General features: G+C 40.3%; 2 protein-coding genes across 11 annotated transcripts; one reads left to right on the top strand and one right to left on the bottom strand.

Annotated features, from left to right (window-relative positions):
* The first annotated feature begins 6,864 nt into the window (after nucleotides 1–6,864).
* ids (iduronate 2-sulfatase) lies at nucleotides 6,865–45,985 on the top strand. Of its 2 annotated transcripts, XM_076292653.1 has the most exons (9): nucleotides 6,865–7,251; nucleotides 7,349–7,485; nucleotides 7,606–7,786; nucleotides 14,768–14,856; nucleotides 19,577–19,777; nucleotides 27,089–27,259; nucleotides 27,398–27,524; nucleotides 40,740–40,916; nucleotides 45,338–45,985. In XM_076292653.1, exons 1-9 carry the CDS (start codon nucleotides 7,182–7,184, stop codon nucleotides 45,856–45,858), a joined length of 1,674 nt encoding a protein of 557 aa, XP_076148768.1. In that variant the 5' UTR covers nucleotides 6,865–7,181; the 3' UTR covers nucleotides 45,859–45,985. The 2 variants fall into 2 exon arrangements, with proteins under 2 accessions (XP_076148768.1, XP_076148769.1); XM_076292654.1 differs by lacking the exons at nucleotides 7,606–7,786; nucleotides 14,768–14,856.
* A 16,080-nt stretch (nucleotides 45,986–62,065) lies between these two features.
* On the bottom strand, nucleotides 62,066–143,854 carry LOC143132839 (beta-2-glycoprotein 1-like). Of its 9 annotated transcripts, XM_076292656.1 has the most exons (13): nucleotides 143,645–143,852; nucleotides 143,194–143,382; nucleotides 142,999–143,107; nucleotides 140,633–140,703; nucleotides 140,284–140,481; nucleotides 113,994–114,056; nucleotides 108,662–108,715; nucleotides 89,608–89,647; nucleotides 69,000–69,070; nucleotides 62,813–68,892; nucleotides 62,638–62,714; nucleotides 62,423–62,535; nucleotides 62,066–62,311 (listed from the first exon to the last, which is right to left on the bottom strand). In XM_076292656.1, the coding sequence occupies exons 1-10, from the start codon at nucleotides 143,760–143,762 to the stop codon at nucleotides 68,873–68,875; spliced, it is 933 nt and encodes a 310-aa protein (XP_076148771.1). In that variant the 5' UTR covers nucleotides 143,763–143,852; the 3' UTR covers nucleotides 62,066–62,311; nucleotides 62,423–62,535; nucleotides 62,638–62,714; nucleotides 62,813–68,872. The 9 variants fall into 9 exon arrangements, with proteins under 9 accessions (XP_076148771.1, XP_076148770.1, XP_076148772.1 ...); XM_076292655.1 differs by having other exon boundaries at nucleotides 62,638–68,892; XM_076292657.1 differs by lacking the exon at nucleotides 89,608–89,647 and having other exon boundaries at nucleotides 62,638–68,892; nucleotides 143,645–143,853.
* Between the last annotated feature and the right edge of the window lie 325 nt (nucleotides 143,855–144,179).

Below are 144,179 nucleotides of genomic sequence, written 5' to 3'. Positions count from 1 at the left end.
AACTGGTAGCATCATCACCTGGTATGGGAACTCCACAGTTAGAGATTGTAGTACTCTGCAGAGAGTAGTGCGCTCAGCTGAACGTACAATAAGAACTCAACTCCCTGCTCTACAAGATATCTATTCCAGAAGAGTACTCCTAAGAGCCCAAAAGATTCTGAAGGACTCTTCTCATCCTAACAATGGATTATTCCTACCACTGAAATCAAGAAGACGCCTATGTAGTCACAAAGCCAGAACTGAGAGACTTAGGAGAAGTTTTTATCCCCAGGCCATCCGAACTCTGAACTCACACTATACTGACTTTGCACACATTCACTCCTCAGCACTCTCAAACATTTCCCAACTCTGAACTCACACTATACTGACTTTGCACTCATTCACTACTCAGCACTCATGACCCCCCCACCCCCCACACACACCTACAAGACTTTTAGCACTTTTACATCCCTCTCCCTAAGCTACAGACCTTTTATTTATTTTATTTATTTTACAAACACACACACACACACACACACACATATCTGACTTTCTCCAACTTTTGCATATCTCCATAGAACTTTTTATTATTATTTTTGATTTCTCCTCCATCTACCCATGTCCTTGATTGCCTAGCCTTTCTGCCCCCCCACCCCCCACCCCACCCCCATCCCCAACACACACACTTACATCATCACTGTCATCACTTCACATACATACAGCACACTGCTTGCTACAGTAAGCCTCCTCTACATACTTGCTGCACACTGCCCCCCCCCCCCCCACACACACACACACCTACAAGACTTTTAGCACTTTTACATCCCTCTCCCTATGCTACAGACCTTTTATTTATTTTCTTATTTCATCACACGTCAAAACACACACACACACACACACACACACATATCTGACTTTCTCCAACTTTTGCACATCTCCATTGAACTTTTTATTTATTATTTTTGATTTCTCCTCCATCTACCCATGTCCTTGATTGCCTAGCCTTCTGCCCCTGAACTCCCATCTCCCCTGTCATCCCCCCAGAAGGTTTAGCCTTCTGCCCCCCCCACCCCCACCCCACCCCCATCCCCAACACACACACTTACATCATCACTGTCATCACTTCACATACATACAGCACACTGCTTGCTACAGTAAGCCTCCTCTACATACTTGCTGCACACTGCCCCCCCCCCCCTACATACACAGCACACTGTCTTCAGGATCTTCTCCAACACACATCCTCTACATACTTACAGCACACTTCCCCCACCTACCCACACACACACTACACACACACACACACACACACACAGTCACTGCTCCACTCCCCTCCCGCCCACACACATATCTTCACTGTCATCACTCACATACATCATACATACAGTACTCTGCTTGCAATAGTAAGTCCCTGCCCCCCCCCTACATACACAGCACATTATTTCATCAGGAAGCTTCTCCAATACACATCCCCAACATACTTACAGCACACTGCCCACACACACACTACACACACACACACACACACAGTCACTGCTCCACTCCCCTCCCGCCCACACACACATCTTCACTGTCATCACTCACATACATCATACATACAGTACTCTGCTTGCAATAGTAAGTCCCTGCCCCCCCCCCCCCCCCTACATACACAGCACATTATTTCATCAGGAAGCTTCTCCAACACACATCCCCAACATACTTACAGCACACTGCCCCCCCCCCCCCCCCCCCCCAATACACAGCACATTGTCTCATGAGGAAGCTTCTCCAACACACATATTGCACACTGCCCTCTCCCCACATACACAGCACACTATCCCATCTCCCCTGTCATCCCCCCAACACACACACCAAGACCCCTGGCAGTTGGGTTAGCCCCTTGAGCCGTGGATCTGCCCAAGGTTTCTTCCTTGGTAAGGGAGTTTTTCCTTGCCCCTGTTGCTCTTGGGTGCTCCTTGTTGGTGCCCCCCACCCAATCCCAATCCTCCCCCACCTTTTTTATGCAGCCCTTGCCACTTAATCTACTAAACCCCTCTTCTACTGCACTTTCCCCCCCCCCCCCCCCCCCATAAATGCACAAATAGGCTGACACCAGACATAATTTCACTGCATTTCTTACTTCCAGTAACTATATGCATGTGACAATAAACTTCCTTGTATCCTTGTATCCTTGTATCCTTGTAAATAATGAAATGAAGATAATAAATTGAAATCCAATAAGACATAAATAAATAAATAAACAACTAATACATTAAAAAAGAATGTATAAATACAGAAAAAAACAGCAATGCTTGTTACTCCAATGCCGGATGCATGGACATGAACCTCTCCAGAAACCTGCAGAAACCCTCGTGGTTCGTGACAATGTTAATGGAAACCTTCAAATGCAAACAGATTTCAAATTGGAAATAGCATGAGAATGTAGTGACAATATGCATGTTTGGTATGGTTTGGTTTATTTATTCTGGAGAAACCACACTGATCATAATATGACATGGCTTTTATATTCACATTTCCTTACCTCAGGCATCATTACGTCGAGCACAAGGTCAACATCTATGATATCTTCATCACAGATTATGGCAGTCTGTATCATTTTTGCCAGTTTCCTGGACTAATTGGGGCCACAAAAGAGAAATAAATCTTAGAACAAAAACTTTTTGCATTACTAATTGTATGTTTACTTAAAATAGTTGTTATTCATAACCAGTGCATTATTACTACATAAACTGTACAGTGTATTCATATCAATCAGTTTTCTATGCAATCTAATGCTTTTCGGATATCATCTTCAAATTCCTTATTTGACAGTTACTGTTTATAAGTTTGGAGATGTACTGTTTTGCAGCGACATGCAATGCCGACTCCACAACTGTTGCACTTTCCAACCAGTTGGTGTAATAGATTGCCCACTATGAATCAGTGACAATAACTGAAAGACAAACAATCCAAATAGATGACTGATTTAGAAATTTAAACTAGGTAGCATTTTAACCTTTTAAGTTATATAACCACATCATTACCACACTTATGGTGAGTTTCATCACAGTTGAATAATTTTGTATACACCTGATGGTGTGTGCACAACTTCTATCAATGTAAATACAAAAAAAAGTAAAAATAAAAATCAGGTTGTCACATTAATACCATCCAATCAGTTGAGCCAATTAGAAGCCAATTATTATGACATTATCAATCATTTGTTATTTAAAATGTGCAAAATTGGAAATGTCCTTGTTTGAGGTATCTTGTCAAGTTACCATAGCACTGAAATATTTCACAGGTCAGAGAACATAGACAAATTTAAAGTCTAGAAAAAAAACCTGTAAAACAGAAAAAAGAAAGGAAAATATCAAACTCAAGTGTTGCAATATAAACTTGTGAATTCAAGTCCTTCTGCTGTCCTTGTGTGAGCAAAGGAGTGTGTGTAACCTTAGCTAGTCGTGTTTCCTCAGTTGATGCCTTTGAGCACAACTAACTTCTCAGACAGTGTTGCATTCAGACTATTTTTTATATATATAAAATATTTTTTATATAGTTGTTATGGGGCCTGTTAATCATTCCAGCTTGACCATGCAAGGGTGCCACAAACAGACAGAGACAGACATTTCGTGCTTTACAGTATAGATAGTTAGATAGATGTCATCACAGTGTTTCACAGAAAGTATTTTAAAGTATTTTGAAAATACAAAAATACGCAACACTGAAGTATTTTGATACAAAATACGAAGGCATTTTCATTATCTCAATAAAATACAAATGACAAAATAGTATTTTGTATTTGAAATACATATTTTAAACACATGTATTAGAAATACTGCCCATCCCTGCCCATGCCCATGGCCCAATCAGTGGAAACTGACATAAAGATTTGCTCTGCCCCAAGTGTGGCCAAAACGCCGTAAAATGACTTATTGTTTTGTTATGCAAGGAAAACAAACTCACCAAGACCAAGGAGATGGTTGTTGTGGACTTCCATAAACAAGCACTTATGTTATGTTATATTGTATTTATTTATTATTCACTATAGTACTTGGTCTGCACTGAGACCTGAGTTGATATTTTGTTATCTTCATACAAATAAAGCATCTATCTGTCTGTCTGTCTGTCTGTCTGTCGGCCCAGGTGTGGGTGTTATTGTTTATCAAAGTGTTGGCTGAGGGTTGCCTGGGTCCCTGGGCATGCACTGGCCCACACACTAACTGATCTGACTGAGTGTTGGCTGAATGCCAGCTGTGCTTGAACATTACTTGATAACAAAACACAAATCCAGAGCTACTACTTTAAAGCACAAGTCATCTTTATTAAAAATTCTAACAAACAACTTTAAAACTTAAAAAGTCATAAAGCAAAAAAGGATTTTTACATGTACAATTTTATGTAAAACAATTAATAAGCTTTATATTTTATCTAAAACAAAACAAATAAAAAGATACATACATACATACATACATACACACACACACACACACACACACACACACACACACAATGATTCAAAGACATAAATGATTCTACATAATAATAATTATAATAATTATTATAATAATTATAAATATAATTAATTATAGCACCTTTCATTCACAGAATGCAGCTCAAAGTGGTTCACATTTGGAACATTTGTCATTGGTGTCACAGGACAGTGGCTTGGTGTCACAGGACAGTAGCTAACTGTCTCAGGACAGTGTCTGGATGTTACAGGACAGTCATAGGTGTCACGGGACAGTGTCTGGGTGTTACAGGACAGTCATAGGTGTCACGGGACAGTGTCTAGGTGTCACAGGACAGTCATAGGTGTCACGAGACAGTGTCTGGGTGTTACAGGACAGTCATGGGTGTCACGGGACAGTGTCTAACTGTCTCGGGACAGTGTCTGGGTGTTACAGGACAGTGGCTAACTGTCCCAGGACAGTGTCTGGGTGTCACAGGACAGTCATAGGTGTCACGGGACAGTGTCTGGGTGTTACAGGACAGTCATGAGTGTCACCGGACAGTGTCTAGGTGTCACAGGACAGTGTCTGGGTGTTACAGGACAGTCATGGGTGTCACGGGACAGTGTCTGGATGTTACAGGACAGTCATAGGTGTCACGGGACAGTGTCTGGGTGTTACAGGACAGTCATAGGTGTCACGGGACAGTGTCTAGGTGTCACAGGACAGTCATAGGTGTCACGAGACAGTGTCTGGGTGTTACAGGACAGTCATGGGTGTCACGGGACAGTGTCTAACTGTCTCGGGACAGTGTCTGGGTGTTACAGGACAGTGGCTAACTGTCCCAGGACAGTGTCTGGGTGTCACAGGACAGTCATAGGTGTCACGGGACAGTGTCTGGGTGTTACAGGACAGTCATGAGTGTCACCGGACAGTGTCTAGGTGTCACAGGACAGTGTCTGGGTGTTACAGGACAGTCATGGGTGTCACGGGACAGTGTCTGGATGTTACAGGACAGTCATAGGTGTCACGGGACAGTGTCTGGGTGTTACAGGACAGTCATAGGTGTCACGGGACAGTGTCTAGGTGTCACAGGACAGTCATAGGTGTCACGAGACAGTGTCTGGGTGTTACAGGACAGTCATGGGTGTCACGGGACAGTGTCTAACTGTCTCGGGACAGTGTCTGGGTGTTACAGGACAGTGGCTAACTGTCCCAGGACAGTGTCTGGGTGTCACAGGACAGTCATAGGTGTCACGGGACAGTGTCTGGGTGTTACAGGACAGTCATGAGTGTCACCGGACAGTGTCTAGGTGTCACAGGACAGTGTCTGGGTGTTACAGGACAGTCATGGGTGTCACGGGACAGTGTCTGGATGTTACAGGACAGTCATGAGTGTCACCGGACAGTGTCTAGGTGTCACAGGACAGTGTCTGGGTGTTACAGGACAGTCATGGGTGTCACGGGACAGTGTCTAACTGTCTCGAGACAGTGTCTGGGTGTTACAGGACAGTGGCTAACTGTCTCGGGACAGTGTCTGGGTGTCACAAGACAGTCATAGGTGTCACGGGACAGTGTCTGGGTGTTACAGGACAGTGTCTGGGTGTTACAGGACAGTCATGGGTGTCACGGGACAGTGTCTAACTGTCTCGGGACAGTGTCTGGATGTTACAGGACAGTCATAGGTGTCACAGGACAGTCATAGGTGTCACGGGACAGTGTCTGGGTGTTACAGGACAGTGTCTGGGTGTTACAGGACAGTCATGGGTGTCACGGGACAGTGTCTGGGTGTTACAGGACAGTGTCTGGATGTTACAGGACAGTCATAGGTGTCACGGGACAGTGTCTAGGTGTCACAGGACAGTCATAGGTGTCACAGGACAGTGCCTGGGTGTTACAGGACAGTCATGGGTGTCACGGGACAGTGTCTAACTGTCACGGGACAGTGTCTGGATGTTACAGGACAGTCATAGGTGTCACGGGACAGTATCTAGGTGTCACAGGACAGTCATAGGTGTCACAGGACAGTGCCTGGGTGTTACAGGACAGTCATGGGTGTCACGGGACAGTGTCTAACTGTCTCGGGACAGTGTCTGGGTGTTACAGGACAGTCATGGGTGTCACAGGACAGTGTCTAACTGTCTCGGGACAGTGTCTAGGTGTCACAGGACAGTCATGAGTGTCTCGGGACAGTGTCTGGGTGTCTCGGGACAGTATCTGGGTGTCACAGGACAGTGTCTGGGTGTCCCGGGACAGTGTCTGGGTGTTACAGGACAGTCATGGGTGTCACAGGACAGTCATGGGTGTCACAGGACAGTGGCTAACTGTCCCGGGACAGTGTCTGGGTGTCTCGGGACAGTGTCTAACTGTCTCGGGACACTACTCAGGACAGTACTAACAGGACAGGACATTTTTTGCTGTTACTGCTACTGCGTTTACAACTGGCGATTTCACATAGATCTCCGTTCTCGAGGTCACCGAGTACCCTACTGTCGGTACGGAAAACAAACTACAACAATCGGTTTTACCTAGCTCGAGTTGCTGCAGCCAACAGGAGCAGACATGCAGGCAGCTACAGCGATACAGCGCTACACTCTGGGGGCATGTTCATGATATTTAAAACAAAAGTTTTGTGCTTCATGAAAATATGCAGCAGAGGGCAGTACTTGTCTAACTCATGACAAAAGAAGAAGAAGTCAGCATACGATTTTAGGAAGAAATTGGAAATGAGCATTGAGGTCAAACAACGTAGAATAGCCTACAACAACGATGCTTTTGAAGATGACTCTGCCACGTCTCTTTGTAATATGTATAGGACTGTTGGAAGTTGTGGGAAGAGGTAGGCCTAGATTAAAGTAGGCTACGCTCGTTCACGTTGCAGCCTAATCGAAGCTTTTGTTTGTTTCATTTCCATCAACTATATATTCTATTTTCAGACAAATTCAATGTGCTTTACATTATGGCCGATGACTTGCGACCATCATTGGGCTGCTACTCGGATCCACTAGTAAAATCGCCAAATATTGATCAACTTGCATCGAAAAGCAAAGTGTTCTTCAATGCATACGCTCAGGTGAGTGCGCGAGAACTTTTCCTTTACTGTCTATGGCGAGAACCCACTATGTAGGAGGGTGTCATGGCTAAGGCTGGACCCGAGTCTCATTTCTTTCTTTGTTTCTTTTACTTTGTTTAGCAAGCATTATGTGGACCCAGTCGAACGTCAATCTTAACAAGTCGAAGGCCAGACACTACGAAATTGTATGACAACTCAAATTTCTATTGGAGAGTCCATTCGGGCAATTACACCACGCTCCCTCAGTACTTCAAAAGCCATGGGTATACTACCTTGTCTGTTGGAAAGATATTTCATCCAGGTAAACATTTTTATGCTCACATTGTAGGCCTAAATCCATATCAACCTGTGTTCAGAATGAAAAGAATTCCAGCCTTTGGCATGGAGTGCTCGGAATAACCTGCATTTGAGCTTCCATGGAAACTTCCAGAGAACATATGAATATAATAGCGATTTACAGAATTTTTTGAGATCTAAGTGCCTGGGCCCTGGTTGAATTGACGTGGAATGACCCCTAGACAAAATACTTGTAGCCTACATGCATGCATAGCATTCAATGTTATTGTAGGCTACAGTTAAAGCTGCAGTTGGCAAGATTTTTTTATCATATTCACTGAAACCGACACTATGCTCCGACAGAACAACATAAATCAGCCGGTTTTAGGGGAAAAAACGCAGTTCTACCTCCACCTAGAGCCTGTTATTTGTTTTGCAAAAATCCACAGCTCCCGGTTCTTCTGGTCCAATCAGAGCAGGGCTGTGTGAGATCTGACTGTCAATCACAGTCTGGTGCAGTCTGGTGCGCACTGACGAGCACAAACTTGATATGAGGGTGCTCGGTGGTAGTGGGGGAGGGGCATGAGAGTTGTAAACATTCAACATTTTGAGTCCCCTCAATCTGTCAGACTTGCCAACTGCAGCTTTAACAGTCTAATGGCAGCTGGCAGAAAATACTTCCTGCATTGTTCAGTCCTGCACATTGGGAGGGTCAGCATGTGACTGAAGGTGCCCTATCGAAATACTTCCAGGGCATGTGGGTGGGAGGGATTGTTTCTTACTGAAATCAGTTTTAGAGTATTCTCACCTCAGCCACCAGCTGTGTCCTGTTCAGACCAAATGATGGAGCTTGCCTTCTTTATTATAGTCAGTGCATGCAAACTCACTGTACAGTTAACCATAGTCCTCTTTTTATTGTCTTTTATACTTTTTCTAACTAGATTAGTGTGTCTAGTTCAGCCTCAACGATTTAATGTACAAACTTCGCTCAGACATTGTTACATAGAAAGATAGATAGATAGATACTCAGTGGTTCCCAACCTGGGGTCCGCAGACCCCACTAGGGGTCGCCAGAGATTACAGGGGGTCCGCACAATGTTGCCTGGGCTGAGTTTGTAAGGTAGGGCTGTTGGAACGAATTTCTAAAGTCGAATATAAATCGAATATTTAAAAATACTATTCGAATTTGGAAATTACTACTCGAATGTGGTGTTTTTTTATGTGTTGGCTAACTTTAGCGAATATGTGAAAACGAAATGCTTTTGTCACGTCTAATGCACAATCTAAATATGGCAGAAGTGATGCACCCACGGAGATCACCACTCCTGACCATTTCAGCGATGTGTGGAACGTTTTTGGATTTCCATCAGAAAATGGAAAAATAACATTTAGCCTAACAATGTTGTAATCTGCAGAATATTTAGCAGCGATAACGCTACACCCTGACAAGCTAGGTAGGTAAACAGTCCGAGGACGAGGAACCGCGCAGCTAAAGCAGGCAAGAATTAGGTTTTTGCCTCCCTCCTCTTGGCTATATTCGGTGCTTTTGTCACTTCTCTAATAGGCATAATGGTTCATGGAATCGCAGGCCGACAGAAAAAAAGAAAGCAAACTTTTCCCCAATCAGGAAATACTTGCTAATTTGGCGTCATTAAACATAGAGGTATTCAATAAAGTGGTATGGGCGTTCATTCAGTGTTTGTGCGCGCGTCAGCGCAAAAGAAATTGAAACCACTCAAGTTGCACAGATATCGTTGGTAGACTGAGCTTTTGTTCAATATAACAAGTCAACCATGCCTTTATAGTGGGGCAATTCCATGCAAAGGTCATCCTTACCATGGAAAAAAAAAGTTGTGCATACGCAAATAGAACTGTTGTTAAAATCTTCATTTAGGTCTATATTTTATTGTTTGTAACTGATCTGATTGAATTTGATGGAGAATGACACTCTTTTTACATCATAAATATGGTGTGCAACCATACAGAAACAACATATTTCACATGGTAATATTATACATATTTCAAAAGTGGATAAATGGACCCAATGTTCAAACAAATTGTGTCATTTGACAAATTCCAGATTGACAAGGGAATGGTAGAGTAATGTCTATGCTCAGCTTGCCTTTAAGAGCACAACTCCTTACATTTGTAAGGCTTTTGTTTTTAAGTCAGCAAGTTCCATGGCCATGTCACATCCATAACGTTTTATAGGAATAGTTTATGCTACACATACAGTGTTGATGCGACAATGTCCATAGTGTCTGTGCAAAGCTGATTTATATCAATGTAAAGTGTGATGACCAAATTGTGCCCCTTTCTTACTTTTAAAACCTTTAATGGTGCGTTATGGATATGACGTTATGGATGTTACATAATGTGAATTTACAAGACTGGGGACCTTATTATACCTCAAAGCCGATAAAACGTCTGTTCTGGTGGCATGTCAGTTTCAACGCATTTCAACTTAGTGTTTACAATTGACATTTCAAAGATTATTAGGTTGATCAAAACCACAGGGAGGCCTTGCCTAACTATTAGCAAAACAAACATAATAAAAAATACCTCCAGTGATTAGCCTAGCCATAGCCTATTTTCAAGTGGCCTAATAACGAAAATCTGAGCGATTATCTTCCTGTAACTGTCATACTAATGTTGTACAGTAACTGGATTATCGTGTTAGCTGGTGAAGATGGCTGACTTTGCAGCTGGAGTTAACATAGCAACCTCCTTCTGTTGCAGATCTGTTCAGCCTGCCGTTCACGTCTGCTTACCACAGTTTAATTTTCAATGTGACGCGATATGACAGCATTTGAAGTGTCAGGTCCTCTGTAGCTAATACCCACAGAGTAACATAAGTAAGGGCAGCAATAAACTAGATGTACCACATAACGCTTGTCAATTTGTCTCCATCTCTTACTCCTGCAACTCATGTGCATGTAAATGTGTGCATATATGAGTTAGCTTTTGTTTATAAGAGTGTGTGTGTGTGTGTCTGTGTGTGTGCATGTGCGTATGCGTGCCTGTGTTTGTGTGTTTATGTGTGTGTGTGTGTGCATGTGTGTTTGCATGCCCACATGCGTATGTGTGCCTGTGTGTGTGTGTTTATGTATCTGCATTCATGTGGGTGGGTGTTTGTGCATGTGTGTGTGTGTGTGTGTGTGTGTGCTTGCCTGTCTGTATGTGTTTATGTGTGTGTGTGTGCTTGCCTGTCTGTATGTGTGCGACTGTGCGTGCGTGCGTGTGTGTGTGCGCATCCAGGAGCGCCTGCAGGAATTAATGCTATGGTACGCACACCCATACTGTAGCATCCGCCATATAGATGGCCATATTATAATATAAGACAAGTCTTATTTATTTTTGTGAAACATAACAGATTTACTAACTGTTTCTTCATGTGGAATAGGCCTAACTTTCTTACTATAAAAGTGCCTTTTCTTTATAATGTACTATTTAAAAACCTGGCCAGGTAGTATTGAGCTCTATAAGCTCTGTTTCTCTCTAACCATCTTTATAGTTGGCTAGCTATCTTGATGACTATGGGCGTAAGTCAGTGATCCAGGGCGAGTATAGTCAAACAGACGATAGGGTCTAGAACTGTCACTCACCCTTCCACGCTCACTCTCATCCACTTTTCCTGTTCTGGCCCTATGGCTGCGCTCTCGGAGAATCACATGTTGCGGTTTAAATGGGACGCGGAAAGAAAGCCAAAAAGAGGAATGAATGAATGGACAGGGGTAGAAGGCGATCGGCGCTTCTGATAACCTCCTTTAGCCTACTTTTCAGACTGGGATTATCCTCTTCTTTACGCCCGACATAAGAAATAATTGACTGTTTTTTCCGCATATCCTGGAGATGATTTCGAGGTGAGATCTATCCTTTTCCTATTTTTGTGCTTGCGTTTCAAAGACTGTCTTGACACCCTCGGACGTATGGATTATTATTGCCGTGGATTACTTTCATTTTTTTGGACTGATTGACATTGAAAATACAGAGGTTTTTCAGTTACCTTTTTCGCTCTGTTTAATGGACTGAAACAGCGCTGGTTGCGCGTTTCTTCTCCTTTTTTGTTGTGCCGCGTCGGCGGTGTTTAGACAATTATAAACTCTGGCCTATGGGCCTATCTCTCTCTCTCTTTCACGTTCTCACCCTCACCAAAGCACTTCAATAAATCTAAGCATGCTAGAGATTATCAGTGAATGTGCGTTTTTATGAACCGATGACATTAATTTGGTGACAACTCGAGCTGAGCTTGTTACAATACTGTCCATAGTTGGGAAGGTATGGTGGGCCAATTTGGTGTGAAAACACACACACACACGGGACATTTTCTCTTGTTGTTGAGTAGCCTGATGGTACGCACAGTGCGTACGGACGTACACCTGCAGGCGCAGGCACCTGTGCGCATCTGCGTATGTGTGCATGTACTTTATGTGTGCAAATCACAAATGAGTGGGTATGGGTTAGGTTGATGTGGGCTCTTGAGACTAACATACCATAAATATTTTGTCATCTTGGGTGCAACGGTTCAGGTAGGGCTAGTTATTTAGGGGAGTGGCCACCAAGTGTCATGTTCCCTGGTGTTTCAGTAACCCGGGAATCACTGACCAAAATTGAAGAAAAAAGCAATTCAGACACGTCACATCCATAACGTGAAACCGTCACATCCATAACGCCAATTTTTCCTACATAATGCATTACGAAAATGACGCATAGTTTCAAAAACACACTTTTTGTGTTCATTCAAGTCTCCTTCATGCTACATATATCATAGTTTCGGCAGTTTACTTCAAAATTCACAGAGTTTGTAGAAAACCTGTAATCTCTCACAAAAGTGTGTCCATTTCATGTCACATCCATAACACTGATAAAATGCCTTGTACTCTTAGGATGAAATTGATTATATGAAATTTGAGGATTTCTCAGTATTCAGAGGACAGAGGTTGCATTAAAAGTTATGCAAATTAATTCACTGATACTAATTTTCCCCCCACTCTAAGGCATTTTGTTTACCAATATGAGTCCAATTGTCACATCCATAACGCTGGAACTGCCCAGTGGCATTGGCAAAGCATAAGCCAGTTTATACAGTGTATAGAGATGCATCGTAAATATTGATAATAAGCTACATTTGAGCATTAAATATTCAAATATAATTTGATTATTAAAAATAGTAATGAATGAAATTCGAATTGGATTATGGAAGAAGATTGACAGCCCTATTGTAAGGTTACCAAAATTATATTTGCGCACATTAGATGTATGTACACCCAATTGGATAATCAAAATTCTGTTTAATCCAAATTAAAACATATTTTTATTTCACATTTAAACTCATGTAGCTATTTATTACCTCTGACCTCTGAACTTATAAGTTTGTAAATTTAATCACGTTCGGGTAGGGGGCCCTGCCCTGGCTTGTCTTAGACACAGGCAAGGGGGCCTTCAAGGAAAAAAGGTTGGGAAACACTGTTCTAAAGGACCCCAGATAGCAAAATCAGATTGGCAGATAGCGGACCACTGGTGGCATGCCACTTCTGGTCCGCTGTTGGACCACCATCACTTTTATTTTAACAAGTGAATATTAAGAAAAGACATAAAGGGCCCTAGCTTACACCTTCTGTTCGATTGTTACCCCTTGTCAGTCAATAGTGAAACTAAGTGTGAGTGTTTGTCATTGGCTATGAGACCCCGGTGAAGTTAGTTTCAGATAGGATATTTAACTGGGGGAAACTGGCCGCAATTAATATGTTGAATATCAGTCTAAACTATTGCGATGCCTATGAGTTCAAATAATAGGCGAGTGCAGAAGCATGTAGACTATACTCTGCTATTCACACACACACGCTTTAGTAAAGCAAGGTTTAGTGGAATCCTGGTTTTGCATACATGGTCTTGTGTGCAAGCAGATTCCTTCTGCAGAGATGCGCTCACTCGTCGTCAAAATACCAGCAATTTTGTGCTCCTTGCTCTTAAAGGGAGTGACAGATGTCACTCTCATTGGTTTAATGGATGGTATGCTCAAAAAAACAACCATGACTAACTAAGAAACATAAGAACAACCCCCTTTGAACAATGTGCCTGGCAATTGGCGAACTTATTACGCGGTCAAGATAGCAATTTTAGCCTGGACTAGACTAAATGTGCTTAAACCATACGCTTCAGACCATGAGTTTCAGACCGTCAAGATAGAGCCCAAAATGTTATTAAAAATTATGAATGAAGTATAACTGAACAAATGAAAAAGAGTTTTGACCACAAGTGGCAAAATATTGGGGCATTGTTGTGAACCCGTCAGTGGACCACCGGAAAACTGATGCAAAATGCAGATCTGCCGACACTTGTCCTGTAGCCTCTTGCTATCTGGGACACTTGAGCAATGTTTTGTTTCTTCATTTTTTGGGAACTTTATACTTTTTGAGAGATTTGCTGAAAAAAGCAAAGAAAATCCTTAAAAACAAAATCAGTTTCATAGCAACCTTTATGGGCAAAAAATAGGGATGTTTCAAACCGGTACAAGTACAGGTACAAGTATTTACATTTGTGTACGTGCCGATACCGAGTACCGATATTTCTACCACAAAATAACTAGCATAAAATTGCAATGAATTTTCTTCTCTGCTCTGATTGTTACAATATGCCTAAAATAAATATAAATAATAATGAGTATCAAATAAAATATATAATAGCACGCTATTTCAAACAAAAAAATAAACAAAACAATTCTGTCTAAAACAAGCCTTCCATATCTTAATTAAACAAATTATTAACTAGACTATTTTGCACTGTCTCTCACAGTAAAATTTCACTTAATCATAATGTTTTAGCTCCCTAGTGTTACATACTGCTGTGTACTGTCCTATGCATGCTGCCCTTCTGTGTGTTACCCCACCTGATATCCTTTAGAACGCTGATGCTACATTTTGTATTGTTTCTAACATTTCTCAAGTGGATTATGACTTGTGTTTTGGCTGCTTGAAAACCGCCGCTTTGTGTGCTTATCCTAAAGGCATTGTTTCCAACCACACGGATGACTACCCGTACAGCTGGTCTGTACCACCGTATCATCCTCCCTCTTTCCATTATGAAAGGAGGAAGGTCAGTGTCAGGCTTGCCCAAATGTTTAGGCCTAACTACTCCTGTTAGTCTGGTGCCTTGTGTATTCCTGCTGAATTTTGATATTAAAATAGATTTTTTTGTTGCTTTAATTGATATTTATAATTGAGGTAGATATAGACATTCCACTTTGGCTTAAAAGTTTTCCCTTCCATTTTCACAATTTTGTGAGGTCATGACTTAAACGCTGCATAATTTGCATACCATGAACACTCTAAGGGCCTATTTTATGTTTATAGGATGCACAGATGCTATCTTTTTCAAACCAAGTACGAGTATTTTACATTTGTGTACTTGCCGATACCATTTTTTGTTTTGTTTGTTACAAAAGCCTAAAATAAATAATAATAAATATCAAATGAAATGTATAATAGGCTATTTCAAACCAAAGAAAAATAAACAATTATGTCTAAAATAAGTCTCCACACTGGCACTGTTTCCACATCTTAATTAAGCTAATTATCAGCTGGACTATTTTCTCTCACTAAAATCTGATAGGGCAACAAAACATGATGCGTCACCCTAGACTGTAGAGACATTTGTAAAAGTGGTGTGGCTCCTTTAAGTGCGTAGAGTGTGGCTTATAGATTGAGCGAGAGCAAGTATGTGCTACTCAGCCAGAGAGGAAAAGAGAGAAGATGTTGCTGCTGAGCCCGTCTACTGATTGCTGCAAAAGTAGTTTGTGAAGGAGACTTGTGCATTGTTTAAACTATTGGCCATTTAATAAAGTGGTGATTTCATGCACAATATCTCTTGAATCTGCCTCTTGCTCACGACCTACAGTTGAAGTGAATTGGGCGCTGACTTTGGTCTTGTAGCACATAATGATCCGACCAATCCGCTACGGTCTGGAGCTGAGGTAGGAAAGGGTAACATATTTCTCAGTAAAATTTACAAAATGTAAGCTAACAAAATGCTATCTACTGAAACGTTTCTTCAAGGATTTTGTTGTAGGGTACTTTTCCCCAACTAGCGCGAAGTACAGAGCTACAACAACATATCAGCCACGCACAACACCACCTACACTGAACAAAATGTATAAACTCAACAAAGTGTATGCCAGTTTAAACGGAGAACCATTTGTGCGAGGGTAGTAGGCTACATAGTAATAGGCTACATGAAAGCATAGCAACAGTTTCTTAAGAGCAGCGGCTTATGATGCCAATTTTAAAATCATATGGTGCTTAACGCGATGGCGAGCCCAGAAACACAGTCTTCAGTCATCATCAAAATCTTTCCTAAAAGTAGGGCTGTGTATTGGCAAGGATCTCACGATACAATACGCATCAAGATACATGGGATGCGATACAATACATATTGCAATGTATTGCAGTACATTTTACCGTACAAATAGAGCTGGAAACACAATTTGCTGTGTACTACCTGGGCAGTATAATATGTAGATCACATTATACTGATAATTCAGTAGCCTGACGTAGTCATACTCAAGAATTTGAGTCTGCTACTGCTCCATTGGGATGTTCTTATGGGGGCGTGTTTCAACCGATAAAGGGGGGAGACATGCCTCGGCAGTCCAGTGTTTCCCATACATTGACTAATCTGTGGCGGGGCGCCACAAAATAAAAATCGGCCGCCACAGATTAATATTCTATGTTTAATTTAGTTTAATTTAATTTAAATGAAATTTAAGGTCAAATCCTTGCATTGCCATTGAGCTGCGCTTTTTACGCACGCAGCCTTTCCTTGCCCCGCCCCGCTCTCTCTCGTAGCCCGCTGCCACTCCTCTGCATGTGAATTTAACAAAATATTCACGATTGTTGAAGGATTGTTGTTGCCACATAGAAGCATTGCATAGAAGACGTCTAGCTAAATTGCTATTAAATACGCTTAGCATCGTGACCATGCTGCGCAAATTTGTTCAAAACTGCTGCATTGAAGTGAACTCTGCTAAGGTCTTATCACAACATAGTCTACATTGAAGAGACTAAACTAAGTTAAGTTATGAAATCAAGCAGTATCTCAAAGCTAACGTTAGAATACTGTTTGGATGTCGAATTTAGCATGCTTAGCCTACTTACTGCTTGTCAATTTCGTTGAAGGGCTCATTTTATTGACTCTGACACTGAATGTTTGCAAAATCCCGATGTAAATGGAAAAGTGTTTTCCAAAATTCAAAAGTGCTTGTCCCAAGGAGAAGTACGTGAACCTTTATTTTAACTATGTAGAAAACGTTATGAATTGCATCCACACATCAGCAGCCTTTCAACTGTGTTACAATTGCAAGGGTTCCCTCAAACGTCTTAAAGTGACAGGCACTCAATTAGACCTATACACTACCAAGACGATCTTAATTCGCCCCCCCCCCCCCCCCCCCATTGTCCAAGTCAGCTACCGCCACAAATTGAATCCAATTCTGTGGGACACACTGCAGTCAATTGGATAGACCTAACCAATCAGAGCAATGAAATAGCTTACCGTGAATCATGTAAACACCCTAACCATCCTTATTCTCTACAAATGGCTTAACATTGTTTTCTGGTCGTTTTTTAGTGCGCTGTCAATATCTTGTACAACAGACGAGATAGCGAAATATAAATGTCTAGCTTCTAGCGACAGTGCTTTTGTTGCAAACAAAAAAAATCAACCTAAGCGTGCTCAGGTGACGTGATCGACGAGGCACTGTTGCTCATCTGTCCATAATTGCACAAAGCCCGCCCAAACATTTTTATTGGTTCGAACCGCTCTGACGATGTGGTGCTCTAGATATATCGCCACTTCCTGGCTAATCACACCCACCGACTTCAAAATTAGCCTTAAAGGAATTATCCGGAGTAAAATGCACTTTAGATCAATTTACGGATGATTGGGAGTACATACGTTGAGTTGACATCCAAATCATGTCATTCGGATGTGTTTTGAGAAAGTTCGATTTTACCGTTTTTAGTCAAAACTCGTTAGCCTGGAAGTGACCGAGGCATGTCATTTCGCCGCTACAAAACGCTATTTTTATACCTCTTCTACAGTTCCAAACAACATTACACTTACGTGGTAGTGAGTAGAGGGTCCCTAAAGCCAAACCGAAGTATCCCGAGGTCTTTATGTGGTCGGATAGAGAGTCCAGAATGAATTTCATCAAGCCAGTACCTTTCCGGAAATGTTGCCATCTTTGCTGCCATCTTCAGGGGAAAGTCCGAAGGAGTCGATTGCTGAGTGTGGAGTAACACGCTCTGGAAATTCACAATTTCGTCGCCGTTTAAAAAAAAAAAAAAAAAACATAGTCCAGTCCATACAACTTCATTTCAATTTCGAAAGAAATGCTGGACTGTTTTTTTTTTTTTTTTTAAAAACGGCGACGAAATTGTGAATTTCCAGAGCGTGTTACGATTTGGCTTTAGGGACCCTCTACTCACTACCACGTAAGTGTAATGTTGTTTGGAACTGTAGAAGAGGTATAAAAATAGCGTTTTGTAGCGGCGAAATGACATGCCTCGGTCACTTCCAGGCTAACGAGTTTTGACTAAAAACGGTAAAATCGAACTTTCTCAAAACGCATGACATGAATGACATGATTTGGATGTTAACTCAACGTATGTACTCCCAATCATCCGTAAATTGATCTAAAGTGCATTTTACTCCGGATAATTCCTTTAATGATGCAGCGCAATAGACTGTCATTGCTTTGGAAGAAGAATTTGATGGTAAATAGGCTTGGTTGTTGATTGGCCGCTGTGTGAAATCCCCTACCCTACAGCACTAGGAATTTAACATCTCTCCTGTGTATATTTGACATGTAGTAAAATAAAAAACAAACAACTTTTAGTTACTTTTGTTGAACTGTGATGACGACGGTCACCTTAAGCACTTCTCTTTTAAGCATAGATTAAAATATTGCTAACTGTATCCTCTGAGTCTGGAAAAGGAGTGAACTTTGAGTTCTTGTCAGTGTTCTTCAAATACTTGTCACAAATAAAGCAGAGCTCACTTTCCTTGGCCTTGTCTTCTTTCAAACAAACACAATTAACACTAAGCTAGAAAGCTAGCATAGCTCCTCTTCCTATTAAACTATACAATGGACATTCCTAAAGAAAATAAATTATTTTTTGATGATCACTTTCAAATATTTTCCTTGATATATTGTATGCAATCAATAGTAGCACTACTTAACTTAGGGATGACATGTCAAGGAATGCATTAATAAGAAATAATGTTCGAATTAGCCTACTAGAAAGGGGGGTTGTTTAGCTTTTCAGACACTCAGAGTTTGAAACCTCTGAAAATTAACTTGGACCTACTACTTTCTCTGATATGATATTGTCTGCTCAAAAATTGGGCTAAGATGTCATCCAATTAGCAGAAAAGCTGAAAAGCACTGTTCTGTATGCAAATGATTGCTTATCTCAAACAGTTCAAAAATAATATTAATAACATTTAATAATATTTAACCTCTGTTCTATCAACATCTGCAAAATGTTTTTTTTTTTTGTTAATTTTAACATCAAATTTCAGTCAGAGCTTATTTTGAGACACAGTGCACCAGGCTACAGTATGTGCTAAGGTATTTTATTGTGTTCAATGTAGTTAATCATAATTCATCCATATTATTTGAATGAACTGCTGAAGGTAATTTTTACTGATGGACATAGAGAATATAGAATTTCCAGATTCAGTAAAATGAAGAAATGAATTTATTCTACTTCATACATAGCAGGTTGATAATTTATCTGTTGTCTTTGTTGTCTAGGTCTGCAAAGGCCCAGATGGCAAACTGCATGAAAACCTTCTTTGTGCTGTCAATGTGACGGAAATGCCACTCAGTACCTTGCCAGACATTGAGAATACTGAGGAGGCAATACGGTTGTTGAAGTCAATGAAAAAATCAAAAAGTTCATTTTTCTTGGCGGTTGGATACTATAAACCACACATACCATTCAGAATTCCTCAGGTATGTATTCCCTTAGAACTGAGTTGTTCTGAGCTTTTCTTATGGAATCAAACTTTTAAAATAACTTCCCTTATTGTCAACAGTCTGCAGCTTTGTGGATATAGATCAAATATGTTGGCTTTTAGATCTGTTTTTAGACTTTGCCTACATTGCTTTAGCATGTACTTGTAGACTCTGTTATACTTATACTGCTAGGTTTTGGACGCACGGACGGACGGCTGCCAAAACCATGGGTGTGCCATTGTTCCAATTATACTTTTTTTTAATACTCCTACAACTACAGGACTAACTCCAGTCCACAGTACCTCATACGTTGTTAAAGATGTCATGATTGTTAGTGAAATAGGCAATTGGAGTTGTGGGAATTGTACTAAAATCTGTTTCCTTTGTTCCCACTGCTGGCTTAGTTTGGTTAGACAGGTTAGCCATCAAACATCAAATGTATTTATTTATTTATATTTTTATGATTTTTATGATGTTGGAGCATTGCTATTATTAAACATAGAAAAACATGTGTGAATATCCCACCAGACATTTAAGACACCTGTTAAAGAATGTTAACAGTATCCTTCACTTCAAGTCCATTTATTTTATATATATATATATATATTCCAGAATTCTGGAAGACAAAAAAGCTAGGGGTCATTCCGTGTCAAATCACATGGTGGCTGACCGGTCACCCTCTCCAAAAAGCGTATATATTTTCCATATTTTCAGAGCTTTGCAGAGGGGAAATTACACAAGATACGTCTGATCTGATTAGATTTTTTAATTCAACAGGAAAAAATACTTCTATTCACATAGTTTCACTAATGTGTGTGAAATACCAAAAGAGCCCATAATGTTGGAAGTTGAGCAAAAAGGATTGTTCACCACGATGCTTAAAATGACTTGAAGCTTCAAAGGGCTGTAGTTTTGGAACCATTAGTGATACAGATATACTATTTAAGGTTCATGCATAAGTTTGGTCTACAAACACCTGTGAATTTATTCAGATTTTTTCGGAGAGGGTGACCTGCCAAATTTTGTTGAAATCGAAACGGAATGACCCCTAGGTAAAGTTAACCACAGGAAACTATGTTTGCAGCATAAGCTGAAACAAAGTTTAATTTCTCAAAATCAGCTCCACAATTAAAACAAGTCTTTGGTTCAAACCTCACATGACAATTAGCTGCGGATGATACTAAATAGCTTCACATAGGCATATATAATCATGAGAGAAATACTGATGCAAGAGTTTACTCTTATCAATGTAGTGTTTGTTGGGAAGTCCCCACTACACCTTGCCTTTCTCGACCACTGTGTATGATGCTACAGTGGGTCCCATTTAGAAGTGGCCACTTTATTCACGCTTCCCGTGATTCACGCAGCTTTGTGAAATGTATTACAACTTTTCGCCACGAGGTGGCAGCCGTGGCCGTGGGTTAGTGCTTCGGACTTGTAACCGGAGGGTTGCCGGTTCAAACCCCGACCAGTAGGCACGGCTGAAGTGCCCTTGAGCAAGGCACCTAACCCCTCACTGCTCCCCGAGCGCCGCTGTTGTTGCAGGCAGCTCACTGTGCCGAGATTAGTGTGTGCTTCACCTCACTGTGTGTTCACTGTGTGCTGTGTGTGTTTCACCAATTCATGGATTGTGATAAATGCAGAGACCAAATTTCCCTCACGGGATCAAAAGAGTATATACTCATACCTAAATTGAAAGCTGTTCATAGCCTGGAGCCTACCATTCCCCCTCGAGGCTGACTTGTGCGCTGCAGAAGACGTGCTAAAAACGCAGCCACTAGCTCCCCTCCTCCACAGAAGACTGACACTGCTTTCTCTGTTGGTATTTCTGTCCCTCCGAAAACTGTGTTAAAATGGTGTTTTTAGCAGTCAAAATTTAATTTCATGATCTTAACCATTAATGAAAGTAAACAAAATGGCCAGATGCCTCTTCATAAAATAACAAAGACACCTTCATAAACAACAACAGGTTCTATTATGAGACTGCGTGTCCGTTGGAGCAGCGTATCGGTAGGCTATATTAAAAACACAAAGATTTTCTGTTTATGATATTGTGGAAACAACTGAAAAAACGTTGGGTAGGCTAAATATATGGTCCATAGCATACTGGCGTGCATAACTCATAGCGGCAAAATCCGACGTTCCTAACCCTGCTCACAAGTGGCACCAGGTGGTTGTTTGGGTCATTGCAGCTTCACTGGGGAAATATAAATAAAAGACGCGTGATTCACGCGAGAATCACGCGTGAAGCCGGACAATTCCAAGTGTTACCCACTGTACGTTTGCTGAGATATGAACCTACTTCCTGTGATTATAGCGCCCCCCTAGTGGTCAAAAGACACCAAATGTATTGTGTGCCCTCAGGATGGGGTCTCAAGTCCATGTACCAAATTTGGTTTTGATACGTGAAAGCATTGCTGAGATATGATCCTACTTCCTGTGATTATAGCAGCACATAGTGGTCAAAATGGCTGTGACAGGCAAACGCTTTCAAATATCAATACGCAAAGGAATAACTTTTATGCGGCTTGGTCTTAAGGTCACCTGTGCCAAGAGTCGTGAAAATCGGTGAAATTTTGTGACCTGTGAAAATGTAGTTTCGCTTTTGATAAAATCCAATATGGCGGAAGGTCCAAGATGGCGGATATTGGCGTCATGGGGTGCGTTGAGTTCGGCCTCATCCAAGGATTCCAAATATACCTCAATGTTTAAACTACAGTGTACGGTTCAAACGTTAAGCGCATAGATGTAATGCCAAATTTGAAACATTGGTGGCGTTAGACTGCCTGTGGTATAGACCTTAACCCTTAAAGCAACACTAAAGCACTTTTCCTCTGTCGCACGCATGCTATTTGTTTATTTAGCACTGGCTTTGCAAATAACATGTCCACAGACACGGCAGAGTATGTTGCACGATTTAATGAAAATATGATGTATTGCGACATCAGATGCAAGTCAAATTTGTAGTTTCTTATGTCTCATTCCATCGAACTACAGATCCGCTACCCGATCTGGCAAACTTACATAGTGCGGTTATAGCCGATAGAGGGCCGCGAAGCGAATGCACAAGTGCCGTTCACCCTGTTACGAGTTGATGAACCACTGAAACGATTTTGGAAACATTATATTAAGGTACAAAAAACTCTTTGGTGTTGCTTTAAGGCGCCAGAGGTGTTTTTTTTTCGTAACGTTCGATTTTGACATCTTAATTTCAAATGGATATATCTTAAAAGTGATAAGAGACTTTCTGGAAATTAGAGAAATATTAAGGATGACCCAAAGTTTATGTAGGGATTAAATTAATCTAATTTGCATATTATGACGTCATATGGTGGCGGCCATCTTGGATTATAGAATTTTCATGAAAAGTCACATGTTTGAATGATAAAATGCAGCACTTCTTTCCCAAAATCTCCCTCACCTGATTCCCATCATCTTTCTTTTCCTGATTGCCATCATCTTGCGATAGACTATGGTTCCCCTGCCCCGTGTCACACCGCCTCTGCTCCTGCTGCGAGCAGCATGGTCGTGGAGTGGAGAGCTCGGACTAGGCCTACTGTCATTCTCATTGCGACCCTGCCTCTACGTTGCCCCTAACTGTCCTATGAACACTTCGACCTCGTCTAACATACCCAGTGGCATTAGACAAAGGCTCCACCACGTTACTGTCGCCGCGGAGAGGCACACGGTCAGAAGACAAAGAAGATAGCGCAACATTACCTCCAGCCTCGTTCGCCACACCACTAATATGCCTGCTAACTTCCCGATGAACACTCCGACCCTGTGAAACATTGTTCCCATCACTGACATTGGGCAAAGGACCATCTACACTGGGCAAAGGATTCAACGTTTGTGCTTGGTGTAGGGCTAAACTCTCACTTTGACTCCAGCTGCACGCATCTGAAGCCTGGTCACTAAACGAATCACCGTCATTTTCTGAAAGCAGATATTCCCCTTCAGAATCAGGGTCCGCGAATACAAGACCCAACACTTTATTTCGGGAAAACTTTTTTGTTGCCATTAGATGATAATCTAATGTAAATACTCTCTAACGTTGACAATACTGCTTTGATAAAATGGCTCACACATACACTAGCTCCGCTATTGCTCGCACTGATTCAATGCGCTCTAGCTGGAAGATTTTGTTTCGAAGCATGACGTTATTCTGAGTCGGGCATGACATGACGTCTGCCATCTAGTGGAGTGGAGGTCGAAGGAAATATGACACCCTATTTGACAAAATCGGCTGTTTTATTCAGTGCCGCATCACTGAATAAACTCGACCGTGGCGCCTAGAGGGTTAAACTTGGTGAAATGGACAAGGAGGCTATGGAATCAATGTGCAAAATTTCACAACTTTTTACTATACTGTTCAATGGCAAATGAGAGTTTTGTTATAATAATAATAATAATAATAATAATAATAATAATAATAATAAGAAGAAGAAAAGGTAGAATCACTAATGGTTAGCCTGGGTGCCAACAAAACTTAGCCCCGCCCACAACATTTGAGGTCAGGAAGTTCGGTCTGGCATTGCTCCGTTGTGGAGCAACTATGCTCGAACCGGAGCTGTTTGGACCAATCATATTGGGCTTTACGATGATGGACAGGTGAGCAACAGTGCCTCGTCTATCACGTCATTTGAGCACGCTTAGGTTGATTTTGTTTGCAACAAAAACGCTGTGGCTAGAAGGAGACAGATGGCTTCTAAGACCCCATATATTATTTCAATGAGGTTTTTTCACTGAAAACTATTATTTCTGAAAACTTTGGCCAGAGTTGATATGTGGGAAAACTCATGGTTTCACTTTCATCAAGGGAAAACAGCGTGTTGCATTGTGACATGTTGTTCCCTCGTTAGTTTGAAATCTCTGATTGGCCACCTGTTTGCTTGTGGGACACCCTTTCGCAGCTGTTTATAACTTGTTTGTAGCATCGGTGTTCAACGGAATTATTTTTAAAAATGGAGGGGAAATATCCGTTTTTCCTACCCTGCTATGTATTTCTTAGATTTCGCTAACGGGTGTTGTAGGAGATATTGACGGCACAATAACTTTTGCAAAAGACCAGAAAACAATGTTAAGGCATATTTGGAGAAGAAGGATAGTTTGTGTGTTCTTACTACAGCTCACGGTAAGCTATTTCATTGCTCTGATTGGTTATGTCTATCCAATTGAGTGCAGAGGCATTCCCCCCCTGTATCGGTTGAAACACGCCCCATAATTGCGTCTCAATGGAGCAATATCAGACTCATATTCTGACTGGAATCTGAGTATGACGTGTCAGGCTAACTAATGGTGCCTCGCAGCTTCGCGTCTTGGCCCCCAATGATGGGCTCAAACTAACGCCGCTGACTTATACCAGCAACCAGTTCACTTTGATAATAAACTACATTTTGGTACAAGATATATACAAATAACAAAATTTGGCTTAAGCAATGTGGAGAAATCTTGCAAAGTGTCAGCCCCTAAGATTGTGCCTATTGCTCAAATTATGGTAAATGTAAATCCATGTCAGATTTAACAGTCCCTGTTCTTGGTGGCATACTTAGTCACGGTTTGATGCGCTATGCTTCTCCCCTAATTTTAGTTCATATCCTCATCATTCTTGAGCTGTAAGGGCCAACAGTTGCCTAGCTAAAACCCAAACAAGTGCAAGATATTTCTATTTCGATGAAATCAGTACTTGTTGAAATAGTATCTTGTTTCGCAGCTTCTAATACATACCCATTAGGGGTGTCACAATTTGTATTTTATATCGAAATCGATCGAAATTACATCTCAATCTCGAACTTCGAACTCAAAAGTAGAATCGACGATGGAGCCACACCCCCAATGTCATGTCCAGCATGTATGCCAAGACACACGCACGTGCTGAACTGTGGCGTCAACACTTCTAATTTTAGGCTGCAGCCAGTTATAATATACACATCAACCAACCGAAATCGAAGCCCCTCTTGCTACTCTGAAATCACACGTGTGGAAGTAGGCCTATTTTGTCGTTCATTCACGTCAATTAACACTAACTTAGCCTACTCAACTTATGCAAGTGAAAAGATGATCTTTACAGTCCAAAATTACTTTAAGGCTTAAAATGCACCTTGATAAGTACATATTCCATGAACACTAACCTTGGGTCTCTTCGGAGTGTGCTGAAACAATCAAATTATCATTTCACTATGTTCACATCTCTGTTTAATGTTTGTTCTGTTTACATTACAACCTCGCGGTTGGAACAGTTTCAAAATAAAAAACAGTTTCAAAATAAAAGCCCCCCGAAACAGAAAAGGAAAAGGCCAAAAAAGTAAATAACATAACGAATGCATTAATAGTAATAATTTTTTTTTTTCGAAAATCAAATTGAATCGTGACTTTAAAATCAAAAATTAAATCGAATCAAGGATTTGGAGAATCGTGACATCCCTAATACCCATGTGAACCATATTTATAACTTGTTGTAGTAAAATACTTTGAGACTAGACTAATTGGCATATTACGACTTTTGCCTCCCCTAATTGTTTTCCCATATTACTTGTGTAGATTACACCACCAAAATCTTTTTGATTGTCAGCCAGCAAGAACAGGCTACCAGTTGTGGAGATGATATCGACTAATAGTTTGATTCTCTGTCAAAAGATGAAAAATATGTGATGTGTGTGAGGAAAAAGTCTGGATGAAGGGTTGCTTATTTTGTTGCTTGGGTGGGCCTATGACTATAAAGAATAGTTTTGGGACTAATGCCAGTTTAATGCATGATTTAGACTCCATTTACTACATTGGATTGGCCAATAAAAATGACTCTTATTTCTATTTCTTAAATGAGCATCTGTGCCTGTAAAATAGTATAAGGAAACATGGCTACTTCATGATGCCTGCAGTAATGCATTTTATGGCAGGCCTATGCACAGCCACCTAACGGTACTATTTTTAGTTTATTGTTCACACTTTTAGTTAGGCTGTGCATTTACTCTTTACTTTACTTTATAGGCTACGATTTGTGCTACACTCTGGGTGCATGAACATAGGGGTTAATGACAATGCCCCCAGATTGTAGCACTGTAGTTGCCTAGGAGCTTTAGCTGTTGGCTGTAGCAACTCGAGTACCAACAGTACTTTGTGACCTCGAGAAACAGAGATGTATGTGAAAAATCGCCGGGATTCTCCTTTAATTACACAAATTTGCTGTGGTCTATTGTGATTAATTGAGAGAGAGAAATGGTAATGGCAGTTTTTACCTTGCCAAAATGTTTGCTGGATTTGGAGCATTATTTAGCCCTCTTCCCCTCTCGCATACTTATGTCTTCCTAGGAATTTGTGAAGCTTTATCCCTTTGAGAAGATGTCTTTACCTCCTGACCCTGATGTTCCAAAAGGCCTCCCTAGAGTTGCCTACAATCCTTGGACTGATATCCGTGAAAGAGAAGATGTAAAGGCTCAAAACATCAGTTTTCCATATGGACCTATTCCAAAGGACTTTCAGGTAAATTTTGCCATGGAGGGCTCATGACAGTGCAGTCAACATGTATTAAAGTGTATCAGATTCATAAAAAATCATGATGGCATTCTGGTGAAAGTTTTTAAACAGGATTTTGCAATGCCATGCTTTTTTTCCCCACAGCTTCAGATCCGCCAATATTACTTTGCCTCTGTGTCCTACGTGGATGCCCAGGTGGGCAAGCTCTTAAATGCTTTGGATGAACATGGATTGGCAGAAAACACCATTGTGGTTTTTACATCTGATCACGGTTAGTAACAGGTATTACAAAATAAATGCCAAGTGTATGCCAAGAAGTCATGCCTCTTGAAGTGGATAAAGCCTGCTTCTTCCTTCTTCTTCTTCTTCTTTGTAGTTATGTTGGATGTGAAGGTATCCCCCCCCCCCCCCCCCACACACACACACACACACACATTACCCCCCACACAGACACACATTCATAAACTAGCACACAAACACAACCCATTACCTCACCCCAACATATATTTCACAGAAGTGGAATTAAGAAATCACAGATAACAAAGTGAAGCTTTACTGATACATGCCCATTTACAGCTTTCCTCAAAAGAACTGGAATAAAATAAGGTAGAAAATAGCTTAATTTATAGTCTATGCCACTGCTGTCACCTTTTTTGCTTGAGTCGCATGGGATGTGTTAAAGACCTTTGCAGTTAGATCTAAGGGTACATTTATACTATTGTGTACGATTCAGCCTCCCTATTTATATACATTACCCCATAATTTTCGAGCTCCTGAAACGAAAAGATTTGAAAACGTTGGCAACCCCGTTTTCATTTGAAAATGCAGGGTTTGCGTATTCGTGTAGACCAGGGGTGTCCAAACTACGGCCTGCGGGCCGACTGCGGCCCGCCACGCACTTTAATCTGGCCCACCGAGCATTTATTAGTTTATCATAGATCCGGCCCGCCACACACTTTAATCTGGCCTGCCGAGCATTTAATTAGGTTATCATAGGCCGCTCGCTATTTTTTTTCCAGCGATAGACGACGTTGTGAGTAACTTTAGGCTACTGCAAACTGCTTTACACTCTTCTTAGAGAGAGATTACAATGTCAATGTCAAAACAGCTTGTTACATCGAGATACATAGTAGGCTAGCTCCTTTGCAGCAGATCTAACTACGTTATGCTACTCCATTTAATTGGGAACGCATTTGAGCATGCATGCACGAGAGGGAAAGAGCGCGGCAGGTTCCAGCTGGCTTGTCATTGTTGATAATTGATATCTACTTTTTAAATAAGAAACTTTTAAAAGGAAATCGCGATGGCAACAGTAGTTCCCACTACTGACCACTCACCAACTGTGAGAGGGCTCGAGCCATAGGCACAGCACTAGCCATAGGCTATATTTGATTGGAGCTGGCAAAAAGTTTTAAAGTGACAGTGCACCATTTATAAATGAATTAAACAACATCAAATGAACAGTATTTCTTAAGAAATTAATTTTCTACAACAAAATTACTTTGTCATTTAAATTATATAAAACGTTATATATAATATATATATATATATATTGGCCGGCAGGCCACACAACAAAATGTATATATCGGCCGGCGGGCCACACAACAAAAAATAATGTGTCTATATAAAAAATAATGTGTGTGTGTATGTATATATATATATATATATATATATATATATATACACACACACACACATTCTTTTTTGTTGTGTGGCCCGCTGGCCAATATATATATTTTGTTGTGTGGCCCGCCGGCCAATATATATATATATATATATTTTTAGGATTTTTAGTGCCGATTTTTTTTCCATCAGCCTTAGCCGATGACCGATACAGGCTGCCGATTTTCTTGAGCCGATATTTGGAGCCTATACTGCTTTTGCTCCCTCAATTTACATCATAAAAATGACACATAATTACACAAATGATGATAACAAATGTTACAAGTCTCAATTTAAAAAAGGAACATTTATTGAACTTATGGATGCGTGCACTGCATATGGTTAACTGTGCAAGGGTAAAAGGCTTTCATCAACATCTTACAACACAGCCTTGATGATGCATTGCTTGCTGACATATTATGACATAATTCAGGTCATCTCAAAATGTCCTTTGTCAACATATTTAAATAATTCAAGAAAACCATAAGCCTGAAAAGTAGCTATTGAAATAAAGTGCTTGATTTGTAATTTAAGACTGCATGGTTTCGATTTTTCTATGTCTATATTTTTCTAAAAGAAGCTGCCAGATTTGTCAACCACAGAACATAAATCAGCAGAGGAAAATAACGTGGTGTCAGATGTTAGCGCAGCACTCACATATCGCTGTGATGCGTGTGTCCCACTGAGTGAGACAGACCAGACGCACACACAAACTTGTTTGGTAGCTGATGGTGACTGAAAAAATCAACCACCATTGACCTGGATTGATAATGATACCGTCAGCAAACAGCTCTAAACACAAGTAAGGCATACACGGTGCACTTATGTCTGGTACATGATAAATGTTAACACAAATTAATATTCAACTACGTATTAAAACATCTCATCATTAAAGCCATGATATATCACTGCGATGGCAACTCCGCCCAGCTCGAAGTAAGGAGAGGGGGAGACACACACCACACGCGTCCAAACCTCAGCCAGGTGGTCACTGAATGAAACTCACGCAAATACCACGAAACAACGTCGGCATTACTTAATCATATGACCAGTGTTAGTAACAGCTACCGCATGCATACGGATAGCCTACAACTTAGCTATTTGCAGCTACTATACAATGGAAAGCAGTTTTATAGACAAGGCATTCAGCAATACTTAAATAAAGTATCTATCATTCGCGTTTTCCATTTGGACCCACAAACTTGCGTAGCTATAGTTGCAAGCACATATAGTGCAACGTGTTTCCACTTTCAAAGTGTATGGCAATATTTCAGCTAAGTCAAACAGTTAAAAGATGCTTTGAAAGTTTAAAGTTTACTGTTGTCTTGAAGAGCAGCATAGCATAGAGAGCAGCTGCTAAAATGCCATTGCAAAGCAGCAAACAGGTATTTGAAGCCACTGGTGCCTGTGGAGTCCCGCGAACCTCAAGGTGTAGGATTCTGTTAAGATGTTTTTGATTTAATTTATATCACCTCCTAATGCTGCAAATTCAACAAATGGCCATTTTTAGTTCTTTACAACCTATAAAATGTCTTGAATCCCTGTTGTGCATAATCATTTGGAACAGTGCATTTTTAGTTTTTTATTTTTGAAAAAAAATACTGTTGTCATTGGGAGGTTTGTTCAATAAAATGCAAATTATACTCTAACGGTTGATGACTTGAAAATTATACTGACTGTCATTTGCATCAACTATTTAGGAAAATCTGAGAAAAATGTAATTTGCATAATAATTTGGAATGCAGTGTAAAAATGCAGTATTCAGATGTAGGGCTGGGAGATATACCGAATATACTCAATATATCGCATTTTGCTGTACGTGCGATTCATAAAACTGTTATATCGCAAATAACGAGTATCTCAGTCATCATTTTTTTTTAAGCCCCAACACTTACTTTGCCGCTAAGTGTCCCCAAAGATGGTTGATTACGAAAATACTTCATGAGAGGCCATTTCCTGTCCCTGGAAATTTATGCAAATAGGGTAGCAGTACACGCCCCCGCACATTTATGCAGTGATCGGCTCTCTTTTTAACATTGAGGTCTATGGCAGAATCCAAGAATTTCCCAGAATTTTGGAAAGCCTTATTTTTCTGAGCAATTGATGCACATTTCGGACACGGTATCATGATCTCCAAACCATCCTCCCTATTTCAGTAGAATGTTGTGATAGTATGACCCTCCAGTCGGGAGAAAATCAACATTAATGAAGGTGTACACCAAGTTTATTTTGTACTCCGGCTTGTCTGGCGTGGAACCGAGGCGTTCAAACGTAAGTCATACGTCAGTGACACGCCCCTGTGCAGGCGGGAACTGAACCAGAGCCTGTCTCTGACTGAACTCCACTTTGCCCTCATAGACATGAACTAGGACGACCCATCTTGCTACGCATTCAGTATCTTTGGTGTCCCTATACGTTAGACCGGCACATCCGGGAACTTGACTCGTGACAAACGTTCCCGCCCCTTTCGGGGGGAAAACAAACAACCCCTCTCATTAACTCCAACGCAAATTAGGGTCAATAAACGTAATTCGTACAGAAATCGCAGGAGTAAATAATAACAAAAAATACCACAAATCAATATGACCACTCAATACATAATCGCTTTGCCGGTCGTTGACCGTGAAAGATACCTACAAAAGCTTAATTCATTTAATATAAAAAACATGTCCCTTCAGTCTCCCGAGTACGAAGTGGTGCAACAACCCCACTCAGTCATACCCGGACATTTACTCGTAGCCTATCTCATCGAGTCTCCAGGTAAGTAACTAAATTGTTTTCCTGTATTTTTGCCTTCATATTAGAATTTTAATGTAGTGTAGTTGACTCACAGGCTCAGATGTAAAGTATGTTAGTTAGATAATTCCGAGATATGATCATTTCTGTCATAGCCGTTAAGTGTTAGCCTAGATTTCTGTTTTCTTTGGTCTGATTCATTTTTGGTGTAACGTTAGTTGTTTGTCTTTTGAAGACTAATGAACGATATTATAATTTCATAAAGATTTAATAACTAGGCTAAAATTTATTTGCCAGCAAAGCTGTAGCCTAACCCACCTGCAACTTTTCGGCATGTCTACCGGTTCACTTTGGCTTGTTCTGAGGGAATGTTTTCCCCTCAAAAGGGGCATGGCGCAAACAACCTGCTCTGTGTGACGCGGGTCCGGTTGTAAGTATCTCTCTTAACCTCTCCCCCTCTCAGTAACCACGTGAACAACGCACATCACACACTCACCAACCAATCCTGAACAATCTATTCAGATGCGGGTGTGACGTCTACTGTAGGTGTAAACGAGAAGTAGTGAACTCAATGCGGTAGCATTTCTATCTATGGGTAGCGCAGGCTAGTGCTGTTCAACAATGAGCTAGGTTAATAGGTGGAAGCAGTACTGATTTGGTTACACGAAACAAAAAACGAAATGAAATAGCAAGGGATTTTCAAATTAAACTTACAATGATATCCGTGCATTAGGCAGAAGGAGTAGGCTATGTGCACGTCTGACTGTTTCAAAACGACAGCGCAAATCTCACTCTCCACACATGCTTTTCTCGTGCAAAATTTTCGTCTAAGCTTCCCTCCAGATTGATTTTTAAATTAATTTTATAAGATCTGTACATTGAGGCAGATAAGGCTACTGTCTATGAGTGCATCTGACTGTCTCAAAACGAAAACGCAACCGCGTCTTATTCATCAACCAACAACCGAATGACTCATATGTATAGACTGAAAGACTAATTAAGGAAGCACGCACCGCACCGCACCGTGACAGATTGAAACAAACTAAATTTAGTTGGAAAGTTAACTAAAGCCACGAAGCCATGCAAAAAGAGAAGCGAGTTAACAGTTTATCCTGGAGAGTGAATAGGCAGAGGGGGCTTTTAAAGAAGGCAGGGAAAGGAGGAGAGAGACTGATAAAGCTATAACAGGCCATGATGAATAAAGATAAATAATAATAATAATATTTATTTATATAGCACTTTTCAAGCATTGAGCACAAAGTGCTTACAGACAAACATGAAGAGCATTTTTTCTATGCACAAAGTGCAACAAAAGTGCTTCACACACAAGACCCAAACAAACAAATGCCTAACGGAGCGGCGTAATCGCCAGCGTACCCGTGACATGTGAAACATACAACATGTGAAACATTCAAGATGGAAAACAAACAAACAAAACAAATAATAAAATAAATAATTAATTTTAAAAAGAAAACTCATGTTAACTTAGTCCAGTTGGTTGCATCTAGTTAACCGGCTGAATAGTCCAAGGGCAATGATGAAGGCTCATGTTAACTTAGTCCAGTTGGTTGCATCTAGTTAACCGGCTGAATAGTCCAAGGGCAATGATGAAGGCGCACAGCTGTGTCCAACCCGGAGGATTTAACGTTATCCTGGCAGTCTGGAGAGCACTGGAAGCAATGAACAGTCTGAAGTCGTAGGTGATCCTACAGATCAGCAACTCGGTGAACATTGACAGCAACCGTTGTTCAGTGAGATCGCTGTCGTCAGACTTCTTCAAACTTGCTTCTAACGTTAACGTTAGCCTACTCAATCCAGACTCCAGGCAGCAGAGCATGGCAGCTCGCAGGTCAATCCAGTGGTCGCGGCACATCACATATAGCCCACCACAACCGTCCTGAGAAATCCCTTTCCGAAGCGCAGCGCCGTTCACGGATGGAGTACACCAGAGGCCCAGGACAAAAGCCAACGTCAACGTTAGCCATGGCTAGGTCCTCAGCCCAGTGGACTTAAACGTTAAGTTAACTTAACGTCACATCATCAACAGACTTGTCAGCAAATAAAGGACTAAGAATAACACAAAAACTACCCAAAAATAACGCAAATAAAGAGAGAATACATTTAACTAGACAAAAAATACAAAAAAATAAACCGAACATTACATAAAATTACAAACATTACATAAAACAAACAAAAACATGATGCCAGAAAGAGCGGCGTGTCTCGTAAAGCTAACACCCCGTTCAGACTGCAGCCAAAAGTGGCCCAGGTCTGATTTTTTTCAATGCAGTGTGAACAACCAAGGCAGATTTGATGTGACTTTTACGTCAATCTACATCGACATTTGTCACAATTATGTGTCGAGGGAGTTAGCTGATGCCATTGTTATTGTTCTTTTGCGCATGCAGGTCAGTTCGAAACTGCAAACAGTTCACACTGGAATCTGATATAGGCCACATTTTAAAAGGTAATGTGAACAGCCAAACAAAAAAAAATCGGATATGAGCAAAATATCTGAATTGAGCATTAAGACTTGCAGTGTGAACGGGGTCTTAGATAAATGTACCCTATTTAATTTAGGTGTGTTGAATTTTTTGCATGCACACTTTTCCCTATGGTAAACTTTAGTAGGCTACTGGCAAAAATTCAAAACTACTTTCACCCCTGCTTTTACATGCAAATTTGAAATAGCAACCACCTGTGAATAACCAAGAATGTTTTAATGAGGATATAATTTGCAGGGATTGGACTGGTATGATTTATCCTAGCCTACTGCATCATACTGGCTTGATTTAAAACATCACAGGGTGAAAGTGAGAATTCATAAACTCCTTTTGAGAAAATGTAAAAATATCGAGATATATATAGTATATCGTGCAATAGACTAAATATATCGCAATATTATTTTTTTAGCCATATCGCCCAGCCCTATTCAGATGTGCAAGTCTAATTCAGACCTGTCCACGCAGACTCTGGTACTCTGGCATGTACAGAGAAAGCGCTAGTACCGAGTTTTCTATGCGCAGAAAACGAACGCTGTGCTTTGCCATGTTGCGGGGAACTTACTAAGCTGTCACTTCATTACGTAAACAGCGCTCATCACCGTCCGTCCTTGCCCCCTCAACAACGCTAATTACGTGCCCACAGCTGAACCACAAGCGCAGTTGAATAGAGTTAACCAATTGCAACATTAAAAAGAATCAAACTTTAGCGATGATGCATGATAATAAGATGTCATAATAAGTTCTACTAATTTACTTAAAAAATACTTGATCTATTTACTACATGTAGACTAGGGCTATGACTTAATACCCTAGTCTAGCAGATTGGGAAGTGTTGTGAAAGTGAAAATACGATATTAGAAAGGCAAATAAAAGTTTTTCACCGCAAAACAGACTTGCGCTGTTTGCATACATATGGCGGAATACCTCAATCACTATTAGCACTTCTTCTCCCCTGTGTTTGCGCTATACTCCCACTTCCCCTGACCCTCCTATGAATGCATGCATGACACAGAAAAGCGCAAATAGCCATTCGCCGTCTGCACTTTTTCCTCGGCCTGTTTGTACATACCTCGCCATGTTTTTATGTGCACGTTGTGAATCAAATGCTTAGTAAGTCTACAGGTCTTTAATGCTTTTCTCTATGGCCATTGTTTATCTGACATAGCAACAGTAACATAGGAATGTAGGACTTGACAAAGGGTAGAGATGCATGGAATGGTCGTGTGATTTGTGTATCAGTGGTGTAATGTTTGATTTGAAAAACCAAACGAAAATAGAAAGAAAGTGTAGAAGTAGCCTAAGAGACCTGGAGGCTGAATGCAAATGTAAGGAGGATGCAAATGAACAAGGTCGGGTTTAATACGCACTTACTATGCAATTCCCTACTCTACCTCATTCTTCTACCACTTTCTCCTTTAATTACAATTTGAGTACTATTTAAAACATCTATACTCTCATCCTCTAGTTTGTATTAATGTTGCATTAATTGTTACCTAAGGTCTCAAGCATTGTAGCTGAATTTTATTCCTCTTTTTTTGTTTGTCACTTTAGATAAAATCATCTGCTAAATGAATAAATATAAATGTACAGAGAGATATGTTGGGGCCTGTCCATTCAAAACTATCAGTAGGTTTTTAACCTGAATTCTAAAATTGACAGGGAGCCAGTGAAGAGAGGTCAGGACTTAAGTAAAGCCAGGCATATACTGTGTGATTCAAGCAATGTTTTTGTTAAATACCAACTTGTACTGTATGAGTAAATCACATGCAATGTAAAGCCAGAGGTCAGGATTCATGTGCTCACACTATGGTCCGTTGGTCAAGCTGTGACTTTATGTATGAAATAAACTGGTCAGACACCCGAACCCGGAACTATGTGACTATTTCAAAGAAGTCATCAAAGCACCATCTCAAAATGCTTTCCAAGGAGTAATGTGCTGCCTTGCCAATATGTGCAGTTCTGTGTGCCTAAACACCTCAAAAAAGAACCGTACTGTAAATCCTCAAATTGTGACCGGAGTCTTTTATTTACATAGGCCGCGCAAAGCACAGGTCTTTATTTGAGGCATGCTTATATTCGAGACAGGCCTTTATTTTTTATTAGGCTGCTGTTGTAGAATTTTATTCTTAAAAATAAAGCAGGCTAAAAGGCTACTCATAAAATAACAACTTGCCAGACACGCCTTCATGAACAATAACAAATTAGCGTAGATAACAGCAAGTTAAGGATATATATTTGATGGTTCCATATTAAGTTTCATGTAGGGCTAGTTGAAAGTGTGTGGGGCAAGGCAAGCGACTGGTAGCTTGAGAGCGACGAGTTGGAGACTTCATTAGTAACAGTAGGCTTGCAACTTTGAGGCGGGTGGCCTAGTAAACCAGCCAACAATATAAAATATTAAGAAGAGCTATTTTCTTTCATTAAGTTAAATCGAAACAATGTCTTCTAGTGCTTGTAGACTGATGGCCCTACTGGTAGGCAATTATTACCCCAGCTTTTGGGGGCCAGCCTTTATTTGTCCGAATCCACCACAACCCTTGAATTTCCCCTTGAGGATCAATAAAGTATCTATCTATCTATCTATCTATCTATCTAACCCGGCTATTATCCGAGGCCCGGCTATAAATAGAATCCCGGCCATAATTTGAGGATTTACGGTAAATGTAAATCAGGTTTCTAGGCCAAGTATACTTGCGTATACAAGGAATTTGGTCTCTGCATTTATCCCATCCGTGAGTTAGTGAACACAGAGCACACAGTGAACACGCGTGAGGTGATGCACACACTAACCAGGAGCAGTGAGCTGCCTTGCTACAGCGGTGCTCGGGGAGCAGTGAGGGGTTAGGTGCCTTGCTCAAGGGCACTTCAGCCGTTCCCACTGGTCGGGGATCGAACTGGCAACCCTTCGGTTCCAAGCCCGAAGCCCTAACCAATAGGCCACGACTGCCCCTGAACATGCATGCATATAAACATGCATGTGGCTTGGCAGACGTGGGCAATATAATAATAATAATAATAAGCTTTATTTGTATAGCACCTTTCATACACAGAATGCAGCTAAAAGTGCTTTACATATGTTTACAAATATGGTTTATACATTTCGCAATAGGAACTGGGTGGGAACTAGGGGGTAAGCAACAGTTTGCTAAATGATACTGCAGCTAGCTTGATTGGATTTGCATGATGCTGCCACAGCTTAACCAGCCCAGACTCCATTGGTTCTATCCAAACCTCATGTCGTGTCGCCATGTTTTCAGTTGTCTTCTATGATCACAATGTTTTGCACAGACACATGGGTTGAAAAACTGAATTTCTGCGTATTGGTTTGTGGCTCTGTTTCAACTGTGTGAAGTCAATACATGTCAGAAATGTATCCGACCATCCATTTGCCAGTTGGGAGAGGTTAAGCGCCACTGGTTGCCCCCTGCACACTGCACGATAAAGCTTAAATTTGTCAGCAGTCTTGCTGCTGCATTCTGGGCCATCTGTAGGCATACAAGTAGGGACTGGGTGAGACCTAGGTTTACAATCACAAAACCCAGCTGTGATGTTATAAAGTCATGACTATATTGCCCTTATCAGACTTGATTGAAAATTTTTTTTTTAAATTTACCCTCCATACACTCAGACACAAATGGACAGATAGACATAGTTTACAGACAGACAGACAATTTATTGTTGTCTTTAAATTATCTTGCGTCTATAACAGCTCCAGTTGTGAAAAATATAAATACATTGAATAAGACCGTTTATATAACAGTTAAGTTCGGTCAAGCTATTTATTCATTTTTGATTGGACGAGAGGCATTCTGTGAGTCATCATGAGTGGCGATATCCCAGCATAACGCCACTCAAGACTTTTTACTGCTAGTTATTACTCTGCATTACCAACACAAACATTCCATTCATTCATAGCGAGAGAGCAATGATTTCATAACGTTTTTAGATTTAATTGTGATAGTTTCTTGCTACCTATTACAAAATATAAAGGCACAAACGCTGAACTTATTTGTTAATACAGAACTACTGCTGTTTTAGAGTTAGCTCCACCATGATGCCTTTGACCTCGTACCTATGGCCGAATTACAGCCATGGCGATATCCTTTACCATCCCCACTCCCACCATATGGCTTAAACATTAACTACACATTAAAATTGACTGCACAATACAATTATACAACAACCCTGTATCAACCACAGTAACATAATTGCATAGACCAGGGATGGGCAACTTTGATGATAGAGATACACAAATATTTCCACAAATATTTTCTTGCTGCTGTCAGAGGGCCAGATGTGACCGCGTACATTCACCACTGGGATGAGTAGGACATCAGGAATCAGAAGAATTAAAAATATACCGTCTGTAATGTTTATTAAACCAACATGCATTAATTCAATATTTTCTATACTCAAATGCATTTTTAATATTGATTGTATTCATTAATGAACTTTTAACATAAACAAAAAATATTACACATTCACAATAAACCGTTTTTCTACTATAATGGGTAATAGTGGCTCTGGTAAAAAGGCTCTGTTGTCAAATGTAATTCCATGACTTTTACTGACAGAAATTCTGAATTTCCATGACCATTCGGGAAATGAGGGAAAAAATGGGAATTAAAAAAACCGGTAGGGCTAACCACAACCACTCAAGCAAGTAGCAATGGAAAAAGCTAATAACCCAATAAACACCAATGCTGCGTGTAAATATATTTTTGTATTAATGAAATTCCATGACTTTGCCCCCCAAAGATGTAATTCCCTGACGTTCTATGTCTGGAATAGACTTTACTAAAATGATATTCCTGAAATTCTATGACCCGTGGGAACCTGCTTTACTTTGAGTTCCATTACGTCAGCGACTCTAGCAGCTCCAGTGTAGCCTACTTTTAGTTATCTTCGTGCATGGTGTTGTAGTGGCAACTTACAGTAAGTTCAAATCTTTCAAGGCTGATTTCGTATCTAAGCATAGCCTACTAAACACATAAGTTGACTTTGGATTCTGTGATAAGATCAGCCGTTTCTTTTCCATCTTGCCTGAAAAGTAAGATTCTATTGACTGTGTTTTCTTTATAAATCGCTCTCTGTATCTCTTCCTCGCTGGCTGTAGTGAAGAAGGCTTGACTCTGCTGGATTTTTTTTAATATAGGAAGCGCCCCTATCGGTGGACCGTATCATTACAATAAAGATCCGGTTCAGATGTGGTAAAAACCCATAGACAGTAAAAGAAAACCACGTGAACAATAAATCATTACAATAAAGATCCGGTTCAGATGTGGTAAAAACCCATAGACAGTAAAAGAAAACCACGTGAAACGAAACCCGCTTTTTAATGACATTTGAAAATTGATCTGCTGGCCGCACTGAGTGAGTAGGAGTACCGCATGCAGCCAGCAGACCGCCAGTTGCCCATCCCTGCCATAGACAATCACAATGTTTGAACAATAACAATAAGCCAATATGTATCTAGTACTTTAATGTTGATTAAACTCTGCAGCTAGACTTTTAACTAAGACCAAGAAGAGAGAGAGCACATCACCCCTGTTTTAGCTGAACTGCACTGACTCCCTGTTTCCTATAGAATTGATTTTAAAGTTCTGCTAATTACTTACAAAGCTCTAAATGGCATAGCACCTTCATATATCTCTAAGCTTTTAATATCTTCTCAACCACAAAGGAACCTTAGATCTTCCAATGTTAATCTTTTAATTGTGCCCAAAGTTCTCCACAATCAAAGCGGAGAAGCTGCTTTTATCCATTATGCACCGAAGCTATGTCAAATTCTGTAAACATCTTTACACTGCCTATCAGCAACCGATCACGAAAGTTCAAAGGCGAGTCTAGGCTGAGAACGGAATCTCATTGGCTGTGTTTGAAGGCTGTTTTCTCAAAATGAGTTTCCTCTCCCACTCTAACACACTAATGTTTTGTACAGTGTTCATCATTTGAACATTGGAGGGTGCTGTAAGCAAAACCATTTTTTATGTATTGGCTTTACAAAAGTGGTGGTTTTGTGATGTGGAAAATCCCCTATTACGTTGGCCAAATTTATGTGGCCACCATATTGGATTTAGTCAAAAACTTTAAAAAAAATGTTTTCAGTGTCCAATTGGTCAATCTTGACCAAATTTGCCACAGGTTGTCTTTAGAGTAACAGACACAATTTTTATTTTCAGAATTTTATCCATTACAGCCCTATAGCCACCTGCACTATAGCCACCAAATAGGAAATGAGCATACATCTTAGGCAGTCTTTGGTCGGCTTACTGCTGTGCCCCTAGCAAAATGACAAAGTTTCCAACACAAATCTTGCCCGCTAGGCTTTTTTGCCTCTTCATTGCCGCTTGCAGCTTTATTTCTTTGTATCTATTGTAGTTTTCAAGAAATCTGGTGAGTGCCTAGAGGGTGAGGTTCTTTGACTCCAAGCCAACCGGTCATGTTGATTTGACTACCAATTTTTATTTTCTTCATTTGATAAGGGTTCTTATTTAAGGCATAAAACATTAGTTATTTCTATGTACCATATATTCTTTCTCCTTGTGATTTTCATTTGTTTAACATTTGTTGTTGTGCTATAGGATGGTCCCTAGGTGAGCATGGTGAGTGGGCCAAATACAGCAACTTCGATGTGGTTACACGTGTGCCATTAATGGTATTTGTGCCAGGGCTGACATCGGCCAGCCAAGGTGTTGGTGAAAAGGCTTTCCCATATGTGGATGTATTTCAAGAACAAACAAACAAATGCTTCATTTCAGGTAAACGAATATGTTGCTATAGTAACTGTAAAAAGATTTGGCTTTTCAAAATCTGATTGTCTTTATGTTTACATTAATGTCTGTTGGCTATGACTCCTGTCCCAATCGTATCAAGAATGCTGCGGCTTCGCCGCTAGACCCCCACCCATTGTGTTTCTATCTATTCTTATTACTATTCTTTCTTCTGTCATGGCAGCCCATAGAACTGTCTTGTAAAAAGTTGTGAAATTTAAAATTGGGCACAGTCCCATGATTCATTTCACCAAGTTTTATGCCTACACCTAAAGCACTCTAGTGCCACCAGTGGGTCAAAGTTGGAGTTGCATCCATGTAACTTTTCACTTGTATGTCCAATTTTCAAAAATGCGGTATCGTTGAAATCCTTTAACCAAAACAATGCAGAGTGAACGAAGGAGGGGAGAGACGACCTCTGTTACGCAGAGTTTAACTTCCATCAATTTATTGAAAACAAAACAACATTTCACAAATGTTACAAATGTATCAATGTTACTCATAGGTATTTCCATTTTCAAAAGCGTTCACCCATTAGAGCCAATCAAAAGCCAGTGAAACCGGCAAACAGTAAGTGAGCTCATATCTCAGCAACACTTCAATGTATCAAATCCAAACTGGATACAGGGACTTGACATTTTGCATCACTTGGCTTCCCGTGGGCAATGCAAGAAGCAGGAATACATTTTTGCAAATACCTGTTGATTTGTTTGCATTGAAAAGAATATTCTATATCCAGGTCATACCTTGAAAGACCCCAGAGATGACAGAAGGAAAGAAGAAAATTTATGAGGGCAGTGTCATAGCAATGGTGGCCATATTGGATTTATTCAGAAACAAATTTTTGGCACAGATTATCTTCAGACCAATGCACACAAGTTACTTATTAGCATTTTGATTTACGAAAGCACTCACCCAATATAGCCAATCAAAATGGACAGCGATGCCGCCAAACTTGAAGTGAGGTCACATCTCAGCCAATCTTGCCAATTGCCATGAAACGTGCTATGAGTGACCTAAACATAACCCAACGTCGAATGCTAGGTTCCCACAGTTGCAGTTATATTTTTTGTTGGTTTTTTTTCATTGAGAGAGAAAAAGAGAAAAGCTTGTGACTCATGCAGAGTTAGTGAAGGAGACCACTTATGCATAGTTTAAACTATTGGTCATTGAATAAATCTGCAACTTCTCAAACTGAAGCTATGTCTTGCATCTGCCATTGCTACCTGCAGGTTGATGTGAACTGGGTGCTGACTGTGGTCAGGTGCTTTAAGTGTAATTTGGAGTAAAAACAACCTAGGGTCTATTTACGGTAGTTAACTTCAAACTTATGATGTTAATTGCTGCCGTTTTAAGTAAGACCATTTGTGGCGTTTTGAGCAAGACCTTTTATTTGCATTATCACTAAATGGGCTTACAGTAAAGCGGGCAATGAGCATGTCACTATTTTATACCACTGACAATGCTCAAAATATAATTACAGTTCTGTGGTAGTATGGTAAGGGTTTCTACAGACAAACCGAAGTATTGTAAACTTTAAAAGTGTACAGAGAGGTTATAACAAGGCCTGTATCTGTAGGGAGAAAATTCCCTGGCTTCCTGGTCCAGTATCGTCAAATTAGCGGGCACGTTTGATCTTGCAGCACTGCATAGATCTGGCTGAATCTTTTAATACTAACATGCCTTACGTTAAGCCAAATCTGCGCAGTGCTGCAAGATTGAACGCGCCCACTGATTTGGCGATACCTTTGGCTGATTTGAAAAAAAAAAAAAAAAAAATACTATAAATCACCTAAATTTGATTTATCTGCAGTACATATACATCCCTCCATGGACTTTGTTTTCTTTTCCTAAACTACCAAGGTTTACAAGTATGAGTTATTATGCTGGAAAGATGAGCATTTAGGATAAAGAAATAACTAGTAATTTCAGCTGCTTGATTGTTAATAAAGCAAACATCTTATTGAGCACCCAATATTGTGTCACTCATTGGACTAACAAGCAGGGTCAATTTCCCTGAATTTCTGATTTGGTATTGGCAGAAGTCAGCTCCACTGGTGTAGGCCCTAAACTCAGAGCATTGGCTAGATGGATGGACTTCATGCCATTCACCCCCTTGTTACTCACAAGCCACTGAGGGATCTGAGCATTTACAATGGACATTAAAGCAGCACTAACGAAGAGTTGCTCTCAGGGCTCCCCCAACAGTTGAGAGGCGCAATAATAAACAAACTAAATATGCGTCTTTTGCTAAAAATTATGAACATAACTCCAATACAATATAGAGGTAATACACCGACAGCAGTATGTAGAAAGAGATCTCTGAATTCCTGTAGCATAGCAGCTTTTCCATTTTGATTTTGGAGGGAGTCAGTGTTCCTACCTGAACACAGAAAGTTGCTAGGTCAGTAATCGCCTATAGAGGGCTGCTCAGACAATGGCAGAAGTGGTGTTTGTCATGTTATGAGGTTATGTACAATCAAAATGATTTTGGAATTGTTACGTCAAGGTACAAAAAACTCTTAAGGGTGCCTTTTAATAAGGATTTTGGGGAGGTATAACCCCAAACTATGTTTAGTCATGGTAAAGGTTGCTTTCAATATTTTTACTGATTTCAGTAATATCACGTTAAAAAAGCAATTTGTTGGGGAGCGCTGTGGTGCAACTGGCTTGAGCGTCCATACCATCCTCGGGTCCAAGTGCCCACGGGAACCTAGGTTCGAATCCGACCTGTGGTTATTTCCCGATCCCACCCCATCTCTCTCTTCCAGTTCCTGTCACACTTCACTGTCCTATCAAAATAAAGGCAAAAAGCTATAATTTCCTAGCCTGACGAGCCAGACCCACATTAAAATGTAGGGTCTGGGCACTCACCATTGGCAGTGCTCAGTCCGAGGGGCGGCATAATTGGTTGTCTTTCAAATTCCCTCTGCAAGCAATAGGACAGCGCTATGAGTCCCATGCGTTTTCCCACCAGCGGAGCTAGTTGGCTAACTTTTGCCAACTTAAAAAAAGCTTAACTCGTGTCCCGCTGTTCGCCAACAGCAACATCCATCTTCTTTGTTTTCAAGTAGCAGGGAATTCAAGCCAAACCGTTGCAACTCTGCCATCAATCATTATGTTAAGCCCGCCTAACGTCTCTATACACAATGTGATTGGCCCTATCGAAGTTTAATTTTTCCTGCTCGCAAGCCAACGGAGAGTTGCTAGACTAGCCCGGGCAGCAAATTACATTTGCTGCCGGTAGGGTGCGTCTAGATTTCCAGGCTAATAATTTCCACCTTTGATCGCTAAAATTGAAGTAATTGACTAGAATTACTTCTTTCTGCCAGACCGCCACATAGCAGACTCATTTTTCAACTTACAGGACAAAGTACCATTACTAGTTCTAAATGGATGGTTGCTATGGCTCTTGTTGTCAAGCGGGGATATCCCACGATTCTGTTGAGCCTTAGCTTTGTAAAATCACTGTTTTGCTTAACCTACTGCCATTTAACTGAGCTAAAAGCCACCTCAGTCATATGTTACAATGTTGGTATGCTCTGAACATATGTCAGATCGCTAATTTTACATGACCGTTCATTTAAACTTCACAACGAGTTTGTCGAATAAATATAAATATACATATGCATAATGTGGTGTGCAAGTATCTGAAAAATAATTGACGTTCTAAATCGTAACATAAGTCTCTTATCCTTCACTTCGTACTAAAGGGACTTTTTTTCTGATAATTTATTGTCCGCCAGTCATTATCCTGCTTATAATACAGTTACTTGCCAAAATGAGAAAAGAAACTTCACACAATGTATCTTTTTAAATTATTTTTATGGCTTCCGCCGGGAAACAAATACTTCCCCACAGAACTTAAAAGTTCCAGATGTTGCATAGCAATTCAAGTGCCTTGATGGACCCTTGCTTATAGCTGCCCATGTTAGCCAGTCAAGGAGCTAGCTATTTAGGTACATGTAACTTATCATAGCAACCACATGTATATGCTTTGGAATACTTGCCTTTTGGAGGTGAAAAAAGTGTGTCAGTGTGAACGCCACCTAAGTGGGTTTACAGTAACAAAATCAACATGCATTAATTTAACCCATTTACTCCTAAAATGCCTGCTAAAAACGCCTATAGAATCCTATGGCATTCTAGACTAAATAACCTTATTTCCTGAGGGTTTTCTGAAAACATACTAAAAATTGTCAACGTCTACCAAAATGTAATATCTAAGCCTCTGTAGCACCTAGAAACATGAAATAAAAAGCATGCTGCGCTACGCAGCATCCAGCGGGAGGGTCAATGTTGCGCTACGCAGCATCCAGCGGGAGGGTCAATGTTGCGTCATGCAGCATCCAGCGCGAATACAAAAATTAACAATGTTCTTCTAACATTATTCTGTTTTCTGTCTACAGGTCAGGTTGTGAAGTCTGTTGTGGAACTGGTGGATTTGTTTCCCACCATCTCTCATCTAGCAGGTCTACATGCACCTCACAAATGTCCCCAACCTGCCAACCATGCTCATCTATGTACTGAGGGTGAAAATAGAGCTTATACTTTTTATCGACCTGAGACCTTTATCAGTGAAGAGGAAATGGCATTTAGCCAATGTCCACGCCCAGCAGACACTCCCCAGCTGAATTCAGATCAGCCACACTTTAACGAAGTGCGAGTACTGGGGTACTCTGTACGGTCTAGTCAGTACCGTTATACATTGTGGGTGGGCTTCCAGCCAGATAGCTTCTATGCCAACTTGTCAGATGTCCATGCCAGTGAGTTGTACCTTCTTGCTGATGACCCAGATCAGGACCACAATTTATATGGATTTAAGGAGTATGAGCTGCTGTCACACAGTCTGGGTAAACTAAGTGGCACTGGTACTATGCCACGATGGACAGAGGTTCTTCGAAAACATATAATCGGACTAAATCTCTAAACTCTGTCTCCAAGGGAACATTTTAAGCAGGAATCCAGCTCAAACTTGCCTTGATTCCCAGATGATGTGAATATACATTAGTAAGTGTACACTCCTAAATCACCAATAAACAGTGTTACAATGTGAATGTGGTGCCGCTGTTTTAAGTTATGGGAGGTATGGGAAACTATGGTCAGAAAAAATCCAAGACAATTTAGGTGCGAGACTGCAGCTTTATTCACGGAACCGGGGATGTGTTACCCTCTCGAAATATCAAGTAACAATCCCAAATGTTCCTCCCTGTAGAACTATGAAGCTACATTATTAACACATAAATGACCAATGAAACAACTACTTGAATCAACATTAAATTTGAGTAACAACTTAGACAAACATATTAGGCAAAACTTGTTACGATATAATTTCTACAAATGATCAGATTATTGACATTCTGAATCCATATTACACATCGTTCCGATCCTTCACCACTCTGAAATGTGACAAATTGACCCAATAGTCTCTTTCCGCAATCCTCACAGCTGAAGGTGTAGATAATAACACTGCCCAAATTTCTGTAGTTGAATTCACTTCTTATACACAGAGATCCGGAGATGCCACCCCTAAAAATGACTCATCCAACCATTACACCAAAAAACCTTATTCCAGAAGTGAAATAAACTGGCTAGACACACTACATAACAGAGAACGGGAACTAACATGGTTAGCTTGTAGGGGTCTGTACCTTCCATAAAACATTCAACACATATCTACGTTTCAAAACCCATCTAAATCTAATTTTTTTTGTTTCTTAAGTGATTTTCCTTTAAAATGTGGGTTTAAATAGTTTTGAACACTTTTAGCATATTAACATGTGATGTGACTGACACATGTCGATTTAAACATACATGTTTTTTGTTTCCTCATTTATGTATGAAAGGTTACTAACAACCTGCAAAGTGTATGATATGTAAAAAGATATATATTTAGATAGCCTGGTTTGGATTTATGTGTGAGCTGAGAGCTGCTCCTAGTTGTTTCAATTGCTGCTTAACATCTCCAGCAAAAATCTTGAAAACCCAAGGTACTCATCTAAAAATCTGATTAGAGATACCACCCTTAAAAATGATTCATCAATGATTATTAGTCTGCAGAAAAGGTAAGCCTAAATGTAGCATAGTGCTTAAATCTATCCTGAAATCGTACATTTTTAAAATATTCTGCAGATGAGGGCAGCTCTGTTTTTCTATGTTTTCTATTCTATGTAACATGGGCGACTGGGCGTCGTAATTGATGGCCTACTTACCTTCTCTGGGCATGTAGCCTCAATTGCAAAATCATGTTGGTTTATCATTTACAACATTAGGAAGATCAGACACTGAATCTGAAGATCTGGCACAAGATTCCACACCACTTCTTGTACAGGCCATGGTTATCTCCAAGCTGGACTATTGTAATTCACTGTTAGCTGGCCTACCTGCTTGTGTAATAAGATTGTTACAAATGAGGCTAATACACAGGAAAATACTGTATCTTAATTCAATGATCAAGATACAGCGGGGAAAATAAGTATTGAACACGTCAACATTTTTTTCAGTAAGTATACTTCCAGTGAGGCTATTTGCATGAAATTTTCACCAGACATTAGTATTTAATCCCAATGGTCACAATTGTGACCGTACAAATCTTGCTCTTGTGCCTTTAAAACTGTTACTGGATGAATTATCAATACATTTCTCCCAAAAATAGAAACCTGAAAGGGTCTCAGTTAAATATGTGCAGTGCCAAATGTGTAGTGTAATTTGCCACATGGCCAGAGCTGCTTATGTTTTGGTTGCACCCTGACCAGAAAATGTCCACCCAAAAGCTCCCAAACCAAAGCTTAGAAAAGTATGTTTATGTAAACATAGGACAAAGATTTTTGGTACACATCATCTTTAAGGTGTATAGTATGGAGGGATGCAATTGAAATATATGAACTTTGTTCAGCGTTCTCATAGCATGAGTGAACATGATGACGGTCACAATTGTGACTGTTGGGAAACAACATACTGTAGTCCGATTTTAGGGATTTTCACACATTTCATTGTACAATCATCTAATTTCCACTAAATTCCATTCAGAGATGATATGGGGACATTGTCCCATCTCTGTTCTTTCCTTTTAAATGTGTATCACATGGCATTTCTCAACATATTCTCTGAAATTCTCTATTATATTCTGTGTGCCAATGTTTACATAGAAAATCCATTATACCACACTATTATACATAGCTATTGTAATGGCTGATTTTCTATCCTGTTCTTTATTTTAATTTCATTTTCAGTCACTTCCTGCACATATCAGATCTAACTGACTGCCCAGATTTTACAATCACACCTCAAAAACAGTAAATCATTATACTTATTGACTATTATATTACATAATGTCACATATAAACAAGGTGGTGGGGGGTATAATCAACTTGCCAGTCAGCCTGTTGAAGGCATATTGGCTGAATTTATGCAGAGACTTACAGTAGATATGAACAACCTTACCAGAAAATGTATTCCCCACCCCTTTTCCCAACAATATCCCTCCACTTATGTACAGTAAAGGGCCTCTGCCTCAGGGACCAGTCAGACGAACCAGAAGCAAAGCTTCATGTGAATAAAGATCAAGTGTCTCAAGAATCTGCTCTCACACTATTGTATGTCCAAATTACAGAATGTTTCCTATTATGCATTTAGAACCTTACTTAATTCAGTGGTAAAATTAATCAAATTTAGCAATATAGTGGATATCACACCCCTCTGACACTAGATTAGGGCAATAACTGAGGTCAGAGCAGGCTCCTACAGTATGCTCCTCGGGTTTATATGTGATGGGATCATGGACGGGTGTCCTGTGTTTCCCAGGTCAAGCATTGTATGTTTCCAGGGTCCTCCAGTTTTATAATGCATATTATAGGTACCCGAATGAGCATAGGTTCCAGGATAGGACACTGGGAATATAGGGCCTTATGAAGATGGCAAGTTACTTAGTTGCATGCTGTGATGAAAATATGTTTAACAGCACTCACCAAAACACACCTCTCCACTTGTGTGTTTGATGCCAGACAGGCTCATATGGTAATGCTGTTGTATATCCATTTTAGAACCTTACTTAATCCAGTGGTATAATTAATCAAATTTGGCAATATAGTGGACATCACACCACTCTAACACTAGATTAGGCCAATAACTGAGGTCAGAGCAGGCTCCTATGCTCCTCAGGTTTATAAGTGATGGGATCATGGATCCTGTGTTCCCCAGGTCAAGCATTGTATGTTTCCAGGGTCCTCCAGCTTTATAAAGCACATAGGTACCCGAATGAGCATAGTTTCCAGGATACATAGGACACTGGGAACATAGGGCCTTATGAATATAAGGCCTTTGGAGCATAGGGACCAGGTAACATAGGTTCACTTCATTTAGTGAACTTAACAATGCCACTGAGCAAAGGAGACCAATTGCTGGTCCAATGGAAAGGCAATTAATGGCATTGGAAGTATGGCAGTAGACTTGCAGGACAATCTGTTGTGTAATTAATTAATTAATTAATTATAAAATTAAATAATACAATAATAAACAAACAGACAAACAACATCACTTTTTGTAACATTGGTGGTTGCTGTTGTATTGTAGGGTGGTGTTGTTTACACTATAGTCATAATAGTGTGATATAATGCCTTTTCTATGTAAAAATCGGCACACTTATAATATAATAGAGAATTGCAGAGGCAATGTTGAGTATTGTATTGTGATACAAAATGAAAAGTAAAGAACAGACCTGGGACAATGTCCCCTTATCATCTCTGACTGGAATTTATTGAAAATTAGATGATTGCACAATGAAATGTGTGAAAATCCCTAAAATCGGATGTTGTTTCCCAACGCTCACAATTGTGACCAAGCATAAAACACTCCTTTTCACCCACTTTTTCAGGAAAATTTGAAAAAATAGTATTTGATTACTTCAAAGGGTTACTCAAGACACATGATTTTGATACATTCAAGTCTGGGAAAAATTTGGGATTAAACGGGTTAATTTAGGTAATCCACACATATAAAAAAAAATCCAAACATTAATGTCCATAAGTAGAGTTATGAGTAAAAAAGTGGAATGCCACAGGAAAAAAGTATTGAACACGCCTACTGAAATTTCTTAAATACTTTGTGGAAAACCCTTTATTTGTAATGAGAGCTTCAAGGCATTTCCTCTATGACGAAACTAATCTAACAAGTCAGGGCCTTGATTTCCTTTCTCTGAAACCAATTTAGAGTTTCCTTTGCTGAATGCGTTGGATCACTGTCCTGCTGGAAGGTCTAGCCATGTCTCATCCTCATTGTCCTGGTGGATGGCAAGATTCTCCCAGAAAAAATGGCTCCATTCATCATTCCTTCAACTGTATGAAGTCTGCCAGTACCATGAGATTAAAAACAGCCCCACACCGTGATGCCTCCACCTCCAAACTTCACTGTTGGTAGGGTATTTTTACGGTGATGCACAGTGCCATTTCTCCTCCAAATATGGTGTGTAGTATGACATCCAAAGAGTTACATTTTGCTCTCACCTGACCAGAATACATTCTCTCAGTATTTCATAGGCTTGTCCAAATGTTGTGTAGCAAACTTTTAACGAGTTTCGACATGTTTTTCTTCAGTAATAGTCATGCGGGGTGAGCGTGCATAGAGGCCATGGCGGTGAAGTGCATTACCTATGATTTTCTCTGTAACAATTGAACCTGCTGCCTCCAAGTCTTTCTGGAGCTTTCTCCGAGTGGTCCTTGGCTCTTAGGCTACACTTCTGACTATCCTTTTGACTTCTTGGTCAGAAATCTTGTGAGGAGATCCTGTGCATGGCCGATTGATGATGCAGTGATGTTCCTTTCACTTGCAGATAATGGCTCCAATACTGCTTACTGGATGATTCTGAAGTTTTGAAATGCATCTGTAACCAGTTCCATTGATATGTTTTGCAACAATAATGTTGCAACGGTCTTGAAAGAGCTCTTTGCTTTTACCCATCATGAAATGTTTCTTGTGTGACAACTTGGTAACGAAAAACCTTTTTTATAGCTCATCAATATGTACTAACCCAGCTTATATTAATTTGCACAGATAGGAGAGATAATTACTCTCTAACTATGTATAGATTCCAGCTCGTTCCTTGCCATTCCTTGCCTTTATGTACTGCTTTTTCTTAGCGTGTTCAATACTTTTTGCCTGTGCCATTCCACTTTTTTACTCATAACTCTACTGAGGGACATTAATGTTTGGATTTTTTAATATGTGTGGATTACCTCCCCACATCCGGAGAACTTTGTATGTGCTGCACATACACGCCCCCTTTTAGGGGAAATATGACCGTTTCAATTGAATGGAAACCTATGGAGCTGCATCGAAGTGGGGAGCTAAAAAGGCTTGTACTTACTAAATCTTTGAACAAACGTGAATAAAAGGCACAAAATAAGGTTGGTGTGAGAGTCATATGTGAGTGTTCATGGGATTAAGGTGACCATTATATTCCTATTTTTTGCTATTTCCAGTTTACGAGTATATCAAGCTGCCTGTGGCTGACTGGATAACTAAGTTTGGCAAGCTTAACTTTGTCATAACGTCAACTAAACATAAGTCAACCCTTAATTCTATCACTTGAAATACGAACATATTTCCTACAACTAGGTGAGATAATTGGCTATGTTATACTAAAGTTCCACAGTTGGCTAGCTAGCAAGCTAACATTTTACATTGGATATTATGGTAAGTGTAAGCAACGGGCTAAATTTGTCCTCAACATTGGGGTATTGGAAACAAATTAGGTTGATAATGTACATAGGTTCGACATGAGTCGGTTACACATATTTCTTCATAACTGTTGTGTTAGTAAAAGGAGTAATAGTCTAGCCGTGATCCCCAAAGGCCCAATATTAAACCCAGAAATGTTGAGTACCCTAAAGTTTTATTGCAGAAAAAAGTTCTGAGTTGAAGTAATCAACTCAGAAAGTTTCATGGTGATATCTATTATGCTAATTATGCAAATTGCCCAAAGTGCAACTTTAGGCAACCAAGTTGAATTCCACCCACTAGGCCTATAGATGACATTTCTGCAATAAAACTTTAGGGTACTTAACATTTCTGGGTTCATGAAATCACGACTAGACTATAATGGATAGTTGGTGAATGGCCACCATATCCCAACAAGGTTGAGACGTCAGCAAGAAAATGGCGGAGTCATGTTTTGGGCTGGAATCATGGGGAGAGAGCTGGTAGGCCCCTTTAGGGTCCCTGACGGTGTGAAAATGACCTTGGCAAAGTATGTAGAGTTTCTGACTGACCACTTTCTTCTGTGGTACAAAAAGAAGAACCGTGCCTTCCGTAGCAAAATCATCTTTATGCATGACAATGCACCATCTCATGCTGCAAAGAATACCGCTGGGTCATTGGCTGCTATGGGCATAAAAGGAGAGAAACTCATGGTGTGGCCCCCATCTTCCCCTGAACCAACCCTATTGAGAACCTTTGGAGCATCATCAAGCAAAAGATCTATGAGGGTGGGAGGCAGTTCACATCCAAGCAGCAGCTCTGGGAGGCTATTCTGACATCCTGCAAAGACGTTAAAGCAAAAACTCTCCAAGAACTCACAAGTTCAATGGATGCAAGAATTGTGAAAGTGATATCAATGAAGGGGTCCTATGTTAACATCTAACTTGGCTTGTTTTAAGATATTTTTGATTGAAATAACTTGATTTAATTTATACTGTATGACCTCCTAATGCTGTAAATTCAACAAATGACCATTTTTAGTTCTTTACAACCTACTGTATAAAATGTATACACTTGTATGCAGTGGCTATTCAAAATTACCTAAAAATTATGCAATAAACTGACACTTCGAATAGCCCAAACTACTTTGGACTTTGGACACTATGAATAAACCAATGACAATTCCGACTGTAAGGTCCCAAATTAAAACAAGCGATAGGCTAATGGTTCCGAATTTAAGCATGTTTCAGAATGCCACACGGCAACAAGTGGCAATCAGAGCGACTTGTCACTTATGCTACCAACAATGAGTCACATTGTTGCAAATATCATGATGCATCTTTCTACAAAATGGTTTGTCTTCAATATCATTAAGTTATTCAAGAGGCTAAACATATAAGCCTTAAGAGACATTTCGAGCAGTTATAGACAACGAGTTGCAGACAGAGCGTGATGTCAGTTATAGAGTACGAGAGATTGTTACGAGAGTCACATCGTTGCAAATTTCATACAATAATGCATCATTCCACAAAATGGTTTGTCCTCTCTTAACAATAAACAAAGAACAAAGCTGCAGGCCCAGATGGCATAAGCCCCAGGGTCCTGAAGGCCTGTGCAGAACAGCTATGCGGGATTCTACAGTGCCTATTCAACACCAGCCTGTGTCAGAGGAAGGTTCCAGTTGTTGCGTTTTGTGTCCACTCTGGTGTCTACGGGGCTCCCGTAACACAGTAGAGATCGCTACTCCTGTAGGTGTGGGTGCGCTCATCTTCGGACTGTGAGGATTTCACAGGGTAAAAGAGGAAGTATCTTTCAGTGTATGTGTCTCATGCGAGGGCCCCTTTTCAACGGGTTTAGGATGTACGATAGGGTTGACTTTGTTGAGAGGTTTTCTCTATCTGAATCAAATTCCCTAATTTGGGGTTTGGGGGCTAAGGAAGGTGGACTACTTCAGAGTCACTTTCTATCTCTTAGTCGCTGTTCCCTATTCCCTTGGTTCGTACTTCAATATGTGGAGTTGTTTGTCATCAAAATCTGAGAGAGGTCAAAAACTCACTACGGACGTTCGTCTGGCCGTCCAGATTTGAGAGAAAATCAACTACCCTATTATTTGGGGATTCTTGTAACATATAAGCACTTCATATAATTAAATTAAAGCTCCTTTTTATGACAATTCTTGTAACATATAAGCACTTCAATTGACCACAACGGATCTATAACCGTTTAAGTCCTATCTCTAAATACACATGTATTTATCAGACAGATTTCCGTATCCTCGCTTGGGTGTGTGATGTGCGTTTAGACCACAACGGGTCCTAGACCTTAGTTTCACAAACAATTTTTCACAACAAATAAATTTGCTAACAAAGCCTATTTGGTTTTTTGTCTGCCCTGGAGCATAGGACTTTCCTTCCTAAATGCCTGGCTGAGTTCACTACTCCTGTGTGTGTCAGTGCGTGCGCAGTATATTTTTTGCCCATATACAGTGTCTTACTGAGTGACGCTTACTCACCCGGAGCGAAGGTTTTTGGGGCAGAGCCCCTGTTGCAAGGCGTCCGAGGTTCTCAGCAACACAGGAGAGGCAGAAAAATACGAGAAAACGCTAGACTGTCTTTTTTACAAACCCCTAATCAAAGGTTAGGATTTTGACTTTTATTAAATACAAATAAAAAAATACAAAGAAAGAAAACTGTCTAAGTCTAAAAGCAAAATGCTCGATCCAAAGAAAAAAGAAGATCAAAAAGCCCTGAACAAGGGGCCGTTCTCTTTTTATACCCCTCTCGGTCAGATAGAACATGTCCAAATTTGGTATTGTGTCTTGCCATGAAATATTGGTTCTGCTTTTTTGTTTTTGTTTGGTTGCCAGTCAGCTTTTTGTTTTGCTGACAAACAGTTTCTTACAGCTGGTACATTATGTTCTTACATTCTGTCTTTTTGTTCAAAGCACATCTCATTTAGCATACAGTAACACACTTTAATTCTAACACAACCTTTTTATATCTAAGCAAACACATTTTATGTAGCAAAACATTTTAAGTTTTATAAGCAAACTCTCTTATATATTTAAGAAAAACACTCTTTAAGTTTAAGCAAAATCATAACAGATTATTCTAGCAAAAAACAATTTATGCTTTCAATTAAGAAAACACACTTCAATTCTAAGCTTCTAAGTTTTTAAACATTATAAGTCTAACTTGTTTCACACTGGTTGTCTATCATTATCTTGCAGCATTTGCACATTTTTATTTGTTTTAGAGCAAGCTGGATTTAAGCAGTTATATGATTAAAAATCTCTTAATAATAAATCATGAGTCTGATTATTATTTATTATCACATCTTCACATTGTAAAGTCACGCTACACAGTGCTGTGGAAAACATCATGCCTTGTTCCAGTACCCAAGAAGTATTGTCCATCAGAAGTCCTCAATGATTACAGACCAGTGGCATTAACATCACACTGCATGAAAGTGCTGGAGAGATTGGTGTTGGCACACCTCAGACCTCAGGTGACCACCTCAATGGACCCACTGCAATTTGCCTACCAACGTGAGGTTGGTGTTGAAGATGCCATCATCTGCCTGCTTCAGCGAGCCCACAACCACCTGGATGAAGCTGGTAGTGCAGTGAGAATAATGTTCTTCGACTTCTCCAGTGCCTTCAACACCATACAACCTGTTTTGCTAAGAGAGAATCTACAAAGGATGCAGGTGGAGACATCCATAACATCATGGATTGTTGATTACCTGACGGAAAGACCACAGTTTGTACGGAAGGGAGGATGTGTGTCCGAGAAGGTGGTTAGCAGCACAGGAGCACCGCAGGGGACTGTACTCTGTCCTTTCCTCTTCACATTATACACCTCAGACTTTCAGCAGAGACTTTCTAATGAGGAGACACAGCACTCAAAAAACCTCCATAGAAATGCATGGGGTTAGTTTGTAACGCCAATATGGCCGTTGTCTACACATATCCCACCTCTTCCTCGGCAAAACGTTGACATGTGAATACATTGAGCCAATCATGTGGTGTGATGTGAATACATTGAGCCAATCATATGGTGTGTTGTGAAGACATCTTCCCAATCATGTGTTGTGAACTCGCCGCTGGAGCAAGATTGGTGTCGTGAAGCCTTGCGCACGTGCATTTCTGCGAATAGGATGCCCGAAGCATTGCTATATGGCCGCCGAGTGGAGGGACTTGCTTAAAAGGACTTTGCTTTCAGTACAACTCTGCAACCTGTTATCTGCAGAAATACTCTGATGCAGCTGTAGGGTGTGTGAAGGGGGGAGGATGGGGAGGATACTGAGTATAGAGAACTGGTGAACAGCTTTGTGGCGTGATGTGGAAACAACCACCTACTCTTAAATGTGGCCAAGACCAAAGAGATGGTAGTGGACTTTAGGAGGGCTAGGACAAAGTTGAACACTGTCTCCATCATGGGGGAAGAGGTGGAGGTAGTGGAAAACTACAAATATCTGGGTGTACATCTGGATAACAAACTGGACTGGAAGTGCAACACTGAGGCTGTTTATAGGAAGGGACAGAGCAGACTATACTTCTTGAGGAAGCTTAGGTCTTTTAATGTGTGCAGCAGGATGTTGAACATGTTTTACCAGTCTGCTGTTTCTAGTACCATTTTCTTTGCAGCCATCTGCTGAGGTACCAGTATCAGTGCAAATGACACCAAAAAACTCAACAAGTTGATTAAAGGAGCTGGCTCTGTAATTGGAAGTACACTTGAACCCCTAGAGTTAGTTGCTGAGAGAATGATGTTGCAAAAGCTCCTTAACATTATGGACAACACCTCACATCCACTGAACGAACTACTGGTCAAACAACAGAGTGTTTTCAGCTGAAGGTTGCTCCAACTTCGCTGTAACAAGGACTGTTATAGAAAATCATTCCTGCCCACTGCCATAACTATTTACAACAACTCCCTTTTGTGCTGTGAGAGAAAATCTTATGCTGAGAGACAATGCAGTTTACAACCTTTTTAACAGAGACTATATCCAATTGTATTTATTTTTTAACTTGTATGTATGTTTATGTGTGATATAATGTTTATATTATTAATTGCTGCTGTAACACCATAATTTCCCTCTGGCACCTGCGGTCCGCAACCCGTGACATTTCAGAATCCATCAAAGCACTGACCAGGGGCCTATTGCACAAAACTAGGATAAGGGATTAAGCCGGGATATCTTGGTTATCCTGGCTCAATTTATCCGTGATCCAGTTGCACAAAAGCGGGATAGGGGGCAGCAGGATATGTTATGGTATAAATTACCATGGCGATTTATTCTTTGGAGCTAGCCTGCTCCAGACCAGGCTAAGTTCCAGGATCTATTTAATCTCATCCCTTATCTCAGTAAGCAGTCACCACAAACGGAAACCAATAATTATTCCACTGCCCACTACACATTGTTATCACATATACCTAGACCCATTGTCATTATTTAAACGTTTGTGATCATTAATTAACTTTTACATACTCGCCATTCCCGACCTGTCATGCGACAATGTGACATCACGGGAGTGCCTAACCATTTCGCACGTGGTGGTCGCGGAACTAGTTGCAATATTCTCCTAAACAGAGGTGTTGCTGTTTGTTGCTGTTGTGAAAAGGCTATCGCTACCTACTTCACACCGTAGAAGAAGCAATGAAGCCGCTAGTTGCCATGGTGAATCAGTGAATCTGTGATCGGTGGCAGGGTCTATTTGAGGGAGCCGTGAGCGCGCACTTATCCAGGATAGGTTTCACCTGGCTTGATGAATCCGTGTCTGCTCATCCTGGCTTGGTCTTTGTGCAACCAATTAAGCCTGTACGCTCTTGTTTTGGATTCATTGAGCGCAGCTCAGTAACTTATCCCGGATGTCTTAATTCTGCTTTTGTGCAACGGACCCCAGGGTTAATTAATGTTCACAAACGTTTAAATAATGACAATGGGTCTAGGTATATGTGATAACAATGTGTAGTGGGCAGTGGAATAATTATTGGTTTCTGTTTGTGGTGACTGCTGACTGAGATAAGGGATGAGATTAATAGATCCTGGAACTTAGCCTGGTCTGGAGCAGGCTAGCTCCAAAGAATAAATCGCCATGGTAACTTATACCATAACATATCCTGCTGCCCCCTATCCCGCTTTTGTGCAACTGGATCACGGATAAATTGAGCCAGGATAACCAAGATATCCCGGCTTAATCCCTTATCCTAGTTTTGTGCAATAGGCCCCTGGGGTCCGTTGCACAAAAGCAGAATTAAGTCATCCGGGATAAGTTACTGAGCTGCGCTCAATGAATCCAAAACAAGAGCGTACAGGCTTAATTGGTTGCACAAAGACCAAGCCAGGATGAGCAGACACGGATTCATCAAGCCAGGTGAAACCTATCCTGGATAAGTGCGCGCTCACGGCTCCCTCAAATAGACCCCGCCACCGATCACAGATTCACTGATTCACCATGGCAACTAGCGGCTTCATTGCTTCTTCTACGGTGTGAAGTAGGTAGTGATAGCCTTTTCACAACAGCAACAAACAGCAACACCTCTGTTTAGGAGAATATTGCAACTAGTTCCGCGACCACCACGTGCGAAATGGTTAGGCACTCCCGTGATGTCACATTGTCGCATGACAGGTCGGGAATGTCGAGTATGTAAAAGTTAATTAGTGATCACAAACGTTTAAATAATGACAATGGGTCTAGGTATATGTGATAACAATGTGTAGTGGGCAGTGGAATAATTATTGGTTTCCGTTTGTGGTGACTGCTGACTGAGATAAGGGATGAGATTAAATAGATCCTGGAACTTAGCCTGGTCTGGAGCAGGCTAGCTCCAAAGAATAAATCGCCATGGTAATTTATACCATAACATATCCTGCTGCCCCCTATCCCGCTTTTGTGCAACTGGATCACGGATAAATTGAGCCAGGATAACCAAGATATCCCGGCTTAATCCCTTATCCTAGTTTTGTGCAATAGGCCCCTGGGGTCCGTTGCACAAAAGCAGAATTAAGTCATCCGGGATAAGTTACTGAGCTGCGCTCAATGAATCCAAAACAAGAGCGTACAGGCTTAATTGGTTGCACAAAGACCAAGCCAGGATGAGCAGACACGGATTCATCAAGCCAGGTGAAACCTATCCTGGATAAGTGCGCGCTCACGGCTCCCTCAAATAGACCCCGCCACCGATCACAGATTCACTGATTCACCATGGCAACTAGCGGCTTCATTGCTTCTTCTACGGTGTGAAGTAGGTAGCGATAGCCTTTTCACAACAGCAACAAACAGCAACACCTCTGTTTAGGAGAATATTGCAACTAGTTCCGCGACCACCACGTGCGAAATGGTTAGGCACTCCCGTGATGTCACATTGTCGCATGACAGGTCGGGAATGTCGAGTATGTAAAAGTTAATTAGTGATCACAAACGTTTAAATAATGACAATGGGTCTAGGTATATGTGATAACAATGTGTAGTGGGCAGTGGAATAATTATTGGTTTCCGTTTGTGGTGACTGCTGACTGAGATAAGGGATGAGATTAAATAGATCCTGGAACTTAGCCTGGTCTGGAGCAGGCTAGCTCCAAAGAATAAATCGCCATGGTAATTTATACCATAACATATCCTGCTGCCCCCTATCCCGCTTTTGTGCAACTGGATCACGGATAAATTGAGCCAGGATAACCAAGATATCCCGGCTTAATCCCTTATCCTAGTTTTGTGCAATAGGCCCCAGGTGCGTTACATATCTGATGCGTGTGCTATTTGTTTTTGCATGTTATTTTCTGGCACATTTACTTGCTTGGCCAGGTGGGGGCGCAATGCAAGGCAGGCCCATTGGGTGTCATCATAATCATAATATATATTAACCTGAGAAATTTCAGACCATTAATTTTAAGCAAAGAACATTTTTAATACACTTCCTGGTTGGCCAGATGGTGGCGCTATGTTAGGCATAGAAATTACACAAGTGAATATCATCACAATAATGATATCCAATATTTTGTAAAGTTTCAGATCAATCAGTTAAGGTATTGCCCAGACATGTGGACTCGAGTCACATGACTTGGACTCGAGTCATGACTTTAATGACTTCAGACTTGACTTGATACAATTCGGCATGACTTGCGACTCGACTTGGACTTGAATACTATTCTCTCGAGACTTGACTCGGACTTTGCCTCTTTGACTTGTGATGACTTGACATGTCTCGAGTCAAAAACTAAATTTCCTGATCGTGGACCAGTCACCCAAGAGACACTTTCACCTCCACGACTAAAAAATAAATAAATAGCGGAGACAAGCGGCCAGAGCACAGTGTTCAGTGCTGCCGCTACCCCCACACGCATTACGTACTGTGTGTAGGGCACCAAGAGACAGAGGAAGGACCAACATTTAGCCAATAGTAGCTTTACTGCAAACTGATTTGCACTCTTGTTAGAGAATGTTTACAATGTCAAAATGCACCAACAGCATAAAGATGACTTTTTGGGTCCTCTCCATTAAGATCCAACTTGAACTTATGCTACTGCATTTAATTGAGAATGCGTCTAAGCACGCAGGAGAGGGAGAGATAACGAGTGGCAGGTTCCAGCTGGCTTGTCATTGTTGATGATGATTGATATCTTCTTTTAAATATAAGAAAAGTATAAAAGAAAATCATGAAGGCAACAAATACGAGATTAGAGGAGATCACTTTGACATGGGCTGCACTCACTCACTGTGATTTGGAAAATGGACAAGAATATGAAGAGTTGTCTTTGCCTTTGTGTAATGGAACTGGTGAGTCTTGAAGTATTCAATAATTTGTTTACATGAAGCACATGATATGCCGATTGAAACGCATTCCACTCAGCTAGCTTGGTGGCTACTGGCTACCAGGCTCATAATTCACTTTTAATTGCAAACAGAAAATGTCAAGCAAGCATCATGTCATACATGCATCCAAAGGAATGAAAGCTGTTTGTGCCAACTTAATATCATGCTTATCATTGTTAATATTGTGCTATACATGTAGCACAAACAATATTTGAGTTTGTGGACTAGCCATAGGCTATATTTGAATGGAGCTGGTAAAAATGCCATATTCAAAACCCATCGCCCGTCGTGACCAATCAAGTTTGGCGGTGAAGCCTTATCCTGAGGACACAAAATAAATTTGGTGACCTTGAACCATGAGGGTGGCGCTAGAGTAACAGAAGTTTAGGTCATATCTTAGCAATGCTTTCTCGTATCGACATCAAACTTGGTACATGGACTCGGGACCACATCCTGAAAACGCTCAATATATTTAGTGACATTTGAACACTAGGGGCGCTATAATTATCAACACTTTCTCGTATCAACACCAAACTTGGTATGTGGACTTGTGACTACAACCTGACAATAAATTTGGTGATGTTTGAGGTGTGCGTATGTGTGGGGGCTATTGTGGTGTGTGGGGGAGGAGGTTTATCTGTGTGTGGGTGGGTAGGGGGGTTAATTGGGTGTGTTTATAATGTAACAACATTGCGTTGCCAGGACAACTCCTGCTGAACTGCTTGGCCCCCTCATTGCTGCTTGTAGCTATATTTTCAATAGTTTTTACTTGTTTATGTTCCCAATTTGAATAGTTTTTAAGGTTAAAAAGTGGACAAATAATAGTAATAATCCTTACAAAAACAATAGGGCCTTGCGCCCTTCAGTGCTTGGGCCCTAATAATCCTAGCAAAAACAATAGGGCCTTGCACCCTTCGGTGCTCAGGCCCTAATTAATGTATGTTAATTTAGTGATTGTACACCCATCGGTCTGTAGATGGTGGTGTTGAGCGAAGGGTTGCAGAGGATGATGAGGGGAGAAGCTATGAGGCAGGACTGTCTGACATACACTCTCACAAACACACACACACGCACACACACATGCACGCATACACACACGCATGCCCACACACTCACATCCACATGCACAGACACACACGCATGGACACACACATTTACATCCACACGCACAGACACACACACGCACGCACACACACACATCGGTATCGGCAATTATAACGGCCAATAAATAATTTTTAAGGAAAACCGAATATTGATCCTTCATTTAGGCTGCATTTCCAGTATTGGCGTTATGTAGTTTGTCCACCAGATGGCGCAGTGTCTTGCTGCAAGACACACATGCCTTACTTGACTTATCTTTTACTTTCTATGCACCTCACTGCATGAAAAGTGGGATTTTCGTCCCCGTAAACGCCAAGAAATCTCCCTAATTTTCGGCAGTTAATGACTATTTACAGCCTGCGAACGTCGCGTTTGTCTGTGCCACATATTGTCGGAAACAAACTATGACTTTTGTGGAGATCTCGTGGAGTGCTAATGGATCTAATTAGCATATGAATAGCAGCAAAACCGCGCCTGGCTTGAATTTCCTTACTCAGTATTGGAAAGGAAATTTGCCAGGAACATGTTTATTCAAAGAAAGAGCTTTATTAGCACAGACACACAACTAGGTATAGGTTACAAAGTGAGATCTGCCCTCACAACAAATGGGAAGCTCATGAGAAGCCCAAAATCACAGCACTGTGAAGTGGCTGTTTGTCGCCTCGGAGCAGTAGGTATCTTAACTGGCGGCATTCTGTCTGAATTCGGTCCGTTTTGAAGACGTCTGTGGTGCGTTGCCCTGTAGTCTACTTCGGAGTCTCACTTCCAGCAGCTGAAGAACAATCAATAAAGACAATCAGTACTGCGCGATGCACTGTGTAGGCTATGGAAACAACACATCTAATGCATGAAAAATAGTCACCATAAACGAATCTTAACCTACCCTCTTTCTTCTCGATCGACTCTAAGCTGAACTCTTCACAGCTTCCGCTTGCGATGCAAGGTCTGGTTGTTTGTACCTGAAGCTCCTGCGTAGCCTACTGTCTCGTAATAGGTCTTACAGGCAGATGGAAAACAATTAAATGAGTGGTATGAATAAAAAAAAACGTAAGTCACAGTAAAATTAAACAAGGAAGGAGAACAGTAAAAGTTACTTACATGCAATGCCGTCATGACTTGCAGACATAGCTCCGAGCAAATAGGAGGTCACGGCCTCATTACGAGTCGAGGTTAGTCTGTGAAAACAAAAAAGTACAGTTAAGATCGGTATCTATTAACATATCTATTTCCTTATAGCGTACAGCAGAATGAAAGCATATTCTTTAAATCTTACCCTTGCTCCGGTTCGTAGCGCCTACAATTTGTCTTCGAGAGAACCCTGGTAGGTAGGCTACGGCTGAAGGCTACCATGGCTCTGATTTCCCGACGGCTGATGTCCCTTCTCCTGGCCCGGCCTAACCGCTCATCTGGCACTAGATGATCCAAGCCTTTCTGTTTGAATTTCCCGGCAAGCTGTACACTAACTGTTTACCCTGTAAACAACCAGTCAGTGTACTGGCGGAAGGACGGGCGGGTCTTCCACTGCTCACCAGAGAATTTTTTTAAAATGTACATATTTGCCTCTGAAATTCTCATTGTGTTTGTGTGAAGAGGAAATCTGAATCTAAACTTTTTACATTATTGGAGCTTGCAGGGAACAGACATGTCTTAAGTCGGGCATGTTTTAAGTCGGGTTACATTATTGGAGCTTGCAGGGAACAGACATGTATATACCCAGCATCATTTCTGCCTGTTGAGCGTATTACTGGGAGTTGTGTGTGTGGTAGATGTCTAGGCCACTGCTTCTTCTTCGCCGCCGGGAGGGTCCGCAGGAGATCGAGCAGAATGGAGAGCACGGCCAAATTGTTGAGTGCATGTGGCAGCAACCATTTTCAGTGACCCAGCTGGTACGCGGACAGGAGACCGTCCATTCAATTTAACACATCCTAGTAAGCCCGATTCGGACAAACAGTCCAATTTGTGACACTCTGACAAAGCATCCTCCCAAACTTCGCTTGTTTGTACAGAAGAAGACTGAAACAATGCTGAGCCATGCTGATGAAAGAGCTCCTCATAGCAACCACTTATCACATTCATGCCTAAGAGGCCAGGCACCTTGGCTTTGTTCGCTTGACTAACTGGGTGAGGGGGGTCGCGGACAACCAGGACACCCCTACGTGGGAGGGCCTTTCCCAGAACTGCAATGTCTAGCTCTAGATACCCCAGATATGGAATCTCTAGGCCATTAGCTGCCCTTAGTTGAAGCCAACTGCACTCTTGCAACTGTTTGTCACCCCAAGACTGAAAGTGTTGTTTAAAGAAACTCTCTGATATAGTGGTTACCACTGACCCAGTATCAAGTAAGCAGGGAACTCTGACACCCCCCATCCCAACCTGTACCACAGGACAAGTCCCAATGAGTTTTAAGTGCTTTGAATTTACAACTGAGCCGTTGAAATCCCCTTCTGACGGCCGGCTCACTACACCAGAGGGGAATAGTTTCCCTGTTGCTCGGAACCCTCAGCAGCTACACCCGTTTCCACCCCCTGGACAGCCACCCTTCCCCGCACATTAGACCCAGAGTTTCTAGGCAGTTCTACACGACAAAAACAGGCAATATGCCCTGGCTGGTCACAACGTAAACATATTGGTTTACCATCTGGTTGAAAACGATATGGCCTACGAGGGGGTCCACTAGGGTCCCGACTCAGCATGGTGGGTGAGTGGGAGGAGGCCAATTGTTGTAAAATAGCATCTAATTGCGTTTGCTGTCTCCGTAAACACTCCTTCAACTATGACAATTCATCACTAGGTTTCATAGTAACTGCATGGCTGTCAGCTCGACACTCACCCACCACCTGAGCTTGAAAGTCACAGGAGTAAGCACGAGCCCTTGGAGCACCAACCCGTTTCCCATCTTCCACCCAACGAATGGCTTCACTGCGTATTGTAAGAAAAGAACACTCAGGGTTAAGCCTAACCAACTTCTTAAGTTCTCGTCTTAGCAGCCCATCACGCACATGTTCAATGAATTGATCCCGAACCAGAGCATCCGGATTCGGGACACCTCTGGGGTTGCTACGTTTTATAGACTCCATCAATGACAATAAGGCATGATAGAATTCCCAAATTGATTCCCCCTCTAACTGCTTACGGTGAAAAAATTGCTTCTGGAGAGAGATAAAAGATTGGGAACACCCATAAATGTCAACCAAAATCTGCAATACTCTGTCCGGGTCAACTCGATCTGTAGATGGGCGGAACCGAATTTCATTTTTTGCTTCACCATCCAACAAATCATACAGGAATAAGGCTTGCTCTGCACGAGACATATGTCGTACTTCTAAGGACCTATGTGCCTCTTCCACCCACTCCTCTACAGACAAAGGGTCCAGAAAATCGGGGACATTTTCTCTCTCTAGGCAAGTAGACATAACGTTCAGACCTATCAGGTGCTATTGGGGCCGGAGGAGTACCAGACCCCTGTTCCCCTTCAGAGCTAGCCCGTAACCTCTCATTGTCAGCCTGCAGCTTTTGAATGCGCTCATTTAGCAGTCTAAGCTGTTCTTCGGTGTCCATGACTCTGAAAGTACAAACACAAATTGCCCACCTCAAGATAAAGAACACAAATGAGAGTTTAGAAATAGTAGGGATTTAGAAGGGAACAGTTCAGTTTGGTACAGATGAGCAGGTTTACTTCTTTGTCGTAAGCTGACTCCAATGTCATGTGGCTTTCGTCGAATGGGGGTAACCACTGTTTTTCCCAATGTATTCCCACAAAACAAAAAGAAAAAAAAACGACATGCACCGGCAAAACTATGAACTCTGAAAATCAGTGACAGCTGTAACCACTCAGTCCTGCCTGACTACGCCAAATGTGGCCTGTAGCATAATGTTCTAAACAGTGACTACGCCACTCCCGGTTAGAAGGGTGGGAGAGCCCTATACCATACACCTAGGTCAATTCCCCAGCAAGTTCACTAAGAGAATAAACTGATCAGGATACAGCTGTCATGTATTCAAATTCTTATTTATTTCACAAAGTTGTTTTTATACACAAGGAAGACAATGGGCTATAAATCGCCACCAGTAAGGGTAATCGTAGGCAATGTGCAAAAGGCAATCTCAATATTGTGCAAAATGTCAGTAAGTAGTATCACAGATATTGTGCAAAATGGCATGAAGTAATAAATATGGCAGATATTATTATGCAAACACTAGTAAATAGGAACCTTAAATATAGTCACTGAAATAAGTTACTATTAAAGGATTATAAATGACATCCAACAGTCAGACAGTACACTGTGCAAATTTGCAATAGTCCAGGACTTCAGCTCAATACAACCAGTACTCAACAGCTAGTACTGAGGCTCAGAGATGTAGTGATGGTACCAACCAATAAGACACACCACACAGCAAAGATGTTTCACAGCAAACACTAAACAAAATCAAACAAAACACCTAATGTAGGCTACAAATGAAAATAAATGCAGCTGCCACTTTAAGACAAGATAACTTATATTCAGAGTGCCCAAGATACACAGCACACAAGGGTGAGAATAACTGGGGTTGGCTATACACACACACACACACACCTTATTTAACCTGTGTACTAACATCAAAGACTGAAAGATATTGCACTTAGCCCATATAGCCACTGATAATTGCACAGATATAATTGCACAAACCCGTTGAATATTAACACAACTAATGCAAATCACTAGACACACATTAGAGATCACCTTAGATATTGCACTAACCCAATACGTCTCTTCAGTTTGCGACAGCACACACTAGGCCTAGTCAGATATTGCACATAGCCCACTAAATTCACGATAAAGAACAATAAAATCAACATGGGAAAAACAGTGGTGCCCCCCTCTATCGTAGCAACACCAATGAGGACCACGGCCGCGGCAAGCCACCGTGTATTAATATAGACTCGAAACTCGTCTCGTTGCGTGTACAGCATTACAGCTGGGCTCACACCACCAGCGAGGCTGCTTGACTTAACAATCCAGTATGAAGATAAAGACTTAAACGCACATCCGATACAATCCACAAACATTCCAGTATGGAGGCAAAGTAGGCCACGCTTGCCAACGACACAGGTGCACTCGGATGAACAATAGGCTCGGCGTCTCGTGCCAGGTGATTTACAGATGACGTTTTAAGGCCTAAGTGAGACCTCATTAACCTAACCACGTTCCCACTGGGCCCTAATGCCTGACCGTGAATGTGCGCAGACAGAAAGGGGGAGGCGGAAATTATCTAATGTATCAGAAAAAGCGTACAAAGTGCTGCCATGGGCTACATGTGGTTAACACATCCACTGTGCATTTCAGCAAAACTAAAGAAAAGGTCAGTCATGCCACTATGCAGAGTTGTTGAGCTCTAAGAGACTGTGATGTTTGCATGGAATGCACCTTTTACCTTTGTGGCAAAGCCTGATTAAAACTAATTGTTGAAATAAATAGTTTTGTGTATCTTTTTTACATAACATTGGCCATTGCTAATGACACAGTAAATAATCTACTTTCATTAAATAAATAAATTCAAGCTCAAATTTAAGAGTTAGGCTATACTGAGCCTGACCTATACCAGAGCTTTTCTTAAAATGAAGTTAATACCTTTTAGAAAAATGTCACCTGGGGAACTTCCCCTGCTACCCTAATTTGCATTTGTATAGCTCACAGCATTTTCATTTACATGTTAAAGCCTCCCCTAGAATTAGGAGGAGGGGGGTCATGGGGGGACGACTGCCAAGCAAGGCCCACATCAATTTCCGACAATTCACGGCAGTTTTTGGTGTTGCCTGCTAATTGCCTTGTGCAGTCGTATACCTGAACTTCCATGACAATCTACAGTGGCGCATACTGACAAAAATCCCACTTTTCATGCAGTGCTTCCTACAATGACAAGGCAACCCACTAGACTACTCTCTAGTTTTATTCTTCAAATTCTTGCATTTCAACAAAGGTGTAAGGAAGAGCATAGTTTAGGCTACAAAGGCTAAAAGTAAAGTAAAGTAGCCTAACTGATGTTTTGCTTGCATAAAGGGATAGTTATTAAGTATAAACTGCTGACAATGTAGATTGTTGCAATGTGGTTATCACAGAACAAAGACCTTGTATTCATACTATTCTTTCTATTCTACACTCTGTTATTTAAAAAAAAAGTAAATTATTGTATATGAAGAGCCTTTCATTAGGAACCTAGATAGTTAGGCGTATTCAAATACATAATGCCCCACCTTGATTAGAACCTTGTTATGGGAGAACATTTTTAACCTACATTGTGTTAAAAATGACCATCGGCCGATATACCGTTTATCAGTTTTTGAAAAACTCAAATATTGAAATCAGTATCAGCCTTCAAAATCCAATATCGGTCAGGCTCTATAGCTATGGGCTGAACCATTTTTTCAAGATAGAGAAGTCACTTTATTTTATCTTCCATTTTCAAATTCATATTCATGTTTATTAATGTTAGCATTAAAGCTGCAGTTGGCAAGATTTTTTTGATTATATTCACTGAAACCGACACTATGCTCCGACAGAACAACATAAATCAGCCGGTTTTAGGCAAAAAAACGCACTTCTACCTCCACCTATTATTTGTTTTGCAAAAATCCACAGCTCCAGGTTCTGCTGGTCGAATCAGAGCAGGGCTGTGTGAGATCTGACTGTCAATCACAGTCTGGTGCAGTCTGGTGCGCACTGACGAGCACAAACTCGATGAGAGGGTGACCGGTGGTAGTGGGGGAGGGGCAGTAATTCAAAATGTTGGCTAAGTCCCCTCAATCTGTAAGACTTGCCAACTGCACCTTTAATGTTAACATATTATAATTTAACCGATACTTTCATATTCGAAACTGAAGGGGGGATTAGGAGTGGTAAGACATTGTTTTGGGGTGGCAGTTACAGTTGTATCTTTTATAGCTATGACTGTTTTCCTTTAGCTTGGGGATTACGTCTCAGTGTTGTGGATAGTCATCTGCTTCATGGTGTGGCATCTATGTAAGTTACACAATAACATGTCAGTTATAGTATGTTTTTACAATGTTTTCAATTTAAGATTTATTAGTATTAAGAAACACACAATAATTAGGCAGTCTTTGGCAGAGCTTACATACTGTACTGGAGTCTCCTCCCCTGAGAACAGGCAAGCAACAGATACTGTAGATTTAGAATCTTTTACTGCAAAGATGCAATATAAATAAAAAAACATATTTAAAATCGTATTCTAATATTAATCTTATTTCATTGTACAAATTCTTTTGAAAAGCAATTGATAGTTGTCACTGTCAGTCAGAATAATAGATGATGGCCCTGAGGTTCCCCCCTATAACATTTCAGACAGCAACCAAGTGACCTGGCAATAAGAAAGAGAGCACATGTGTTTTCAGACTGACTGATGGATATGTGTATATTTCAAGACAAAAATCAGGGGAAATACTGAAAATGATCCTAAATTAGTACCTTGGAGTGAGTCAGACTTTCTTTTTGTGAGATCTCCCATCTTGTTTCTCTCCTCTTGTGTGTCATAAGAACTGTGCAGCATTACAGAATGAAACACAAACATTATGATCTTCAAAACGCACAATTCACTTTTGCAGTGTCACAGAATTCTTCAAATGTAAGCATATATAAGATGGTACAACATTGCCCAATACAGTATAGGTGCATATAACAAAATTTGAATATAGGGGAAAAGTTCTTTTTTAATTTAGTTCAAAAAGTGATTATTTCATATATTGTATATTCATTATATATAATGTGAGATATTAGGGTCTATTAATCCTTTCCTGCCCGTGCCGAACATTCCAGGGGGCAGCTGTGGCCTACTGGTTAGCGCTTCGGACTTGTAACCGGAGGGTTGCCGGTTCGAACCCCGACCAGTAGGAACAGCTGAAGTGCCCTTGAGCAAGTAACCTAACCCCTCACTGCTCCCCGAGCGCCGCTGTAGCAGGCAACTCACTGCATCGGAATTAGTGTGTGCTTCATCTCACTGTGTGTTCACTGTGTGCTGAGCGTGTTTCACTAATTCACGGATTGGGATAAATGTAGAGACCAAATTTCCCTCACGGGATCAAAAGAATATACTTATACTTATACATTCCATTTCTGGTGCTGGATGACCTCCTCACACAAAAAAAAACGTATTTCTTGAGTATAATACATACTATCAATTAGATGTATATATCAGATTGTAATCAGAAAGATCAGTTCGATATAGTAATGAACAGCCTAGAAAATCCTCTCCAAATGTATATCCAAATTTGTAAAAATTTTATTTCATTCACCTAAAAATGAATTTTCATCTTATTTCTCTACAAGATAGAGAAAAATATAGTGTATGACATATTCAGCAAGTTGTGGTTTATTTAACAAAAACTGAATTGGAATATCCTTCACCTTTCAAAAGTTATGATACATTTAGTGATCAGTGTAAAAAAAATGCAGGAAACAGGATTTAGAATGTTGACAGAATTCACATTCTCTTTCTCACCAACAACATAAATGTATGCATAAAAACTAAAAATGAAGTCAGACTCAATGATTTAGATTTATTTGCTCTATAAGAATAAACCATTTATTTGTATGTAGACATAAAATAATAGAGACATAAAATACATTTGATTGAACAGATACAACTTCCTTATATAAATCAGTATAATATGTACAACTATAACTATATACATATATGAAATATATTATTATTTATGAAAAGCTAGGAATACAATCAACTTCAACATCACTCAAAAATCAATGTGTTTTAAACATTTGAAAGTGCATTACAAAGTAGATCAAGCCTGTGGAGAATACACACAAACTCACACATACACACAAACTCACACACACACAAACTCTCACACACACACACACACACACACAAACTCACACACACACAGTCACACAAATAGAGGACGGTAGGGAAGGGTGGGGTGGGGAACCTGAAGGTTGAACACAGAAGAGTGACTTATTACAAAACGCAACCCCTTCTGCAGAATGCCAAATCTGATAGCAATTTTGTTTACCAATAAAACAAATTCGCCTACAGTTACACTCCAGGGCCATACAAGCTACTTTAGTGTTTTTATTTAAAGGAGAAATTCGGTGTGATATTGACCTAAAGTGTGTTGAAACATGATACCGAGTGTGAACGTATGTCTCATAGCTCATCTCGGCTTGTCCCCTGCACTCTGAAATCTGGCGCTAGTTAGCCGATGCTACCAACAGGTTTTCAAAAGGGGTGCCTCAGGCATCGGCCTAGCCATGCAAAAAAAACACTGTTTTACACCATTTACGAGGCTCAAAGTAGCTCCACACTTCATTGGTAGACTTCTGAGGGCCCTGACATTTAAAACGAGACATTGAGAACTTTGAAAAAGCACTGGTTTACAAGACGATTTATACAGACAGTACCTTCAGGAAGTTTACCGTTCGCCGCCATCTTGAATCAATGAAAATGACGATAAGTCGAGCGACGAGTACGAATGAACAGGTATGATAAGGGATCAGATTACAAAAATAATTCCGTGGAAATGCATGGATTCCAGTTGCTTCCACTTGCTGCCAAACTTGAAACAATAAGAGACTACTGACAATGTCCACAAAGTGGAAAAAAGAGTTTTCCACCACTTCTGCAATTTTGGAGTACACAATATGCCACAATTTGGTCAAAATTGTGTGGTGGAAAATTGGACAGGCAGGTTACTGCACGTGTCCAATACAGTGCAAGTGTCCTTCCACTGTACTGCCTATTCACACCAAGAACGATAACTATAACCATAACGATAAAAGCGTTCACACTGAACAACGATAAACAAAGTCTCTCCTTAAAGCAACACCAAAGAGTTTTTTATACCTTAAAATAATGTTTCCAAAATCGTTTCAGTGGTTCATCAACTCGTAACAGGGTGAACGGCAATTCTGCATTCGCTTCGCGGCCCCATAACCGCACTATGTAAGTTTGCCAGATCGGGTAGCGGATCTGTAGTTCGATGGAATGAGTCATAAGAAACTACAAATTTGACTTGCATCTGATGTCGCAATACATCGTACTTTTATAAGTCATGCAAAATATTCTACCTTGTCTGTGGACATCGTTATTTGCAAAGCCGGTGCTGGATAAACAAATAGCGTGCGTGCAACAGAGGTAAAGTTCTTTGGTGTTGCTTTAATTTGTTAATGAATGTGACGGTTAAAATTCGATGGGTTCTGATTGGCTATTAGCTTTTTATCATTCTGAAAGTGATCCCCAACGATATCGTTCTTCATGTCGTTATCATTATAGTTTATGTGTGAACGTTGTCATTCGTATTAACGAGAACGATATTTATTTATAGTTATCGTTATCGTTCTTGGTGTGAATGGGCCTTTAGACATTACCCTCTTTTCTATGCCACCTCATCTCCTCATGACATTATTTTTGAGGTGGTCCGTCAAATAATGCAGTTTCCTAAGACGATATTGATTGATTTCTGTAGCTAGATCTACTACATGCAGAACAGCCAACAGAGCCTTAAAACGATTACGACATAAACAATTTGGTCCATGATCCCTGCAGAGACTTGGTACCCCAGTAATAATGGGTACAGTATTATGGAGGGAAGTGAACCCAATGTGAATGATCAATCCCAGAAACCTGTGAAACTCATCTGGGGTCTCTTCACACAGCTCCCACCCCCTCTAGATGGTAAAACCAAATGTCTGAGACAATAACGTAAGTAAAAAACAATATAAAAGGTCACACAGTGTTTTAGTGGCAGTCTGCACCACCCTACGCACCCTCTTCCTTCATCCCCTCGTGGTCTTCAGCATTGTGAGTGCAGTCAGCTACCTCTTCCTCTTCAGGCTTGCAAGAAGGTCTGTGTAGGTCTTGTCATCCTCCATCTAAAATGACAGCAAAATCATACAAATGTAATACCTTTAGTAAAAAATAAAATCACAAAACTACAGATGCGTGCATGTATGCACCTGAGGCAGCCTAAACTATTGAAGCATTCTGAGTAACTCAAAATATTTAGAAGTATGAAAAGTAATTTTATTACACAAGGGTTTAGCTACACTAAATCTGATTGCCTGGCTGGCATCAAGATTACATTTCACCTAGTACCGTATTTTCCAGACTATAAGTCGCACTTTTTTCATAGTTTGGCTGGTCCTGCAACTTATAGTCAGGTGCGACTTATATATGAAAAAATATATAATTGTACATGTTTTAAAATGTTAATTCATATTAACTGACATGAACCCTACATGAAACATTACTGTCTACAGCCGCGAGAGAGCGCTCTCAAATGCACAAGTTCTGTACACTTTCAGTCAGAGATTAGTGCTTGCACTATGCCTGAAACACATACCTAAATCCTCAAGTTATGGCTGGGATTCTATTTATAGCTGGGCCTCAGATTCGGACAAATAAAGGCCAGTAATAATTTTGTTTCCATTTAACTCATAAAAGAGCTCTTCTTAATATTTTATATTGTTGGATGGTTTAATATTGTTGCCAATGAAAAGTCATTGTCCTACACCATGAGTCTCCAACACGTCTCTCTCAAGCTACCAGTCGCTTGCCGCCCCCTTCTGAGCTTGCCAGAGGCTAAAGCAGTAACCTACATTTAAACACAATTGTTACACAAACGTTATTAGTAAGTATAAGTATAAGTACTCTTTTGATCCCGTGAGGGAAATTTGGTCCCTGCATTTATCCCAGTCCGTGAATTAGTGAAACACACTCAGCACACAGTGAAGTGAAGCACACACTAATCCCAACGCAGTCAGCTGCCTGCTACAGCGGCGCTCGGGGAGCAGTGAGGGGTTAGGTGCCTTGCTCTAGGGCATTTCAGCCGTTCCTACTGGTCGGGGTTCGAACCGGCAACCCTCCGGTTACAAGCCCAAAGCGCTAACCAGTAGGCCACGGCTGCCCTATCAGACAGCACTGTAAAATGTGTACGGGAATTTCTCGCATTATGATGGCTAGAGTTGCGGGACTTTTATTATTATGCGCAATACCTAATAACTTATGTGCAATACCCGCAATCCCGCGCTGAAATTTAGGCCCTGGTTTTAAATGCGCATCTTTTTCTCTCTCGTGAGCATATAATCTGCTGCCGGCTTGTCTCTCCACATTGCCCATAATGCTTGATTGCATTGCATTCTCCACATTTTTAGCTACATTTTCATGTACCACATCAGCATTTTTGTTCAGTGAATCTTTTGTAAATTGCTTTACAATTACCGTCGGGTATATAGGCCTATCACCTGGCTTCAATTTCAATTTAACTGTACTTATAGAGCGCCAAAACATTATACATGTCTCATGGCGCTTTACAGAGTGTTAGACAATCAGAGAAAAGAAAAGAAAAGAAAAGAAAAGAAAAGAAAATAAGGCCCATGGGTAACAGGGGCGAGGAAAAACTCCCTAGAATTGGAGATACATATAGAAAGAATCCTCGAGCAGATCCACGACTCAAGGGCCTGACTCATCTGCCTAGGGTCAGTTACAGAACAGTAAGGTCTGTGTACATGACAAATGCATAAGTTAGTCAGGTGTAGAGAATAGAACATGGTGTTTAAAGCCACCTGAGGTGAATGTTACAAGAGGTGGGATGGTTACATATCCGGTATGATAATGCATTAATTCTAATTTAGTGTCAAAGTTCAAATAGTCCAGCGTAGGAAATGGAATTGTCTAGGGTATTAGGAGTTGTCATAGGGCAAGTAGTGGGTCGCTAGGCAGTACGGGCCAGGAATCCGGGCAGAGTTGTCATAGGGCAGGTGGTGGGTCGCTAGGCTGTACGGGCCAGGAATCCAGGTAGGGAGACAGTAATAGGCGATGATAGGGCAGTCGTAGGGATGGGACTTCAGGTGAGATGAGTGGGATGAGGGCCAAACACACGGATGGCTGATGATTGGTGATGGTGTACCTCACAAGTGAGGTAAGGGGGAAGAAAGAGAGATGTATAGTGGGTTAGTATTACTAAAAATCAAAATGGTTAATATCATTAAGTAAATCAATGGTGCTCTATATTGTTACAGTATACCATAGTTAGAATAGGCAAGAGAGGGAGAGTTGAGAGAGAGAGAGAGAAGGGCTTGCCTCAGCTTCGGTCACGTCCTTTTAAAACCTCATCTTTGTCTTTCTCTCGTGAGCATTTAATCTGCTGCCAGCTTGTGACTCCACATTGCCCAAAATGCTTGATTGCATTGTATTCTCCACATTTTAGCTACATTAGCCACATTTGTACCACATGGCATTTTCTTTCATTGAATATTTTGCTTTACAATTAGCTTCTATAAGTATAGTATAAGTATAAGTATATATACTCTTTTGATCCCGTGAGAGAAATTTGGTATTTATCCCAATCCGTGAATTAGTGAAACACACTCAGCACACAGTGAATAGACAGTGAGGTGAAGCACACACTCATCCCAGCGCAGTGAGCTGCCTGCAACAACAGCGGCCCTCGGGGAGCAGTGAGGGGTTAGGTGCCTTGCTCAAGGGCACTTCAGCCATGCCTACCGGTCGGGGTTCGAACCGGTTACAAGTCCGAAGTGCTAACCAGTAGGCTAACCAGTAGCCCTCCTCTTGGCTGCCTTCACTCCTTCGTCTTCATTAACATTAATCGTTTTGGCCTCAATAGTCCAGTTACATAGTCTGTTTTTGGTTTTGGATTTTGTGGAATACATTTCTAAGTAAATGCGACTTATAGTCCGGTGAGACTTATGTTTTTTTACCTGTTTATGATGCATTTTTTGACTGATGCGACTTAATACTCCGGAACGACTTTAAGGTCCGGAAAATACGGTAACTAACTGCTGAAATGCTATATTGACATTTCTGACAGAATATGTGATTTCACTTCATGTTTTCTATAACTACATATTGAAAGGAGTAGAATAGCTATCGTCTACTTCAAGTCATGCCATCTTAGAAAATCACTGATGTTTGTGTCATTTACACAGAGGTTAGCAAGCTAAAATAGTTCACTACAAACTGCCTAGCGAGGTAACAACCTGAGGAAAGGCAATAAGTTAATTACATTTCTGACAGAATCTGTGATTTCACATCATGTTTTCCATAACTACATATTGAGAGGAGTAAAAATATTGATCAACTTGTTTTCATGTCAGAGAATGTAACTTATAAACGCGGCGCCAATGGATTTATTCAGCTTTGGTATGCTATACATGACTTGCCAATATAATGCTAACCTAACAAGCACATTGGTACTAGAAAACAAACTTACCTACAGGTTATATACTAAGGGCAGTTCCAGCGTTATGGATGTGACAATTGGACTCATATTGGTAAACAAAATGCCTTAGAGTGGGGGCAAAATTAGTATCAGTGAATTAATTTGCATAACTTTTAATGTAACCTCTGTCCTCTGAATACTGAGAAATCCTCAAATTTCATATAATCAATTTCATCCTAAGAATACAAGGCATTTTATCAGCGTTATGGATGTGACATGAAATGGACACACTTTTGTGAGAGATTACAGGTTTTCTACAAACTCTGTGAATTTTGAAGGAAACTGCCGAAACTATGATATATGTAGCATGAAGGAGACTTGAATGAACACAAAAAGTGTGTTTTTGAAACTATGCGTCATTTTCGTAATGCATTATGTAGGAAAAACTGGCGTTATGGATGTGACGGTTTCACGTTATGGATGTGACGTGTCTGAACCAGTCCGACAAACTACATAAAACACATGATAAAGGAGTGAATTTTGATATGAAACAATTGAAATAGTAATCATGAAAAACTAGCGATGAAATTATTGCTTCCTCAGTGCCCACTAAGATCCACAGGAAGAATCAGGACAACAAGTCATTTAAAATATAAAAAATATATATTTTTTTTTTTTTTACCGTCAATTTTGGTCAGTGATTCCCGGGTTACTGAAACACCAGGGAACATGAAACTTGGTGGCCACTCCCCTAAATAACTAGCCCTACCTGAACCTTTGCACCCAAGATGACAAAATATTTATGGTATGTTAGTCTCAAGAGCCCACATCAACCTAACCCATACCCACTCATTTGTGATTTGCACACATAAAGTACATGCACGCGCACGTGCACACATGCACATGCACACACACACACACACACACACACACACACACACACACGCACGCACGCACGCACAGTCGCACACATACAGACAGGCAAGCACACACACACATAAACACATACAGACAGACAAGCACACACACACACACACACACACACACACACACACACACATGCACAAACACCCACCCACATGAATGCAGACACATAAACACACACACACAGGCACGCATACGCATGTGTGCATGGAAACACACACATGCACACACACACATAAACACACAAACACAGCCACGCATACGCACATGCACACACACAGACAGACACACACACAGAAACACACACACACACACACTCTTATAAACAAAAGCAAACTCACATATTCACACACTCATTTACATGCACATGAGTTGCAGGAGTAGGAGATGGAGACAAATTGACAAGCGTGATTTATTTTTGCAAAGAGAATATGCAGGACTGAGAGGCGGTCCTATTTTGTACCGCTATGCGGTACATCTAGTTTATTGCTGCCGTTACTAATGTTACTCTGTGGGTATTAGCTACAGAGGACCTGACACTTCAAATGCTGGCATATCGCGTCACATTTAAAATTAAACTGTGTTAAGCAGACGTGAGCGGCAGGCCGAACACATCTGCAACAGAAGGAGGTTGCTATGTTAACTCCAGCTGCAAAGTCAGCCATCTTCACCAGCTAACACGATAATCCAGTTACTGTACAACAACAGTATGACAGTTACAGGAAGATAATCGCTCAGATTTTCGTTATTAGGCCACTTGAAAATAGGCTATGGCTAGGCTAATCACTGGAGGTATTTTAATATTATGTTTGTTTTGCTAATAGTTAGGCAAGGCCTCCTTGTGGTTTTGATCAACCTAATAATCTTTAAAATGTCAATTGTAGGCCTAAACACTAAGGTGAAATGCGTTGAAACTGACATGCCACTAGAACAGACGTTTTATCGGCTTTGAGGTATAACAAAGTCTCCAGTCTTGTAAATTCACATTATGTAACATCTATAACGTCACATCCATAACGCACCATTAAAGGTTTTAAAAGTAAGAAAAGGGGCACAATTTGGTCATCACACTTTACATTTATATAAATCAGCTTTGCACAGACACTATGGACATTGTCGCATCAACGCTGTATGTGTAGCATAAACTTTTCCTATAAAACGTTATGGATGTGACATGGCCATGGAACTTGCTGACTTAAAAACAAAAGCCTTACAAATGTAAGGAGTTGTGCTCTTAAATGCAAGCTGAGCATAGACATTACTCTACCATTCCCTTGTCAATCTGGAATTTGTCAAATGACACAATTTGTTTGAACCTTGGGTCCATTAATCCACTTTTTAAATATGTATAATATTACCATGTGAAAAATGTTGTTTTTGTATGGTTGCACACCATATTTATGATGTAAAAACAGTGTAATTCTCCATCAAATTCAATCAGATCAGTTACAAACAATAAAATATAGACCTAAAGGAAGATTTTAACAACAGTTCTATTTGCGTATGCACAACTTTTTTTTTCCATGTTAAGGATGACCTTTGCATGGAATTGCCCCTAACAAGTTTTTAAATTGTCAAATGAAAATAACTGACATCAAAAGTAAACAAGTATATTGCAAGCAGTTCAGAGTAATGCAGCTAGCTAAAGTTTACATGACGATGCACTAGCCCCCGCTATGCCATAATGTTGACGCTGATGAGAAAGAAATATTATTGTAATATAGAAATATTATTGAAATATTTCTGTACTGTCAAATAACATGATTTTAGGACTACAAATTAAGATAAACCAAAACTAGAACCGATGTAAAAACATATATTACCTCAGTTTATCCAGCTGTGGGGTTTCCAGTCGAGGTAAAACTTCAATGAAGTGCAGGTGGCATCCGGCTACGTCAAATGTACCGACTGAAGTGACACTGTTTTTTCATGACTCATCTAGATGTATGTAACATTTCACACCATAAACCCCTTAACCAATCATATCAAATTGAAGCTTATGTTGTCAGCATTACGGGGAAGATTTCAGAAATAGAATCAGTCATTGGACAGCTGAGATATTAGATGATTGGTCATTGTTACAATTTTAATGAAATTAGTAACCCTCCTGTAATTCCCCTGTAACCCTTAACCCCTTTGATGATAAAAAAAACATTCCCTTTGGTGTTCACACTACACACTGATGATGGCTTAGGCCGAAACGCATCTGTGTGGACATGGTCTACATAAATAAGCAATGAGAGAAAGCTTGAGAGTGCGGTTTTATTTCTTTAATTTTACACTTTCTTTATAACTCGCACCTGAAATTGTCCCTTGTCTGGAAGTTGAGCGCATCTGTTCTCACTATGACTTCCTACTGTTTCCATGGAGTAAATTCAACTTTCAAAATGAGAAAAACAGTTTTCATCGGATGGCCACACATCGCTTCTGACTGCTGGTAACTGGCTACGATGTTAACTGGCTGGATGGCTGACTTTGCCTCTGGAGTTAACATAACCACCCCCTTCTGTTGCAGATGTGTTTAGCCTGTGGTTCAGTCTCTGATACCCCATCACAGATTCGTCTGTTTAACTCCAGTTCTAATTGAAATGTTTGTGATCCACTTTGTTGTTTAATAAAGGTTTACAACACAATGTGGTGTAAATGTGGAAGTGTCAGATTGTCTGTAGTAGCTTACATGCACTGGACCATGAATATGCCACCATATGCCACATGGAAATCGAATCTCCACTAAATTAAGTATATATATATATATATATATATATAAGTATACATTACTAAATTAAAGGACAAAATGAACCTAGGGGTTATAAACACACTTGTACGAGTTTGACCGTTCGCTGGGATTTATTTTCATGCTAGTCGAATGTGACCAGTTTTATTGCAAACCGCTAATTAGCGTTTAACGCTAGCCTTCGGGGCACACGTCCAGTAGAAAGAAATCGCTATTTCTATACCACTAACAAGGCTCAAAATAGCACCACACTTACACAGTAGCATAATGAGGGTCTCTACATGTGAACCGAAGCATTGAGTGTACAGGCAGTTTATTAAAAAAAAACACATTTTGAACACTTTGTACACTTTGAACAAAATGTAATACTGCCGCATTATGTAATAAACTGCTTGAAGGCAGTATGTAATACATTTTATGTGATAAGTTATTACAGTGCATGAAAATGCACTGTACTGTTCTTCCTAGGCAACAACAACTTCTTATTATTATTACAGTGCATGAAAATGCACTGTACTGTTCTTCCTAGGCAACTTCTTATTATTATTATTCCGCTTACCACTTTTTCTAGACGCAATTTCTCTTGAACAGTTTAACTTAGAAACTTCATTCAAACTTTGTAACGTAGGTCTTCAAACAGATCGGGTTGCTATATCTTTTCAACTTTGAAACTTTTATACTTTTTAAACTATTAAAGAAAAACTTTTTAAAAATCCCCATAGACTTAACATTGCCGATTATCATAATACGGCCATTAAGCAATTAGAATCCTATGGCAGGTGTTCAGGCCATCTGCAGCCTCAGGCTTTAAGCATACAATCTGGGTCAATTAAGACTACACATCCTATTCAACTGTTTCCTCTGCCCAAAACTGTTTCAAAATAAAAGTCCTCACTACAATAATCCACTGTTAAACAATGTAACCCATTAAACTACTGAACGTTTTACATTCAACTTTTAAACGGTCTACTTTTAAACCATCATTAAACTATCTATCTATTAAACTAGCTGTCTATCAACAACTTTTAAACTATCTACATTCACTAGCTGTCTATCAACAACTTTTAACTTGTCATCAACTATGTCAACACTTTTCATCAACTATGACTCCTACCCACTGTAACTAGTTAGCATGGTTAGCAAAGTTAGCATGTTAGCATTGTTAATATTTTTAACAAAACTGCTAAAAATGATTAGCTAGGTTAGCTAAGTCACATGGTTAGCATAGTTAGCATTCTAACATGTTAGCATGCTGGTTAGCATTTTTAGCATAACTTCTAAAAATGATTAGCTAGGTTAGCTAAGTAACATGGTTAACATATTTAGCATGTTAGCATGCTAATTAGCATAGTTAGCATGCTAACATTCTAGCTAACATTTTTAGCAAAACTGCTAAAAATGATTAGCTAAGTTAGCTAAGTAACATGGTTAGCATAGTTAACATGCTAGTTAGCATTTTTAGCAAAACTGCTAGAAATGATTAGCTAGGTTAGCTAAGTAACATGGTTAACATAGTTAGCATGCTAACATGTTAGTTAGCATAACTGCTAAAAATTATTAGCTAAGTAACATGGTTAACATAGTTAGCATGCTAACATTGTTAGCATAGTTAGAACGTTTAACAAAACTACTAGAAAATGTTAGTTAAGTTAGCTAAGTAGCATGGTTAGCATGTTAGCATTGCTAGCACTACTATAAAACATTAGCTAAGTAGCATGGTTAGCAGAATTAAAAATCTTAGCATAACTGCTAGCAAACATTAGAGCCGTTCCAACTTTCAGTTATCATCAAATATCTACCTATACACAGCCATTAAACTATTTGAATATCAACATTCATTAAACTGCTAGAAAACATTAGCTAAGGGACTGTACGATATTTAGTGGGGGGGGAGGGCCGGTCGCCAGACGATCGGGTTAAAAATGTTCTGCCTGGCCCTCCCCCCTGGTCAAATTTTTTTTTCCAGGGGCCTCCCCCCGGCTCAAAAAAATTCTCCTAGGCCCTCCCCCCTACGTGAATCAAATAAAACTGGTCGAAAAATGACGTTTACAAGTTAAAACGGCCAGCAAATGTCATAAGCACACATACACACACACGGGGCTACAAACCAGTGTTGCGCGGGTTTGGTCACAAGCGGCCCGCGGTCGCCCGATATTTTAATAAACCCGACCGCAACTCGGACCGCGAATATTAATTAGGACAAAATTATACCCGACCCGCGATCCGACCCGCTTATTTACAAAATGTGTGCTTTTGGTTATAGCCTGCATGCAGTAGTCCATTTCTGTAAAACAAACTAATTTATTTGTGAAGCTTTATGCAGTAGAACTACACGCAGGCATGCAGGACATAATGTTTGCGCAGGAGAGAGAATGATAATAAGAGCGCAAGCACGCACGCAACCACCAAGGATTAGAACACTAGGATAAGATTTGGCCATGGACATACTTCTTTCGAAAATAGAAATGGGGAGGCAGGTAGGCAAGAGAGATACATTGCTGGTCAAAACGTTAGCGTAAGAACTGGTTTAAAATGCTGAATGAAGCACAAAGCTTTAGGCTACTAAAGCACATCCACTGTTTAAAGTTACAAACACAACGAACTAAGGTAACTTTTATGCATGCGCGAACCTATACAGTCTGTGCCATAAGATTTATTCCTGCAGGCTGCCCGTTTCGGCTGTCATACTTTTAAATGGCTTCGCAAGAAGTATAGGCCTACATAGACCATAACTTGTACTACTGTCATCTTCTTTAAGAACTTTTCCCAATATTTCCCATAGCCTATATCGCTTTTCCTGAAGGGGTGTCTTTATTATTTTAACTCGCGTCTTCAGCTTCTTTACTGTTGACTTACTGTATTGATGCTTTACTGTATTGATGCTAGCCTTCTCGTGATATTTTAAGTAGGCCTATTTGTAGAAAATATATATTTAATTAATTTTAAATGACCCGAATATCATTAAAATATTTGGTTTATGACTCATAACCGCGGGTGACCTGCAAGCTTACGAGGGGAGTTGTGGGAGATTCAGGTAGGGTTGCGACTTTTTGGACTCGCCCACTCTGTCAAAGAGACGTGAATCATGTTTTGGCCTACAAACCTTTTAAAATATCGAAAACGGATCATTGATCAGGGGAAAAAAATATCATGGATCAGGAAAAAATAATTTTCCTCGGCCCTCCCCCCAGGCCAAAAAATTTCTCCTGGGCCTTCCCCTAAGGCTTAAAAAATTCTCTTAGGCCCTCCCCCCCCTGACGACCGGCCCTCCCCCCCCGGTAAATATCGTACAGTCCCTAAGTAGCATGGTTAACAGGTTAGCATTGCTAGCACTGCTATAAAACATTAGCTAAGTAGCATGGTTAGCATAGTTAAAATTCTTAGCATAACTGCTAGCAAACATTAGAGCCATTCCAACTTTCAGTTATCGTCAAATATCTACCTATACACAGCCATTAAACTATTTGAATATCAACATTCATTGAACTTACAGTCTGTCAACAACTTTTAAACTACTTACCTTCAACTTTTAAACGGTCTACTTTTAAAGGAACACGCCACCCAATGTCAGTAGTAATATATGTTCTTACCTTAACTTTCACGAGTTGAGTCATACCTCTCCCGTGTCCGTACGTGCACTCAAACGCTCTGGTGCGCGGCTGGACTGTGTTAGCATGTTGCTATGCTAGCGGGCTTTGACGGCAACTAAGCGTAGAAGTAATCAAAAACATCCACGTTTTACCGACTTAAATACAGTTGCACGAGTAGTTGATAGAAATGCTACGGCCACGCAACATGAAACGTGGCGATTTTCCAAGCGAATAAACCGGAGAACTACAATGTGTGGCGCAATAGCACTTGGGAGTACTTCGACCTAGCGTAGTAGTATTGTTAACACCTAATTGTAGATCCTATCCACCAAAGAGTTTAGAATCCATGCTGGATCGACCCTCAGCCTCTCCCTCCCCTCTGAGCGAGAGAGAGGCACACACACTAGAGATGCGCTGATGGGCTATTATTTCAACCATAACTGCATAGCAAAACTTATCATCCATCAGCCATCCATCAACACCAAAGTTTTTTGACCAATCTTCGAAACGGCACCCGCCCACCATCCGCTGGTTGTTTTAATGTAGGCTATATGGGTGATGCAGCGCTGCTGACGTGAGGCTAGAAAGCCCTTGCCTGTTCTAGGAAGACTGATCCAATGCAGCAAATATATTAAAAGGCTAAAGTCGTACATTGGCTATGTTGTAGCCTATCCCCAGAATATCAGCAGCAAACTCAGTCTCTGTCTCGCAAAACAGTCTCCAAATAAAACGCACATCGGCCTGTTGCCTATACTGCCAGCTTGTGACAATATATCGTCCAAAATGCTTGATTGCATTGCATTCTCCACAATTTTAGCTACATTTTCATGTACCACATCAGCATTTTTGTTCAGTGAATCTTTTGTAAATTGCTTTAAAATGAATTGCGCTGTCTGTCTGAAAAAGACGCGCTCGTGCAGTCAAAATGAATGGGAGTCTTCAGAACAGGCTTTCAGTCACCCTGACATAACAGTGTGTAAAGTAGCCTATAATGTGAATGACTTGTTATTTTATCAAGGATTTCTTTCTTTTTGCAAAAAATAAAGTACAATAGGCATTAATTAGTAGGCCAGGAGCATGTTAAAATTATGTGGCAAATTGCGTTTTTTATTACAATGATAAAATTGTAAAAGGACGTGACCGAAGCTGAGGCAAGCCAGGCAATAGGCCCGACGGTAATTGTAAAGCAATTTACAAAAGATTCACTGAACAAAAATGCTGATGTGGTACATGAAAATGTAGCTAAAAATGTGGAGAATGCAATGCAATCAAGCATTTTGGACAATATATTTTCACAAGCTGGCAGAAAAGGCAACAGGCCGATGTGCGTTTTATTTGGAGACTGTTTTGCGAGACAGAGACTGAGTTTGCTGCTGATATTCTGGGGATAGGCTACAACATAGCCAATGTACGACTTTAGCCTTTTAATATATTTGCTGCATTGGATCAGTCTTCCTAGAACAGGCAAGGGCTTTCTAGCCTCACGTCAGCAGCGCTGCATCACCCATATAGCCTACATTAAAACAACCAGCGGATGGTGGGCGGGTGCCGTTTCGAAAATTGGTCAAAAAACTTTGGTGTTGATGGATGGCTGATGGATGATAAGTTTTGCTATGCAGTTATGGTTGAAATAATAGCCCATCAGCGCATCTCTAGTGTGTGTGCCTCTCTCTCGCTCAGAGGGGAGGGAGAGGCTGAGGGTCGATCCAGCATGGATTCTAAACTCTGTGGTGGATAGGATCTACAATTAGGTGTTAACAATACTACTACGCTAGGTCGAAGTACTCCCAAGTGCTATTGCGCCACACATTGTAGTTCTCCGGTTTATTCGCTTGGAAAATCGCCACGTTTCACGTTGCGTGGCCGTAGCATTTCTATCAACTACTCGTGCAACTGTATTTAAGTCGGTAAAACGTGGATGTTTTTGATTACTTCTACGCTTAGTTGCCGTCAAAGCTAGCATAGCAACATGCTAACACAGTCCAGCCGCGCACCAGAGCGTTTGAGTGCACGTACGGACACGGGAGAGGTATGACTCAACTCGTGAAAGTTAAGGTAAGAACATATATTACTACTGACATTGGGTGGCGTGTTCCTTTAAACTATTAAACTATCTACTGTCTATCAACAATTTTTAAACTATCTACATTGTTAGAATTTTTAACAAAACTGCTAAAAATGATTAGCTAGGTTAGCTAAGTCACATGGTTAGCATAGTTAGCATGCTAGTTAAAATTTTTAGCAAAACTGCTAAAAATGATTAGCTAGGTTAGCTAAGTAACATGTTTAGCATAGTTAGCATGTTAACATGCTAGTTAGCATAACTGATAAAAATGATTAGCTAAGTTAGCTAAGTAACATGGTTAATATAGTTAGCATGCTAACATTGCTAGCATAGTTAGCATGTTTAACAAAACTGCTAGAAAATGTTAGTTAAGTTAGCTAAGTAAAATGGTTAGCATGTTAGCATTGCTAATACTGATATAAAACGTTAGCTAAGTAGCATGGTTAGCATTGCTGGCACTACTATAAAACATTAGCTAAGTAGCATGGTTAGCATAGTTAAAAATCTTAGCATAACTGCTAGCAAACATTAGAGCCATTCCAACTTTCAGTTATCGTCAAATATCTACCTATACACAGCCATTAAACTATTTGAATATCAACATTCATTCAACTTCCAGTCTGTCAACAACTTTTAAACTATTTACCTTCAACTTTTAAACGGTCTACTTTTAAACTACCATTAAACTATCTATTAAACTAGCTGTCTATCAACAACTTTTAAACTATCTACTGTCTATCAACAACTATCTACATTCAGCTTTTAAACAGTCTACTTTTAAACTATCAACTTTTATTAAGCTATGCAACCACCATGTCTATCCTAGCATCACCGTAGTAACCATCTCTGTATTATCTGTTTTAACTATACATGTATTTTACATCACAACTTTAGCATTTTCATGCACTGGTAATTCCTTGGAATTGCATTTCTAGTTCCGCTTACCACTTTTTCCGTACGCTATTTCTCTTGAACAGTTTAACTTAGAAACTTCATTTAAACGTTGTAACGTAGGTATTCAAACGGACGAAGCTGCTATGTCTTTTCAACTTTTCAACTTTTATACTTTTTAAACTATTAAAGAAAAACTTTTTAAAAATCCCCATAGACTTAACATTGCCGATTGTGACATCATAATACGGCCGTTAAGCAATTAGAATCCTATGGCAGGTGTTCAGGCCACCTGCAGCCTCAGGCTTTAAGCATACAATCTGGGTCAATTAAGACTACACATCCTATTCAACTGTTTCCTCTGCCCAAAACTGTTTCAAAATAAAAGTCCTCACTACAATATTTCACTGTTAAACAATTTAACCCTTTAAACTACTGAACTTTTTAACTGTTCAGCCATTGTAACTGTTACTTGTCATCAACTGACTCTTACCCACTGTAGCTAGTTAGCATGGTTAGCATAGTTGGCATGATAGCATTGCTAACATTGTTAGCATTTTTAACAAAACTGCTAAAAATGATTAGCTAGGTTAGCCAAGTAACATGGTTAACATAGTTAGCATGCTAGTTAGAATAGTTAGCATACCTACTAAAAATGATTAGCTAAGTTAGCTAAGTCACATGGTTAGCATACTCAACATGTTAGCATGCTAGTTAGCATACCTACCATAACTACTAAAAATGAAAACATTAGCTAAGTTAACTAAGTTAAGTAACTTGGTTAACATTATTATCTTTGATAACATAGTTAGCATAACTGCTAGCAAACATTAGAGCCATTCCAACTGTCAGTTATCGTCAATTATCTACCTAAATAATTTAACCATTTAAATTATCCACCTATTTAACCGTTCAATCATTCCAACTATATTAAACCTTATCTACCAAGCAAATCATTTAACTATATAAACTATCCACCTATTTAACTGTTCAGTCATTCCAACTATATTAAACCTCATCTACCTAGCAACCAATATAGTTTGTTTTTACTCTGTATGATATTTTACATCATATTTTTTGCATTTTCATGCACTGTATTTCCTTCAGGAAATGCTTTTCTAGTTACATATTGCGGTTGTTATTACAAAATGCGGGTGTTGCGTTTTTTTAAATCAAAATGTAACAATATGGTGCATTATGTAATAACCAACCGAAAGTTATGCTGTTTTTATCAATGAAGACATCACTTTCGGTTTGTTATTACATAATGCACCATATTGTTACATTTTGATAAAAAAAATCGCAACAGCCGCATTTTTTAATAACAACTGCAATATGTAATAACTTATTACTGCAGCACAATTTATTACATATTGGGTTCAGGCAGTTTATTACATAAAAAGTGCAGTAGAAGAGGGGTTTAGTAGATTAAGTGGCAAGGGCTGCATAAGAAAGGTGGGGGAGGATTGGGATTGGGGGGGGGGGGGGGGGGCACCAACAAGGAGCACCAAAGAGCAATTTAATGTGGTTATTTTTTATGGAAATGTCTATTTAATTTTAAATTCTATTTTTGAAATTATATTATATTATTTTGTTCAAACAACCTCTTGTAATTACACTTTAAAATGGTACTGTTTTATTGTTCATTGTTTGAACAATAAAACAGTGCCCAGTACCGCTGCTGGCCATTTCGGTGCCCTATGCGAGTTTCTTTGTGCTGCCCCCACCCACCACCAAAGAAAAAAAAAAAAAAAAATAATGATGATATTAAATTGTTAAAATGTTAACACGATAAGTCGAACACCTAAAGTAAAATGAAAGGCCTGTAATTTTCAGACCATTAGTGGTAGCCACCTAGTTTTCTAAATAGAATGTGTTTCAGTCAACTTGGCATATCATGTGCTTCACGTATAGTACCCTGCAGAATTATTGGCACATCTGCTAAAGTTGACTAAAAACCTGTATCATACATAATCTGTTGGTGATTTATTGTAATCTCACAATGAAACAAAATAGGAGAAATCCAACCTCGAGGGCAAGCAAATTTATTCTGAGAAAAAGGAAAAGCTCATAAAGAAATAAATATTTTTAACAAAATCACGTCGCTCACAATTATTGGCACCCCTGCTTGTAATACCTTCTTAAGCCTCCCTTTGCCAATAAAACAGCTTGTAATATTCTCCTATGACACCCCATAAAGTTAGAGAATACTGTACAAAGCAAGGCATTTAAGGCCGTTCGTCTTTACCAAATCTCCCCAAATCGTCCAGATTCCTAGGTCCACACTTGTGCATTCTCCTCTCTGACTCACCCCACTGTTTAGATCAGGGGACGGAGATGGTAATGGCCGAAGCTTGATTTTGTGTTCAGTAAACCATATTTGTTTTGATCTGAACGTTTGCTTTGGTTCATTGACCTGATGAATGATCCAATCATGACCAACTTTTAATGTCTTGGCAGAGATTGACAGATTTCCTTAGAAAATGTTCAGGTTTTTCTTGGTGTTCATGACACCATGCACCGTAATTAGGTTCCTAAGGCTTTTGGGAATAAAAACAGCCCCACAATAGCACAGCCCCTCCACCAAACATATTTTAAAAGCCCAATTCAAATATATTTTATTTAATATACTTTATCATAGCCAGAATAAATAAGCATTACGTGGCTATGGATTGAAAAGCAGTCTTCCAATACATTGCAGCTGATTCTTCTGCTTTGCATTTCTAGAAGTCTGGTTATAACTCCACCATAAAGACAATGTAACCTAAAAACAATGGCTATATTATGGGTAAACCTATATTTAGGCTAAAATAGCCTAGGCATATCCACTCGGGCAGAGCGACAGAGCAGGCTATCTGTTTTCTCAGCCGACCGTCTCATGTCATGTCCTGCAACATTGAGGCTACATAAATGAATGGCTTTTTCTAACTTGTATGCTCGATTTCCAGTGCATTTGCTTTGCTTGTAAATTAAGTAGCAGGCCTACTTTCCTTGTCCAATGTGATTGTTGAACGATGCTGGCCAGAAATGAATATACGTGAAAGTTTCCGTGTCATGTCATAGCCTACCTCTAGTCTCGTTGCTACTCTGGCAGCCTCACCAGAAGATGCAGCAACTGTACGTCATTGTGTTAACTGAGCTGTTAGTAGGCTGCTTTTATAATCGTGGGCTAACGCATTCTGAAGCCCTGTTTCTTTTCTCCGGGGAGAGGTGCGCTTTTCTCCCTCGAGATACTTTCTCCAATAATAAACTTGTAGGCTACTCGTAACGTAAGGCAATTGAAATGTAGCAGAGTAAAAGAGTAGATTATTGGCTCAAAAATTTACTTGAGTAAGAGTAGAAGTAGGCTACCGTTTTGAAAAAGGAAAGTCGTTTGCCGTTCCTCGAAAAAAAAATGTAACGCGTTAGGCTACTACCCACCCCTGCAAATGGGTTTGATCTCGCTTTCTCCGAGCCATAGCCTACAAACGGCAATCTGGACAGTGCATCTCCTTGCTCAGTGTTGTGTTGTCTTATTGGCTACCTGCCAACGTGGCAGGTACATTGACAGTTTCACCCGCCAATCACAAAAGTTACCCGCATTTGGCGTGTGGGCGGGTGCCAATTTCATGCCCTGCATACCGGTATTAAACACTTCTTGTGTAATGTGATGAATGTCATGAATGTTCATTGCACTCACCCTTTGTTCTTGTCCTTATAACATAGGCATAATATAACACCTGAAAAATAAACACCAAGTAATGACTTATGAATGGTCAGCAACAATAATGGGCAAAGACATCAGTTTACCACAAAATGCCTATAGGTACATCCAAAAGACAAAATACATTTACATTTTGGAGTTTCAGTCTTAAATTAAAAGAATACAAAGATATAACAGCCCTTCTGGTAAATTGGTGGGTTATCAGACTATATACTAAGTGCAAACGTGGGCCTATAGAGTTATGTCACAAAAACAGAATTTTGACACACTGGCAGGAAAAACAGCGTTCTAATCAGAAGCCATTCGTGGCCTATTATCAGTCGATCCCCCAACCACTTAACCCAGTATCAAAATGTATGAAGAATCAATTATTTTAGATAAATATACATGTGAGTCACAAAATCTGAAGAATAAGAGTTTAGATTCTCTGCCCGAGCCCGAACTCAACCCGTGGGCCAGGTCGGGCCGATATTTCCCACCACTATCCTCGAGAGCCGGGCCGGGCCCTTAATCAAGCATTTGTGTTTTTTTAATTACATTCTTTGAGCATTACGTTATTAGCCTAATTGGGTGGGGAGAAAGCTATGCCATAATCAGAAATATTATATATATCTTTAGCAAAGTAGGCCTAAGTAGTCTCCTCCACTCGCATGCATCACACCGGGCCTGTACTGTATTGTGTACCATAAGTGCAACATGGAGCTTGAAGATGTCAAGAAAAATGGAAAGTTGGAGGTATGGAACCATTTCAAACAAGACTTGGGCTGTGACAACATATATTGGCTTTGTCGAGTGCATTCAGTGCGGCATGACGGCAAAAAAACAGGGTTCGCAAGTGTTTGCCAATGATTTGCCACCACACTTAGCCAATAATGGCAAACTTTCAGTGAACTTCTGGTGACAAACCTAATTTGCATGTGACATTGCTGCAAATGTGCTGCATCATTGCCAAAATTGATCTGCAACTGTTTGCCAGAAACATAATTTGCATGTGAAAATATGACCTTGCCACAAATTGTTATCAAATATCAAATCTTTCCCCATGCCTGAATTCAGGCTCAGGCACAATAAAATAAAATATGCAAATGAGGCAATATCTCATTAAATATGCGTACATATAAACCCTTAAAGCTACAGATTTTCTGAGGAGATTAAGGTTGCCAACCATCCCGACGTATTTTGGGTGATTTAGATTTGTACCGTCAGGTACAGCTCCAGTCCCGAATTTCAATCACAGCCTCATCGGCCTTGTCAAGTTGTCAACGGTACTTTTTGGGTCCTCTCTCAGGGCCAGATGTACTAATGAGTTTGTGCCCATTTCAGGCATATTTGTTTCGCAACGTGCACATAAAATCATGGCGAGGTATGTACTAACAGGCCGCACAGAGGTAAAAGCACAGACCGTCTGTTGCGGGAGCTGAAAATGGCAAATTGCGCTTTTCCGTGTCATGCATATGCATTCATGGGAGGACCAAGGATATATATATATTAGGATGGGTGGATGGATGGATGGAGCCTAGTTGTAGGCCTAGGCCTAATGTTTAATGTGAAATAAAATAAGTCGAAATGAGGAGAAATAAGGCAAGATAAGAGTAATTGGGGAGAAAAACTGAGTAGCCTTGGCTATTTTTAAGATCTTAACGTGAACTTAAAATAAAATTTGAGCTGAAACAAGGATGGATATTCCACAGCTGGTTCCCCAGCAACCCATTAATCAGCTAGTTTAATTTTAGTTTTTTTTTATGTTGACCCGAAATCCTGGAAACCCAGAAACATCACGTTGTTGGGCAGTGAATGCATGTAGGCTTCTTAAATCGTAAAATATTCTGTGGTCTCAGTTCACTGTTGAATGGGCCTAGCCTACCCTATGCTTGCTCAAAATATATGCTTTGTCTAGTAGAGGTGCTTCAAATTGGCGCTTTTAAAAATCGCCTGTCTCAGAATATGTAGAAGAGGTCCAGGGCAATTTCGCGCAAAACTGTCACATCCATATTTAGTTGGTGTTACGGACGTGGCAGTTTTGCGTGGTATTGCCCCCGTATCGTTATATAAAGCTCTGTTCTCGCTGTCTAGCTTTCTCCTCTTTGAGCAATCGATGATTTAAAAATAACTTACTTATCGTTAACTTAGATATCCATTGTTTCCCGTCTCCTCTCCTCGCTCGTTTCAGGCTATCAGTGAGTCTCTTCCCCATAGTAGGCTACTTTACTCACTGACTCGACAATATCAGAATTCACAGATTTCACTGGCTGAGTAGCAGCAAGCGAAATGATGGTTCCTGAAGTAAATGCTGTTATCCTAACCAACAAAACATTTAGCGCAGCTTTGACATCTTACGTGAAAATATAAATTAGGCTATTATGGTCCGGGTCCGGATAGGATCGTGTCAGGATCCGGACTCGGACCGCGGTCCGCCATTTGGTGATCCCTGCTCTAGGGGTTCAAGTGTACTTCCAATTAGAGCCAGCACCTTTAATCAACTTTTTGGTGTACATTTCCCTGATACTGGTGCCCCAGCAGATGGCTGCAAAGAAAATGGTACTAGAAACAGCAGACTGGTAAAACATGTTCAACATCACACATTAAAAGACCTAGGCTTCCTCAAGAAGTATAGTCTGATCTGTCCCTTACTATAAACAGCCTCAGTGTTGCACGTCCAGTCCAGTTTGTTTTCCAGATGTACACCCAGATATTTGTAGTTTTCCACTACCTCCACCTCTTTCCCCATGATGGAGACAGTGTTCAACTTTGTCCTAGCCCTCCCAAAGTCCACTACCATCTCTTTGGTCTCTTTGGCCACATTTAAGAGTAGGTGGTTGTGGCCCCAGCCGTGGCGCAACTGGCTGGGGTACCTGCACCGTACGCCGGCGACCCGGGTTCGATTCCCGCCCCGTGGTCCTTTCCGGATCCCACCCCGACTCTCTCTCCAACTCACTTCCTGTCACTCTCCACTATCCTGTCCCATTAAAGGCATAAAAAGCCCCAAAAAATATACTTTAAAAAAGTATACACCACGCCACAAAGCTGTTCACTAGTTCTCTATACCCAGTATCCTCCCCATCCTTCACACACCCTACAACTGCAGTCATCAGAGTATTTCTGCAGATGACAGATTGCAGAGTTGTACTGAAAGTCCGAGGTGTATAATGTGAAGAGGAAAGGAGAGAGTACAGTCCCCTGCGGTTCTCATGTGCTGCTAACCACCTTCTCGGACACACATCCTCCCATCCGTACAAACTGTGGTCTTTCCATCAGGTAATCAACAATCCATGATGTTATGGATGTCTCCACCTGCATCCTTTGTAGATTCTCTCTTAGCAAAACAGGTTGTATGGTGTTCACTGGAGAAGTCGAAGAACATTATTCTCACTGCACTACCAGCTTCATCCAGGTGGTTGTGGGCTCGCTGAAGCAGGCAGATGATGGCATCTTCAACACCAACCTCACGTTGGTAGGCAAATTGCAGTGGGTCCATTGAGGTGGTCACCTGAGGTCTGAGGTGTGCCAAAACCAATCTCTCCAGCACTTTCATGCAGTGTGATGTTAATGCCACTGGTCTGTAATCATTGAGGACTTCTGATGGAGAAGACTTCTTGGGTACTGCAACAAGGCATGATGTTTTCCACAGCACCGGAACCTTCCCCTGACACAGGCTGGTGTTGAATAGGCACTCTAGAATCCTGCATAGCTGTTCTGCACAGGCCTTCAGGACCCTGGGGCTTATGCCATCTGGGCCTGCAGCTTTGCTCTGACACAGACTCTCCAGCTCCCTCTTTACCTGGCTCCTGGAAACAGACAGGCTGATGGGGGATGTAGAGGAGGGCCCTGTATTTCCTGATGCAGGTGAGGTTGCTAATGGCGCTGTGTTGTAGTCCATGGTGGTGATCGAGAGGGTCGAGGAGGTGTGAGGATGCAGCTGAAGGGGTGGTGGATTTGAGGGGGAGGGCGAAGCAGGGGGTCCTGTACTGAACCTGTTAACAAACACATTCAGCTCGTTGGCTCTGTTCAGGTTTCCCTCAGCCTCGGCCCCTTTCACTTTGAACCCAGTGATGGTCTTCATTCCCAACCACACATCCTTCATGTTGTTTTGCTGGAGTTTACTCGCCAGCTTCCTCCTAAATGCTTCTTTGCTCTCCCTCAGCTTTATTTTCTTATTGGGCCTATAAATGTGGCACAAACAATGTTAAGAGTTTGTGGACTAGCCATAGGCCTGTCTAACACTCTGTAAAGCGCCATGAGACATGTGTAATGTTTTGGCGCTCTATAGGTACAATTAAATTGAAATTGAAAATTGAAATAGGCTATATTTGAATGGAGCTGAAAGTTGCGGTGAAAGTTTCCCTCATTTGGGGTTGAGGAAGTTGGCAACACTAGAAATTAGGGGTGTCACGATTCTCCAAATCCTCGATTCGATGTAATTTTCGATTTTAAAGTCACGATTCGATTCGATTTTCGATCTTATTTACTCTTTTTGGCCTTTTCTTTTTCGGGGGGCTTTTATTTTGAAACCGCTTTGAAACCGTTCCAACCGCGAGGTTGTAATGTAAACAGAACTAACATTAGGCTAAAACAGAGACGTGAACATGGTAAAATGAAACAACACAGAATGTTAATTTCATTGTTTCAGCACACTCCGAAGAGACCCAAGGTTAGTGTTCATGGAATATGTACTTATAAATGTGCATTTTAAGCCTTAAAGTAACTTTGGACTGTAATTAGACCCTCTTTTCACTTGCTAAATTGAGTAGGCTAAGTTAGTTTTAATTGACGTGAATGAACGAATACTTCCACACCGGTGATTTCAAAGTAGCAAGAGGGGCTTTGATTTCGGTAGGTTGATGTGTAGGCCTATATTTTAACTGGTTGCAGCTTAAAATTAGAGGAGTGTTGACGCTGCAGTTCAGCACGTGCATGTGTGTTTGTGCGTCTTGTCATACATGCTGGACGTGACATTGGGGGTGTGGCTGCATCGTCGATTCTACTTTTAAGTTCGAAGTTCGAGATTGAGATGTAATTTCGATCGATTTCGAAATAAAATCGAAATTGTGACACCCTTACTAGAAATGATCACAATGTTCACAATGACCTTGATTATAAGGTCATAGAAGAGTGTAAACATTCTGGTTTGATATAAAGAAAATGGCTAAAAACAGTCAACCTATTACATACAACTAGCAACATACAGGAATTGCCAGATATTTAATAACCTAAACTTTAAAAGTTTACAGTCACTTATTGCTATCACTTCATCACCCCCGGTGACACCCATACTCAATGCACATGAGAGCTTTGATTGTCACATCTTTGATGTCTGCTTTGGAAGCCAAATTCAAGGTATTCTTTGACAAAGTAAACTTGACTTTACTAATAGTCGAGTGTGACGATATTGACTTATTTCTGAGTCGATCATCAATACATTTAGCACAAGCAGCACTGCCCTCGTGATACAGCACAACAACTTGTCTACATTTACGTTGGTCACAATTTCTCCAGTGAGAACATTCTTAAGCGTTACCTGGTCTCGTAGAGGACTGCATTTCTTCAGGAGATATTCCTCTATGTCTTGCACCATCTTTACTATTTTAGTTGTAGTGCTCGGGTTGAAGTCATAATGAAGTGAGACTTCTCCTCCAACATCATCCCTCATCTCAAGGAAATCAACATACTGGTCTTTTTATGCTATCCCCAAAGAGCTACTGCTTCCTTCTTCCTGGTGACCCCAATTATCCATCCACTTACTTTGGCAGGCTGGTTGTAAACACTACTCTAGTGCCTGGTCAAATGGCACTTCACTACCTTTCTTGGTGGTGATCACAACAAATCCACCATTTATGTATGAGTCGTAGAGGAGTGGGAACTTCTCCTTATTTGAAAGCAGTCCTGCAGGAATGATGGTGTCCATCGACAGTAGTTTGTTCTCCCAAAAAAAAAACAGTGAAGTTGCCCTCTCCATTGCACTGAGGTAGAGAATTAAGTCTCCAGAGCAGGTCAGAAACATATGTGTTCCAGTAATTAAAGGACTGGGACTGCAATGCCCATTCCTTAAGGTAGACTTGAAATGCTGCATTGATGGTGTCAGAAATAACAAAATATTAATATATATATAATTTTGTGTGCTATTTTATTAGCTAGTAACTGAGCTAGCTAGTAACGTTAGCACAGTAAATGGAAAGTGAATGGGAATGGCTAACGTTAGTGATGTTCGCTAGCTAGGTAGCACTTGACACTAAGGACTAAGGAGTGTCATTACGGAATAAAACAGACGATAGACGCGAGTACTGTGTAAAATCTCATTTGTACATTTGACCACTAGTTGGCAGACACCCAGAGCTTCGATTCAAGCTCAACCTTTTTTTCAAAGTTTTCAGGAAGCGAGCGAAAAACACGAGAGAAACACACGAAGAAGACGTGCATTTCCTCCATAATGCGGAAGCAATGCGGGCCATAGTTTTGCACAAATTGAAGCAGAAATATTGTATATTGTTGCAAACTAACCTGAAATAACACACGTTCAGCAACTTTGTGGTAGTCTACTAGCAAAACTATGTTAGGTTAGTTTATCAACTGTCTCTGGGTCTAGAGACTACAGACAAAGTCCTTTTAGGCAAGTCCCTCCACTCGGCGGCCATATACCAACGTTTTATGGGCACTCATCGGGCACAGTCTTTGGGTCGAACTGCGCGTGCGCAAGGCTTCACGACACCAATCTTGCTCCAGCGGCGAGATCACAACACATGATTGGCACGATGTCTTCACAACAAACCATATGATTGGCTCAATGTATTCACATCACACCACATGATTGGCTCAATGTATTCACATGTCGACGTTTTGCCAAGGAAGGGGTGGGATATGTGTAGACAACGGCCATATTGGCGTGACAAACTAGCCCCATGCATTTCTATGGAGTATTTTTTGAGTGCTGTATCTCCACATTAGAAAGTCTCTGCTACAGATCAAGTGAGACAGTGACAGATCACAAACAAAGTTATTTTTGTCTTTATTTATTCGTTGGAAAATACAATTTCAATGTCGGAATGTTAGGAAGACATGGCTTGCAAATGAATTAAAGCTAATGTTTTTTCTAGGCATGCAGATGGCAAAGACTGAACTGTATTTTGCATATGTCCCTTGCTGGCTACCGTTATTTTAAAATGGCGCACTTACATGGAGTCGCCCCCGTGCTATGTAGATGTAAATGAGGATTTCTAAGCCAATAGGTATGCTTTGAATTGGTAGTGGTGGTAATTAAACATGAATGGGGCCACATTTATGAATGAGAAATGCTGATTTTGTTAACAAACAACTGAAAAAGTTACACAGGGGACCCTTAAACTATTTAGGCTAGTAAGCCTACACCTAGCCAAGCTTTGTGGTTAAAACTATGAAAACCTGTAGTCTGTCATAGGGCCCTATGATTTCCGCGATGCGGAAAACGCGGACGGAATCACAGAATCTACACATGAAAACGGAATTCTCTTACGAACACGGAATTGCACAGAATTTGCAGTTATTCTGTTGACACATTAAATAAACGGCCGTTTTTTTTATACTTGCTTCACTTTTATTTCAGTTTACTTTAAAACAAAAAGCATATAAAAATGTCTCTGACTAAACCGTGACATTAGTTAAACACGTTCCGTAGCCTAGTAATTAAAACTCGAATATTCACGTGTGTTGAGTTTGTTTCCCTCCAGCTAAGACAATGACAAAATCAGTATGCCAAGACGTGAGTTTGTGGATGATTGTTGAAATGTGTGCAGAAGATGACATACCACTATGTCAGTTTCTTAAAACATTGCAAGCAGTCCCATTCCCAGACACGAATGTCAGCAACCTCAAGCAGACGCGCAGACCCACCATTCAAAAAGTGCAGTAATAATTCTCACCGACGAGAGAGCGCAACACCAAGCGCCTTACCATCATGTAGCCATCCTTCAGTGGAGATGTGTGCTAACGATGGCTAAATGGTCTAGAAAGCAACACATATTTAAAATGAAACAAGAATCTACAAAAAAGTAGGCTACTTTTCAGTAGTGGGACATTTTGAGTTACAAAGTGCCCTTTTATTGAGATCTAAACTTGCAGCCTAGGTAGGCCCTAGGCCCTAACTGTTGTTTTTGCGCAGAGACTTGTTGAATGTCTGGCTAAATGTTGGAGAATTTTGAATGATTGGCTTTGCTGAATATTTAAAAAGCTGAATTGGGTCTGTCATTGAATTTTTATAAGTGAAGACAAGTAAAAAAAAAAAAAAAAAAACAACTAAAATTAAATATGGAATTTGAGAAAAAATAAAACGGAATTTGGAAAATAATAAAACGGATTTCATAGGGCCCTACTGCCACAGCTAACTACAGGAACAGTAGGCCTAGCCTATAGCCAAGCACTTTCATCCGGCCCGCCGAGCATTTCATTTGGTTATCAGGCTGCTCGCTATTTTTTTCCTGCGATAGAGACAACGTTGGTTAGCTTTATAGAGGGAGAGCAGATAGCTAACAAATGTTCAGAAAAAGTCCTGTTGGCAAATTTGAGGAAAAGTCGGTAAAGGGGCTATTTCACACAATTTGAGGGTGCTGAATTCAAATATTTTGTTTACCAAGCTCAATTTTGAGTTGTAAGCTTGCTAATTAGCATAATTAGCATAATTCACATACTTTTTGGTTTTGCCATCAGATATCATATAGGAATTGCAAAAAATAAGGCATTAATATACTCTTTATGTATCAGATACAGTATGTTGTAGGACAGGACAGGAATTACCCCAATGACCCTCAAGTAGCAAATTAAAATAAGCTAAAATTAAAATATAAATTGAAATAATAGCTAAAATTCAGTATGATGTTTAGAAGCAAAATAGATTCCTTGATAATAAATTGATAGAGTAGTAGGTGACTGGTCATTTTTCTGTAGAAAGTACTTTGTCACTAACTATTATGAACAGTTGTCAGTCTTTACAGAGGATTTACACTGTATTTTTTTTGTACTGTAAAGGCGACTGTGCTTGCCTAGTTAAAACATCTCACTGGTGCTCTTTCCTATCATTCAAATTCCAGCCATACAAAAAATGGAAGAGTGGGCATATTTGAGGGTTGCTGAAGAGTGCTATGGAGATTGCATTATTTGCAAAAAAATAGACAAGATATCCTTTAGTGCCACAAAAAGAAACATTCTCCAGTGCATCATTACTGCATATGATGCCGAAAGGGAAGTGGACCTAGAACAAATCCTCAGCTATGAACTGATTATTGTCCCTGTACTGTAGCTATTGCAGATAGCGATGGTTATTTGTGAAGTGGAAATAAGTCTATCCTCACTCAAGTGCTGTCTAGCAATGTGGAATGTCCAGTAGTGATCACTGCAAAAACTGCTCATTCAACACTGGTAATAGATGCTCAAGATCTAGTTATGTCTTTAGGACACCCATCTGACTGCAGCACATTTAAGAAGTATGCAGGAAAGTTTGTAAGAAACTTTTGTATTGTTATTTGGTATTTGTTATGTGGTAGCAAATAGGGCTGTCACTTTTGTGAAAAAATCCTGTTCGATTTTTGAGACATAAGTGTTCATTGAATCGATTGTAAAATCGATTTTTTATGTCTAAAGACGTTTCCATTTTCAACGGCAAATATAGGCCAATCCACAAACAACTAACAGGCATTAGGTCAAACGTAAAGAGGGCGCTTGTAGATGCAAGCCAGCAATATTTCTGATGATTTATTGGCGTGAAGTTTCGTGCACAATGACAAACAGAAGTGCAACATTCTCGAAAACCAGTAAGCCGAGTGGACTGCCATTACATCAGTGACATGACTGCAGGCTTCAACGTAGCTGTGTCTGTGTTTACGATTAGAAATGTCAAACAAATTTCGCCTACGTAGAACTCGATTGCACAGTTTGCGTAGCCTACCGCTTTGTTCTTCTCCATAGTTTGATATACCAAAAATCCGAAGTACTTCCACATCGAACTCCTCAAGTTATTAGGGCCCATCACTCGTCTCTCTACATGTCGCACAGGTTGATCGCGTTGTCCTCCATTTTTTGGCAAAACACGAGCAGCACAGCAGCTGATTGAAACAGCTGTTCCCGGTGCGTAAAATTGGTGGGAATTTTCTTTTTAGCTTTCGCAATGCTTACTGCACTTCGGAATTCTTTTATATTCTTATATTCTTGTTTGTGAATTTTGTTACACCTATCTTTTTTATTTGTTTATTTCGTTTAAAATTAATAGTGTAAATATTTGGTTAAAATCGATTCCCTATTTTAGTTTTCGAAACTTGTGTTGTTTAGTCCAATCGATTGTGCAATCGATTTTCGAACGTAAAGTGACAGCCCCAGTAGCAAATGATGTTGACTATCAAAGAAATAGACCTAATAGGAATGCACACAGATATTGCAACAGATACGCTCAGGCCAATCCAAACTTTTCTCATCTGTTGTTCCTCGTTGGTGGAACACACTGCCAGTTTCTTCAAAGGCAGGGTCATCCCTCTCCATTTTCAAAAAACTCCTGAAGACCCAGCTCTTTAGAGAACATCTCCTTTCATAGCACCACTTACAACAAGTCTTGCTGATCCTAGCACTTACCACCCATCTTGAACTGACACTCAACTGTTTAAAAACAGCACTCACTGATGCACTATTCTTACTGTACTCTACCGTTTTTAAATTGTCCTAAAATTGTTGAGAGAATTGCTTTAAAACTTAACTGTTACCATGTTGTTAGTCGCTTTGGTTAAAAATGCGTCAGCCAAATGTAATGTAATGTAATGTAATGTAATGTAATAATGGTGTAGGTAGGCCTATCTTATTGAGACCCAAAGAGTGGTTGAAACTTACTTATTAAATAACACTGGGAGCAAAGAAGACTATCTTCACTTTTTTACCTTTGCAACTGTCAAAGAAATCCCATAAACACAGGAAGGCCTAGGGTATCCTACATCAGATGGCCTAAAGATTAGGCTCTTCTGCATAGCATTAAGTGATTGGCATGCAGTAATTTGAACACTGATCTTGATCTAGCCTACTTTGGCTATTTAAAGGTAATTTATTTCCAAAACATCACACAATATAAATGAGCTATAACAAACAATAAAGGACTTAATCACACACAAACTACTATTTTACTGACTACAAAAATAATAATTATGTAGGAAGTTTAGAAGTTTTAAACCCAGAATTGACCAAAAGTGCACCAAATTCAACACAAATGACTCAATACACTTGGAGGAGGCCTGCGTCCTTTCTTTTTCCAGATATTTTAGGATTTGGATATCATTTCAGTATTGAGTATCAACATATTTATGGCAAGTATTGTATCGAAGTCATAATATTGGTATCGTGACAACACTATGACAGAGCCACTCTGTTTTCTAGATGTCGAGGATCGGAAGCTCTACCACCAACAAGTGATGCTGCTCAATGGCATATTAGAAGAGCACATTATCAAGCTCTAGTATGGAGGCAAGCACACATACCAAATCCAGTGTAACTAGAAGTAAAATGTTTTGTCTTGTCGGTTGTTGCTGACAGTAGATGCAGTTCTGCATTAGGCTTATTCCCGCAATCTAAGTTCATATGTACTGTTCTATTCTGAGTTGAAGGTTATCTGTGCAATTTGTTATTGTGATGAAATGCATTAAACACCACAAGTGACTCACTATGTTAGCAATAAAAATATGGTTGTGTTTTGATTAGAATTTCTGAGTTACATGTTAACTGTAATCATGTTCCCATTAAATACGTTAATAAACTATAGTATGGCTTCTTTAATGCTCAAACATGTATTTAGAGAACACTTTTATTTGGTTTTAGTGATTACTTTTGAAATCAACCCAATTTAGGGAAAATAAGCAAAAATAATCGCTATTTTATGTTAAAATGCTGATTATGCGGCTTAGAACTCATAATTGAGCTTGGTAAACATAATATTCAGAATCAGGACCCTCAAATTAGGTAAGAAGGATGGTTTACCAACTTTTCCTCAAATTTGCCGTCAGAAGTTCTCTTCTGTGAAGCTGCTCTCCCTCTATTACTGCAAACAATTGTTTACAATGTCAATGTCAAAACATCATGTTAAATAGAGATAACATCATGTTAAACTAAGTTAACTCTTAGTTATCTCCTTTGCAGCAGATCTAACGTGAACATTATGCGATCCATTTAATTGGGAACGCGTCTGCACTGGGGTTCACTCTTTATTACGACATCCCGTTATTACGACAACCCTCTATTACGACATACCGTTATTACGACATGCCTCTATTTAGACATGCCCCTACTCCCGACTTTTTTTAGTACCGCTATTACGACATTACCAATCCTCATTTTCAATTTATCTCAGTTCCTGTATCCTATCAAATTCCAAGATGCATGGATGAGCTGTAGTCATGTCATCTGCATCTGCAGCTACATCAACAATCCACCCGCCATCCACTCCAAACAATGTTTTTCCCAATAATTGATATCGGCACACATTTCAGTCAAAACCTTAGGTGATTTTGAACTGGCCATGTGAATAAATGTTACACATTATATGTAAAACACAGGTAGCTCTCCTCATTTTATTCTAAGCTCTCAGGGGAAAACGGTCGGAAACTCCATGCATCAAACAAACTCTGTGCGTGCAGGCCACCTATATTAATTCATTAATGGCCGTCAATCAATGGCCAATTGCACAAAGACGGGCGGAATTCTTGCTCCAGTAGCCTAAACCACTTCAGTGAACGTTCAAATAACCCCCAGAGTTCAGTGTCCATCAGGGTGTTCAAACTGGGTGTGCGATATATTCAAGTTGCTTATATTGCATAGAGGACAATGATAAAGCCATGTGCAACGCATTTTGGCTTGCCAGCAGGTTGGATAAACTCAATTTACTACACAATAATGTAGGCTAGGAATATATCTTTTATATGTCATGCGTGCACATAACATGTCTGCATATTTATTTAGTCTTTCTCTTGACTCTAGGCTAGCGCATGCATTATCATGGCCCTATAATTGTGCAGACAGGCGGGATATCCGACGCTCCTTTTACAGTAAACCATTTCACAACGAACGTTCAAATAACCCCCAGAGTTCAGTGTCCATCAGTCCCAACATTTAGAAACATAATCGAAAAGTCCAAGCGTGAATTGGGTGTGTTTTGATTTTGAGAGAGACTGGAGAAGGGCCGTATGTCTCACAGCAACTGCGATAACCTTGTTTCTTGAAGGCTATCCTCCTAACCTCCAAATATCCACATCTAAGGGACCGTTCGTTATTTATAAACGGGATCACCGGAGGGATTTTGAGTGCTTCGATGAATAGTTGCATGACCCTCCCCTGCCTGCAATATAATTTTCAACGACCCTCCAACAGCATTTTCAAAAATGACATGACCGTCCCCGGCCAATTGTCGATGTCTTCCGCCCACGCTCTTACGCGCTATGATAACACATCAACATATGCCACCGTCCTAAAATCAACCTCTGCTTTCTGATCTTACACATCACACTTCACCAAGATGGTGGCCATTTCAGTAGATTTACTCCCTAACATTGTTGTGGAAACACAATAAGCATGGAAACTAAATGCACACTTCCTGCAACTGCATTAGCCTACTTGAAAAGTTACTCCTCTAGTAAGTATTCACATGAAATAAAACAATAAAGCATTGAGACCATTCAACAAAGCACACTGGGTAATAACAAATTCAACACATGAACTTGTTGCTATGGACTCGTCTCTAGGCTTCCTCAGTCATTGTAAAGCTGCCGAAGCTGAACATTATCCAAAACTCAATTTCTCAGACGAGCGTCAATTTGGAAGCTTGCTACACTCCTTCCTTCTCAAATGACTTGAAAAGGCCGTTTGCACAATTTCACAAATAATCACAGGGACCGAAAAATACCTAACATGCCAACTTTTTCCGGGTTTATCATTTTAACGTTTCCCTGCTGTCTTGCCGTTTTAATATTTTCCCGTAGAATATCCCATATTACTGTAATAGCCTACTCATAACATTAGTCCTGCATTCTGGCCTGTCTCTGTGTTGTCCTGTTGTTACCCCTTGCCCTTCCAGTGAAACAGATGTATTCAAATCATCGTTTTGCTTGCTTGAATGCGAACTCAGAGTGATGTTAACCTAGGCCTATTTAAGTTAAAGGAACCGTATGTAAAAATTGTATTTCAATTAATCATAAAATTGCCCTGATATGTCACTAGACATTAAGAAATCATGTTCATTTCAAATACTTATATCACTGACAACAGTAGTCTGGTCAGGATATTGTCATTTAAAAAGTGAAGTTGCAGCCCTCAACTGATGTTGATGTTGTCATGTTGTGTTTTGGCCTAATGCGCCACCCTCCACCTATCTACTAATCACAAAGTCAGTAGTGTTTTGTCATCCGGTTGCCAACTCTGCCAGTCAGAGGGGAGGGGAAGGGAATACACCGCTCTACAGTAATTTGAAAGTGATTGTAGTACCCGTTTTGGCCACAATCTTACATACGGTTCCTTTAACGACGTGGTTGTCGTGAGAGCAAGATTCATTAGCGCTTGCGGTGTTCGGCCGTAGGCTATGCCTATGTGCGCACCTGCCATGCTACTCAGCTAAACAAAGAATTCCCCCTGTATATTCACTCCAAGTTGGCCTACCATAACTTACCAACTACACTGTAGACCATAAACTGGCTATTTATATGACCAAATGTATTTGTTCAACTTTATGAAGCAGAATTACGCACTGCAACTTGGAACGTAGGCCTAACACATTTTTGTTGGCAGGAGAGAGAATCACTTGTTGCTGGTTACCAATAAATACTATATTTTTTTTTGCAAACAACAAAAACAGAAAGGATGGAGACAGCAAAGCTAGAGATGGGCAGGAACAAGGTCAATTGGTAGAAATGCTTGTCAAAACGTTAGGAGCTGGATGTGTGGATGAATGAAGCACAAGTATGCTTTGTGTTAAAAAAAATGTCGCAGTAGTGGGATGCTTGAAAATTAATGTTATGCCGCCACTTCGACAATTAGACGCCAATGTCTAAGTAGCGGCATGTCAGAATAGCAGCATGTAACCGTCTGCACTCACATCGGCCCGCCGGCCAATTTTCAAAACCCAATGTGGCTCTTGAGCCAAAAAGTTTGCCCACCCCTGGCCTACACGGCAGAAATTAAAATTCAATATCAGCAGCATCATGAGATTGTTATCTTTAGCTAGAAAATCGGAAAATCCTGACAGGGCAAACCCGACGTGAAGCCACAACCAGAAGAAAACAACTTCATAAGTTATATCTTTTTAAATCGATTTTTTGGCCTTTTACAATTTTATGGCTTCTACTGAGAAACAAATAGTTCACCAAACACTGAACTTGAATCAAACATTCTTTAGTGTTACAGTGCAGATCCACCCGTCTGCTTTCACTTTCAATGAAACCCGCTGCCATTGACAGCGGTCTGTTACACATAGCAAAGGACCTCCAAACGTTGGCGTTTGCGCCGACTTAGTTTAGAGGAATACGCCTGGATTCAGGGGAAAATAGGGCGGGGGGGGAATATCTCTGATTTCGAACAAAGCATTTTTCAATAGCCAATCGCGGAGAGGTGGCAGACCTTGTGAGTATGCACATGTACAGGGGGTTTAAAGCAACTGTTGTTACGAACTTCAATTTCTTAAAAAATCGACTCTAAACATGCTTCAATTACGTTTGTATCAGCAGTCATTTCGCACTGGTTTCAGTAGGAACTTTTGCCCATGAACACAAAGGAAGTGAGATCAGTGGGCGTCTCTGAAAGTAGCTGTTTTCCGGTTGTGAAGGTTTGGCCCAGAAGTTCGTTCTGCATGATTCGAACTTCTGGGTACTCAGATTAGCGCCGACTAGGCTACCTCAGAGCTCTGGGCTACCTCTATTGAACTCATTATTTTCATTATGTCACGTAAAGAGCGCCCATGCAGGCGTCAAGAATGTGAAATAGACGCAGCACCATCTATGGGAATGGTGAGCTAAACTCATTTCAGGACAATAGTTTAAACAATGTTACAAAACGAAAAAAAAAAATATGAATCAATTTTTGGAATTCAATGAATCGAATTTGAATCGGTAGAGCTTGAATCGCGATACGAATGTGAATTTATTTTTTTGCACATACCTACTTGCTAGACAACTCAATCAATGTCAAATCATTTTTTTTTATGTCAATCTTCAAAGACCCTGTTGGGGCTTGATTGGACATGCAGGTAGGGTCTTTGCCCATATAAGGAGATCCGGGTGCTAATTGACGCTAACTACCAATAGAGTACCGAAGCCATGACGTAGCATTGTCAAGACAGCAATTTCACTGGATCTAAACAAATCAACCTAACCATAATATTCACTATAGAGGTGACTTTCTTAATCTATTTCAAAAAATATACTAGCGTCTTAGAAAAAACGTTGTAAAATTATTATCACATACTGCAACATATATTCATAACAACACGATCAAATTTATGACTACAGAGTTTTATTTTAGCATGGGTTTCCTCCGTAAAAAAAGAGACCTGCATGTAACTTCACAGCATGCGGTTATAATCGCTAAATTCATGGATGTGTCTTGGCTTTATTTTTAAGGCAAAAAACGTCACTCTTAACAGCCGCCAGTCTTTGATGAGACGAGAAATATTAACTGGAATTGTGTTTCTTTCTATTACACCTTCCAGGCAATCCGTGTTATGTGGCTAAGCTGCTGCCTAGCAGGTAAAACACTTTTAAATGGCTATAGCTTACATTTAAAACAATTTATTAACTAGAAACGATCCCACATGTCTACATTCAATGCTATGAAGCCACTTCGAAAGTTTGTTTAGATCCAGTGACACTGCCGTCATGGAAACGGAACATCACACTTCGGAACTCTATCAAGTAATTTATCATCAAGTTACTTCATCAAGTTACTTCTATCAAGTAACTTAGTAACTTACTTACTTAGTAAGTTACTTCTATACTCTTTGACTCTATTGCAAGTGGCACTGCAAATTAGCTCTGCATTAGCAATGATCAAAGTTCAAAGTCATAACGTACCGAAGATCACAGAACCCGGAAGGGAGATGACAAAAGTATGTAGGGCAAACGTCTGCACTTCTTTGTCCCCGAGTGTAAGCAATTATACAAAAACCACGCGGTATCACACAACTTTAATTTGTATTTTTCCAGTGACGCTGCAATGACGCTGCAACAACCCAAACAACCGGCAGATGTCTCTTGTGAGCAGGGTGTCTCGTAAAAAGAAATGGAGCCTGGAAAACCCTACACAGACTTCACTACAGACTTTAGTAGACTGGTTTAGAAATAATTTAATATCCAGAAATATGCCTGCCCTGCCCTAATAAAGAAATATTTGGTTAACTGCGAGTGAATCCCGTTTGCAGCCGTAGAAGAAACGCAGGACAAATGAAATATTCCGGTTTTCTCCGAGTGCAACGATGATAGACAGACATCATTTGGACAAAATATAGAGCATATTAACCTCCGTTGCTCAGCCAAATGCCTTCCTGTTACGTCCTGTTATCGCATTTATTTTACTTCTTATGTAATATTAACCACTGCTTTGAATTAACTTTTAACACGTGTAATTTAAATGTGCTGGTGAAACAGTTGTGTACTCTATTGTTATTTATCCCCTATTCACCCATACACACTGTCAATTCTGTGGCGCAGTGCGTTAAGGCCGGCTGATGACAGCCGCCATTCCGCAGCAGTTATTAGTCACCTGTCCAAGAGTTCGAATCTGGGTTAAGCGTAGTTAGCTTTTGGGAAACGCACCCCTGATGTCTGATGTGTGATCAGTGGAATATGGGGAGGGAAGTGGCAGTGTTTTTTTGTGCGTCTGCAGAAGTCAGCCAAATATGAATGTAATTCTGTGGCATAAAGCAGATGTATTTGTTTATTGTACAGAAAAATAAAAATGACATGTCAAGCAGTCAATTGACTACATTGCAGTCAAGAAGTAGGGCAAATTAATTTACGAAACCAAAGCGTGGGTCATAGTTGTCTAAGCCTCTATTGCGTAGCCTGTTAAAAATGTCGCTAGATAGTATTAAATCGCCAACATTGTTTTCAGCAGAAGCCTACCCAAGGTTTCTACCCAAGATTAATTCTGAACAGTTATTTCTCTACTGGCTCAATTATCAAAAAGGTGCTTTCTCTTCGTTGTCTGCAAATGAAGCAGGTAGTTCCGTATAGAGACGTTAGAATATATTAGCGTTTGCAATTGACAACGTTGTGATAAGTAGGCTATAACACTAACTTTGCAAAGTTAACTTGAATGCATCAATTTTGAACAAAGTTGTGTAGGCTACACCGCGCCAGTTGTAGTCTGCATGAGCAGTTCTTGCACAAGACACCGTTTTGATTTGCGTAGTTGCATTACCCCCAACACTGACAATAACGTAGACAGCAAATTAAGATATTTGTTCGTTTTGTGGAGCGGCACCGGTAGGCTATCAAAAGCAGATTTCGATTTTCGTTACCACTGTGTAGCCAAGCCTTAAGCCATACCCAAGTAGCCTAAATTGAGGTAATGTTTAATTATGCATGATTTATTTTGTTATTGAATTCGTAGGCTGGGATTCCTCTCGGCAACAATTATGTTTAAAGGTAGCCTCCTGCTTTTTCAGAAGGGGCGGCAGGCAGGCTACTGACAGAGCAATGTACAGTGGCAGAGCGACGCACAGTGGCTGAAAGTGGTACTAAAGTTTCACGCAGCTTCACGCCGCGTAATGCGCGACTGAAGTGGCCATTTGAAAGTACAACCCACTGTAATTTTCCCAGAGGAAAAATCGCAATATACCAGATTTCCATATGTGGGCAAATATAGCAGCTTTTTTGTAGGCGAACTTCAGAGGTCTATGGACAAGGTAAAAGTAGATAAACAATATGCAGTGTCATACAGAACAATAGGAAATCAACAAGAAAGTTCAGTGAACCCTTACTTTATTAAAAGTGTTTTTCACACAAGGAGGAAAGAGAAATACTATTGACTTGGGAAATTAAACATCTTGATAACTTACATAAACCAATGCCAAATACAGCCCCAAATACAGCTATGATGGTTCCAGTTGACTCTGAGGAAGAAAAAAATAGCAGCAGACATGTTTAAAGTAGGGTGCAATAATGAAGAAAAAACTATACCTGTCGATTAAACGATTCCACGAATAGCTAAATTGTGCACTGAATGTAAAATAAGCTGTTGTGAATGGAGAAATTACAGGATGTATTTCATTTCACAGAGAAAATAAATTGTAAGGTAGGTTGTAGCCAGCTAGCTCGCTATGTAGCTGTGCAAAATTTTAAAAGCCATTTGATTGTCTTCCTTATGAGGAGAGACTCGGTATAAAACAGCAAAGCAGATAAACACACAAAATTGATTTAATTCTTGGCCTGGTATATACTATAGCCTCAAATTGTAAACAGTGGATTAGCTAAGGGCAGTAAGCCAAACGCTTCTCAAATAGCATTTTTTAACCAGTAATATTGTTCAAAACAGCACCAAACCTCATCTGTATCTTGCTTAGACACACATAAAACGAAGCACCAACAACCTAGTTAGTGAACCTGGAGTTTATTACAGAAGACTGTTAAGAACATTTACCAACTGTCTCCCTACCAGCACCGCAGTCACGATATCCAGAGAAATTCTTTGGTCACCTCTATTAACGATTTACGGCTCCCATTGACTTCCATCAGAGAATGTTTAAGAAGGGGAGAACTTCCACTCCCGGAAAACTTCCGGTTTGTGAACTGGTTGCAGTTCCTTCTATGGGTCCACGTGAGGACGCTCGTCCACGAGTGCAGAATAAATGGAGGTCTATGGAGCTGTACCCCTCAAAATCCACTTTTCTCGGGATATCATTTTTTGTCTAGTAATTTGAATGTTGCATTCGAAAGGGGAGGCAAAAAAAGTACACACTGTTGAGTATTATATTTTTTAAAGTCACTTAAAGGACCAGTATGTAGGAAATAATGGAAAATAAACTGTAACCATTCCAAAAATTACCATATGTTGTCAGAGAGTAAGGAAACACGATGAATTGAAGTAATGGTTTATTTGACAACATTACTCTAACCAGTAAAACCCATGAAAAAAATTACTAACGGGGCGGAATCTCTTGGAATTTTCGTTTATGTTTTGAACGATTCATTCTAGAATAGCATATTAATCCTCCTATTTGGGTTGCTAAATTAGCAAAGGCCAACTGTCAACAGCTGTCAGTTGTAGTCATGAACGCCTACGAGAGGCAGGCAAATTTTCAAAACTAAAACAAGAAACAAATTAAGTGGACATCGGAGGAGCTTCCTGAGATGGTGACGTCTTCGTCAAACGAAGAATATCAAGTCTGACGCAGAGCTGGCCATATTTCTCCACAACAGGTAGCCTAGGCTAAACTTCATCTGCATCGCTAACTTCAGCTAAATATGTTATGTTGGTTAGAGAGGTATTTTTTGTTTTCACTGTTTCTGTAATGTGTAGCTGGGTCATGGTTGGAGAAACGTTAAAGCAGCTGCAGGTCAACTAACGTTAGCTAAGTCTTCATTACATCTGGCAACCCAGAAGAGGCTCGCGTCTGGTAGTCTGGAGAACGTTCACCAGTGTTTTGATTTTGGCCTACAGAACGTTCGGTAACAATCCTACAAATCGCACCTTTAAATGTTCTAAAAAGCCTTTCAAAAGTGTTATGGGCAACAATTACCTAACCTGTGAGAAACCGAAAGGACATAAGTACTCGTTCATTCAACTTTCGGGGTTGTAACCGAAGGGTTGCCGGTTCGATCCCCGACCAGTAGGAAAAATGTGGGCGGGGAAAGTGGTTGAGCACTGCTCTCCTATGCCCACATCCACGGCTGAAGTGCCCTTGAGCAAGGCACCTAACCCCTCACTGCTCCCCGAGCGCCGCTGTAGCAGGCAGCACACTGCTCCGGGTTCACCTCACTGTGTGTTCACTGTGTGCTGTGTGTGTTTCACTAATTCACGGATTGGGATAAATGCAGAAACCAAATTTCCCTCACAGGATCAAAAGAGTATGTATACTTATACTTATACTTACTTATACTATAACCCATGTTGAACTTGTAAAAACTACAATCAAATATGAGATTTCTCAACGACAATCAGGTGAGAGAGACAAATTTAGCCGTCTAGCTCCATAGACTCCCATTCATTTTACAATCAGAGAATGTCTAATAAGGGGAAAACCTTCACTCTCGGAACTCTTCCGGTGTGGTACTGCATCTAGGGGCGCTCACGGGCGAGTCCAGAATGAATGGAGGTCTATGGAGCTGTACCCCTCAAAATCCACTTTTCTCGGGATATAATTTTTCAAGTAATTTGAATATTGTATTCGAAAGGGGAGGCAAAGACAATACACTTCGTTGAGTATTATATTTTTTAAAGTCACTTAATTGTTCAAATGTGTCAATGACTTCATTCATTAGCGTGATCATAGCATAGCATAGCATCAATGCTAGCGTGTTATGGGCAACAACGACCCAACCTGTAAGAAAACGAAAGGACATGACTCCCGGATTATTTCACTTTTGATTGATAATCCATATCCATTTTGCGAAAAATAAAATAAAATCTGAGGGTTTCATAGGGATGTGACGCTCGAAGCTGACGTTTCGAAACAGTGTCGAGCTTCCGAAACGCAAGTGTTTCGAACAGTGTTTCGAAGTGTGGTTCAAAACGCCCATGTCACGTGACCATGGCTTCGTGGTGTTTCAATTTGGTTTGGACCTTACCGCGCGAGCCAATTACCCGAGTAAACACCTGTTTGATCTAAATTACAAAGTCCCAGAATGCTCAAAAGTCATTCAAACACATCCTATCTTTGTGGGTTTCTTGTGAGGAGAGAGATTTTGAGAGATATAGCGACATAGAGACATATAGAGATATAGCGATTTATAGTGCATTCTTGTGATTGATAGGTTAGTGATATAGATTAGTTGACAGGCTAGAGACAGACAGTGAGCGATAGTTTAGATAGATATAGTCTAGTGACGTTAATATTTAGATAGTAGCAGAAGTAAAAAAATATATGACTGATGCCTTTATTTCAAGAACAGCTGACCCTTTGAAATACTGGCAGGAGAGGAGAGTGGTTTATCCAAACCTAACTGTGATGGCCAAAAAATATTTGTGCATGCCAGCAACAAGTGTGCCTTGTGAAAGAATTTTTTCCAAGGCTGGGGAGGTTTATTCAAAAACAAGAAACAGATTAAATGCCAAGACGGCAGAACAACTGTTATTCCTAAATAAAAATGTATGTTGACATACAAAAAATGTGTTGTTTATTTTTCCCATGTTGTACCTGTTTAGTCTAACGCATGTATCCTTTATTTCCCTACAACATGTTCCCAAAAAAAACCCTGGGCCATAAGCATAGCCTACATTTTAAAACCATTGTAGCATTTTCCTCTCCAGCATATTCCAAAGGATAATGTACTATGAAACTGAAATAACAAAACATCTAACTGGCAGATATAAAAAATATTCTTGTTATTGAAGGCATATAGTCTGAAATTTCTAAGCACCAGCAGGGAATCGAACACCGGACGCTCCGGCCGAATGCAAGTGTGTTAACCACTCAGCCACGTAGCTGTGGACGAAATCGTGCGTTCCATGTTGGCTATTTATATTCTTCGTCTGAAGCAGTTGTGCTTCACGGTCAAAATGTGATGGTGACATCTAGTGGCTAGTTTTGCTAACATGGAGTTACGGGTGTCGGATTGTTTCGAAACCTCGACACATTCCGGCGCAATTGCTTCGAACGTTTCGTTGTTTCACAAAGCCTCGTTCTGCCCATCCCTAGGGTTTCAGTTGTTAAATAGGTGAAAACAATAAATGTAGCCATGTAGCTCCATAGGACCCAATGCATTTTGGACTCGCCCGCAATCGCCATCTATCGCCATGAACTCTGGTGAACTGCAGCCAAATTCGGTTTGTATGGGATTAATAGAGAGTGGGGAGGCTCTCCGTAGACGGGCTCTGGTACAATGGAACTTAATAGAGAGTGGCCAGGCTTTCCGTAGACGGGCTCTGCTTCCATTCAACACGTAAACAATGGGGAGCCGTATATCGTTAATAGAGGTGACCAAATAATTTCTCCGGATATCGTGACTGCGGTGCTGGTAGGGGGACAGTTTGCGATTTTGGGCTATAGCATATACCAGGCCAAGCTCTGTAGTGGTTGATCAATGAAAAATACTGTCTCCACTGCTTATTTGATGTGTTTTAATGCAGAAAAACACCCTTGGGTCAATTTTCGCCAGAATTACACTTTAATAGTCACAGAAGAATATAACACAAGTAGGCTATCAAATAGCATATTTCAACTCCCCCAAAGTAAACTGGTTGACTAGAAGTGCTGTGATTAAAACGTAGCAAAGCCAGCTACCATGTCTCAAAACTCCATACTCATAAAAAATCAATACTGTTTGGTCTAAACTGGGTTTTGGGGTAACTTTAGCCCTCAAAGAACACTACTTTACGCACGCAGCCTTTCCTTACTCCGCTCTCTCTCGTAGCCCGCTGCCTCTCCTCTGCATGTGCATTTAACAAAATATTCACGATTGTTAAAGGATTGTCGTTGCCACATAGAAGCATTGCATAGAAGACGTCAAATTGCTATTAAATCCGCTTAGCATTGTGACCATGCTGCGCAAATTTGTTCAAAACAATCATTGAAGTTAACTCTGCTAAGGTCTTATCACAGCATAGTAGGTTACATTGAAGAGACTAAACTAAGTTAGACGTTAGAATACTGTTTGGATGTCGAATTTAGCATGCTTAGCCTACTTACAGCTGCTTGTCAATTTTGTTGAAGGGCTCATTTTATTGACTCTGACACTGAATGTTTGCAAAATCCTGATGTAAATGGAAAAGTGTTTTCCAAAATTCAAAAGTGCTTGTCCCAAGGAGAAGTACGAACCTTTATTTTAACTATGTAGAAAACGTTATGAATTGCATCTTCCACACGTCAGCAGCAGTCTTAAAGTGACAGGCACTCAATTAGACCTATAAGGCCTTTTCACACTGCCAAAATCGCCGCGATTTTATGTACCAGAATCGCGCAACGAACATTACCAACAAGACAATCTTTTAATACCCCCCCCCCCCCCCCCCCCCCCGTTGTCCAAGTCAGCTACCGCCACAAATTGAAACCAATTCTGTGGGAAACACTGATACTTATTTAATTCATTTTATTACAGCTTCTCCTATTTCAAAGAGTAGCCGGCACTAAACAAAAAACAGCCTATATTTTGAGAAAAAGAATCTTAAAACATGCTATACAAACACATACTGTACAATATACAAAACACAACATACCCCCTCCCCAAACATACCAGAAACTGATGACTCATTTTGCTCTTTCATGGGTGTCTTGCTTGGATGCTGAAATCTCTGTCCTATCACGAAGGAAAATAATTGATATAATATTAATTTCAACAATTCCTACAATGGTTTGGATTTTTAACAGGGTGATTAAAAAAATAAATAATTCAATTTACAGGTTTCTTAAAATCGGAGGTTCACAGGCCGCTGTGGCCTTGGTGCCCTGCATGACTACTCTTTCCATATTCTGCTATGTATCTGACTGCTGCAGTGATTTTAATTTAGTGTAGTCTATTTAATGTAGTCTATGACCTGTCCAAATAATCTTAACATTCACAGCACAAATTAATTGTCTGTGATGCGGTGGAGAAAGTGACAGCGCACGTAAGAAATACCCAACATTCAGCAGCCCGAAGGCAATACATTTATGCCAGCTGTCATGGATCCATTCCCTTATGTTGTTGTAGTGAAGTAATGTTTTCGTTGATAATGTGTTGTTGATAATGTTAACATTAAACCTTGGCATAGCAGAAATGTTATGAAGAGATAGCTTGCAAAGCCTTGCCTAACGCTACATCACATGTATAATATCACATGAAATAGGTTTTAATGCAATGTTAGCCGCTAGGTTTTGTGATAAACGGTTCACAAGAAAAGTAACTTGAATTGAATCATATTATTGTGCATACAGTTCTGCGCCCATCCCCACCCATTCATCTTGGTGAATATCTCAGGATCTCTTCACTCAACACATGACAAACCATATATCAGAATGCTGACCTTACCGAACACTAGGGATGTAAATTTCTGCCAAATATGCCATTCCATAATCGAGGGGCAAAAGTTGAATATCATTCGAAAATCGGACACAATGACAGAAAGGGAGGCCAATTTCATCTTTAGCGATTTGTCATCAAACAAACTATTAATTGAACAAGTAACATGTTCTCGTCCTTTTTTTACATAGTAGGCCTATGGTAGGCTAATTGGAAGAAACAAAAAACAATAAGCACAGGGCGTTTCTGCATCGCCAAACCAGATGCTCGTTAGATAAAAAAAATGCTACATGTCATAATGATTTTATGCAAACCTGCCTCGTGCAATAGCCTACTTTTTAGAAAACAAATTAGTTTCAATCAATGTCACTATTTGTACCCTTGCAGTTAGGCAAGTCATATTCTTGTAAAGAATTTCTTCTTTTTGAATCTTTTTGTATTCAAAAAAGTTATTTTAAGATCGAATTTCGCACGCAGTTTGACTATTCAAATATTTGAAGATCGCGACTCATCCCTACCGAACACACAAGTGTAAAGCATTCCCCTGTACAATTAGCCGTTCCAGAGTAATCTGATTTGGAAATTGCAGCAAATTTCTGCATGCATGTCTCCAACTTTGGGCTTTACGTTTTCAATGTGCTTACATTGTTTAATACATTATTTCATAACAAGCCAAAATACAAAATACATAGGGCTGTCAAAATTAATGTGTTAATTGGCACGATCAATTTTGAAATACATAATGCGTTACAAAATATGACGCAATTAGCGCATTGTGTTTACCTATTTCCTTTGTGGGGGACTGATGTCATGTAACAGAAGCCGCAAAACCTGAAGCAGCAAGCCTGAGAGTTTATTTTATTGTCTACGGAGTTAGCTGAAGATAGACGAACGTGAGGAGCGAAAAGTTTCAGTTTCAAAAGTTGCCTGATCAGTGATCAGTGCTGCCGCTAACACCACACACATCACCACTGTGCGTAGGGCACCAAGAGACAGAGGAGGGACCAACTTTTAGCCAATAAATAGTAGCTTTACGGCAAACTGTTTTTCACTCTTGTTAAAGAATATTTACAATGTCAAAATGCACAAACAGCATGTTACATAAAGACGATAGTTTTGGGTCCTCTCCATTAAGATCCAACTTGAACGAATGCTACTCCATTTAATTGAGATGTCAGGTTTAAGTGCACACCTAACAGACGGCATCATATTCTATACATGGATTTCTATGCAACGTCACAAAAACATGCGTGCGCAACTAAGAGGCAGAAAGCACCATAGAACATCATAGAACAGTGCTCTCCATGAAAAGAATAAAATGAGTTTTTGTGCTGAAAACTGCACCAATTCGAAATCATGATGGTTAGAGAATGTTCAATATGTTCAATATCCCTAACGGAATGCATGTCTTCGCCAAAAATGACAAAATACGATGTTATATTAATAATGCAAATGAACTGCAAACTCTGAAATATAGTCTGAAATGAGATGTTATTATCATTGAGACAACAGGGGTATACAAAAAAATCCGATTGTAGCTTACAGCAGCCGACTATTTAGGTTAAGTTTATAACGTTGTGGACGGCCACCAAGCGTCTTCTGCCCCACGGCTGCGTGGGCATCTAGTTTTGTTGGTAAACGGGAAACCCGTGTATACTGTAGGTAGTCCAATTTCTGTATAACAGGCTAGCCTGTAATAATATGTTTATGTTACGTGAAAGCCTAATTGCTGAATTGTAGGCAACCATTTCTTCCGTGAGGCCTGTTCGCAATTGTCCCGCAACATTTTATTATTTTTCCATGCGGTCCAGTAGAGCTCGAAAGTAGCAACGTTGAGCACCTCCACACATGTGCGAGTGGGGATGGTAAAGGATACGCCATGGCTGTAATTCGGCCATAAGTACGAGGCAAAAGGCTGAGAACCGAAGGAAATTACAGCCGGGTGTCATATTGCTTTTATACAACAGTTCCATTACCAACTAATTTAGTTTTAAGATACAAAATTGTGTTTTCTATCGTTTATTTAGATGTATCCGTTCATCCTCTACCCACAAATAGTTATAATCTTTAGCTTTTTTGTTTACCGTTGCCAAGTAACGTGACAACAGTCAAGTTGCATGTTGCTTGAAAGTGAACTTGAAAAAAAAATATTCAACATGGCGGAGCTAACGCTAAAATGGCAGTAGTTCTGTAAAGGGATACTTCACCGATTAGCATTAAGCTTTGTATCAGTAGAAACCTGGTAGTATTTTCAAATGACCATTCTTCCCTCCCTCATGTCCCCCTGAGACGAGAGATATCTGTATTTTTTGTCTGGAAAAAAATCATCATTTGGGACAGCGTTTGTGCCCTTATATTTTGTAACAGCCTACGTACCGATTAACTCACAATTAATCACAATTAAATCTAAAAACCCAGGTTTTGTGACCATAAAATATGCCTGAGCTCATTACTGAGCTATCTGCCAGTTTTTCTGCGTTTTATCTGCGTTTTTCTCACTCCAAGGTGACGTTATGAAATTGTTGCTCTCTTGCTATGAATGAATGGAATGTTTGTGTTGGTAATTCAATGCAATATGCAGAGTGATAACTAGCAGTAAAAGTCTTGACTGGCGTTGTGCTGGGATATCGCCACTCGTGATGACTCATAGAATACCTCTCACCCAATCAAAAATTAATAAATAGCTCGACCGGACCTAACTGTTGTATAATGTGTTATAAACCCTCCAAATCTGAGTGAACACTGATGGTGACTTGTCCAAGGTGTGCGTCAATTAATGCCACACGTCATGGAGGACGCTTCATACAAACGTAGTACACCTGTAACCATGGTACAACATGGTTATGCCAGATCCTGCTTCCGCTAGGGAGAGGGAAGTTCAGCCAAAAGCTGAATGCGGTATTATACCCTACGCCCGAATCAAGGGAACTCGGTTTAGCTGTGAGGGTGATTCCCATCCGAGTGCACTCCGTAATCGAGGATGATATTGTAGGGACCAGTTTCGGAATGGGCCATAGTTCCAGTGTGGACAGGAAAAGACAGAGCTGACTAGAGTCAGCGTGCATGGATCTATCGACACCAGCAAACAAAGCTTTCAGACAGAGGACACTAAGGGCCCTATTTTCGCCCTGGCGTATGGCGGTACACGGGTTATTTTCTTGGTGCAACATTTAAATTCTTATTTTGCACGTCTCTTTTTTTGAGCAACGGGCCAAGGTGTGTGGCAACTAATGACCTGAAGAGGGATCTGGCACGTTGTCTAAAAATCGCTATCGTACACTACCTACAATGCATTACGCCACTGACAAAGAGAAACCACATCATCACATACCAGTGCGTTAAGTAAATTTGTCTTGATAAGACTCCTTAAAATAAGTCAAAGGCTTCCTAAATTAAGTCAAAATGTCTTTCGAGAGTGTGCTAGGTAAGTCTCTTCATACTAAAAACAATCCCAAATAGAATGTTTGATCTTAATATAAGATTAATAACACTTGGTTATATTTTATTTTTTGCAGTGTGGCCTTTAAAAATAAAAATCTGCCTGCTTCCATGGGAATTTAACATAGGGTATGAATACTTATACACCCTGTATTTTAATGAAGAACATTTATTTATTTACGATACATTATTCATTCACAAAGAAAATTGGTGTTTCTATTTTTCTTTTTCTTTTACTCCAGTCACCCAGAGCCACTACTGTTGCCTATTGCCAATATAACTTATTTTTAGGGCTGTCAAAATAACTGATTAATTTCGATTAATTAATTTGAGAAAAAATAACTGATTAAAAAAAAATAACGCAGATTAATCGATTCTGTATGACCTTTGACCCCAAACCATTCTAGTTAGTAACCATTACTGTAAAATGAAGGAGAGAGAAGAAAATGTGCTGCCTACACTGCAAAAACTGCTTATCTAACCAAATCTAACCAAGTGTTATTAATCTTATATCAAGATAAAAAAAACTAGTTGGTATTGTTTTCAGTATAAAGAGACTTACCTAGCGCTTTCTTGTGAAATCATTTGACTTAATTAAAAAAAAAGTGACTTATTTTAAGACGTCTCATCTTGAAAACAAGCAAATTTGTCTGCCAGTGCGTTAAGCAAATTTGTCCTAAAAACAAGCAAATTTGTCTGCCAGTGCGTTGAGCAAATTTGTCTTGATAAGACTCCTTAAAATAAGTCTTCTTAAATTAAGTCAAAATTATCTTTTGAGAGGGCGCTAGATAAGTCTTTTCATACTAAAAACAATACCAAATAGATTTTTTAATCTTATTATAAGATTAATAACACTTGGTTAGATTTCATTTTTTGCAGTGTAGATCATTGATTGAAACATTTACTTTAAAAAACTTCTTCCCAAAGCACTTTTGAATTTATTTCCTCAGCATATTAGGTCATATCATAGATTATTATGGCCATTATTTGATTAGTGAAAATAATAATAAAAGAGTTTTTGAACTTTAATGTCACTAATGCTGATTATTCAATGATTCATTTGAATTTAAATATTTAAAATACTTACTCAGCAAAAATTATATATGCGATTAATTTAGATTAAATAATCACAGAGTATGTAATTAATTAGATTATTTTTTTTAATCGATTGGCAGCCCTACTTATTTTATATTTAACTTATAGCTTTTTCTATTTTGTTGATCTACTTTACCTAAACCCACACAGTTAAAGCTGCTTCCACCTGAAGCAGTCGGGGAATAAAAAAAAAAAAACCTGCAGAAAAATAATTTATTTGTGTCCTGTCTCATCCACTCAATCAGGCCACACATGTTTGATCGATAACTCATTTCGGAAGGTTTTAATGCACTATAAATGGATTCTGTGTTGTAATGCAACTATAAATGGATTCTGTGCTGTTTGCGTTATTCTTCAAAGTGTGAGATGGGGGCTGATGCTTGCCATTAGAGCTAGATACACTTGAATGTTAAGCGGTAAGCCTCCAAGTTTGGTGGTAGCAAATCTATGCACAATTCCATTGTAAACCAGAATTATTGCATTTTTTATGTTTTCCAGACTCTTGTCATTTATTGTACATGCTACCTTATATTTTCCAGTTGACAGCGCAGCAACATTGTTTTTTTTATTAAGCTAGCTGTAAACCCCCATTTGGCTGCTACATTCCCAGTGTTAGCAAGCACTAGCTAGTCTGTTTAACATGAATATTTACAAGCCTCTAAGTAAAGGGGAGCAAATCTATGCATGATTCCATGGTAAACACAGAGTCAATGCATTAGTTATTAGTTTTCCAGATTCTTGTCATTTATTGTACATGTTACCCTAAACAGGACAAACGCAGATTACAACACATAATTCGGACAGCTGAAACAATCATTGGCGCCCCCTGCCCTCCCTCCAGGACTTGTACACTGGTAGGACCAGGAAGTGGGCAAAGCACATCATCAAAGACCCCACTCACACTCCACACACCCTCTTTAACCTCCTCCCCTCTGGCAGGCGCCACAGATCTCTGCGCACAAAAACAACCAGACACAAGAACAGCTTCTTTCCCATTGCCATTACTCTACTGAACTGCAGTTAAGTGGGGTCATCCCCTCTTTGCCATTCACCCACTTCTCCTACACACTACATACATATCATCCCAATATGCATCTTGCACACATTACTGTACATACATACATTTGCACTTAACATCCACTCCACTCCATGTGTACTTGTCTTGATACTATGCCTTATTTGTATATTGTATTTTGTATATTATGTTAATATCAGTGTTTGGGGTAACGCGTTACAAAGTAAGGCGTGCAACGGAGGTAGATTCATTGCAGAGGTCAGAGTGTAAGCAGACAAACGGAAAGGGGCGCTGGCCTCTGTTGAACCCATATGGGGAACAGAAACCTGGGGATAGTTAGTATATGGGTGGCTGACTGACTGAGTGTGAGCAGGGGGAAAAGGCTGATGACATGCTGAGACGGGATAGGGTGGTGGCACCAATCCAAGGAAAGAGGGGTGAGGGAGAACCAGGGACGCGGCCCCTGGCTGGGGAAGAGACGCGGGCCCGAACACAGTTCGCGCTGGTGGGAGAAGATGGGGAAAGGGGAAAGGTAGCGACACGGTTGCTACAGGGGGAGGGGGAGGAGGTTGCGGAGTAGCTTTCTTTGGGTCGTGCGGCGGCTTTCACTGCCATTAGAAACAGGCGAGTGATTGGATGCCCATGAAGGGGCTGGGGAAGCTAATCTACGCAACCAGCGTCTTGGCTCCAGGGAGGACGCAACTTGACGTGGCCGCCCACAACCAGGAGCAGCAGAAGCAGAAAGAGCGGCTGGAGTGGGAGGAATGATGGACGAGTCATCCTCAAAATCACTGCTGGAGGCATGTAAGTTGAGCTTAATTTTAGCTGGCTTGACCAAAACGCGTCTTGCGAATGGAGTAACGACGATGCTGCAACTTCGGCAGGTAGACTGCGAATAAGTAATCTGACTGATTGAAGAAGGAGGCATGGCAAATTCTGTCACGCTCCTCCCAAACTTCCGTTTGTAAACGCCATTTTGTCTTTACGCTGCCACCGGAAATGACAAGATGTGCATGTGTGTATTTCCTTACTCATATTTTCATGTATCAACGTTGGCTTGCGACCTTGTATGCTTTGTATGGTTTAGCCAAGGGTTTAACACAAACGTTTGCCTGGACATGATTGGTGATTACAATTATTTGGTTTGGTTGTCCCAACATTTGAGGTCAGGAAAGTTTGTCTGGACTTGTTCCATTGTGGAACAACTATGCCTGAACCAAAGCTGTCTGGACCGGCTTTGTACAATGATGGACAGATGAACAGTGCCTCGTCTATGATGTCATCTGAGCATGCTTCAGTTGATTTTGTTTGAAACAAAAACACTGTGGCTAGAAGCTCGACAGATGGCTTCTAAGACCCCATTTATACATAGGAAAAATGCATGTATTTCCATGTGGTTTGGCCTTTCATTTACATGAAAACGGAGGTTTTATCAGAACCATAGTGGAGGGGGACTTTGGGGGCTGAGCAATTTACAGACATGCGGTGTGCGCCTTACAGAAATAAATGCCATTTTTATTTAGTGATGAAAAATGACCTTTCTGCGCTGCATATCTGTGACACTGTGTTAGCCTGACGTTATTATTTTGCATTCACTTTGTCTGTTTTTACAACCCAGAAGGATCAATATACTTCGTACCAATAGCCCTGTGTCTCCTCTTTCATCTGAGTCAGCTAAGACCGCCAAGCAATGAGCCAGCACGCACAACCAAAGATCTTAGCGCTCTAGAATCAACCAACACAGCAAAACAAAATAACTACTGATTACGCTAAACTTAATGGTCCATTGAAAATGTCAATCATACCTCACTGTTAGGTCCATCTTCAGTGATCATTAGGGGTGTCACGATTCTCTAAATCCTCGATTCGATGTAATTTTCGATTTTAAAGTCACGATTCGATTCGATTTTCGATCTTTTTAAAATATTACTATTAATGCATTCCTTATGTGTTATTTACTCTTTTTGGCCTTTTCCTTTTCTGTTTCGGGGGGCTTTTATTTTGAAACCGCTTTGAAACCGTTCCAACCGCGAGGTTGTAATGTAAACAGAACTAACATTAGGCTAAAACAGACGTGAACATATGAAATGAAACAACACAGAATGTTAATTTGATTGTTTCAGCACACTCCAAGGAGACCCAAGGTTAGTGTTCATGGAATATGTACTTATCAATGTGCATTTTAAGCCTTAAAGTAACTTTGGACTGTAATTAGATCATCTTTTCACTTGCTAAGTTGAGTAGGCTAAGTTAATTTTAATTGACGTGAATGAACAAATACTTCCACATCGGTGATTTCAAAGTAGCAAGTTGATGTGTAGGCCTATATTTTAACTGGCTGTAGCCTAAAATTAGAGGAGTGACGCCGCAGTTCAGCAGGTGCATGTGTTTGTGCTTCTTGGCATACATGCTGGACGTGACATTGGGGGTGTGGCTGCATCGTCGATTCTACTTTTAAGTTCGAAGTTCGAGATTGAGATGTCATTTCGATCGATTTCGAAATAAAATCGAAATCGTGACACCCTTAGTGATCATACATAATGTAATGTTTATTGCTGTGCTAACATGATGGTAGGCTAGAATGTTACTTTGGCCAGAGTTGCATGTGTCATGCAAACTTTTATCAAAGTCACAAAATGTGGCAAACAGACCCATTGCATTATGGTATAGAAACTAAGCTATTAGATAGCCAACTTTTGGAACATTTTAAAAACACAAAAAGCCACTAAACATTTCTAATATTAGAAATGCAAATTCATAGCTAAATGCATATTGGCCTCATAGCATAAGAGGCTCGTTATCAGCAGCATCACACTCACAGCATAGCATATTTTCTCCCCTTGCTGTCCCTTCATGCAATGGTTTTGCTTTGCTCTGTTTGCGGATGAAGTGAAGTCAGATTTTGGGACTCACGTGCAGGGCCTGAAGTTAACTTTTTTGTCCACCAGCCACTGTGGCAGGTGAATTTTGAAATCCACCTGCCACAGTGGTTTTTTACCAGCCAAAATTATTTTGTGCCCAAAATAAAGGTGAACGACTCTTGAACTTGTACAGAATACACATTACAGTACTCAAGTAAAAGCAAAAAAGTACTTTTTTTGTAGGCCTACATTTTGATATTTTAGATGGACCTTTAAAGGGATACAAAAGTATCCTTTATGCCTATTTGCTTTTCTCCTCCTCTGTAGGCTAATCATATAGTCAAACATATTTTAAAAGCCCAATTCAAATATATTTTATTTAATATACTTTATCATAGCCAGAATAAATAAGCATTACATGGCTATGGATTGAAAAGCAGTCTTCCAATACATTGCAGCTGATTCTTCTGCTTTGCATTTCTAGAAGTCTGGTTATAACTCCACCATACAGACAATGTAACCTAAAAACAATGGCTATATTATGGGTAAACCTATATTTAGGCTAAAATAGCCTAGGCATATCCACTCGGGCAGAGCGACAGAGCAGGCTATCTGTTTTCTCAGCCGACCGTCTCATGTCATGACCTGCAACATTGAGGCTACATAAATGAATGGCTTTTTCTAACTTGTATGCTCGATTTCCAGTGCATTTGCTTTGCTTGTAAATTAAGTTGCAGGCCTACTTTCCTTGTCCAATGTGATTGTTGAACGATGCTGGCCAGAAATGAATATACGTGAAAGTTTCCGTGTCATGTCATAGCCTACCTCTAGTCTCGTTGCTACTCTGGCAGCCTCACCAGAAGATGCAGCAACTGTACGTCATTGTGTTAACTGAGCTGTTAGTAGGCTGCTTTTATAATCGTGGGCTAACGCATTCTGAAGCCCTGTTTCTTTTCTCCGGGGAGAGGTGCGCTTTTCTCCCTCGAGATACTTTCTCCAATAATAAACTTGTAGGCTACTCGTAACGTAAGGCAATTGAAATGTAGCAGAGTAAAAGAGTAGATTATTGGCTCAAAAATGTACTTGAGTAAGAGTAGAAGTAGGCTACCGTTTTGAAAAAGGAAAGTCGTTTGCCGTTCCTCGAAAAAAAAATGTAACGCGTTAGGCTACTACCCACCCCTGCAAATGGGTTTGATCTCGCTTTCTCCGAGCCATAGCCTACAAACGGCAATCTGGACAGTGCATCTCCTTGCTCAGTGTTGTGTTGTCTTATTGGCTACCTGCCAACGTGGCAGGTACATTGACAGTTTCACCCGCCAATCACAAAAGTTACCCGCATTTGGCGTGTGGGCGGGTGCCAATTTCATGCCCTGCTCACGTGTATGTTCATCTAAAATGATTTATTCTCCATACATTAGTATGTTTTGGTAGCAGGTTGGTGGAGAGGGAATCCGCGATGTTGTGACAAACTAAGCTGGCAGGCAGAGTGCTGTTTTTCCCCATAGATATTAGAAACCTAGATACCGCATTTGGCACGAGTTCTATTAGGTGGCATACAGTACGTAAACGCAGCCGCCATATTGCTGGGGGCAGCACGTTTACTGTCTATGGGCCGCAATCAGAGACACCTGATTTCCAGTCAGTCACGTGTTTCTCCATTGGCCTCCAGTTATTATTGCCCCCACCAAGATGGCGGCGCTATTTACGTACGTTTTGGAGCCCAATACGGTATCTAGCTTTCTAATATCTATGTTTTTTCCTGCCAGACCGTCAAAATTCTATCTTTGTGACATAACCGCTACAGGGAACACCTGCGCAGAAAGAAGAAATGTACTCCAAAAATCGGAGTACCTGTTTACATGGGTGGATTTTTCGATTGATCGGATTGTCAGAATGGAGTACACCACCTCTCTCAATCTGATTAAAAATTTAATCTGATCGGTTGACGTGTTTTCATTTTTATTTTTGTAATCCGTTTGTAATCGGATTAAACGTGTCCATGTAAACATGGCTATGGATTCACTGTTGATTTTTTTGAAGTTTAGAAAATGGATGGTGTCTCAAAAATCGATGAGTTAGCGTGTTGAATAATCATGATCTCAATATTGACCAAAACAATCATGATTATGATCAGAGGGGTTACCAGGATGTCATCTTTTGGGGTGGCATTTGGCTTATCTGGGGGGGCAACAACAAATGCACACACCCGGAGCAGTGGGCAGCCCTTGATCTGGTGCCCGGGGAGCAGTTAAGGGGGTTGGGTGCCTTGCTCAAGGGCACCTCATCCGTGGATGTGGGAGAGCACTGTTCAATCACTACCCCATCCACATTCTTCCTACCAGTCATTGATCGAACCGGCCACCCTTCGGTCAAAAGTCCGATTCCCTAAACCAGTGTTTTTCAACCTTTTTTGTGCCACGGCACACTTTTGACACTTAAAATGTCCCACGGCACACTAACATCCTGTGTGAAGAAAAACTAAACATACCATAGCCTAAAATTTCAAATAATACACAGATATGGCCTTATTATGGCATTTGGGTCATTTTTCTGCGGCACACTAGTGTGCCCCGGCACAGTGGTTGATGCCCACGGTATCAGCACAATCTTTTAGTGCAGGCTCTTTGGCAGACACACGGGCCCTAGACTACATACATGTAGGCTATATAAACATGTGGTAGTTGTTAAACCAGGTGAATAAAATACAACATTGTGGGTTTCCCAGTGCCATGGCATTTGTATTGCTGTTGTAGACCAATACAACTCAAATCCAATACAATAATAGTTATTTACAGAATCATAGATGTTCTGTAGGCTATCTATCTATCTATCTATCTATCTATTTATCTAACTATCTATCTCATGCATCAGTCAGGAGCCATAGCTAATGAAACATACATGATAAGAATTTTAGTGTGTCACAATTATTTTGATATCGATAATAAGTCAAGAATTTTGATACCTTCTTGATTTGATTTGGGAGCCGCCCATCACACCAGTGGAAATCATAGATATTACATGACATAGACTCCCCCCAACACACTCAGTGAAAAGGTGGCTTCATATCATATGTTTGTATTTCATACATTTTGCAATTCATATTAAGTTTGTATTATTCATGAGCTGCGTAATTACCATCTAAAATACATAGTAAGTTGACTATGTCCTATTGATTTTTATTTTGACTTACATTTTACACGATTGTCATATTGACTTACATTTGTCTTTAATGTCATTACACTGTAGGCTATTCGCCTTATTCACCCGGCGGCCATTACGAGGCTGAGGGGTACACTTGCCATTACACCTCAGTCCAGCAGATGGTGGTGGTAATGCACTCCGTTAGCAAACTGCCAAAAAAAAACCTCACTGAAAAAGAAGGGTTCACTGACCTGTTCTTCAGCAAGCTTTTTTTGGCAGTTTGCAACGCAGTGCATTACCAATTACCACCACCATCTGCTGGACTGAGGTGTAATGGGAAGTGTACCCTTCAGCCTCGTAATGGCCGCCAGGTGAATAAGGCGAGTAGTTAAAGTAGAAATAGGTTAAATTGAGTGCCTGTCACTTTAAGAACGTGAGAGTAATTAGGCTTCAGTCATGATTTCAGGCTAGTGGACAATAGGCATAATGCACATAGGAATATGTGGATGCAATTCATTTTGTTTTCTATGTAATTAGTCTCTATACCCCATAGCGGCCGTCGACGGCCGTTATATATTCTCCTGCAACGGCCGCGGCCGGCCGCAGTTCTTAAAGAGACATCTGCTACAGTATAACCTTCATACATGAAATAATACAGCGTTAGTGGATACATGAACACCAGACTTTTATTTTGACACACTTAAATGGCTAGGTCGCTATTGATCTTTCTCCTAGTGTTGCCAACTTAGCGACTTTGTTGCCATATTTAGCAAGATTTACGCCCCCCCAGCGAATTTTGGTTTAAAAAGCGACTAGCGACAAATCTAGCTTCTTTTTCTGGTGTTCTTGGAGACTTTGGACTTTGAAGGCATGTACCATCCCTTTTTACTCTTTTGAGTGAGCAGTGAGTTTGGCTGTGCTGTGTGAGAGTCGTTTGTGAATTACATCGCGTTTGCCCAAAGCATTGCCCCATGATTATAAAAGTAATGACTGGCCTATGTAGTATCAGCCCATGTTATTACACAGAAGTAGATGTTCTATAGATCTAACAGCTCAGACAATGTTATTGGAAGGTGCAGCGACGAGACGAGAGCAATGACATGATGACAGGGAAACAGGGACACGCTTGCCAGTTGCCAGCATCGTTCAACAACCACACTGAACAAAGGAAAGTAGCCTAGGCTACAACTTCATTCACAAGCAAAGCAGATAGTTCAAAATTGAGCATACAAAAACCTATAGCATTCGTTTGTAGCCTCATTGTTGTCAATGCAGGACAGACTGTCGGCTGAGGGGGAAAAAAATCTCTTGATCTGTCCAAGTGACATTAAGCTAAATATATCCAAAATATAGCCATTGTTGTAAGGTTCAATTGTGTGTAGCCTATGGTGAAGTTATAATCAGACTTCAAGCAGTGCAAAGCAGATGCAGCAGTTGGGAATAAGTTGGAAATTACTGCTTTTCAGCCACTTTATGCTCATTCTGGTGTAGGCTATGACAGGATAGTATACAGTGTAAAGTATATTGATTAATGTACAAGTATATTAAATTAAATATATTTAAATTAGGCTCTTAACGTACGTTAAGACGTAATTGATATGCACAATATTGCATGACGTCATCTAGCGACATTTAGCGACTTTTGGAGCTGTCTTTAGCTACTTTCCATTTTAAATAGTTGGCAACACTGATTTCTCCGGTATTTTTTAGTTTAGCCTACACACGCTGTTGACTTGCTTTGCCTCTGGAGTTATGGCTTCTAACAAGCGTCTGCGTCTTTTCTCATTAGATGAGATAGCATTGATGTGCATCCACCATGTTTTGATGTCAGTGACGATCATATTGATGTAAGAAAATGACAAAATAAAAATCTTAAAGTGTAATATATTTAATGTTAGCATCCTCCCGTTCGTCATGACTAACTTAGCTGCATCTCTTTGGCATATTCGTATGGCTGTCACTGTGAAAGTCAGTTTGAGTTTAGCTAGCACTAGCAAAATATAGATATAATTCAGGGATGGGTCATAGCCTAATTAACCAGAAAGTTTATGATAAACCCATGCCATGTTTATTTGCAGTTAAAGAAGCCCTATGCAGGTCTGGTTATTCCTTCGTTGTTACTGGGTTTTCGCCTGATTTGGGCTCGCATTTTTCACGACATAGCTCCCCCTGCAGCTTCAGTAGCAAGTGACTGCTACGCTAAACCCCCACTAGCTAGCGAGCTAGCCATCAAGAAACCAAGCTAAACACATACAGGGCTCACAATAAAACGGTCAAGCAAACACATTGTTCAAGAGACTATCAAACCACTTGACAAAAACGAAGTTCACCCAAGGGTAGGCTACTTACAATTTCAACAGCAACAAAGCCAAGTCGGCGTCCATTTTGCAGTCTTCTTAGAAACTACAATCTGACTACATTTTCGAGGCGCGATTGGATACTTCAGCTGAGTCACATTCGGATTTTTTCGGACCGCGACAAGAAAGTTGCATATTCGTTTTTTCCACGGAGAAGCACTAGGGGGAGACGAAGCACCCACCAAACGACCCAAAAAGTGTTCAGAACGACTCTCAACCTGCATAATTAATTTTTGCTAAAATTGTTGCATAGGACATAGATACACATAACGTTAACATTACTCCTTTCTGGCATGTTCAGTAAAGCTGACATTATCGATATCCCACTTACAGATAGTTATTGCAAACTACTACTTACAGTATGTATCTGTTCTCTCTCAATGAGTTTTTATGTTGACTAATAACCAAAGCGGGAACCACCGTTGTGTTTTCTGCTTATGGATGTCAGGAAAATGTATTTGTATACAAGTAGGCTAATATCTCGTCATCTCATTTGTGATTACAAAAAAATATCCTGCTAATTGGCTACCTTCACTGAGGTAACGTTAGTCTGAGACTCATAATGTTAGCCGAGAAAAGGTTGAAGGTTAGTGAACGAGTGCAACAGGTTCATTATCATCAACTGATCAAGTTTAGATAAATTATAACATGATGTGCATGTAAAACAAAACGTAAATCCATGTCAAGTTTAACAGTCCCTGTTCTTGGTGGCATGCTTAGTCAAATGATTCATGGTTTCATGTGCTATGCTTCTCCCCTAAAGTTAGTTTATATCCTCATCATTCTTGAGCTGTAAGGCCCAACAGTCTAGCTAAATCCCAAATAAGTGCAAGATATGCCTGTCTATTTCAATTAAATCAGTACTCATATAGAATCTTGTTTCCCAGCTTCTAATACAGACCCATGTGAAACATATTTATAACTTTTTGTTAGTGAAAGACTTTGTAAGTGAGTAGGCCTATGGCCATCTATGGGGAACATGAATATATACTAGGGTGTGATTGGCAAAGGTAAAATAAAAGGAAAATATACGTAGCACGGACCCCCGGTTCAAGTACTTTAGTGTACTATAGTGTTGGCTACCGTATATATTTACATCACCTACACTTCATAAAATTCATGAGGCAAATCCTATGCAAGGGTGGCACTAGAAAGGGGCCTTAAAGAAAATATATTTGGGGCAAATACTAGGGGGGTCTGGGGGCATGCTCCCCCGGAAGACATTTTTGAAAAATAACCCTTTAAATGATGACATCTGATGACTTTTATGGGAAGTATTGATACATTGAGATACATATATTTCAAACATTATAGCATATTACAATACATCCTATAAGGCCTAAAGAAAACTAGATGTAGCCTATAGACATACACAAGACTAAACCAAATATGGCTGAAATATATAGGCCATCATGATCATTTTGCCAACAGTGACGCAGAACCATGGATTTTTTCCATTTAAAACATGTTTTGTTTATAACTTAAACCAACATTGAGTTAAAATGTTGACTAAATCATTTACTATACTCCTACTTGATAATATATAGCCTGCCCCCTAACAGTCCTCTGGGCCTACGTACAAAATAGTGAATCATGTGATTTTGATGCTGATTGAAGAGGTTGCAACTTGAAGGTTGTTGATATTTCAGTTCCAAAGATAATCAAATTACATTGATTCCTCTCCTCCCAAAGTATTACTGTAGGTCCTATACCTCTCCTCCTAAAATAAATGGTAGGCTCTGTTTTAAGCTACTGCACCAGGATTGTGTAGGCTAAGCGGCTACAACGATAGTTTTACAAGCGCACACACTAAAAGGAGAGCTAGGGTTAAAATGCGGACTGCGCCTTTAAATTGGCGACTTTTTATCTATCAGCACAATGCTACAGTAGGCTATTTCCACTAAATATTCAGCTCAATATTATGTGCAAGGTGTTTACTAAGTATGCCAAAGCTTTGATCTCGCACCATCACTATAACATTACGTTTTCTCATGTTGAGATGGCATCCTGAATGAAATGTTTTAGACAAGGGGCGCAAGGTTCACGGAGGTGAACGGCTGGACAAACGCGAAATGACAAGGTGTTAACTAAACAATGTATTAGGCCTAAGGTATACAGGCTTTGAAAACCTGTAAGGTTAGGCTAGTCTGTCACAGCTATAACTTCAAGCACAGCTTACACGCGCAGAAACTAAAATTCAATATCAGCATCACGAGATTCATTATCGGAAAATCCTGACAGCGAACCTGATGCAAAGCCAAAACGAGGGGGAAAAAAACTTCATACATGATGTCTTTTAAAATCAATTTGTTGACCTTTAACGTTTCATGGCTTCTGCTGAGAAACTAGTGCGCCACACACACTGAACTTGAATCGAGCATTCTTTAGAACGCAGCTGATCAACCCGTCTACTTTCACTTTCAATGAAATCCACTAGTAAACGGAATACACTACTTGTGGCATGATATTCGGAAAGATGTGAAGCACAAAACCCGTCGTCATTGTCAGCGGCCTGTGGCCTGTGTTATGCAGAAATATAGCCTACCTCTGACCGACAGACCCCCCCCCCCCCCCTTCTAAAAAAACTCATCAGATCTATACGAATTTCGTGGGTCTCATTTTCAAGTCGATATAATTCTTAATGGATCATATATCATTTGAAAGAGCCATTTCTAATCTTTAAACTGAAAGAAACTTACAATTGACACTTTTCATTAGATTTTTAGTTATTCTTGGTTATTTGAAATGTTTCTCAAATTGCCCTTTTCTCTTAGAATTCCCAGGAATCTGAGGCATTGTTGTAGAATTCCACTGGGGTATGGAGGGTTAAATAAATGTTCAAAAACCAAACAAGTGGAAGAATACAATATTCAAGCAGTAGTTCATTATTTTGGGGTGCTATTACATTACAATTACAGCCCACAGTTGTAGACCAAGTAGAAATGTGCTGCAATTTAAAAACTCGAGAATGGCTTATTGTACAAATTAATGCTTTACCGTATATCCTTGTATTCGATAAAGTCTGTTTATTTTGATATGGTTTGCCATGTGTTGAGTGAAGAGCTCATGATATATTCCACCGATAGTAATGGGTGTGGAGATGGAATGTAAATATGATTACATTTCATGTAAATTCACATTGATTTTCTCGCGAACCGTTTATCAGAGCAACTAGTACCTAGTACCATCGGAAAGATGGTCGTGCTCTGTCAGGTGATATGCAAGCCTGAGTTCACATGGTTGTCATCAGCTCTGCTTGCCTGCAACAAAAAGACATGGCACGCTACCTGTCAGATGTAAAATCGATGTCAAATCGGGGAATGAAAACGCTGCACTCTACAAAGACTCTACAAGTTACTGCTTGTAGGTATGAGCAAATGTATCATAACATTTGACTAAAGGTGACAAATTGATTCTGTTTTTTTTTTCACAGAGCAGAACTGGGTACTGCACCACCAACGGTTTGTTGTTGTGCTTTATAACTTCCCCTCTAAGTGGTCGGAGGTGACACCGGTGGTCTCATTAACAGAAAGGTCGAGACATTTTAGACTCCCTTTTAGCCCGATGGGGTTTACCCAAGAAAATCACAACTAATAATGGGCCTCAAACTGTCCTCCTACCTAGAGAAAGGGATTTCCCATATTCACGCTGCTTGGACTCAGGGTGCACCTCGCTCAAGGACACATGTTCAATACAAAAAACCTCCTCCAGATACTGCTACACTATCGTGCCACCCCATACCACTACTGGAGTCTCTCCAACCTCGCTGTTTGGCTAGGTTTTGTTCTGGCCCATACTCCAGCTCACCCAATTCAAGCAAATCTCCGTCTGGCATCATGTTTTTGTTTGTTTTTATGTAATGTTCGTAATTTTATGTAATGTCATGTTCATTTTTTTTATTGATTTGTCTAGTTAAATGTATTCTCTATTTGCGTTATTTTTTGATAGTTCTCGTGTTATTCTTAGTCCCTTTTAACGTTACTGCTTCCAAGTCGGCTGATGTCGTTAACGTTGGTCCATTGGGAGCTTGCTATGGCTAACGTTAGCTTTTGCCCTGGACTGACATCCTTCCATCCATCCATCCATCTGTGAGCGGTGCTGCACTTCACTGACTGGTCGAGGAGATTTCTTGGGACAGCTGGACTAGCTGCGAAAGATCTACTGCGGCCATCGAGCTGCTGCAGACCTGCGAGCTGCCATCTGCCTTGCCTGGAGTTTGGATTGTGCCGTTAACTGACGTTAACTGAGTCTGGATTGAGCAGACTAGCTTCTAGCTGCTAACGTTCGAAGCTACGTTGAAGAACTGCAATCTCTCGGAGCATCAAACTGTCGCTGTCATAAATCCACCGAGTTGCTGATCGAGTTGCATGTTTCCAGTGATCTAGACTGCAGTCTAACTGTTACAAGTAGGGCCTACTAACATCACTTACTGAAGGCCTATGTTAACGTTAAATCCTCCGGGTTGGTCTGAAGACACAGCTGTAACGTTACGCCATATCATTGGCATTGGACTGAGTTGGACTAAGTTAACACGGACTTTTCTTTATTTTAATTTCTTATTTATTTATTTTATTACTTGTTAATTTTTGTTTGTTGCGTACCGTTAGGTGTCTCGGGTACGCTGGCGATTACGCCGCTCCATCAGGCATCTTTTGTCTTGTGCGTCAATTGTTATTTTGTAAATTTGTTTGTTTGTCTTGATGTCACGGGAACGCTGCACAAGCTCTTCCTATGCTAGGTCGGAGCACAGCTCATACCACAGCTCTACCGGCTCGACAGTCTAACTCCTCAGGGACAGGGCTCCAGACTGCGACCAAATGGTTGCATTTTGCGACTAAAATTTGAGACAAATATGTAAGGGATAACGGCCTTCGAGGTGTCCTGTTATACATAATTAATTCCGTATAACAGGACACCTCGAAGGCCGTTATCCCGCTTATCAGGAAACAAGCGGTTCCATTTATAGGGCTTTCTTTGGCCCTATAACAGCGATAGTATGGACAGTTAGCTTGCTTACAGTTGATTCCATTGTTGTGAAGCCTGCTTCCAGGCTCAACCGTCATCCTACTATGGTTGTTATAGTTACCATTCATAAGCATTGATATGGAACGGTGATTAAACTTTTTGGTAACACTTTACTTGACGGGTAAGTTCATACCACATTCATAGCAGCTGTCATAAACTGCACATAAAGCATTCATGACTGTTTCATGAGACATGACTCAACATTCATACCAAACCTTTCATGAATGTGGAAGACAGAACCATGCAGAACTTTGGATGCGGTTATCTTAGCAATACTTTTTGCAATACCCTCGATATACATATCGTTGGAAAGCTTAGTCAATGACCGTTCATGTGAGCACATTAACTTAATTTTGTAAATTTGACCAAAACGACTGGTTTCGCCTTGCAGGATCACATATTAGGAAGCATAGACCAATATTTTACAGCATTGTACAATATATTCAATGAAATACCAACATGCTGCATTAAAGGGACACCAGGCAACGTTTTCGTGTTAATTACTCATCTTCGTAAGTCGGTATATGGTTAAATGACTCATTACAGGGCGAATGAAGACTCTCTCGCCCGCCCCTACTGCCTGTAGGAAGAATATCCCGCTTACCCACCGACTGAAGCAGGATCAGTTTACATCCTGCATCCACAGCACAGAGGCAGGCTAACGAAACGCTAGCGATTGTTGCAAACGTGTGTATAATGGCAGAGCCGGCAAAGAAGCAGCGAAAACCCTTGACAGAAGATGCAAAGAAAAGGAAAAGATCTTCAGACCGAGCGAGGGGGAGTTTCGTAGAGAAAAAGCATCAGGCTTGCCTGGTGTCCCTTTAAATGGATCCATAATCCAGTCATACTGAGCACTGCTGGTTGGGAAATATTTTTGAAATAAACTTTGCAAGGATGTGATGTAGGCCTACTTACATACATGGGATCACAAGAGTGGCTCCCGAATCAGACGTTTCAGCGATTTCACTCAGATTCTCAAAGGCATAATACTGTCGCGATCGAGGTGCCTGTCCCATACCTCAAGTTTTTTGGTGAATGCAGTAATCTTATCTGCTAGGTGAGGTAGGTGCTTGTCTTTGCCTTGTAACTGGAGATTTAACTCATTGAGCTTTCCAAATATATCGCTAAGATAGGCCAGCTTCGTCAAGAAATGTTCATTAGTGAACGTGCTTGCAGATTCAAACATGCGCTCTTCCTCCAAGAAGAGGCGACTCGGAGCTCAAACACGCGCGACAGCACTTTACCTCGGGGAAGCCACCTTGCCTCGCTGTGAAACAGTACAGCCTTTTGGTCAGCTCCCATATCCTCACAAAGTGCGGAGAATAGACGCGCTTTTAAGGGCTGGGTCTTGATGAAATTCACCATTTCACAACCTCGTTCAAAATCTCATTCAGGTCGGGACTAACTAAGCTGCCTTGACACGAGCGCTTCCCTATGAACTTGTCCATGTCCATTGTGCTTCGGGTGCTACCTGGGCCTAGGCTACAGATAAAAAAATTAATAAAAAAACCTCCTGATTTTCACGTCAGTTCGCGCCCCACCTGGCATGTCTCCGCGACCCAGTAGTGGGTCGCGACCCACAGTTTCAGAAACGCTGAACTAACCTAACATAGTTTTGCTAGAACTACAGTAGTAGACTACCACAAAGTAGCTGAACGTGTGTTATTTCAGGTTAGTTTGCAACAATATACAAGTTTAACCCTTAGCTTTTTTATTTATTATTTTTGATTTCTCCTCCATCTATCTACCCATGTCCTTGATTGCCTAGCCTTTCTGCCTTCCTGCCTTTCTAGCTGTTCCCACTTTCCGTTTACTGTGCTAACGTTAGCTAGCTCGGTTAACAGGCAAAACTATTTATTCCGTGTCCAAAACAGTTTCATTGGTATCACACGCAAGCAATGGCAATAAAATAGTACATAAAATTATATCAATATGTTGTTATTGCTTATTCAGAGAGAAGTTTGTGTTTTGACTAGTGCTGTCAGTTAAACGCGTTATTAACGGCGTTAACGTAAACCTATTTTAACGGTGTAAATTTTTTTATCGCGAGATTAACGTTATTTTTGGTATAACAAACTTTGTAGTTTTTTCACAAGCTGTAACGTTAAAACAACTACAACACCACACTGGATCTAGCTAGACCGTGCTGCATGTACACGCCCCCTTTTAGGGGAAAGGGAGCTGTTTGGATAATGGAAACCGCATAGAAGTGGGGAGCGAAAAGGGGTTATACTTACTAAATCTTGAAACAAACGTGAATAAAAGGCACAAAATAAGGTTGGTGTAAGAGTTATCTGTGTGTTTATGGGATTAATGTGACCATTATGTTCCTATTTTTTGCTCTTTCCAGTTTAGCCTACTAACAGGAGTGTCACGAATGTAGGCACAGTCAAACTGCCCGTGGCTGTCTATAACTAAGTTCGGCAAGCTTAAAGCAACACCAAAGCACTTTTCCTGTCGCACGCACGCTATTTGTTTATCCAGCACTGGCTTTGGAAATAACAAGGTATACAGACAAGGTAGAGTAGGTTGCATGATTTTATGAAAGTATGATGTATTGCGACATCAGAAGCAAGTCAAATTTGTAGTTTCTTATGTCTCATTCCATCGAACTACAGATCCGCTACCCGATCTGGCAAACTTGCATAGTGCGGTTATAGCCGATAGATGGTCGCGAATAGAATGCAGAAGTGCCGTTCACCCTGTTACGAGTTGATGAACCACTGAAACGATTTTGTAAACAATATTTTAAGGTACAAAAAACTCTTTGGTGTTGCTTTAACTTTACATGTCATAACATCAACTAAACATAAGTCACACATTCATTCTATCACTTGTAATATGAACGTAGCCTTTTTCCTACAACTAGGTGAGATAATTGGCTATGCCTGTTATACTGAAGTTTCACAGTTAGCTAGCTAGCAATCTAACCGTTTTACATGGGATATGGTAAGTGTAGCTAGTACGTGCTGAATGGGTTGTAATGTAGCCTACATCGTTTCGACATGAGTAAGTTACATACACATAATTCTTTAGAACTGCCGTGTTAGTAAAATTATTGAATGGCCTGTAAATTTATAACTAGATGTAACGTCAAGGTGTGATTAGGCTATCTGTCTTTCCCATTTAGAATCAATGATATATGTATGTTAACTTGTTTTCCGCTAAAATGGGGCGTGATGCAGATTAAATGTAGCCTATCTTTATGATGATGCGCCTTTAGTAGGCTACGTAAAGGCATGCTGCACACACTTGTTTGGGCTTACGAGCCGGCCAGAGAGTAGATTCGTACAATAAACACCATAGACTATATATACAGTCTATGATAAACACCAACGCAGTTCTGAACTCCCGGTCAGCTGAATGGTGTTTTAAATTGCTGTGGACCGGCATGAGTGTGATGCACTCTGCTTTCGACATTCATTTACTGTACATTAGATTCCATTCTTTTCAATACAACTCTGCACACCAGCATCGCACTTTGCCGCCGTGTAAATCACGATTCAGTTATATTTGGTCGACGCTGCTCCATAAAATCCATTGTTCATCCAGTGTTAAAAACTTCGGCGCTGATGTGTGTGGCAAGTGTCAGTGCACCATAGACTGTAGGCCTATAAAATGGCAGTGCACTCATATTTTCAACTGAACTCAAAGATAATGAATATAGTATTTTATGTTTGTTATGCCCTTTATTAGCTATATTTCTGAAGAATATATTGTGTTGCCTCAGGTCTACTGCACATCTTTTGAAATTTGATTTGAAATAATCAAATAGACCTACGTCTTAAAGTTAAGTTAATGAAGTAACTTGCTTTGCTTTCATTTGAATCCTAATCAAGATACACAATAATTGCTTTATATTGTTAACATGGACTCCTGGAAAGTTCAGAAATGCAAAATAATAGAATTTTAATCATGCGATAAAATATGTGATTAATTGTGAATAACTATAGGAATTCATCGATTAATCGTGATTTAAAATTGTAATCGTTTGACAGCACTAGTTTTGACGCACCTAGGAGTCTGGAACTAGTGCCATTTTTGATGTGTGACGGCTACCGTAGTTCTAAATGAGGCAGCGCTTGAGACGTTGGTTGCCATATAACTCCTAACCACTAAATTGGAGAAATTTCTTACACAGGGGGGCTTTAACATCACACATGATGAAAACCATGGAGCGACTGCTACTTCGCATCCTCAGACCTCTGGTCAGCCACTCACTCCACCGGCTCCAGTTTGCATACCAGGAGAAGGTGGGCGTGGAGGATGCCATCATATACTTACTGCAAAGAGTGCAATCTCATCTGGACAAGGGGAAAAGTGCTGTGAGAATCATGTTCTTTGATTTTTCCAGCGCCTGTAACACCTCAGGGGATTGTTCTTTCACCGTTCCTGTTCACCCTGTACATGTCTGAATTCAGCTTCAACTTTGAGTCATGCCACATGCAGAAGTTTTCAGACCACACTGCAATTGTGGGGTGTATCAGGGGTAGACAGAAGGACGAATACAGTAACCTGGTGGATGACTTGCAATGGTGCAGGCTCAACCATCTGCAGCTGAATGTCACAAAGACCATGGAGATGGTGGTGAATTTCAGGAGATCAAAGCTATGCTGTCAGTCTGAAGGGGTCAATATGGAGGTGGTCAGCACATAAGTCTGGGGATTCACATGGACAATAAACTGGACTGGTCAGCCAACACAGATGCACTGTATCGGAAAGGGCAGAGTCGGCTTTACTTCCTGAGGAGGCTGCGGTCATTCAATGTCTGCAGTAAGCTCCTCTGGGTGTTTTAACAGTCATTGCCAGTGTCCTCTTTTATGCTGTGATGTGCTGGGGCACATCGTTGTAGGAACGTTGTAGGCAGATATTAGACCTACCTGCTGTTGGCCTAAAGACATATGTATGCCTTAAACTCGTATCCTGTCATTTAGAAACAATGCTGTGGTCTAGTTAGTCATCAACAAAAAATGAACAGATTGCAAAAAAATAAGAATGGATTTGGCGTGACATTTATTGCGTGTGCGTGAGAGCGTGAGATTGGTGCTGAAAGCGTGAGTGTCATGCCAGATGCGTGAGGGTTGGCAACCCTGTGTATTCAGGACACACACACAGCTAGCGGTTGGTTAGGTGATGTTTGCAGTAAGTGACATAAAATGTTTTAGCCTAAAAAACGTGTGGCATCGTTTAGAGCACCTTTAATATTTAATAATAAGCAAAGTTATTGCACTGTTAAATCCCTGCAGTGTTTCCGCTAGATTTTTTTTTTTAACAGTGGCGGCTTATATTCTTATTCTAGTTGCTAATCACACCATTTAGCCTAACGTGACTTGAGAGGGACAGGATTCAGGAACTAAAGACAGGCCCATCTTCTGTCTGACTCATGTCACATTAACTCATTGCATTAAACCACATGTCACTTGAACGCTTGAACACACCGGTAGTTCACGTTGACAATGGAGAAACGCTTAAAGAAGCACTATGCAACAATTTTAGCAAAAATTACCTTAAATATGCAGGTTGAGAGTCATTCTGATGGTTCTACAACACTTTCTGGGTCGGTGGTGGTGGGTGCTTTGTCTCCCCCTATCGCTTCTCCGTGGAAAAACCAAATATGCAATTTTCTGTTCCCGGTCCAAGGAAATCCGGATGTGACTCAGCAGAACTATCACATTAGGCCTACTAGGCCATCACCGCGAGTGCATACCAAATGTTTTTGCAATTTACCTTCGTTACTACCAGTCGTTGCTTTTTTACTGCGTCGATTCACGATTGAGTGCGCATCTAATGTAACAGCGGTGTCTTCGCGGAGACATCAACTCCCCAGTTTCATTTTTGCTGTTGTTGCGAGCGAGCTAATAGGCTACGATATGGGAAATACTTTCAATACAATCAGCTTCAGAAATGAATGGATTTTCCATTGCATTCCATTAGCATTGCTGTTTATTGTTAAACTGCAATTTTCAGCAGCCAGCGGAGGGCATTAGCCTACTATGCTTCCGGACAATATTTTGTCTCCCCTAATTCAGAAGCAGTGGCATCGATAAATGAAGAGGAAACACTGAGAATAAAGTTAATGTTTTAAATAGGCTACATCAATACAATATATAATATGTGAAGTGAAACTGGACAGGCCATAATAACCTCTGACTACTTTTCATTTAGGTCAGTCACTTTAAGGTGGGGTGAATATGTATGCAATCACTTATTTTGCAATATACATTTTTAATAAATTAACATTATTTTGTAGTCATTTGCTTTCACTTTGACATTACAGACTGGATTTTTGTAAATTTTTGTAAAAATAAGCCAAATTGAATTGATCAAGATTCCATTTATAAAAGCAGTAAAAGGGGAAATATCCAAGGGGGGTGGATACTTTATATAGGCACTGTACTACTTGACACCTCAGCACCTATCTATCTCTATAAATGTTGATTGCTTACATTGTACATGAGTGAGTGAATGAGTTGAATAAATGGAGTAAGGTCAGCTCTGTATGTCGTGTCGGTTATTCCCCATAACACCCTCCACCCATGTGCATTTAAGATTAAAGTAGAAGCCTATATCTCTGTGAAACAGACACAACTCACTTTCACATTTGGGCAGGTTGGTGTAGCCATTCTCAGTGCATTTGATGGTATCATTTCCAGTGAGATGGTAGTCGTCATTACAGCTATACTGAATGGAGTCACCAAACGTAATGTGTTCTTTGTGAAGAGGAGCTTTGACGATACGTCCATTTTCAAGAACAGGTAAAGTGTCATTCTGAGCCTCACCACACACAATCTCTACATGAGAAAAAAAAACAAATAAATGGTATTGGGGGGGATACCATTTCATTTCAATAAATACACCAATAACAATATATCAGATTAAGTTACTGTACAAAATGGCCAATGGCATGTGGCAAACAGTGTCAGTAATCAGTGATAGGCGTACCTTCACAGATTGACCTCCCTTTCCAGCCATGGTTGAGACATTGCCAGAAACTTGATCCCACAAGCTGGAAACTGGTATGAAAAAAGTAGAATATTTAATATATTTCTGTGAACGTCAAACCACATAAAATATTTAACCCTTGTAAGGTGTTCATATTTTTGTTACTCAGCCAATGTTCCCGGGTCTGGTGGACCCACCACATTATTAGGCTTTTAAAGCAACACCAAAGCACTTTTACTCTGTCGCACACACCCTATTTGTTTATCCAGCACTGGCTTTGCAAATAACGATGTCCACCGACAAGGTAGAGTATGTTGCATGATTTTATGAAAGTATGATTTATTGTGACATCAGAAGCAAGTCAAATTTGTAGTTTCTTATGTCTCATTCCATCGATTTACAGATCCGCTACCCGATCTGGCAAACTTACATAGTGCGGTTATAGCCGATAGAGGGCTGCGAAGCAAATGCAGAAGTGCCGTTCACCCTGTTGCCAGTTGATGAACCACTGAAACGATTTTGGTCTTGCTTTAAATCAATACAGCAATAACAATGTATGTAAAAAACTACTTAAGCTCAGTTACCAATGATATAGATACCACTTATATTTACCATTTAGCCTACCCATTTATGATCATTTTCGTTTTTTGTGAGAAAACGAGGAAATTCAATTATAAAAAAGATTTTTGATCAGATGAAAGTGCTTGAAATGTAAAAATTTTGTAACTTTGTGTGGGAATAGCAGATCCAGAAAGACAACTTTCCCGCACACAGACACGCACACATACGGACGCACAGACACACACAAACACACACATACTGTAGCAGGCCCAGTAGGAGGACACATTATTATTATTATCCAGTACCTGAACACCACATTTGTAATTTATGTGTGTGTGTGTGTGCTCTTCACAGACAATGAGCCAAGGCCAATGAGTTTGAGTTAGAAGAAACACAGACCCGAACACCTTACACTAGGGGTGTAACGGTACACAGAAGTCACGGTTCGGTTCATACCTCGGTTCGGACATCACGGTTCGGTACGAGTTCGGTACAGTGGAGGGAAAAGCAAAACAAAAATGCAGAAAGCATTTTTTTTTGTGCATGTCTCAGGCTGTACCACCTAGTGTCATACAGTCTCTTCCCTGAGCTATCTGCAACAGCCTGACGTGTGTAAGATGTTGGGTAAACAGTACAATAAGTACCCAGACTCCATCTGTAACTTGTAAACAAAATAAGACAATCAGCTCTAAAACTGAAAATAGGCCTACAGCATCTCTTATTTCTGAAAGTGCAAATTACATACAAAAATGATTTTTAAAAATCCACTTAAGCAAGACCTTCAACATCTGTGTTTAGTTGTATATGGAAGGGTCTACAATTTGCCTCACTATTTTTTTTATTGTGTGTAAAGTAATAATCTAGCCTACTAACTGTGAAAATATCACACTATTTTGCCTTTTTTTAAAAAACGAAATTGATCCTTTCATTTCATAAACAGACTAGGCCTACAACTAGAAGTCACGTGACTTTGCCCTTTGACGTTAACTCACTGTAGCATGGTTTGTTTATTAGCCTGGTTAGCGTTGTCACTTTATTTTACTGTCTATGCACTTAACGCTACCAGAACCTCATGTGAGAAGTTACAAGTTACCCCAACATAAAGGTAATTACCACGCGATTTACATAGCTTTCTGTCATTACGAAATCATTTAATCTAAGCCATAGGTTTTGGCCCTATTTGTATGTGTATCCAAAGGCTGCTGAAGCGCAGGGGAAGTTTTTTCCCCTCGTTTCAGTGATTGGTAACGTTAGCCTACATCATCTGGGTGATGGCTTCGAATATGTGTAGCATTTTTTCCACTCACATACCCAACAACTGCTGAACAACGCCGACACACAGTTTCATCTTATCCACCACTCTTTCGCCTGTACTAACGTTACTGTAACTGAAGTTCTCAAACTTGCTATCTTAAAGAGACCAGCGGATCCTCTAGCTGCTAACTCTTGTGGGTCTAACCACTCGACCGACGACCTGACAAAAAAAACATAGGCGCCAATCAGAGCTTCAGAGCTAAGGCGAGGCTACAGATTAGCGTTAGGTGTCGCTAAAGAACTCCCGTAACTCTCGCTACTTAACAGTAATTGCGCATGACATTAATTAATCCGCACACGAGTTTTATGTATTTTTATACCGTGTATTCTCCGTGTAAATTCATGCACCGAACCGTGACGCCCGTACCGTTTCGGTTCAATACGAATACATGAACCGTTACACCCCTACCTTACACCTTACAATGGTTAATGTAGTAGACTAATCATAACTGGACATTACTCAGTATATTGGCCTGCAACATATCACTTACCCCTGCTCACAAACTGCTGTTATTCGATCCGTAAAATATGTTGCATTTTCTCCATTCTGATACAAAAATGTTAGATGTGGAATCACTTTGGGGGGTCCACAATCTTTCCCTGAAATACAAATATAAATACATGAAATACAATGTTTGGATAACTTGAGGTATTTAAATTTCAGAGTGTGATTTAGCTTAGCCTACTTGTACATCTCAACTTCACTTCAGTCCAATTGCCGCTTAGACAGGTTATGGTGTGGGATCCTTCCTGTGGAACATACCCGTTGTCGCACTCCAGTGTGATTAGGGATCCCTCTGGAAATTCGTTCCGTAGAACTGCCTCACTTGACAGAATAACGCTGTATTCAAGGCCCCGTGGAACTGGGCATTCCGCTGCTCGAAAGGAAAAGTTTGGTTGAGACAACTCAAATATTGTAGTTAAGAAAGTTAGGCTGTTTGTGAACAATTTAAAGCACTAGGCCAATTAAAATCTACCGGACAGAGTGAGCACTATCCTGAAAAATTGAACTACAAAAGCCAAAGCTCAAAAATACTCGTCCATAGCCTACGTTAAAATAATAGGCTAATTTTAAAATATAATTTTTTTACGTTCTGACAGGCTTGTTTACCGCTGTGTCATTAAGCGAAACATTACCTTCAACTGTACGAAGAAAAAAAAGACCCAGCGTTATCAGTGACTGCAGCATGGTTCTCTCCCTAAGCATTTTTGAATGTTCCACGCCCTGTCTAAAATTCTGATATGTGTTTTTCATAAGCTGTGCTGAGTAGCAGATTGTTGGTCTGATAACCACTCAAACATAGGCTAGGCTATTAACTAAGTTGATTTAGAACTGCGCCTCTTTCGTTCACGTGTTATGATGAATATTTCCCGTTATCATGCAGTGTTCGAGACAACTCGGACCTCGATTTTTTCCCCCACTTGAAATTTAAATTTTTACCTTGCGGTATCGTGGTGTAAAATTGACAGTGTAACACTGATTAAATTATACATCCTTATTAAAGGATTGACATATGAAAACTTCATTCTTCAAAAATCATTCTTCAACTTTAAGTGGTATGGGGCACTTTCCCGAGTCGTTTCGCACGCGCCACAGGGTGGCACCCTGTAAAACTTCGTCACCTTGACTACACAATGAAAAACATTCTGTGAACATGTTTAGCCAAAGATT

Source organism: Alosa pseudoharengus, unplaced genomic scaffold (genome assembly GCF_046254945.1).
Source record: "Alosa pseudoharengus isolate Yale_2024_CS ecotype anadromous, Long Island Sound unplaced genomic scaffold, YU_APseudo_1.1 YU_APseudo_1.1_scf_19, whole genome shotgun sequence".
Classification (NCBI taxonomy): Eukaryota; Metazoa; Chordata; class Actinopteri; order Clupeiformes; family Clupeidae; genus Alosa; species Alosa pseudoharengus.
This window is presented reverse-complemented; position numbering and strand designations above follow the sequence as displayed.

Bases quoted from the DNA above. Each gene is read 5' to 3' on its own strand.
- LOC143132839 (XM_076292655.1), bottom strand. From the start codon at position 143,762: ATGAAAAACACATATCAGAATTTTAGACAGGGCGTGGAACATTCAAAA. The intron at 114,057-140,283 runs GTGAGTTGTGTC...CCTTCGTGATAG, and splicing joins CAACCTGCCCAAATGTGAAA to GACAGAGATTTCAGCATCCA. The intron at 89,648-108,661 runs GTAAGTTATCAA...TTTATTTTTCAG, and splicing joins TGTATTTGGCATTGGTTTAT to GTGTTATATTATGCCTATGT.
- ids (XM_076292653.1), top strand. From the start codon at position 7,182: ATGCTTTTGAAGATGACTCTGCCACGTCTCTTTGTAATATGTATAGGA. The intron at 7,486-7,605 runs GTGAGTGCGCGA...TACTTTGTTTAG, and splicing joins TCTTCAATGCATACGCTCAG to CAAGCATTATGTGGACCCAG. The intron at 27,525-40,739 runs GTTAGTAACAGG...GTTGTGCTATAG, and splicing joins GGTTTTTACATCTGATCACG to GATGGTCCCTAGGTGAGCAT.